The sequence below is a fragment of the Equus asinus genome, unplaced genomic scaffold (assembly GCF_041296235.1).
Source record: "Equus asinus isolate D_3611 breed Donkey unplaced genomic scaffold, EquAss-T2T_v2 contig_1, whole genome shotgun sequence".
NCBI lineage: Eukaryota > Metazoa > Chordata > Mammalia > Perissodactyla > Equidae > Equus > Equus asinus.
The window spans coordinates 2,241,717-2,385,895 of NW_027224738.1; the positions used below are offsets into that span (position 1 = coordinate 2,241,717).

Sequence of the window (144,179 nt, forward strand, 5' to 3'; positions counted from 1 at the left end):
TCCCCACAAAGCAACGATGAAACTGAATAACGTTATTAAAACAATTACTTTCACTCTGTGGAAATTGAGCAAACACATAAATGAATCAAGAAGCATTTATTCAAGCAAAACTACTGAACTCCAGGAAGGGACAATGGGAGTGTCCAGAGTTTTAGCCTAGGGATGCTCCCATCTGCCTCTGGCTTTGTTTTACCAGAGTTGAACAAGCTCTGAAAACCAGCAGCATTGAGCTCTGGGAGACTGACATGAGTTGGAATGGAGTCTGGAAAAACCCCATGCCTGGAGGTGTTGTGCAAAAGGAATGTGAACCTCAGTGCAAACAACTGGGGATGGATAGCCAACACAGACGGTCTGAGGGTGCAATATCATGAGACTAACCAGAGGTTAAGACAATTCTGGAAATGAGAAAGCCAGAGAAGTTCTTAATAAGATTTGACATATTCGTGGTGGTCCAGAAGGTTGGTTTATGCATAAAGTTGTGAGAACCCTAGCCATCTGTTCATCTCTGGCTGAATATGAGGCCTTGAGTATGCAAAGAGGTGACAGGAGAAGGCCCTGCAGAAAGTAAAAAGCCAAGGATTTGTTTGTTTTATTTTATTGAGGTCATAATAATTTATATCATTGTGAAATGTCAGTTGTACATTATTGTTTGTCAGTCACTATATAAATGTGCCCCTTCATCCCTTGTCCCTACCCCCCAACACCCTTCGCCTCTGGTAACACTAAACTGTTCTCTTTGTGTGTTAGTTTATCTTCCACTTATGAGTGAAATCATATGGTGTTTGTCTTTTTCTGTCTGGTAAAAGCCAGGGATTTTAATGTGTTTCCCAACCAACACTCAGAGCCATTGCCAAGGGGTAGAAGGCTCACCTAATCAAGGGGCTTATGGACAACATCTGAGCATTCATTGGCTGACCACTAAGCTATGCTGACCCAGAAGTGACGCTGTGAAGCCAGGCTTAAAGGAAAAAAAGAATTTAAAAAATAACAATAAAGTGGTTGGAGACATCAGCATCTCCACGTTGCAAAGGAGACAGATTACAGAATTAGCCAAGTCAGTACACAAAAAACAATATCAGTTCCTGGGGGAGTAGTAGATCTAAATCCAGAGTTGGTGCAATATATTATCTAACATGTCCAGTTGTCAACAATAAAAAATGGGAACTGCAAAGAAATGGGAAAGTGTGAACCATACATGGGGAAAAGTCAACAGAAACTGTTTCTGGGGGAGGTGAAGATAGTGGACTCAGGAAAAAAATACTTAAAAGGAGCTACTACAAATATATTCAAAGATCGAAATGAAACCATATTTGATGAACTAAAATAATGTGTACAATGGCTCATCAAATAGAGAATCAATAAAGAGAGATTACTTTTTAAAAACATAATAGAAATTCAAGATATAAAGTGTTGAATATCTCAAATGAAAAGTTCCAAAGAGAAGCTCAACAGCAAATTGAGTTGTCAGAAGGAAGATTTTGTGAACCTGCTGATAGGTCAATGGAGATTATCCAGTCTGAAGAAACAAAGATAAAAGGAATAAAAATTAACAGAATGTCACAACCTGCTGGGAAAACAATCAAGCATAGCAAGCATACACGACAGAAGTTCCAGGAGTATAATAGTTACTTTGAAGGAGAGTAGAGAAAAGGACAGAAGAGTTCTTTGAAGAAATAATGGCCCCACATTTCCCCAAATGAGGAAAAACCAATCTACAAATCCAAGAAGGTCAACAAACTTCAAGTAGGATAAACAAAAGGAAATTCACATATAAACACATCATAGTCAAGCTACTGAATGCCAAAGACAAGTAGAAAATCTTGCAAGAAGCAAGAGAAAGAGGACTCATTATGTACAAGGGAACCACAAGCAACTGACAGCTGACTTCTCTTCAGAAACAATGCAGGCCAGATGACATTGAAAATGCATTTTTCTCTTTCTTTCAACTGATTGTAAAGATGATTGCACAAAACGATGAAAAAACTGTAATATTGGACCTATATAAATATGTAATATATGAAAATTGCACAAAGACAGGGAAGAATGGAGCTATATCGAAACAGTTTCTAAACCTTACTGGAAGTAAATATTAATCTGAAGAGTATTATGTTAAGATGTATATTGTCTTCCCTTGAGTAACTACTAAGAAAATAATTCAGGCTATTAAGACAACCAGTAAAATGTTTCTCTAGAAAAAAATATATTTGATATGAAAAAGCAGTAAAAAAGGCACAAAAACACATAAGACATAGGAAACAGCAAAATGGGAGATAAAAAGTTAACAATATCAATAATTGAATTAAATTTGAAATGTATGAAGTACTCCAATTGAAAGCTGAGATGGTTGGGGCCAGCTCTGTGGCACAGTGGTTAAGTTCATGTGCTCTGCTTCGGTCACCCAAGGTTTGCAGGTTCTGATCTCAGGTGGGAGCTATCAGCTCTCATCAGGCCACACTGCAGCAGCATTCCCACTAAAGCAGAGCAAGATTGGCACAGATGTTAGCTCAGCAACAATCTTCTTCAAGCAAAAAGAGGAAGATTGGCAACAGATGTTAGCTCAGGGCCAATCGTCCTCGGGGTAAAAAAAAAAAGCAAAGATTGTCAGTCTCAAAACAAAACAATATACAACTGTATGCTGTTTACAAGAGACAAACTTTAAATTCAAATAGACAAATAGGTTCAAAGTAAATCATAGTAAAGTACACCATGCAAATAGTAACAAAATAGCTGGAGTGGCTATATCAATATCAGGCAAAATACTGTTTGATGCAAAAAATGTCACTAGAGACAAAAAGGAATATTTTATAAGGAGGAAAAGGGAAACTTACATAAATATTTAACAATTATAGACATAAACATATTTGACAGCTGAGCAACAAAATATATGAAGCAAGTCTGGCAGAATTAAAGAAGATATAAACAAATTGTCAACAATAGCTGGGGTCTTTAATATGCCATTCTCAGTCTGGGTCCAATGAAGGAAGAGAAACCTCACAGTAATTTGAACAGGAAACTGTTAATATAAATGACTAACTATTAATTAATACTTACATAAGGGGATTAGAATAATGAGAGATTAGCAAGTAAGTAAACAGTACGCTACAGAGTATAAGACTACAGATATAAGGAACACTAAACAGGGCTGAGATTGAGAGCCCATGGGAGATCCACTTGACAGGACTGAGATCCAGACCTTGTGGGAGAGGGCAAGGCCTTTACTTACTGAAAGGACTCTGCGAGTAAGCCATGGTAATGGATCTTCAAGAAGCCCACCTCCTAGTGTGCTGCGTAAAGCTGTCCGTGGGGCATCTCACCAGAGATACTTAAGTGCGAACCTGTGCAATGGAGGACACACATGGAAACTGCTGATTACTGTGAGCTGCTGGCACCAGGCACTGGAGATGCTCTGAGTGACACAGGAGCCAAGGGGATACTCTGCCATAAAATAACCCAAGGATGAGTGTGTGATTAAAGAGCACAGATGTATTTACAGAGCAGCCAGAATGAATGAAACTATAGCTGAGTCAATAATTTTTTAACTGTCACACAGCATTCCCAATAATGGAGAGAAAAACTAGATTAAAAAATGAATATGAACAATCTTATCTGCCAATTTGATTGACATCACATGTGTAGAATAGAGGCAGAGACCATATGCTAGGCTATAAAATGACTCAATATATTTAAAAGAACTGAAATAATGTAAAGTTCTCCTATCACAACATAATTGAATTAAAAAGCAACAGAAAGAAATGTGGGAAAAATCTCAAAGTTTGGAAATTAAACTACATGCTTCTAAACCGCCCATATGTCAAAGAAGAAATCACAATGGAAACTAAAAATAATTTGAATGAATGAAACAAAAACAACATCTCACAACAGATTAGAAGTAAACGAGGATGCAGAGGAAAATTTATAGCTTTAACACCTATATTAGAAAAAATTATTTTAAATAAATACCTAATTGTTCTAATTGAAGGTAGAAAAGAGGAGCAAACAAAACCAAAAGCAAGCAGAAGGAAGGAAATGATCAAGAATAGAGCAGAGATGGAAGTCTATTAGAAATAATAAAAATTAACGGCAAAGATACAGGGTACAAAACCAACTTACAAAGATCAGTTGCATTTCTATACTCTAATAATGAACTAAGAGAATTCAAGAATACAATCCCATTTACAATTGCAACAAAAAGAATAAAATATCTAGCAGTAAATTTAATCAAGGAGGTAAAAGACCTATACAATGAAAACTATAAGACATTACTGGAAGAAATTGATGATGACATAAAGAAATGGAAAGATATTCCATGAACTTGGATTGGAAGGATAAACATAGTTAGAATGTCCATACTACCTAAAGTGAGCTACAGATTCAATGCAATCCCAATCAGAATCCCAATGACATTCTTCACGGAAATAGAACAAAGAATCCTAAAATTCATATGGGGGAACAAAAGAACCCAAGTAGCTAAAGCAATTCTGAGGAAAAAAAAAAAAAAAACAAAGCTGGAGGCATCACAATCCCTGACTTCAAAATATACTACAAAAATATAGTAATCAAAACAGCATGGTACTGGTAAGAAAACAGGCACACAGATCAGTGGAACAGAAGAGAAAGCCCAGAAATAAAACCACACATCTACAGACAGCTAATCTTTGACAAGGGGGCTAAGAACATACAATGTAGAAAGGAAAGACTCTTCAATAAATGACATTGGGAAAACTGGACAACCATATGCAAAAGAATGAAAGTAGACCATTATCTTTCACCATAAACAAAAATTAACTCAAAATGGATCAACTACTTGAAGGTAAGACATGAAACTATAAAACTGTTAGAACAAAATATAGGCAGTAGACTCTTTGACATGGGTCTTACAAAGATCTTTTTGAATACCATGTCTCTTCAGGCAAGGGAAAAAAAGAAATAACTGGGACTTCATCAGACTAAAGAGCTTCTGCAAGGAAAAGGGAACAAGGATCAAAATGAAAAGACAACCAGGGCTGGCCCGGTGGTGCAGTGGTTAAGTTTGCATGTTCCATTTTGGCGGCCCAGGTTTCACTGGTTCGGATTCAAGGTGTGGATCTGGCACCACGTGGCAAGCCATGCTGTGGCAGGTGTCCCACATATAAAGTAGAGGAAGATGGTCACCGATGTTAGCTCAGGGCAAGTCTTCCTTAGCAAAAAGAGGAGGATTGGCAGTAGTTAGCTCAGGGCTAGTCTTCCTCAAAAAAAAAAAAAAGAAAAGAAAATATACTAAGGCAGCAAGGCAGAAGAAAATAACTTGCAAAGGAACCCCATCAGGCTTTCAGTGGATTTCTCAGCAGAAACCTGACAGTCTAGGAGAGAGTGGAATGATCTATTCAAAATCCTGAATGACAAAACTTCCAGCCAAGAATACTCTATCCAATGAAAATCTCCTTCAGATATGACAGAGAAAAACTTGCCCAGATAAACAAAAGCTAAGGGAGTTCATTGCCACAAGTGCCCCCCTACAAGAAATCCTCAAGCAGGCCCTCATATCTGAAAAAAGAAATAGGAAAGGCGCTACAAAGCCCTGAGCAAGGAGATGATAGGCAGGCAATAATCAAGAAGTGGCAGATCTCTATCAGATAAGGTTAGTAAACAATTCTAACGTCAAGGATAATATAAACAGAAAATACCAAAACAAAAATGACCTCATCTTTTTATCCATAGATGCACAACACAGGTTGGAAAAAGATATGACAAAATAACTTAGAAGGGAAATAGTAAAGGGATGGAATCAGTATAGTCTAAGGAAGTAGGAGGCTGTCAGAAAATGGACTATCTCAACTATGAGATTGTTTATATGAACTTAAGGGTAACCAATAACAAATAATCAGAACAGACATCTTTACAATAAACGAGGAGGAAAAGAAGAAAAACAACAGAGAAAACTACCTAATCAAATTGGTAGTCCAAAATACATAGGAAGGAAACAAAGGAAATGCAGAAGAACCAGGAAATGTGTGAGAAGATGGGAGTGTTAAGCCCTATATATCAATAGTCTCTCTAAATGTAAATGGATTGAATTCTCCAATCAAAAGATACAGAGTGGCAAGATGGATTAAAGAACAAATGCCAACAATATGCTGCCTCCAGGAAACATATCTCAGCTCTAGAGACAAACATAGGCTCAGAGTGAAGAGATAGAAGACAATACTTCAAGTTGATGGCAAACCAAAGAAAGCAGGTGATGCCATACTTATATCAGACAAAGTAGACTTCAAGATAAAACTGATAAAGAGAGACAGAAAGGGGCAGTGTATAATAATAAAGGGGACTCACCACCAAGAAGACATAACACTTATAAACATGTCTGCACCCAACAGGAGCACCAAAGTACATAAAGCAACTATTAGCAAAGCTAAAAGGAGATATTACCAACAACACAATAATAGTAGGGGACCACAATACTCCACTTACATCAGTGGATGGATCATCTAGACAAAAAGCCAACAAACAGATACTGGACTTAAATGAAAAACTAGATGAGATGAACATAGTAGACATATATAGAGTCCTCCATCCCAAAACAGCAGAATACACATTCTTCTCAAGAACGCATAGAACATTCTCAGGGATAGAGCAAATATTGGGAAACAAGGCAAACCTTAATAAATTTAGGTAGATTGAAATGATATCTACTATCGTTTCTGACCATAATGCCGTGAAACTAGAAATCAACTACAAGAAAAAAGCTGGGAGAGGAACCAAAAATGTGGAGACTAGACAACATGCTACTGAACAACCAAAGGTTCATCAAAAAAATAAAGGAAGAGATCAAAAGATATTCAGAGGCAAACAAAAATGGAAACACCATGTTGACTCTTATGAGATGCAGTAAAAGCAGTCCTAAGAGGGAAGTTTATAGCAACACAGCACCACGTTAACAAACAAGAAAAAGCTCAAATAAACTATCTTAATCTACACCTAACAGAATTAGAAAAAGAAGAAGAAACAAAGCCCAAGCTCAGGAGAAGCAGGGAAATAATAAAAATTAAGTGCAGAAATAAATGAAATAGAAACAAAAAAGACTGTGAAAGGATCAATGAAACAAGGAGCTGGTTCTTTGAGAGGATGAACAAAATTGACAAACCCTTAGTGAGACTAAGAAAAAAAGAAAGAAGGCTCAAATAAATAAAATTAGAAATGAAAGAGCAGAAATTTCAATGGATAGCACAGAAATACAAAAGATTATGAGAATACTATGAAAAACTATATGCTAACACACTGGACAACCTAGAAGAAATGGATAAATTCTTAGACTCTTACAACCTCCCAAAACCGAATCAAGAATAAACAGAGAATCTGAATAGACCAATCACAAGTAAAGAGATTGAAACAGTAATCAAAAACCTCTCCAAAAATAAAAGTCCAGGACCAGACGGCTTCTCAGGAGAATCCTGCCAAACATTCAAAGACAATTTATTACCTATTCTTCTCAAACTATTCCAAAAAGTTGAGGAAGATGGAAATTCCCCTAACACATTCTATGAGGCCAACATCACCCTGATCCCACCACCAGACAAGAACAATACAAAGAAGGAAAATTACAGGTCAATATCGCTGATGAACATAGATGCAAAAATCCTCAACAAAATATTGGCAAACTGAATACAGTAATACATTAAAAAGATCATACACCATGATTAAGTAGTATTCATACCAGGGACACAGGGATGTTTCAACATCCACAAATCAGTAAATGTGATATAACATATAAACACAAAAGGAGGAAGAAAAACCACATGATCATCTCTGTAGAAGCAGAGAAAGCATTTGACAAGATCCAGCATCCATTCATGATAAAAATTCTCAATCAAATGGGTATAGAAGGAAAATATCCCCACACAATAAAGGTCATATATGACAAACCCACAGCCAACATCATACTCAGTGGGGGAAACTGAAAGCCATCCCACTGATAACAGGAACAAGACAAGGATGCCCACTCTCTCCACTCTTATTCAACATAGTACCAGAGGTTTTGGCCAGAGCAATTAGGCAGGAAAAAGAAATAAAAAGAATCCAAATAGGCACTGAAGAAGTGAAACTTTCACTCTTTGCAGACGACATGATTTCTATACATAAAATGTATAGAAAACTCTAAAGAATCCATTGGAAAACTCTTAGAAATAATCAACAACTACAGCAAAGTTGTAGCATACAAAGTCAACGTACAAAAATCAGTGGCATTTCTCTACTCTAATAATGAACTAATAGAGCAAGAACTCAAGAATACAACCCAATTTACAATTTCAACAAAAAGATTAAAATATCTAGGATTAAATTTAACCAAAGATGTGTAAAACCTATACAAGGAAAACTATAGGACATTACTGAAAGAAATCGATAATGACATAAAGAAATGGAAAGATAGTCCATGTACACGGATTGGAAAAATAAACATAGTTAAAATGGCCATACTACCTAAAGCAATCCACAGATTCAATGCAATCACAATCAGAATCCCAATGACAATCTTCACAGAAATAGAACAAAGAATCTTAAAATTCGTATGGGGCAACAAAAAACCCAGAATAGCCAAAGCAGTCCTGAGAAACAAGAAAACTGATGGCATCGAAATCCCGGATTTCAAAACATATTACAAAACTGTAGTAATCAGAACAGCATGGTACCAGTACAAAAACAGGCACACAGGTCAGTGAAACAGAACTAAAAGCCCTGAAATAAAACCACACATACATGGACAGCTAATCCTCAATAAAGGAAGCAAGAGGGGCTGGCCTGGTGGTGCTGTGGCTAAGTTTGCACATTCCTCTTTGGTGGCCCAGGGTTGGCCAGTTTGGATCCTGGGTGTGCACATGGCACCACTTGGCAAGCCATGCTGTGGTAGGCATCCCACATATAAAGTAGAGCAGGATGGGCACAGACGTTAGCTCAGGGCCAGCCTTCCTCAGCAAAAAGAGGAGAATTGGCAGCAGACATTAGCTCAGGGCTAATTTTCCTCAAAAACAAATAAATAAATAAATAATAAAGGAACCAAGAACATAGAATGGAGTAAGGAAAGCCACTTCAATAAGTGGTGCTGAGAAAACTAAAGAGCCAAATCTAAAATAATGAAAGTAGACCATTATCCTTCTCCATAGACAAAAATAGACCCAAAATGGATCAAAGACTTGAATGTAAGACCAGAAACTATAAAACTTCTGGAAGAAAATATAGGCAGTACACTCTTTGTCATCAGCCTTAAAAGGATCTTTACAAACATAGTGTCCACTCAGACAAGGGAAACAAAAGAAACAATAAACAAGCGGGACTTCCTCAGACTAAAGAGCTTCTGGAAGGCAGAAGAAACCAAGATCTAAATGAGAAAACAACTCAGGAACTGAGAGAAAATATTTGCAAATCATATATATGATAAGGGATTAATCTCTGCAATATATAAAGAGCTCACGCAACTGAACTATGAAAGAATAAATGACCCAATCAATAAGTGGGCAGAGGATATGAAGAGACATTTTTCCAAAGAAGATATACAGATGGTCAATAGGCAGATGAAAAGGTGCTAAACATCACTAATCATGAGGGAGATACAAATCAATGCTACAGTTAGATATCATCTTATGCCTGTTAGAACAGTTACAATCACCAAGACAAAAAAATAACAAATGTTGGAAAGGTTGTGCAGAAAAGGGAACCCTCATCTACTGGTGGTGGGAACGCAAACTTGTGCAGCCACTTTGGAAAACAGTATGGAGATTTCTCAAAAGGTTAAAAATAGAATTACCATATGACCAGGCTATCCCACTACTAGGTATTTATCCAAAGATCTTGAAATCAACAATAAGAGATGTATGCACCTCTAAGTTCATTGCAGCATTATTCACAATAGCCAAGATGTGGAAGCAACCCAAGTGCCCAACGACTGATGATTGGATAAAGATGATGTGGTATATATATACAATGGAATACTACTCCACCATAAAAAGCACATAATCGTCCCATTCACAACCACATTGGTGGAACTTGAGGGCATCATGTTGAGAGAAATAAGCCACACAGAGAGAGAAAAGAACATATGATTTCACTCATATGTGGAGTATAAACAAACTTATGGACAAAGAGAACAATTTAGTGGTTACTGTGGCAGCAGGAGAGTGGGTACAAGGGGTGAGGTGGCATATCGATATGGTGTTTGATAAATACTGATGTACAACTGAAATTTCACAATGTTATAAACTAGTTAGACCACAATAATTTTTTTTAAACTGGTTTTTTGGAAAGTTCAAAAAAGGTGAGACAACATGAGTGACATCAGCCTCATGGTGGAATTTTCCCCCTTGTCACTCCCCTCTAAGTTACAGCCAAATGGACATGCACTGACCAAGAGAGGATTTCCTATACAGCACTAGAGGATGCCTAAGAGATCCATGCGTCTATACATCTGAAGGTGGGTGGACTCAACCCCCAGTAAGCAGTGGAACTAGGGGAGAAGCCCCCACCACCCTCCCTGAGTGGCAGCAATCCAGGTTGTGGATCCTCACACAGTGGCTTGCACAAGTGGTGAGGACAGCCCAGCCTGGCCTGTGTGACTGCTGGCACAGTGGAGGTGGCCTGGCCCACACAACTGTGAGCAAACGGGGTGGGGGCAGAAGAAATAGCCCCTTTGCCCCAGCAGTGGCAGGTGGAACCTGTGACCAGAGGCTTCAGGAAACACAGCAGATCTGGTGACCTAGCCACCACTGGTGGCACCCCCCAACACCAGCTCAGCAGCAGCAGGAGATACATATAGTTCTCCAGGTCCCTGGCAGGGATAGTGACACCTGTGAACCCAGCACCCCTGGCAGCAGTGCAGTGAGCACCTTCAGACAACCCAGGACAAGCATCACCGGTCATGATGGGGCAGCAGCATCCAAGCCTATGGGAGCCAACAGAAAGCCAGGGGGGTCTCAAATAGACCAGCCTCACTATACCTGGAAGACCTAGAAAAAGAATAAACAAAGCCCAACGTCAGGAAAAGGAAGGAAATAATGAAATCAGAGCAGAAATAAATGAAACAGGAAGTAGAAAAACAATAGAAAGGATCAATGAAACTAAGAAGTGGTTCTCTGAGAAGATAAACAAAATTGACAATATCTCAGCCAGATTCAGAAAAAAAGAGAGAAGACTCGAATAAATACAATCAGAAATTACAGAGCAGTAACTACAATGGACACTGCAGAAACACATTGGATTACAGAAGAATACTATGAAACACTATATGTCAACAGACTGAATAGCCTGGAAGAAATGGATAAATTCTTAGAACCATATGACCTCTGAAAACTGAATCATGAAGAAATAAAGAATCTGAATACACCAATCACAAGCAGAGATTGAAACTGTTATCAAAAGCCTCCCAAAGAAAAAGTCCAGGACCATACAGCTTCTCTGGTGAATTCTAACAAACATTCAAAGAAGATTTAATTCCTATGCTTCTCAAACTATTCTGAAAAATTGGGAGGATGGGACACTTCTGCATTCATTTTCTGAGGCAAACATTATCCTGATATGAAAACCAGACAAGGATGACACAAAAAAGGAAAATTACAGGCCAATATCAGTGATGAACATAGACGCAAAAGTACTCAACAAAATATTAGGAAATTGAATACAACAATACATTAATTGGATCATAGACCACAATCAAGTGGGATTTACTGTAGGGGTGCTGAAATGGTTCAACATTAGCATATCCATCAATGTGATGTACCACATTAACAAAATGAAGAATGAAAATCACATGATCATATCAATAGATGGAGAGAAAACATCTGACAATTTCCAATATCCATTTATGATAAAAACTCTCAATAAAATGGGTATAGAGGGAAAGTACCTCAACATTACAAAGGCCATATATGACCAACCCACCGCCAACATCACACACAATGGTCAAAAAGTGAAAGCCATTCCTCTGAGAACAGGAACAAGACAAGGGTGCCCACTCTTGCCACTCTTCTTCAACATAGTACTGGGAATTTTAGCCAAACAAGTAAGGCAAGAAAAAGAAATAATAGGTATCCAAAAAGGAAAGGAAGAATTAAAACTGTCACTATTTGTGGTTGACATGATTCTATATACAGAAAACTGTAAAGAATCCAACAAAAAACTATTAGAAATAATCAATGAATACAGTAAAGCTGCAGAGTACAAAATCAACATTCAAAAATCATTTGCGTTTCACTCCATAACGGGGGCCTGCAGTTTGCCAGTTGGGATCCTGGGCGTGGACCTACACACCGCTCATCAGGCCATGCTGTGGTGGCATCCCAAATAGAAGAACTAGAACTATTTACAACTAGGATATACAACTATGTACTGGGGCTTTGGGGAGAAAATAAAAGAGGAAGATTGGCAAAATACGTTATCTCAAGGCCAGTCTTCCTCACACACACAAAATCAGTTGCATTCCTATACACTAGTAATGGACCACCAGAAAGAGAAGTCAAGACTATAATCCCATTTACAACTGCAACAAAAAAGAATAAAATACTTGGAATAAATTTAACCAAGGAGGTGAATGCCATATACTCCAAAAACTATGACATTAATGAAATAACTCAAAGAAGACAAAGAAATGGAAAGATATTCCATTCCCACGCATTGGAAGAATAAACAGTTAAAATGTCCATATTACCTAAATCAATCTACAGATTGATCTACAGATCAACCTACAGACTTAATGCAAACCCGAATGGAATACCAATGACATTCTTCATGAAAAGAGAAAAAAGAATCTTAAAATTTATATGGAAAAACAAATGACACTGAATAGCCAAAGCAATTCTGAGGGGGGAAAAAAGAAACAATATTTGGATGTATCATGCTCCCTGAACTCAAAATATACTACAAAGCTGTAGTAGTCAAAACAGCATGGTACTGGCATAAAAAACCCGGATATACAGATCAATGGAACAGAATTGAAAGCCCAGAAGTAAAACCACACATCAAGGGACAGCTAATCTTCAACAAAGAAGGCAAGAACACACAATGAAGAAAGGAAAATCTCTTCAATTAATAGTGTTGGGAAAATTGGACAGCCACATGCAAAAGAATGAATGTAGACCATTGTCTCACATGATACACAAAAATTAACTCTAAATTGATTAAAGACTTGAACGTAAGACCTGAAACCATAAAACTCTTAGAAGAACATATAGGCAGTACAGATTTGACGTAGGTCTTAGTAGTATCTTTCTGAATACCATGTCTCTACAGGCAAGGGAATCAAAAGACAAAATAAAGAAATGGGATTACATCAGACTAAAGAGCTTCTGCAATGCAAAGGAAACCATCAGCAAAACGAAAAGACAACCTACCAATGGGAAGAAAACATTTGCAAATCATACATCTGACAAGGCGTTACTTTCCAAAATATATAAAGAGCTCATACAACTCATTAACAAGAAAAAAGAATAATCCAATAAAAAAATGGGCAGAGGATACGAACAGACATTTTTCAAAGACGATATCCAGATGGCCAACAGGCACACGAAAAGATGTTCGACATCACTAATCATCAGGGAAATGCAAATCAAAACGACAATGAGATATCACCTCAGACCAGTCAAATGGCTATAATTACCAAGACAAAAAATAACAAACGTTGGAGAGGATGTGGAGTAAAGGGAATGCTCATAAACTGGTGGTGGGAATGCAAACCGGTGTGACCACTATGGAAAACAGTATGCAAATTTCTCAAAAACTTAAAAACGGAAATACTGTATGATCCAGCCATTCTGCTACTGGGTATTTATCAAAAGAACATGAAATCACTAATTCAAAAAGATATATGCACCCGTATGCTCACCACAGCATTATTCACAATAGGCAAGATGTGGAAGCAACCTAGGTGCCCATCAAGAGACAAATGGATAAGAAGGTGTTGTATATATATACAATGGAATACTAATCACCCATAAAAACAGACAAACTCCTCCCATGTGAGACAACATGGATGGATCTTGAGCAAAATAAGTCAGACAGAGAAAGAAATACTGTATGATTTCACTCCTATGTGGAATATAAGCAAACACATAAATGAGAATAGATTAGTGGTTACCAGAGGAAAAAGGGATGAGGGAGGATGAAATGGTAAAGCCACATATGTATGGTGATGGATAAAAACTGAATTATTGGTGATGAACACAATGCAGTCTAAAGAGAAACTGAAATATAATGATAGACACTTGAAATGTATACAAGGTTGAAAGCCAATATGACCCAATAAAATAATTATATATATAGAAATACATATATATACATATATATATATTTAAATACAGACACTGACCACTAAAAATAGGCACATATAGAAAAAGCAAGTTAAAATGGAATTTTAAATAAATATTATTAACCCCAAAGAAGAAAAAAAGAGAAAGGGGAACAAAAGCCAAACGGAAAAAAAGAAAACATATAGTAAAACGGATGACCTAAATCTAACTGTCAATAATTACATTAAATGTAAAAGGATAAAATTCTCCAATTGAAACTTAGAGTTTGTCATAACAGATAGAAAAACAGCATTTAAAAAGAAACAAAAAAATATCTTAAATACTCAAATTCTTTGTTAAATTCTATCATATGTAGTTTCATTATTTTGACAAATATTTTGAATGGCTGCATAGCACTCTAACTTATGGTATAATAGAATTAATCATGTTTAGATGATTATGATTTTATACATTAAGTTGGACAACATATCTAAGGTCTTTTCTGCTCTTGCTCTCTGTTAATTTAAGACATGATTTTACTCTCTCTTATGGCCACTAGCAATCCGACTTAGTACTTCTGTGCTTCATGAGTTAGAGGATACTAATGTAGGATGATCCAGAATTATATCAAAGTCATTAAAATTCATCGCATCCTAGTCAGCAATAAAATAGTCATATTTATCATTCAGGAATCCCTTACCAAGGACCATGATCCATATATTTTCAAGTCTTAAATCATATTGCTATTCAATTCCAAAAACCTCACAGAGCATTGGATCTCAGCCTCCAGAGATCGTTCATTGCTGGGCTTTATCACGTGTATCTAGAAAACTCACGTCTGTGAGAATGTCAGAGTCTTTCCCTGCTTGGCCAAATGGGATCTCCATCTCTCATGCAACTACAGTCCTGACACGGGAAGCTCAAATCATTTCTTGACAGGACTTAATTTCTTCATTCCTCCATTATAGCTCTTAATATTACTAAGTTGAACATATAGGAGAGAATAATCTGGTCAGTGAATACATAAACACTGGCTAGAAGAGACTCGGCCACATAAGGAGGACTAGGTTATTTGGAACCATTGTTCAGTTCACTGGAATGGGAGGAACTGGGAAGCACATAATAACATGGGGTTCTTTTGGGTAGGAAGCTTCAGAACAATTAATGAAAACATTTACGTCCCACTATTTCAATGAGAAGGAAACACTAACTTACACATACCATGGTTGTGCACCTGCCAAAACGGATCAGTCCTCCTTGGGATTCCTCTACTGGGAAAGAACAAAGAGAATCCAGAGCTGGGAAAGGAAAAAGAGACCATGAGAGCAAGCATAATTTAGGGTTACCATGAGAGGAAGTAACATTTGGCTCCTCCATTCCATTTTGCATAATACCTCTAACTGTACAAACATAACAATATGAAAAAATTAGAAGGACTGTAGATAAACCCAAACTCTTCCCCTAATGCCCAGGAAACCCAAACACTTCAGCAGACAGTTTTCTGGCCAGACCTCCACTTTGGGGAAGCTGCTCTGCACCTGAGACTAGGCTGCTCAGCCCAGCCCTGAACAGGTCCTCCTCCCTCCATTCACACCTTCCAGGACTGAAAAGGAGCCACGCCATCCAGGCACACCTAACCTCATGGCCTTGGGGTCAGGTGAGGTTGAAGAGGTTAGAAAAGACATAGAACTGGTCAGGAAATATTCAGTATTCCAATTCCAGAAAAACTGACTGTGATTAAACACATTACAACATATCCACGTAATAAACGTGAAGTCAGGAAAAATATCGTGAACATGGAAAGCATTCCGGAAACACTGTCAGTAGAAAAATCAGGTTATAAAACTATAGGTACAATATGATACCATTTGAAGAACATATGTGTATCTCAATATCAAACGACTGAAAAATCATCAGACTTCAATAGACAGAAAAAATCTAGAAAGTTTTACATTTACATGTTGACAGTGCTTATCTTTTGCCCCTGATGGGGGATTTTGTTTGTTGAGTATATCTTAACTTGCTGATTGAATGTTCATTTGTTAAAATATCTATGCATGTGAAGATTTGTTGTGTGTTAAGTGGAAGCTGTTTTCCAAAATGTGGAAAGTTCATTCTTCTAAACAGAGTTTAGTTGGTCTTGGGGAAATGTACTAAATTTGGGTTGTTTTATTAAATGGTTTTTGTTTCCTTCAGTTACCAGTGACACAATCTCCTCTCAGGTTTCTAGGCATGCTCATTGCTGGATTACTGTCTAGACAGATGGCTGAAGTCCCTGAGTATAGCTAATATGTATTGTTGCTGGTCTCAGGGCTACATCCTTTTGCAAGTTCTCTTCATGGAACCCTTTCCCATCCTGTTAGCCACGTCCTCCAGAAAGCTGCTCAATTATCTTATCCCATCAGTCTCACTCAGCAACCATCATCATCAGAATAAAAAATGTAAAGTAGGAGTTACCATGTGACCCAGGACTTCTGCCCTTAGGTATATACTGAAGAGAATGGAAATATGCATTCACACAAAAACTAGTACACAAATGTTCACATTTGTCACAGCCAAAAAGTGGAAGCAATACAAATGTCCATCAACAGATGGATGAAGAAAATGCCATTTATGGATATAAGGGAATATTACGCAGCCAGAAAAATAAGGCTATTTTGATACCGACTCCTCATGGATGACCTTGAGGACACTGCACTAAGTAAAATGAGCTAGTCACGAAAGTATAAATTTTGCACGATTGCTCTACTATGAGGGTCCTAGAGAAGTCAAATTCATAGACACAGAAAGGAGAACAGTGGTTGCCAGGACTGGGAGGAGAGGGGAATGGGGAGTTAGTGTTTAATGGGACAGAGTTTCAGTCGAAGATGAAAAAGTCCTGGAAGTGGGTGGTGCTGATGGTTGTACAACAGTGTGAATGTACTTACTGTCACAGAACTGTACACTGAAAAGTGGTTAAAATAGCAAATGTAATGCCGTGTATACTTTCCAAAATAAAGTAAAAGAATGATGTGCTTATCTACCACATGGACGAACTTTGAAAACCTCAGGCTAAGTGAAAGGAGCTAGACATAAAAGGACACATACTGCATGATTCCATGTAGACTGAATTTCAAGACTCAGCAAATCCATGGAGACAGACGACGTGTTAGTGGTTTCCAGAGTATGGGAGGACGAGGGATAGGAAGTGACAGCTGACAAGGACAGGGTTTCTTACTAAGGTGATCAAATATTTTGGAATTAGATAGTGGTACTGATTTGTACAACCTTGTGAATATAGTAAAAAGTTTTCATTTGAGTACATTTTTACAAGGTGAATTTGGGGCTGGCCCAGTGGTGTAGTGGTCAAGTTCAGCACATTTTGCTTTGGTGGCCCGGGTTCACAGGTTTGGGTCCCAGGCATGGACCTACACCACTCATCATGCCATGCTGTGGTGGCACCCCACATACACAACAGAGGAAGACGGGCACAGATGTTAGCTCGGGGCCACTCTTCCTCAAGCAAAAAGAGGAAGATTAGCCACAGGTGTTAGCACAGGGCCAAACTACCTCACCAAAAAAAAAAAAGGGGGGGGGAATTTTATGATCATGTATATATCTCAACTGAAAAAGTAAGGTAAAAATTTACAACATAAATTCCTTACCATCATGGTGCTCTCATAGGTCATCATAGTTTGATCGCAACCCGACAGTGGTGGCTGCAGTCAGAATGACATCACTGCCTTATCAAACACCAAGTCACATTATCTGAATCTCCCTAGTGGCCTTCAATGCATCTATTCCTATTCAGGGTTTACTTTACCTACCAGAAGGAACATAAGAGTATCAACAGTGTCATTTGAGTCTTTTTATCACCCCAAATACTAAGATGGCATGGTCTGGCATATGATAAGCATTTACTAAAAATCTGATTATTTTACCCCAAATTCTAGTTCTAGACATTTCTTAAGAAAATATTGAGATAAAGAAATGCATGTACGAGTATCTTCAATACAGAGTTTTTGACAGCCAAAAACTAGAAACACAAAAATCTAACAGGGAACAGGTTAATTAATTTGGTTCTGCTGTGTGATGGCATGTACAGGATTATTAATCAGGATGATACTGGTCCCAGTGTAAAGTACACACTCATAACCGGGGAATGGTATCCAGTTGAAACTTAAGACATAGATTCTGTTCTCAGATTTTCTAAATGTAACTGCTCTTAGAGTTCATGACATTTTAGTGTCTTGGGTTTTTCATCAGTAAAGGCAAGAGTACGAAGATCACTTACTTAGCATGAATATGTTGGAGAAATATGATCTACATTAAAACTTAGTAATATGTTGTAATCCCATATAAATATAAATATGTTAGCTATTTTTATTGAAGAACATTGCATGTCCCCTAATTGGGTATTATAAAAGAAACGATTCTCCTTCCTAGAGTAAAATTGTGCTTATCAGCCCTGCTCTGATAATGCTCACAAAAATAATGGGCAAAATTAGATCTTTTGCTTGAGAATGCATTTTTAATTCATACATCAAGAGTTTCTAGAAAAGAGGAGGAGGAAATTTCCCTCCCGCCGAAATGCAGCAGAAACAAAGAGACATTTGTGAATCACAACCTGCGCAAAGAAGCTGATGTGATCAAGCGTCTCATAAAGTGAGAACATCAGTAAGACTCTCAGTGCCCTGAAGCAGCAACAAAAGGCATGTGGGTAAATAAAATGATTCCTTATTTTCTTGTATTTCAATCAGTATTTGGAAATCTTTTTGGGAAGACAACTAAAAATCAGATATTATTCCAAAGTTTTGTTAAATTTTTCTTATATCAATAATTTAAAATCAGTGAATTTATGAAAGAAAGAAACAACTATCCTCAATGTTGATTTTTGCATGAAAACAATTCTTTCCCCTCCCCAAGGTTCTTCTTTGGGGTATGGCAGGACTGAGGAGGAAGTCACCAGGCACCAGGCTGTTCTTGGGGCACAGAATGACTCTCTTACACGACACTCTCCAGGTCCACACCCGCCCTGCTCATACACATAAACAGATGGAAAAGACGACAGAGCCTGGACTACGGGTATAGGTTTACAGCACGTTCCTGGGGTCCGAGCTCTGGGAACCCCGAGGCTCTGAGACAGTAGCTGCCCCTCAGAGCTCCCAAGTAGAGAACTCCCCAGGCTTTCCCAAACTAACCTCGGTGCCCCCTGGCTGGAAATCTTCCTTTAGGGCTCAATATCCTACTTTCCTCTTGCAGCCAAGTGGCTGTGAGGAGAGAAGAGGAGGAAGCGCCAGGGAGCCCAGAGCCACCAGACAGTGACGCCACAAAGCCACAGCCATCACACCCGCACAGGTGAAGGACACGCAACCAAATCCCCGTCACCCCAGCACAGCCACTCACCTGTCACAGCCTCGCAGCCACACCCACGGCACGGAGGCGCATCCCACCGCTCACTCGCGTCTCTCACACACACCCCGCCACACGCTGCCCGTCTGTCCCCACAGACACACACCGTCCTCTGCCGTTCATGCCCGAGAGTCCCCTGAGGACTGGCGTCCTTACTACGGGCCTCCACCCTGTGAGCGCTCCCGCTGCCACCCCACCTGGTTCACGTCGGGCTCCGAATTGACTCGCTTCACAGGATTCCCGCATCCTGTGCTAACACATCCACAAACGAGCTCCACTCACCTTGCAAAGAGGGAGAAGCGCGCGAAAACGGAATGGAAGCCGAAGATCTGGCGTGACCGCTGCCCTCTGGCAAGTGTCGCTCCAACCTGAACCTCTCTGGGCGCGGCGGCTCGTCAGACAGGCCGCCGAAGCGCGGAAGTCCCGGTGGAACTGCAGCGGCGAGAACCGCCCGGAGCCCGGCCCCGGAGCGCGCGATGCGAGGGCACGTGCACGGGCAAACGCCGCTGCGCCCAGGAGGCCGAGCAGGGCAGCCCGGCGCTGGTTCTGAGCCTCTGGCCTGTGCACGCAGAGTCGCACTGGAGTGTCGGGGGGCGGCCCCTGGGGCGCGAGCGCACGGCGGGTGTGAGCTCTGAGGGCGGGGCCCCGGGCGAGTCCCCTCAGGCGGCTGCAGCCTGGCGACAGCATATGCGGAACCTAACTCCTGATACCGCCGGGGGCGGGCTGGTTTATTCAGAAAGCCTGTTAGCTGCGTTTAAATGGTGTGTAGGAGTGAAGTAACACATGTTTACTTAATTCTCTAGGCTAAGCTATAATAATAAAAATGGAATGAATATTTAATTGTAAAGGTGCTGTGGTGAATATTTTGTATATACTTTGCAATATTGATTTAGGGACAGATTTTCCAAGCATACCCAAAGAGAGGAATCTTAGTAAAATTCTAAGAGTTCACTGGATAATTATTGTAATCATCCTAATCACTTGAATGCAAATCAATTAATAAAAGTAAATCCTAGACAAAGATTTGATAGATTTATTTTAACAAATATAATGAGACTGCATTACAGCCCGCTGAATTAGAATCTCTGGAAAGCTTTTGTTTATGTCTGTGGAGGATTTTGACACAGCCAATGCATGGACTAAGATTTGAGAGTCAGTGCCTAATAACAAGTATAATAATGCAAATAATAACTAATGTATACTTAATCCATGCCATGAGCCATGCACCAGGCCAAGCACTTCAGATTATCTCCTTTAACATTCATAACAACCCAATGGTGTAGGTACTGTTACTATTCCTGTTTTATATGTGAGGGAATGGACGTTTAGAGGGGTCAAGTTACTTGCTTAAGGTCACATGGTAGGACTTGAGCTCATGAAACAGACAAACAGCTTTTCAGCCTCTAGCTGTAACCATCAATTATATACAGAGGGCCAAGGAACATGTTAAATGGCACCATGGGGATTCAATCAGAAAACTCCAGAATGTGGGAAATTCCATGACATAAATGACTTGGGTTTTTTTTGACAATCAAAATGGATGAAACAGAGAGGGAAGAGAGACTTGTAGATCAGCACTGTCCTATAACACTTTGTGCAATCGTGGAAATGTTCCGTATCTGCACTATCCATGCGACTATTTGGCACTTGAAATGTGGCTGTTGCAATGGAGGAACTGAATTTTTAATTTTATTTAATTTGAATTAATTTGTGTTTAAATTTAAATGGATACATGTGGCTAGTAGCTGCCATGTTGAACAGTGCAGTTATAGATCAGACTAAAGAGACAGGTCAGTCAAATGCTATGTGTAGACCTTATTTAAATCCTGAGTCAAACAAAATAATTCTAAAAAGATTTTATGAGACAACTGGGAAATGGCCACTGACTAGGTATGTGTTAAAATTTTTAAGTAGCATAATGGCTTTATAGTTAGGCTTTTAAAAAAGAGACTTTACCTTTTAGAGATACACACTAAAATATGTAAGCATGGGGATGATATGACATCTGGAACTTGCTGTATAAGATTCCTTTGGGGGCAAGAGAGAGTACTGGTTGGAGTATAGATGAACATCACTGACCGTGAATGGATGATTGTTGAAGCTGGGTGATGGGCACATGAGGGTACAACTGTCTTCTCTCAATCTTAGAATAGGTTTGAAATGTAAAAAGATATTTGCGTAGTGCTTTTCCATGTATTATCTCATTTAATCATCAGAACTTAGGAAGCAACTGGAACGACTGTTTACAGATGGAGAATCCGAGGCTCAGAGAGATTAGGTAACGTGCCTGAGGTCACACAGCTAGTTGAAGGCCTAGACTCAAATCCAAGCAATCTACCTCCAAATGTTGTGATTCCATCTCCTCATACTCTGTGTGACAACCTGTGTCATTGTCACGGGTTGCTTAACGGTGAATGAAGCAGGAAGGGTGAGGGAAACAGAGTAAACACCATGGCTCTCATTCAGAATGATGGCTCTGCAGCACGTGCTCCTCTAATTAGGAAGAGATGACCGTCAGCCACCAGCTGCATGAGCTGATTAGTGAGCACAGAGAGAGAATGCTGCTGAACAGGATTAATTTGTAAGTTCCAGCTGTGAAAGAGGCTTTATTAACCTTTTTCTATATACCACAAATGATGATAATAAAAGCCATTTAAGACATTAAGTCCATTGATTGCAATTGCTCTTCTCAGGACTCAAAGGTTATATTATGCTCCTTTTCCTTCAAAATATAGTCAATATGTGCTGAGGAAAATTTTCTCAGGGTAGTATCTGAAACAAAAGACAAGTAACTTGTATTTGATCTTGTTAATGCATCTATTCTCAAATTAAATGATTTTGGTCTTTAATTTCTTATACCTTCCTCAAAGGCCTTGGTTCCTATCGGCATATGATGACACGTTAACGTTTCCTACATAAAAGATTTCACAGCAGAGGCACAGCTCGGCCAATGCTTTTAGGCAATATTTTCACTCCTTGACAATTATGATACAGTGAAGTATCTTTCTTAAGCTAATAAATTAACCACTTAGTATCTGTGGGAACTACAAACAAGAGAGATGAATATACTAATTATTACCCTTCGTATCCGGACCTTTGTCTAGGCTTCACTGCTTACTGGTTGTAGCCTATGATAGTAGTCACTCAGCACTTGAGTGAAGAGTCACATGTAGCTTCATCTCTAAAAATATTTGCAAATATTTGCCTGGATCTGTTGGAATGTAATAAAAGGGACAAAAAAATAATGGCCTAATAATGACAGGATGCAGGAAAAAGGGTTATGAATTGAATCTTGAAGCAATTAAACTGTGTCCCGTAGAATTTTATTCCTGGGCTGAGAGTAACGGCCTTGAAGCACTGAGCCTTCTTGCTCAGAACAACTGCCTGCTTCCCAAGCAGCTGCTCTGAATCCAACATCTCCATCATCTCAAGCAGCCGTCACTCCCTCCTCAGGTCTGAGCTGACCCATCTCACCTGAGAGCTGGAGTTGCAGGAAGGCACGAGGCAGGAATTGGAGTCAGAAGGCAAATGGCAAGCGCAGATTTATGGAATGGTGAGTTCCAATAATTAAGTAACCAAAATGTCATACAGAAATGAGATGTGCCACACAAATTGTAACCATGAGTGCCTTAGAGTTTGCTGAGGAGAGAATAGGATTACGAAGACTTTACCCTAATGGTCTAAGAAGGCTTTGAAAACTACGGATGTCTTTCCACGTGCTTTGAGTCAAGACTTGTTTTCTTCACGTTCTTATTAAAAAATCCACCTCTAGCCAAAAGGGTTTAAAGACATTACCGCCTTCTAAAGATCATGAAAATTGAAAATCAAAATGACTTTGCTTATGTAGGATCCAAACTTTTCTGAAGTATTTGAGTTCTCTTCAAAGGAAATTTCACACATAATTTGGAGGAATGCACGTGTTGAGGTAAAGATTCTTTTAGGGACATTTAGATGGTGAAAGAAAGTAAGCCCTACCCTCACCCCCACAGATAGTGCAATAAACCATTATTAGATCTTATACTGTTATTAAATAATATGTTTTACAAAAAAGATTGAACACATAAAATAAGAACATACCTCTGATTGTTCCAGAAGTAAAAATATCATCATTTTGTGTCAAAAAGCTCTTCCTGATTGACCACACCTGCTATGTTCCTTGTTCACTGTGTAGTTTATTGCTTATTTCTACAGGCCGGCTCTGCAGATGTCACGTCTGGTTATGCAACAGGTTTGGAGTTTTAGTTTATTTTTGGCTGGGATGGCGTGACAAAGTTTAATGTCTTGCATAAGCTTAACATTTCAAAAATTTTTAGCCTGAACTTTGTTACATCTAGGACTTTCCTGAAACTTTGACCTGATAATGAGGAGAAAGTGAACATTATTCAAAAGATGTAGGACAAGGAAGATAGGGAGAAAGGAGCATCAGTACTGAACCCTCCAGATCAATCTTCGCCCTCGACCTGATACAGTTATCAATGCTGCATTAGACAACCCGGCTCTGGGCAGTGAGCAGAAGCCTTTCAACGAAGACGTCTGGCTACTACATACAGTGTTTAGCATGGTTTCCCAATTGAAGGTTTCTGAATTTAATTTAACCTCACCGTTAGCCTCCCTTAATATCTGGCAGGCAAAGTGTTGCACAGTCTGGATAGAATCCTGCTGCAGGATTACCAGATTTCTGGACTATTAGTACTATTCTCTTTTAATGTCATCGTTGTGAAACAAAATGAACAACCTGAAAACTATATTTGCAAGTTAAGCTGCAGTAACCATTTACTGCCAAAACTAAACGTGACCAAAAACCTCTAAACATGACAAAACACACGCACACCACCCTACACCACACACACACACACACACACACACACACACACACACACACGGGCCAGGAGCCATAAGGCAATAGTTTGATAAATTATACTACTATCAAAATCATACAACTCCCAAACACAGAGGATACACACAAGAGACAGAAAGGATGTGGGTAAGAGGAATCCTCACTTACTACTAGGGAAAAGTATGAACTCTAGGAGACAACCACGCTGAAGAACACTTTACAATAGCCAGTAAGGAGGGTGCAGGACTCACAAACCAACAGCCTCCCTTGTAGACAGACACACTAGGGAAATCCTTGGACACGTGCACAAGGAGATATGTCAATGCAGCATTGTTTTTACTAAAGGAAAAAGGAATAATCTAAATGTTTATTAATTTTAAAATAGAAAAATATATTCATAAAAGGGACTACTATTCGGTAGTTAAAAGGAATAATCTCAATCTATATGCATCCACATGGATAAATTTTGAAGTCATAGTGAATAACCATGCTGAATTGCAGAATGATATGCACAGTCTGGTGCAATTTATAGAAACTTTATAATTTTAAAAAATTATATATATACATTTTTTAAAGAAACAGATCTGTGAAAAAGTATAAAACCATGGGAGTGTATTGTTTAAGGTGTTGTCAAAATCACAGGTGACTCCCTTGTTTAGGCCAAGCCCAATTTGGGTTCTTTTAAAAATAAGCAATGAGGTAGAAGTTTCAGAATATCCAAAGACTAGAGAGTATTCAGAAGTTTCTTTTACCGTCCTTTAATTCTTTCTGCAAAAACGTTCAGACATGAGCACATTGGTTCCATCAGCCTCCTCAGGAAATGTCTTCATTTTTCATGTGCCCGAGCAGATAGGAACGCCCCAGGCCCTCTGCCTGCAACCTTTCATAGAGGCAGACGTTAGAGCTTTGACCCCAGCTAAAATCTGCTCCAAAGTGGGCAGAAAGAGGTATTATGGCCTTTTTCAAATGAACCTCTCCTAGGGTCAAAATAAATTATTGTATAATATATAATATATCCAATCGCAACTCAACGACCTCCTTTGAGGCAAGTTTGACGGGCAGATTCTTCTCTGTTCTTTATTAGCAACATCAGTCAGAAGGTGGCACAGTTTGTGAACAGCTTCTCACGGGAACTTTGCGAGCCTCACTGTTGCAACGATGTGAACCTGGTCTCTCTTGGAAAGATGCTTGCAGATCCCGGGAAGGCTTACTTGAGAACAACTGTCCACAGACAATTCATTATTGCTGTCTTTTTTTCTTCTAAAAGACACAGGAAAATATTTAAACCTTTGGTGCATGTGAGGGGGTTTTCAGGTGTACAAAGGGTCTCCACAAATGATGCACGTCACCTTCGAGGTGGTGGTCACCTGTGGGGAGACGTGGAGAAGAACGGCATCAGTGAGAGTGGAAGAGAAGCTTCAGCTGTACCTGTAACATTTTATTCTTTAAAAAACAAAGGTGAAGCAAATATTGCAAAATCACGGTAACATTTTAAAACTGGATGGTGGACATATAGGTGCTATTATATAATTCTCTCCTGCTTTCTGTACACTTGAAATGTTATACTTAAAAAAATGATAAAGAAACAAAGCAATGCTGAAGGGTGAACAACAAACTTGGAAAAATATATTCAGAACATGTATGGGTGTGGGCCCTGTGGCCGAGAGGTTAAGTTCATGTGCTCATCTTTGGCAGGCTGGGGTTTGCTGGTTCGGATCCTGGGTGTGGACCTACACACTGCCCACCAGGCCATGCTGCGGTAGCATCCCACATAGAAGAACTAGAATGACTTGGAACTAGGATATACAATTACGTACTGGGGCTTTGGGGAGAAAAAAAATACAGGAAAATTGGTAACAGGTGTTAGCTTAGGGCCACTCTTGCTCACCAAAAAAAAAGGAAAAGCATACTTAAAAAAAAAAGGAACATGTATGAGAAAAGGGTCTATTTTCCTGATATGTAAAGACAAATCAATAAGGACAAGATAAATGACCCAAGAGAAAAATCTGTGGAGGATATGAATGGGGAATTTATAGAAAAATAGCTAATGAATTTATAAAATATATAGCCTAAATATATATGAATCTCTCTCCATGTGTGTCTATGTGTGTGTATACACTCATCAAACAAATGCAAATTGAGAAAACAATACTGCTTTTCACTATCATATTGGCAAAATTTCTTATATTTGGCAAAACACAGTGTTACTAATGGTGGAGAAGAAACATTCTCATGTGTTTTTGAGAAGACTGTATTGGTATAATCATTCTGGAAGGCAACATTTTTTACATTCCCTTTGAAAGACCAATTCCATTTCTAGGGTTTTTTCCCTTTGGATATAATTGCATGAATGCACACAGATATATGTATAAAGGTATTGTTTATCATAGTAAAAAATTGAAGAGAAAATAAATTTTCACCAGTGGAAGACAGATCAAATTGATGATGATACATCCAATTGCCGAATAGTCTGTATCAACAAATGAAGATCTCCACAATACAACATAAGTTTAGAATGAGCAAGTGGTGGAACCATGTATACAATACAATTCGATTTGCATGAAAGGCATGCGTTATACATACGTGTGCACCCAAATGTCTGAACGCAGCATCACAGTGATTACCTCCGGGGCATGAAACTGGAGGTTGGGAACAGGCAAGAAACCTTTTCTTTCCTCTTAGACTTTTATTGCATCAGTTAGGACTCTATGCTGCAAATGACGGAAAACGGAAACTCAACCTGCTCTAAGAAGTGGGTGGATTTGTTGGCTTAATGTAACTGAAAAATCTGGGGGGAGTTTCAGTTCATCTTGAATCACGGCTCTGCAATGTCACCAGGATGCTTTTCCTGGGTCATGACTTCATCTTTTGCGTATGTGAATGGTGTCCTCTAGGGGTGTGTACCTGATGGCCCTGATCATCTGGATAGCTCCCCTATCCATTACCAAAGGCAGGGGGGAATGCTTCCCTTTTCCAGAAGCCTCTACTTACTGGCTCTCAAGGGTTCATCAGTTCTAATTGGATTGTATACCAATCTTTGAATCAAACATCATCAATCGTGGCAACGGGCTTGTGGATCAATTCCAGGCAAACAAATTAACATAAAATGGAGTCTGGATGGTTTCCCAAAAGAAAGAGGGATGCTGGGCAGCAAAGAGCAAATATCCACTATTGCTAGATAATGTTTTCCCAAGGGCATGTAATTATCTGTCTGTCTATCTATCTATCTATCTATCTTTCTATCTATCTATCTATCTATTTTATAGTCCACTAGGGCCTAGACTCTGAGCTCCACAGGAAGGGACTATGTTTGTGTCACTCATTATCTGTCCTTTGGGTCTAAGACGGGTTCCTGGAACATGATAGGTGGTCAGATAATATTTGTAGAATAAAAACAAGATGAAACAACCTACATTGCAACCTGACTCCTAATCACTGTCTACAGATTAAGAAAACTTAGTCACAGAATGAGCATCCTCAAGGCTATCTTTCACAATATTTTCATCCCAAGTGATCAGAAGAGAGGCTGATGTAGTGAGAGAGACACAATTTTTAGGAGAAACACTGATGGCTCTTTTAAACATTTGCTGATACTGCTTTTTGTTGATAGAAATTATTTGATACATTGTGTGAATTCATTACTCCTGAACTATTGCAATAATGGTTGAACTCAGCTAATTCACTTACTCTATTGTTCAAATAGCTTAGGGTCAGGCTAATTTAAGACTTTTCTTCTTCTTTCTCTTCCCTTTCCTTGGCCCTCCTTTGGGTACTCCCCTCACCGGGCCACCGAGAACTGCTTCTGCCTGTGCAGCTTGCCACATATTTACGGTTGCCAGATAAAATACAGGATGCTCAGTAATGTGTGAATTTCAGATAAACAGCGCATTATTTTTCAGTACGTGTATGTCCCAGATATTGCATGGGACCAGATATTACATGGGGTATGCTTATCTAAAAGATTATTCATTGTTTATCAGAGTTCACATGTAACTGAGCATCCAGTGTTTTTATTTGCTGTAATTTCTTATTTTTATTTGCTAAATCTGGCAACTCTACACATAATGCCGGCTACCTGCAACTACTTTCAGTTTCCCAAAGGGTAAACCCCTGGGCTTTCTGGACCATGAAATAGCTGATTATTGGATTTTTACTTGTTAGTATGGCTCTTTTATACTTAAAGAGCAATCCTAAAGTAAACCCGTGTGTAACCACCCCCCAGGTGAAGAAACATAGCAGAACGATGCCAGTACCTTAGCGCCATCTGTGGTTCTTTCCTATATCAGCATCCTCCTCCCTCCCTTGAGGGGTAACGACTGGCTTTTTTCATCATTCTCTGGCATCTCTTTAGGTTTGCCACCTGTGTAAGCATGCATAACGATATAGCTCCTTTTGACTACCTTTGATAGTTTCTTTGTGACTTGTTTCTTTCACCCAACCTTGCACTTGTGAGGTTTATCCATGTTTATGAGTGCCGCTGTGCTTCCTTACTTGTCATTGCTGCACAGTGTTCCAAAATGTGATCATACCCATGATTATCCATCCATTGTACTGTTGTGCGGTTGATGGTACAGTTTTAACTTAAGTTGAAAATTTTAGAATGTTTTAAATTTATTGCAGGAAACTAAAATAACTACCATAAAATAGTTTCATACCGTTTAGGGAAATTTCTAATACTTAGTACTCCTCTGAAAATTTCTGTTGCTATATTCAATAATTGGGCAAAGTTTAGAGGCTTATATAAATTGGTTCTCATTTATATTCACAAATTGTTTTTTATTGTGGAATAACAGACATATAGTAAAATGCACAAATCTTAAATATATATCTTGATGAATTTTTACATATGTATATACCTGTGTAACCATCACCCAGATCAAGATCTAGAACGTTTCCAGCATCCTTTTACTATGACTGTCTTGCAGCTCTTTTATTTCCTGTTGCTACCTACAAGATAGCTGTCTGTCTAAATTTTTGGACATGCCCAATACAAGTCTGTATGATGATGGGTTTTGGGCTTTCAGGTGCACCACATGGTGAGTCTGCACAATGCTAAGTGGTTCCTTTAGAGAAGGGCTCAAGCCATTCGATTTCCAAAAGGAAAAGTGATAATACAGATGCTGATGGGGCTAACAAAGTAGATGAACTAATGTTTCTATTAAATAAAAAAATATTTATCTTCCAAAAGGAGGATTTAAGATCAGGCAGATAGTAACATCACATGTCTTTATAGTTAAATTGAACATATAACTCTCTGCTTGTGTATTTATCATATAAAGAAAAAACTGACTTATTGCAAATATTATCACCCACTAGCTGTAAAATGCCTTGAACCTGGTGATGTGTAGAAAGTATAAGAATAAAGTTACATGCAAGCAATTTATTCAAAACTTTGAACTTATTGATATATTTTTTATTACTATAATGTATTCTGTATACTGCTCTGTATTCTGACCACAAATTGCTGTGATTCCCCTCAGAATTATGCCACTCTCTAATGGCTACATAACAGCAATGTCTCTTAAAATATACCCAGTGGCACAGTGGTTAAGTTTGCACCCTCCACTTCAGCGGCCCAGGGTTCACCTGTTCGGATCCCGGGTCCAGACAAGGCACCACTTGGCAAGCCATGCTGTGGCAGGCATCCCACATATAAAGTAGAGGAAGATGGGCATGAATGTTAGCTTAGGGCCAGTCTTCCTCAGCAAAAAGAGGGGGATTGGCTCAGGGCTAATCTGCCTAAAAAAAAAAAAATATATATATATATATATATATACACTCTGAAATTTATTTATTTATTTATATTTTAATTGCAGTAACATTGGATTATAACATTATATAGCTTTTGGATGTACATCATAATATATTTCGAATTCTGTGTAGATTACATCCTGTTCACCACCCCAAAATTAATTATAGTCCATCCCCTCACATGTCAGCCTAATCACCCCTTTTGCCCTCCCCTCCTTTCCCTATGGCAACCACCAATCCAATCTCCATTGCTATGTGTTTGTTTGTCATTGCTTTTATCTTCTACTTATGAGTGAGGTCATACGGTATTTGACTTTCTCGCTCTGACTAATTTCACTCAGCAGAATACCCTCAAGGACCATCCATGTTGTCAGAAATGGCCATGTTTCATCATTTCTTATGGCTGAGTAGTATTCCATTGTGTATAAATACCACATCTTGTTTATCCATTCATCCCTTGATGGGCACCTAGTTTGCTCCCAAGTCTTGGCTATTGTGTATAATGCTGCAATGAACATAGGGGTGCATGCATCTTTATGCTTTTGTATTTTCAAGTTCTTTGGATAAATACCCTGCAGCAGAATAGCTGGATCATATGGTAGATCTATTCTTAATTTTCTGAGGATACTCCATACTGCTTTCCATAGTGGCTGCACCAGTTTGCACTCCCACCAGCAGTGTACAAGGGTTCCCTTCTCTCCACATACTCTCCAACATTTGTTGTTTCCTGTCTTGTTAATTATAGCCATTCTGACCAGAGGGAGGTGATACCTCATTGTAATTTTGATTTGCATGTCCCTGATAACTAATGATGTTGAGAACATTTTCATATGCCTGTTTGCCATCTGTGTATCTTCTTTAGAGAAATCTCTGTTCAGATCTTTTGCCCATTTTTTAATTGGATTGTTGGTTTTCTTGTTGAGCTGTATGAGTTCTTTGTATATTTTGGATACCAGCCCCTTATCTGGTATATGGTTTGCAAATATCTTCTCAATAAAGGAATACAGTCAAGTCGCAGGAAACAAAATCAATGTACAAAAATTAGTTGCGTTTGTACATACTAACAATGAAGCAGAAGAAAGAGAAATTAAGAATGCAATCCCACTTACAATTGCAATCAAAAGAATAAAATACCTAGGAATAAACTTAACCAAAGAGGTGAAAGATCTGTACACCGAAAACTATAAAACATTGATGAAAGAACCCAAAGAAGACACATAGAAATGGAAAGATATTCCATGCTCTTGGATTTGAAGAATCAACATCATTAAAATGTCCATACTCCTTAAAGCAATCTGTAGATTCAATGCAATCCCTATCAAAGTTCCAACAAAATTTTTCAAAGAAATAGAACAAAGAATCCTAAAATTTACATGGAACAACAAAAGACCCTGAATAGCCAAAGAACACCTGAGAAAAAAGAACAAAGCTGGAGGTATCACACTTCCTGATTTCAAAATATACTACAAAGCTACAGTAACCAAAACAGCATGGTACTGGCACAAAAACAGACACACACATCAAGGGAACAGAATCGAGAGCCCAGAAATAAGCCCACACATTTATGGACAGCTAATATTCGACAAGGGAGCCAAGAGCATACCATGGAGAAAAGAGAGTCTCTTCAATAAATGGTGTTGGGAAAACTGGACAGCCACATGCAAAAGAATGAAAGATCATTCCCTTACACCATGCACAAAAATCAACTCAAAATGGATTAAAGGCTTGAATGTAAGACCTGAAACCATGAAACTCCTGGAAGAAAACATAGGCAGTACGATCTTTGACGTCGGTCCTAGCAGCATATTTTCAAGTCACACGTCTGTCCGGGCAAGGGAAACTAAAGAAAAAATGAACAAGTGGGACTACATCAGACTAAAAAGCTTCTGCACAGCAAAGGAAACCATGTGAAATTTCTGAATGCTCACTAGAGATACGTTGTTCAGACAGATCTCTCCAGTATTTTACATTTTCAGCATGGGAAGGAAAGAGAACTCAAGCACTGAGAGTTTTAGTGAATCTTAAGGAAAAGTATTCACGTGTTAAATGAAATGATTTTGTGTGCACATGCAATACATGTTGAAGAGGAAGAGAGGGAAGAAGAAAGTGGATGGGCACTGAACAATGTTTTATTTCTATAAATGTGGAGCTTACAATTGAGAATCTCTTGCAGGAAAGATTCCAGGTCAAGATGTACGCTGTGACACATGATTAATCCCCACTCTCTCATCTCCCACTGAAATTCCAACACAGATACTTTTCAAAATCACAGAACTATATCTGTAGAAAACGATTACAGTCTCGTCAGTGTGCCAGAAATTTTGAGGACTACCTGGAAAATAGAAAGCAAATGGGTTGAAATTTCCTGTAAAAATCAAAAGAGAAGAAATTGCATCTCAGGACACCAAAGCCAAGCCAGGTTCTTTCTAGGAAGCCTCAGATAAGCTCTAGGCTCAGCATCAGCGGATTCAAAGGGAGGAGCTGGCTGTGGAGCAACCATCAGTGGAGTTCCCTCAAGATGCTTCCTCGTGAGAGTATTTGGGCCTGAGAGAAAAACCAAAGCCAGACTTGTAGTAATGTCAGAATTTAGACCCAAAAAAGCATTAAAACAAGATACTTTATAATATTAAAGGGGGAATTTGCAATGAAGGTATAAAATCTCTGCACCAAATAACATAGCATCAATATCGATCAAGCAACAACTGTAGGAGATGCAAGGAGAAATAGAAACCCACTAGAGATGGAGCCTTCAGTTCACCTCTCTCGATCTATTTTAGAGCAAGTAGACAAAAGTAAGAAAATAGAAGAAAGTGCAGTAATGTCTTCAAAGGTCTAGGGAAAGACTTTTTGAATTTAGCCTTATTGTTAATTAAGCATCAGGATAAAATGAAGACATCTGGAAATTAAAAAGTTACCATTCAGTGTCCCCACGAGAAAACAATTACTTGAAGTTCTTCAGGCCAAAAATGGGAAACCAAGACATCAGATTGTACATAATGGTGGCAACTAAGTACAACCAGAAAAAATAAAAGAAAAATTTAAGCAGCAAACTTTTAATGTCGTAGCCTTCAGTTTCCTTCTAAATTAGTTCAATCGCAATGTTTGGTTTGCGGTGAATAATACTTATGTAATCTTAATATTGTACATGCCGTGTATTGGTTTTCACTTTTGGGTGTCAAACAATGTCAAAAGCACAGAAGATTTAATAATTATATTACAGAACAGCAAGTAAATCTCATAAATCTTGGCAATTTAAAGATTACGTGGCAGGGTATCTCAGCCAACAAATTCAAGTGTATAAGAAATATCACTTTATTTTCTACATTTCAGTTTAATTTCCACCTCTGGGAAATATTCTCTTTCTCCCTCTACCTCTCTCATAAGACCTGCTTGATGGGAAATGTAACCACAGACATTCCTGGGCTTTCTCTGCCCTCCTGGGGTCCCACCAAGGTATGCAGTTGCCAAATATTCAGAGAGAAGGGCGCCCCCCAGGCTTCAGTGATCTGCACACCCGGGTAACCGGGAGCCTCCATGAATGACTCTTTGCAGCGCAGCAGATCTCTGCTCCTTTGGGGCTCCACGCGCGGCATGGGAGTCTCAGCTGAGGTTGGAACCCTGTGCTAGGGTCCTGCTTTCCCCAAATAGCTGACACCACTACCTTTTCTGAGGTTTGCCCCTCCTAGGGCTCCACCATGGAGCAGTGTTTGTTTCCCACGTAGCTTCTCAGCACCGCTCCGGCCCTCGCGGACCTCCGACGGGGGAGCCTCTCCTGCCCCTGCTCCTCCAGGGCCCCTGCGTCCTCCTGAACGTCGTGTGCTCCTCGCTGAGCTCAGGTGTGTGGACAAGTAAAACAGGCAAACATTTGACTGGCTAACTCTGCCCTCCTCCCTGCCCTGTGCCTCTCCTGAGGCAATAAAATTCACAGCATGTTACTGCTTGAATGGAAAAATGGAAAAGGGGAAACATGAATTAAGATCACACAGTATTTTTCAGACAATATTAACATAACTGAGAACAATAGGGAGGTAACTAGAGAGAAGAGGAGTAGAAGGGTAGTGTTCTTGCCTTTCATTGTGGATACTGAATCCATAGTAAATTTGATAAATCAAGAATTAAACATTTATATATGCTATTTAGAGTAAATAAGGCAATGACTAGAAAATAAAAATATAAACAATATAATCCAGAGGTGGAAGGGGAGTTAAATCATGATAAATTCTTAGTCCCTCAGAGTGGAATATCAATAGATTCTGTATAAACTTGATAAAACTTGAAGAAATATGATATAAAACTAAACTAAAAACTATTAACAGAGGTGATTTCTGGGAAATGAGTTAGGGCCTAGGGAGAAGAGGAGAAAACTGGGAAGAGGAGGGAGACTTTGTTATTTTCATTTTAAGCTTTTTTATTTTAATTTTTTTAATGATGCAATCCTTTTCTAACAAAAATTAGGTTAGTTAAAAATAAATGACTATTTTAACACACTGCCTCATCAACATTTATAAGACATACTTAATAAAGAATTCACACATTAAAATGTGCCTATGGGCACTAGGCCTTTACTTTAAAAATTCACTATTAAATTCCTTCCCATATTAGGAAGAGCTGCTAAAAAATCCACACCGAAAAACAAACCCCCTTAGCTTTATATAGATAAACAAATAATTTAGCCAAAAAGAAATACTTGAGAAACGACTAGAAGGAAACACTAACAAAAATTAGCAAGAGTGACAAGGCAATGGTAATGAGCACGCCGTCTTTCAAAAGAAGAAATCATTCAAAATATTTCTTTATCAGAGTCGCAAAAAAAATCATGTCCTCTGGTACAGTAAAACCACTTTAAAGATATATTCCAGCACCCTGCTAAATTCCATCAAAGTTCCTGTATGTAATCTCTATCAGTGCACACTACACTATATATTTACTCCTGAGATCTAAACTTCATGTAAAACTACACATCATCCTGAATAAGAGAGAGTGCAAGATGGCACAGGCAAGCACACAGACTCAGTGCCCTCTTCACAGTCTACTTTCCTTCAGAAGGTGGGCAAGTTCCTTTACCTCCAGCTCTTGTTTTTCTCCTCTGCCAATATGGAACTTCCAAATCGAGGTCTTATGAGGCTTTCCACATATGCCAAGAAGGAACCCAGCTACCAGGCAAAGAAGTCCAAGAGAGACCAAATGGAGAATCTGCTGGGGAAGGAAAGCCTAACCAAAGGGAGAGAATGGCCCCACTTGATAGTCAGCAACTGGGTCCACAAAGATGAGCGAGACGGCCGTGGATTCTCTCACTCTAGTGGGAGAATGAGAAGAGAGAATTAGAAAGGGGATCAATACCCATCCCAGCCAGTGCCTGGCCCTTTGAGCCAACCCAGCTGAGAACACAGACATGAAACACAGATGACTTCTTCCACTGAGGTCTGCCCAAATTCCTGACCCACTGAATCAAGAGCAAATAAAATGGTGGTTGTTTTATGCTGCACATTTTGGGGTAATCTGCTACAAAGGAATAAGTAACGCATATAGTCCCCTTTGTGTATTCTCATTCATGATACTGTTTGTGTCTTCTTTTTTTGATCAATCTTGCTAGAGTTTTATCTATTTTAATTTTTTCAAAGAATGAAGTTTTAACTTTGTCGATTTTCTTATTGTATCTTTACTTTCTATTTCACTGGTTTGTGTACTTTCTTTTACTATCTTTCTATTTTCTTTGACTTTACTCAGTTATTATTTTTCTAATTTCTTAAGAGGGACACATATTAATTTTAAGATTTTCTTCTTTTCTAATATAAGCATTTAAAATTTCTTTCAAAATTCCTTTCAAAGCACCTAATCCCACTAGTCTTGATTTGCTTCTTCATTATCTTTTGGTTTTAGACATTTACATTTTCCATCATAAGTTTCATCTTAAACCCAGAAGTTACTACACAGGGATTTTAAATTTATTTTTCGCTTTTAATTTCTAACTTTCTTGAGTCTATGCAGTTTGTTGAAGTTTTCTTCATGGCCTAGTGTGTGATCATTTGTAACTCCTCCATACGTGCTCAAGGAAAATATGTGTTCTCTGATTATTGAATGTCCATTCGGTCAAGTTGGTTAATTCTTTTGTTGAGATCTTCTTTATATCGTTGCTGAATTGTGTCTGTTTGGTCAATCAGTGCTGAGAGAGGTGTGTTGAATCACTCACGATAACGGCGGATTCATCATTTTTTCTCTGTAGTTCTGTAGATTTTTGCTTCATCAATAGTGAGCCTATTTTATTAGCTCCATACATGTTTAAAATTGCTCTAGCTTGGCGAATAGAATGTTTTATCATTGCACCATGACCCTCTCTGTTCCTAACAATGTGCCAGCTTTCTTTTGGAAAACTGCTTGGCAATTTCTTATAAAGTTAAGCATACCCAGAATGACCCAGAAATACCACATCTATATTTCCCCAAGAGAAATAAAACATGCCCACAAAAAAGACTTGTACAAGAATGTTTATAGCAACTGTTGACCTTAAACAGACAGTCAGTTATTTCTCCAGCAAAAATGGGTTTATGGGGGACCAGGAAAGAATTGCAGTTCAAAGTCTGAAACCATCTCGAGCCAGGTGCAAGTCGCTAGCAGCATGGAGGAGAAACTCTATTCTGGGAGGAAGAGCAAGTTGGGACGGCCATTGTAAACATGGAGTCCAGAGGTATAGCAGCGTTTCACTAGCTGAGTTGTGATAGTCTCTCATTGGCTGAGCTTCTTGGTCAAGAAGAAGTCTGTCTTCTTCCTGTTGGGCTCTGCTAGAAGGTAGGGTGTGAGAGCTCTGCCTTTGGGCCCCAAGACTCCAATTTAATGAAGTTTCTATTTATTAATTTCCACACAACTTTATTCATAATCGCTAAAAACGGAAACAATCCAGATGTCCAGCAATGGGTGAATGGGTAGACAAAGTATTCGATGGAATACTTTTCAGCAATAAAATCCAACTCCTGATCACGCAACAGTAGGGATGGATCTGGAAAGCATGGTTAGAGAAAGAAGGCCCACCTGGGAGAGGACCTACCCCCTTTATGTGTGTGGTGATGGAAATCAGAGCAGAGGTTGGCTGCCTAACAGTGGGCGCCTGGAAAGGGGATGAGGGAACTCTCAGTGATGGAAATACTCTGTATCCCGATTGGGTGGTGCTTACACAGCTGTTTACGTTTAGCAAAACTCATCAAATCACACACTAAAAGATCAATCCTTTCCACGGTATTTAAATTTTACCTCAATAAAAAGCGGATGGGAAAAAAAAAGCCTGGCGATGTTGGAAAGTAACGCTAAGCGATGTAAGGAGAAATCTGCGGTAGTAAACCCTTTTTAAAAAATATTAAGTGAAGAAAACGTTCCAATAAGCTGAGCTGTATTTGTGTGACTAAATAAGGACGTTAAAAAGCCCTGCAAACAGTGAATCCCTTCTGCTCCGAGGAGCGCTTTCATTTTTCCTCAGATGCTGGGGCCCTGGAGCTCCGGTCGGATTAGGGACCCTAACGCCTCACCTGCGCCCCGGCCCCGCCCCTCAGGCATAATCCCGTCGTACCCGCCCATCCTTTGAACCGTGCGTTCACCTTTCAATCAGTTCGAATAGCACAGGGAGAGAACCAATCGCAAGCCTCGTGGGAGAGAAGGGGCGGGCCCCTTTCCCGCAGGGGTTGCTCAAAGGCCCTCCAATCAGAGGCTGGGTGTGGGAAGTTCGGATTCTGGGCGGCTCAGGTGTAGGCGGCACTGCTCCGAGGCGGCGGCGGCGGCTCTCCAGACAGGGAGCGTTCCTTTCCTTTTGGTTTGACTGAGGTTTCACGCGACAGGCTGCCTGAGGAAGGTGAGTGCTGGGAGCTGGAGGAAGGGCGCTGGCTCGCCTCCTCCTAGAAGGTCTGGAAGGGTCTGAGGTGGGCAGTGGCGAGCTGGACGCCGCTTGGGGGAGGCTCCTCTAGGACCACTTACCTGTCCTTCCCGCAGCCGATGGCTCCGTCCTCCAGAAGAGTAAGTATTTGTTGCCATAATCTATGCAGCAGTCAGCGTTTCACCACTGGGCCGTGATTGGCCTCTGGGGCGGGACGATGCTTAGCATCCTTGGCCCCGACCTTCAATTCCAGTAGCTGCTCCCAGAGCCAGCGACAACTAAACCCGCCCTGGTTGGGAACCTCTAGGCAAGCAAGACGAAGGCATTCTAGACTTTCAAGCTGGAAGAAACTCCACTCAGCCAAGAGGGGAACTTAGATGTCCTGTATGTGAAGAGCCAGGCTGCGGGGCTTGAGATCCCAGCTCCAGCGCCTGTTGGCAGTTCTCTCCCTCACCTGTGTAACAGCGATGACACTAACCACCTGTGCTGGTTTAGGTGACAATTAAACACGCCTTTACTATTAACTCGAGCTTTTGCACACACCCTGTCTCTCTTTGTGGAGCATAGTCCTATGCAGTATTTTAAAATAACTAATGGTTTATTGTTTAACATTTAGCACATTAATACTTGCAGGAGGTGGCAAGTCAAATAGTAGAGGAGCATGCTTACTGAAAAGTAGAGTCCTTTGTCACTTCCCCTGGGCTCTTACAGGAGAATGTTATTAGCATCCAGGTCAGAAGAATTCTCATTTTTTATATACTCTGTTGATTGCTTAAAATCATGTAACATTTTAATGGGTTGCATTTCTTGTGCAGATTTTTCTTTTATCTGGAGTTTTCTAGTGGACTGTCTCAGTTATTCTTGTTGTTGAAGAGTATAGTGTGCTTAGAACTTTTCTATCTTCCTATTGCAGACCTTCCCCTTTTTCTTTCTTTTTTTTTTCTTTTGAGCCAGCAACACTTGTGGAGAATCAGTCATCTTTCTCCCATTGGGCTTGGTTCTTTTCTATACCAGCTGCATAGGTGACTCCCTTAGACTTTCCACTTTCCTTTATTCTTTTCCTCATTTGAATGAAGGATTTCCTGGAACACATGGCATCCTGTTTGTTGTCCTTCTCCCTTGTTTTGCTTGAACACGTTCTCAAGAATCTTTCTAAGAAAAGAGTATGGGCCAGGTAAACAATATGATTTTTCACATGGCCGAAAATAATTTCATTATGCCCTCAAATGGCAAACTATGGTTATCCTTCTGTATCACCATGGTAGTTCTTCTAAAATCCCATCTTTTGCTCAATCTTGTATATCCAACTGCCTGCTTATCATCCCTGTCTGTCTAATAGGCATCTCGTGTGTTTGGTTTGTTTTGTTTTTTGGCTTGAGAAAAAATGCCAGGCTGCCTGCCTTCATCACAGGGAAAGGTTAGGAAACGATTCTGTATACTGTCCTTCACTTACTTTCCCTATTCTCTCCTTTCCTTCACTCTTGTCACTTTGTAATGCTGTGCGGTGAGCCTAGAGCCTCTTGTTTGTGTTATGGCCCACAGCTTCCTGGGCTTCACTTCATCTGTCAAGCAAGGCCCTATGTAGAAGCCCAAAATAGATCGTACTATCTTTTGATAACTTTCTTCCCACTCTGCAGTGTCGTATATTTATTCCATTTTGTACTGAAAATTTTTTATTTCAGAATGCTCTGAGGTGGGGCAGGAGGTGAACTGGAATCTTAATTTTTTAAATAATATGAAAATCTATATAAGTTGTCTACCTTTCTTTTCCCTGGCAGGATGGCTGCATCACATTTTGCCAGTCAACTGAGAAAGGATTTAAGTATTGAGATGATTAGAACTAAAATTGCTGAGGAGAGTTTTCTCTCTCAGAAAGCAGACAGATATGATAAATATGAACGAAAAAGACACTCTGGTTTGACGGATGTCAACCTTCCAACCTTGGAAGGTAGAAATCTTGAATTAGAGGAGACATCTCAAGAGCCTATTCCAGAAGAGATGAGTGTGAGGCAAAGTAAGTAAAGAGCTATTGTAATTTTAACTGCTTTGAAGAGGGGAAAAAAGTTGGTTTAATACCTGAGGTTAAAAAATCCTTGACCAGGGGCCAGCTGGGTGGTGTGGTGGTTAGGTTCACATACTCTGCTTCTGCGGCCCGAGGTTTGTGGGTTCGGATCCTGGGCGTGGACCTACATACTGCTCCTCAAGCCTGTGGCAGCATCCAGCAAACAAAATAGAGGAAGCTTTGGCAACAGATGTTACCTCAGGGACAATCTTCCACATCAAAAAAAAAAAAAAAAACTTACCAGAAGAATGGAGTTTTGAAATACCATTCTAAATAACTTGATATTTTCTATGACTAAATACTTCCTATTTAAGGTAAGGGCTGTGAAAGTTCCATTCGCTTGTGGAGTGTTGTAAGTTCTGACTTCTGGAGTTTGAATAAGATAAGTGTTGACAAGATTAATTGATAAGGGACATTAAAATAGAAGTTTTGTAGCTAAATCAGGTCTCAAGTTGTTTAAATGTTCACTGCTTCAATTTTGTCATTTTCCAGGACCAGTGAAATATGCAGCCCAAGGGCCTTCTTTACAGGGAGACCAGCTTTACTCTGAGTGACATGAGAAGCCATTATTGGATTAGTGTGTTTATAATCTGCTTTATGTTTTAAAGCATCACTTACGGATGGTAGGGTGACCAGCATGGCCTCCAGAAGACCAGCTGGGAGATAACTGCAATAATTTAGCTCATGGTTGACCACAGTGGGAACGGCAACCCTGGGTGGTTTCATTCTGGTTACATTTTGAAGTTTGAACCAATAGGATTTCCTAATAGAGTGGATGTAGGTTGATAAAGAAAAGTCAGGATGGTTCTAAGGGTTTTGGCCTGAGCAACTAAAAAAATGGAGTGGCCATTTACTAAGTTGTAAAATACTGAGAGAAGAACTTGCCATCTATAGATGGCAAGTCAGGGTGCTGTCTAGTATGGTCTGATGATGTGAAATATAAAGCTGGGCTGTTTTAGTGAAGAGGAAGAAATAATTGAGAAACAGCAATGAGGGACCACCCCCCACCCCGGCCCGCTTCAGGCCCAGTGATATGACCTTTGTGGGAGAAGAAAACAGTCAACCACTTGAGAGGACAACTAGGGGAGCGTTGTCTTCAGGGGAGAGCCAGGTTACGGTTAGATCAAGAGATGAAGGGAAGAGGAACTTCAGGGAAGTTGAGGATATAGGGGTTTCATCGATGATTAACCACTTCATCATCTGAGCTTTCGCATCTTCTGTTCTCTGCCTGGATTATTTCTTTTAAACAACTTTATTGAGGTAGAATTTGCATACCATAAAATTCACCCATTTAAGTAAATGCCTTTTGTTTAGTAAATTTACTGAGTTGTGCAGTCATCTCCCTGGATTATTTTAAACCCTCACCCAGTGGGCAAACGCACTCTCATTCTTCAGAAACCTTCTCGGGTATTCTCTCTTCTGACAAGCCTTTCCTGACCTCCCCAGACAGGTTTATACTGATTCTCGATTGTGCATTCTCGTAGTCTTCATTCCATGCTAAACCAAATTGAAACTGTGCTCATCTCCCCCACGATACTGTGAGCCCTTCAGGGGCAGAAATTCTCTTATTCTTACTTCCTAAAAATGTCTGGTACATAGTAGCCACTCACATTTTTCAAACAAGTTTAAATAAACATGAAAATACATAGTAGAAACCTGAGTTGAGAATCACAGGTGGGAGATAAGGAATCTGACAGGTCAAGGTGTCATCCAGGGATGCCTCTGAAGCTTGACTGAGGCTGGAGGAGCTGTTTCCAAGATGACTCACTCACATGACTGGCAAGTCGATGCTGGCTTTTGGCAGGAGGCCTTAGTTCTTCGTCATGTGGTGTCTCCATAGGGCTGACGCGGGGTCGGTGAGCCGAGGAGTCGAAAGAAAGATTTCTTAGACTCTCAAGATCTGGCAGTAGTGCTCTTTTATTTAGAGAATAGTGTGGAATAGCATGGGGACAGGACCCATGGGCAGTCGGAGCTTCTGCTGCTGCCGCTGCCCCGAACTGAGGGTTGGGGCCAATATTTAAGGCATAGGTGTGTGAGTTATCTCTTTATTAGTGCCCGTTTGGTCTGGCCATTTGGCGGTCCCACAACTTTTAGATAAGAATCAAACCGGATTGAGTAAATGGCAGAAGTCACCGCTCAAATATTATCCTCGGCTAAAGACAAAGGAGGATTTTGGGGTGGGGGGTCAGTTACATGAGGTTGCCAGACAGTTTCCAAAGATAAGGCCATCCCCCCTTCCTCCTGGCTCAGAGAGGGAGGCATCTTCACAGATAGAGGTTTCCCTTAGAAATGTAAATGTTTTCCCAACAAGGGGCAAACAAATTCCAGAGAGGGAGGCATGAAGATTTCCTTTACAAATGCAATTGCCTCTGATCAAAGGGCAAACAAATTCCACTCCTTGGAGCCTGCTTCTTATCTGTAGTTTTAAAAGTAACCAGCCTAAAAATCCTCATCATAAACTGTTTTAAAATTAAGCAGCCTAAAACTCCCCATCAGGGCTGCCTGAATCTCCTTAAGGCTCCACATGGCCACTGACTTCCCCAGCGCAAGTGATCTGAGAGAGAGCAGGGCCAAGCTGCACTGTCTTTAATGATACAGTCTTGGAAGCCACACTCCATCATTCCCACACTTTTCTTGGTGACACAGCTCAGCCCTATTCTGTGTGGAGGGGACAACACAAGGGCATGACTACCAGGAGGTGAGAATTGTTGGAGGTCAGCTTGGAGGTGGGTGATCATAGAAGTTAATTAATTTAAAAGTGAAGTAATGGATGCCTAGGGGATGGCAAGCAGTTAATTTGTGAACAAGAGAAGGCAAAAGGGAGAGAAATTTTGAAAGAACAGGGGTTGAAATGACTTGTGTGGTTAGCGTGCTAAGGAATCAATACGAAGTTACTGAAAGTATTGCTTAGCAGCTGTTGAAGTTAGATAATGGTATTTTAGACATTTGGATAACTTTTTATTTGAATGTTTTATATGCTATTTTCCCCCCTGCTTAGGATCAGCAAAGTCTCTTCTAAGTGATCAACGAAGACAAATGTTCCAGAAATACCTAGAGGAAAAGCGACTGAAAAAATTGAGAAACCTTCAGCGATGACCATTTATAGTGGGTGTTTATAGACATGATAAGACTATTTTTCTTTCATGAATACCAGCACACCAACCAAAAAAGGTAAATTTAGTATCATAACTTGATATTCAGGAATAGTTCTTAACCAGACTTTTCTTTAAGAGATTATACTTGATCTTAGCCAAGAGGCCAAGAAGCGATTATTTGAGAGTTTAAATGACTAAAACAACCCTTTCCCTGTAGTCCCTTTATTCACTTAGCTAGTTGGCAGGAGCTGGGAGTGACATCCTAATAGTTCAGAAGATGGAGATGAGGTCTCTCGGTGCAGCCATAGGTAGGTTGACACGGGATAAAACTAGCAAAGCAGTCAGAGCCAGGCTGGACGGGCAAGGCCGGGCGAAGGATCTGGCGTCCACCCTGTCGGATGCGGAGAGTCAAGAGAGGCTTATACATGAGCTTGTACCATGATCAGATTAATAATTCAGGAAGATTACCCTAGGCTGGAAGATCGTAGTCTGGAAGGGGAAGAACTTATAGGTAGGAAGACTGTAGTGAGACTGTCGTGATGGAATAGATGAGACAGGATAAGGGGACTGGGGCAGTGGGCTTAAAGGAAGAAACAGGTGTGAGACATCTCAGGAGATAAATTTGACGGGGACCAAGCAGATGGTGAGGGGTGAAGGAAATTGAAGAGTCGGAGATAAGATGATTCTGAAGATAAATTAGTTTGAGCAACCATATAAATTATGCTGCAGCTAAAAGAGGGGTGGAAGCCAGGAAAAGGAACATGCCTAAGTGGGTGCATATTGATAATGCTTTTCCTGCTTTTTCTGCAGCTCATTTGGGCCATCTGGATAACAGGCAGTTGGGAATAAAAATTTGAAAATCAGGACGGAGATCCATGCTGAGTGGTGGATTTAGGATATGATATTGGGAGTATGGATGGGGGTTTAAGCTGTAGGGCTAAATGAGACCACTCCAGTAAAGATATACACATTGTGAAAGAGTGAGGTCTAGAGAGCACCTTCAAGTGGGCAGAAGTCAGGTACCAGTGATAGGTCAGATTGGCAGGAGAGCTAAAACAGGACAGAAGCTGGAGGAGGGGTGATCTAAAGAAGAGAATGATCCATGAGTTAAGGGGGATGAAGTTTGAACACAGGCAGCTGGATTTGTAAATTAGGTAGTCACTGGTGATTTGCTCTTTTCAAGGTAGTCTCTTGTTGGCTGTGTATTCATTCCTGATTTAAATAAGAATTGAATAATATAAAAGCTCAAGATATCGCCTGTTTTTGTTTGCTTCAGGAATGTCATTGATTTGAGAGACCTTTGATTACTCTGCATGTGACCTTAGGATAAGGTGGAAGTGACCAAAATTAGTAGAATGTAGCTCAAGGTGGAAAGATACAGAAAAATATGGTGTGTATGTGTTCGAGGAGGGCGAGATTGTTTCTGTTTGGAGGAACATCAGAGAAGACCTCTTGGAAGGGGCTGAATTTAATCTGGCTTCTCAAGAGTATGTAAGGCACCAGTCATTGGTCTAAACTGTAAACAGCTATTTACAAAGTGTTATATGTAGGGGGAAAAAGACACACATTGTTGTGTTAAATAATACGATTCACCAGTAGTTTTTTATTCTACTTAGACAATAGCCATCGCTGAATATTGTTTACTTTGTGCCTCGTTTCTTCAGCACTAGATCTTCCCTGAGATTTGGAGAAGCAAGTGGCTTCTAATCTACAGAAGAAGTCTGATTGTGCTTCTTCAGGAATTTTAGAGTTGATAAATAACTTATCACTTTTAATCAATCCTTCTCTTGCTGGATTTCTTCCTTGCTTTGTGATCAGGTCTCCATTTTCTTATGGACAGAGGACAAGTGCACAATCATTGGATTTGAAGGCAAACTGTCAAAGCTAAGAAAGTAAGCTGTGCAGTATCTTTTCATAAACAGGAGAGAAGAGATCTTAATACTCTAGTTTCTTCATTGACCCCTTCCAAATATTTCCAGTTCATCATATTAACAAGGATTCTAATACCTGGAAAATATAGTATGAAATTTCTCCTTTGTGCTCACTGAGAAATATGAGTAAGTTTTGAGGCTTTTAAGCATAATTTAAATCAAACCAGAACCAGAAAAGAGAGTAATTTAAGTTAGCAAGTATCTTTTTGCCATAAATGATTAAGGATTGGATGACTAAGGGTAAAATTTAACTTTAAAATGGAGACTTTATTTTGTAATGAGACATGGAAGTAAATTATGGCAGTTCATTTTTTTTAACTTTGTCTGCTTTTGATTGTTTTAATGCTGTTCCATCTTGTATGGATTGCCAGGTCAAAGGCCAAAGCCCAAATGGAGCTGACTAGGGTGAAGTTGATAGTAGATAATTGTTACTAAAATGATGAATCGTGCTCCTTTTCTCAGAGTAAGTAAATTCATTTTAAATCTATTATCAGCTTCAATCAGAGTGATTATTTTACTAGAGTTAACAGTACCAAACTCCCTGTTATTGGCATGGTGACATAGAGCAGTTTTGGCTAGATGCTAAGGAAGTACTCACTTGAAATATTCATTGCCAAACATCCCTTATGAGATCTATACCAACTCTGTGTGTCACTCTGTTTGTTTACTGGGCTCTATTATGCATCCATGTCACTATAAAATGCAGATAGGGATATAAAGCACGTAGGGTGGGGGATAAACTTACGGGTCTTCAGAACACCATTATGGACAAAGTTAATAGGACGATTACTAAAATAAAGTGAAGTGGGCAAGGAGGTAAATAGTATGTCTCTTTATCAGGTGAGAAGGCTCCGTTTCATGTATTCAATAAATTGAGTCACTGCCATGTTCCTCTAGGCTCTAGGATATAGTAATGAATAAAGCAACATTCCCTGTTTTCATGGAGCTTACATGTGAGATAGGCAATGAAAAGAAAAATATATAGTATGTGATGGTCCTAAGTATTATGCGGGAAATAAAAAAAAAAAAAAGAAGGCAGATGGGGAGTATTGAAGCTGGTACAGGGTGAGCTTCCGATGGGGCCTCACTGAGACGGTGGCGCTTTGAATGCAGTCTCCAAGGAAGTTGCAGAGTGCACTGTGGGAAGAGTTTTCTATCCAGGAGAAGATTTTTCCAGACAAAATTCAAAAGTTTTGAAGCGAAAACATGCTGGTATGTTTAAGGAATCTCAGAAGATTATAGTCAGCTATTTAGAATAGCTTAGGCTATTAGCATTTTCAAAATTCTAGGATTCTACAAAAAGTTTGTAAGGAAATCTATATAATGGAAAACTTTTTTCATCTCATCTTATTTGGGGTGGTGGATTTTTTGCTGGGTCATTTACAATAGATTTCAGATGAGGGGTCAAAATACCGATTGAAAATGTGGTAATTTGATTCATCAAGCAATTAAATCACATACCACCTAATCTTTTCAATAGATCATTAATAGGAGTGATGTTCGAGCAACACGATCTGGTCAAAGACAAACCTCTGAAAAGAAAGTGTCCAACGAGAAAAAGGTAGCTTATTATTATAAGCTCTGACGTTGCCGCAACAATGCTTTAGTAATTACCGAAAGCATTTAATTTCATGGTTCCCGCAGCAGGGCAGCCTGCAATGCCCACGTGCGTGAGAACCACTCGGTCGATGACTCAAAGAGCGAAGCAGACCTCGGGGGCAGGCACCGCCAGTGCAGCCTCTGCGGGAGCAGCCTTGGCTGTGCCGGCCACGCGAGCGGCACGTGGTGAGAACTGTTCCTTCATCAGTGGCTGAAGTAGAATGCTCTGGTCCCTGAGGTTTTTCGTGTTCAGATTTTAAAGTCATCGTGTACTTCTTTGAGTAGGAAACGGGAGATTCCAGGTCCCCAAGACAGGTTCAGTGCCCCACCATCCAGTTAGCACACAGTGGGCGCTCAAGCGGTGAAGCGTGTGCATCGGTGGGCAGCGCCACAAAGTGAAGATTAATGGCCCCAGTAAATTACAGCCCATTTGTTTGGTGGAATACAGTGTAGCGTTTAAGAACGATCCTGTGAAAGACACTTCATGACATGGTCCAGGATGTATTAAGTGGGCAAAGAAAACAGGTCAAATTCTGAACAGTGTGATCACAATTCTAAAATATGTATGTGAATATGTGAACATAGGAAAAAAACTGGAAAAGCATACCCTGAATTGTCAGCAGTGATGATTTCTGAGTAAGGTCATCTTGAGTGATTTTTATTTATTTATTTTTTGAGGAAGATTAGCCCTGAGCTAACATCTGCCGCTAATCCTCCTCTTTCTTGCTGAGGAAGAGTGGCTCGGAGCTAACATCCGTGCCCATCTTCCTCTGCTTTATATGTGGGACACCCACCACAGCATGGTTTCGACAGGCAGTGGGTGGGTCCGCACCCGGGATCTGAGCACCTGGGCTGCCAAAGCAGAAGCGTGAACTTACCTGCTGCGCAGCGGGGCCAGCCCCTCTGGGGTGATGTTTTTTGCGCTTTGCTTTTCCTGATTTTCTATAATAAATATGCATTTGATAGTCAGAGGCAAAAGGTAAAATACTTTAGCACCTTTGGTTTTGTAAACAGATATCCTATACTTGGCAGGAAGTTTTATCTGTATTTATCGTATTTAAATAGGGTATTTTAAATAGGATATTTTAAAATGACTTTTAATCATAAAATCCATTAAGGCATAGATTCATATTGTTGCCTTTTTTTCTTTCCCAAATTACCTAGTACTTTTTAATTTTTTTCGAGGAAGATTGGCCTTGAGCTAACATCTGTGCCCATCTTCCTCTAGTTTATATGTGGGACAGCTGCCACAGCATGGCTTGATAAGCAGTGCATAGGTCCATGCCCAGGATCTGAACCAGCAAACCCCGGGCCACCAAAGTGGAGTGTATGAACTCAGCTGCTATGCCACTGGACCGGCTCCTTACCTAGCATTTTTAATGCAGAATTTTCTATCTAGTCAAAATGGATCTGTTATGTCATTTTTATTTTAGATAATATAACAGAAAGAAAAGTACCAGATCAAGGAAGGCCTGCCAAAAAGATCGAAGAAGAACCAGGCAAGGTAGAGTATAAGTATCTGTTTATTTCTAGACATTTGGAAAATCTCATTTTTATTTTCATGAAGCTGAAATTAAGCTTACAAAACTGCTTCAAGAGGTTAACCTCCACGTGTGTGAAAACCTCTTGAAGCACAAGGAAGCGTCAAGAGGGTTTACTGTTATGGTTTGTGAGGTGTCTCATCTTTAAAACCTTATAGGTAGAGAATGTGTAGTTTGGTTAACAGAAGAGAGAAAATAAAAACACAGCTGACGGAAACCTTCATGTGAGCATCGGCTAGGAGATGGGTGCAGTGGGTGAAATGCGTTGACTCTGGATTCAGCTAGGCCTGAGTTTGCCTATTGTCTCGCTTCCAATTGGCTATATAATCTTGGGGAAGCTATGAGTTTGTTCTCCCAGCTGTAACATGTAATATCTACACAGAGTAGTTTCAAGAATGAAATCACCTGACGTTTCTGACAGCATCTAGCATAGTGCCTGGTAGAGTCTTCAAAAAGAGCCACCATTTCGAGGACCCAATCCCTTAATTTATAATCCATGCTATAATTCCTTAGCCTTAAAAAAAAAAAACAAAGTTATGCCAAAGTGTAAGAAACCTGGCTAGGTTCTTACCAAAAATCAGACATAGATCCTCCAAGGAAGGCAGTACAGGGTGATCTTCACAGGCGAGCAGCTGGACCTCACAGCTCCTCCCTCAAGGTTGGTTTTCTCCTTAAGGATTATCGCTAGTGTCTACCTTTGCAGCCACACAGGCCTCAAGCACAGTGTTACCCTTAAACTCTAGTCCGGGTAGAAATACGTATCTCATTAAAACTCAGAAACGTAGAAACCTCTAAAAATTATGTTGAAATGAGTGGATTAAATTGGCAAAGGTGGTTGAAAGGTACAAACTTCCAGTTATAAAATAGGTAAGTAGAGAATGTAATGTACTGCATGGTGACTACAGTTAATAATATTGTATATTTGAAAGTTGCTAAGAGTAGATCTTAAAAGTTCTCATCACAAGAAAACAAAATTTGTAACTGTGCATGGTGATGGATGTTAACTAGACTAACTGGGGTGATCATTGCACAATATACAAATATTGAATCATGTTGTATACCTGAAACTAATGTAATGTTGTATGCCAATTATATTACAGTAAAAACAAAAAACTACCAAATAACAAATTGACTTGAAAAAGAAAATACGCTTCACATTTTATATGGTTAATCTTACTGTGCCACATTGAAAAATAGTTTTGCTCATATGATAAACTTATTTATAATAATCCAAAGTTATTAAAAAAGATTTTGTCCTTGACAATACTGGTAATCCAATAAACATTGGATTTCTGATTCTCAAACCTTTGTAATTATCAATATAATTTAAGTAAAAAGATACGTATTTGTTAGGTGAGTGAATTTTTCCACCTTAGTTTTCATATATTTTAATTTTTGGTAATACCTAAAACCTATTACATAGTTTTTTTAATATGGATTGGTTCTCCCTCTTTCTGGACCATAGCAATGGTTTATGTAGCTGGTCTTCTGACTCCATGTAAACATTTAATTGTATTTGTTTTTGTTTCTTAAATTATGTACGTGGGATATATCTCTTAACTTTCACATTTTCGGGCCTAAAAAATTGGTGGAATATATCCCAAGAAGAGAGACTCTCACTCTATTCTGTTTATTCACATCCAGGTCATGTCTTTTAAAGTTGATAGCGAAGTAAATACTTTGGAATCACAAACCAGTGTGACAAACGGAAGGGATCCAGATGGAGTCTTATCCAAAGTGGAAAAGTTACCTGAGACAAATCCTGCAGAAGTGAAAGGGAGGCCATCCTTCGCACCAGTAGATTTTCTGTTTCGGCCACCAGATGGTCTGAAGAGCTATGACGTAACACCTAGACTCCAACAAGCACCGCTACTTTGACAGCCAGTGACAGAATGAGATGTTATTAATGAATTCCTTGCTGACATGGAGAACGAATGCCTTTCTTAAATTTGGCCTGTGCTTTTTAAGTTATTTAGTTAGTAAACTATGTTCATTACAAATCATGAAAATTTGACCTCTCCAAAAAATTTTTCAGAAGGATACAATAATGTATTTGACAGATTTGATATTTTCTGTGCATTATTATTTTCACGATTCAATTTGCTTTTTTTTGCTTTTAAGAAGTGACTTAATTGCAACACTTAGAAATAAATTTTTAGAAAGAAGAAATTGCTATACTGCAGCTCAGACATGGTTTGGATTTTTTTGTTTGTGTTTTTTTTACTGAGTACTACTTTATAAAAGCTATCTCAAAAGACAAAATGATTAACTTGTAAAGTGGGGAGAAAAAATCAGTTTGAATCTTTACAAGAAATGGCAAGGTTGCTTTCCAAAGGCTGGCTGGCGGCAGATTGACCGAGAACTGCTCTGCGGCATCTGAGACTCCTAAGTGTGTATGTCCGGTTGAGAGGGCTTTGCATCTGTGGATCTCATCACAGGGGGCAGAGACGGGCCTTCCCGCTGGAGGTGTTTACGGTTTTTCCCTCTAGATTAGACATGTTTTAAAAAACAGAAACATATTTCTATTTTATCCCATGTTTTTAAAAAACAACATAATTTTGAAATCCTTCAGTGAGATGTATGGGTTCATGTTTTACGAAGTGTATTTTTGCTCTTGCTTAGTGATGAGGCTCCAGAAGTAACAAAAGAAATGTTGGCACACAAAAGTGAAACTTCAGTACATCAAGATTCCGACGAATTACGCCGTCCTTTGAGTTCTCTGACAGTTGGGAGCACAGGTATGGTATTTTCATGAATTTTTTACTTGTTTCTCTGGGTTATGGTTTATCAGAGATCGTTTAGAGTCTTTTCCACCATGTGTCTCACCATGTAGCTCAGGGTGTGATCTCAGGGTCAGAAGAGACGGAAAAGCATGGGGAGGGCTATCTGGAAACAGAGCTGGAATGAGGACTGCAGACTGAGAGGGGGACCGAAATGTAAATTTCAAGAGATGAAGAACATTGAGAGACACTGTAAAAGGAGATCTGATGAATGAAATCTTTGAGGCAGAAATAAAATTTTATTTAAATTTTAAATTTATTTACAATTTTAAATTTCAATGTTGAAAAAATTGAAGGATTTAAGAAATTTGTCTTGTGGGGGATGTCGTTATAGGAGTTGCTGCTTTGAAATGTATATGTAATGTTTTCTTTAATCTATAGATCGTGTCTTAAATAAAAATGAAACTACTACTGAAAATTTACATGGCTTTCCAATAAAAGAAGTCCCATCACTTGAAATAAAGGAGGATCAGACATCTCAGCAGCGACATGTGCTGCATTTCAGGTCTGTGCGTTTGTTCCCAGTGTAAGCATTTTGTATTAATGTCTAGACATTTAAAACCAAAATTAAACTATTTTAACCTTAATATAATACGTAGATGAATTAGGAGGAAACTGACCTTGAGTGATTTTTATTTATCTTTTAAATTAAAAATCTTTTTCAATGGCTAGTATATTCATGTGGTTGCTAACTTAAAAGATAGAAAGAGGTACAAGTGAGAAGCCTTTTTTCCAACTCTGCTCCCAACCCTACAGTTCGAACCTTCCACAGAGGCAAGTGTTATTCATTTCTTGTGAATTCTTCCAGAGATACATAATGCATATGTAGATAAACTTTTTTTAAATGTAAACAGTAGCATACTATTCTGTTTTCATTTAATGTTAAATGTAGGAGATATTCCATTTGAGTCCTTTAAGAACTTTCTCATGCTGTTTTTGTGTGTGTTTTAATGGCCGCATGGTATCCAATTGTATGGCTACACCACGATTTACTTAGTAGGTCCCTGTTGCTGGTTGTTTCCATTGAGTTCAATCTGGTAGTATTACTGTCAAGCCTGCAAAAAACAAGCCTGGATGCTTTTCAATCCTCTCCTGTGCAAATAAATAAAGACCTCAATTTACATTCCCTCAGCAAAATATGGGAGTTCCTATTTTATCATACCTTTTTTTTCAAACAAAGAAACTAAGTTAATGTTTATTTTACAAAAGAAGGATAGAGGGAGATGATGGTAGGCTCCTTGGCCCACTAAATCATAAGATAGGATTATGTTTCTCCAACTATGAAGACTGAAAATTAGAGTTCCTGTTTGGGAACCTAAAAGCCATGTCACCTAAATGCCTTGGACACAGATCAGAGGACTGCATCTGGAGAAAGGCCCCAACGCTCCACATCACACAGGAAATGATGACATACTATGTTCTTGAGTGAATGTAGCAAGGAGATTCTCACATCTTTTCCAATACAGTACTAACCACTTTTTTGGGCTTTGACAATCAAATAGAGGAGAAATATTATCTTCCTATACTTTTAATACTCATTTGTTCTATTATGAATGAGTATATTTCAGAGCCACTTCAGCTGTTTGTAGAACGTAAGGTTTTATGATTGTAAGGGATTTTAGAGATGAGCTAGTCCACCGTGTTGTTGGACTGAGACATTGAGATAATAAGCAATTTACCCAACTAAATAATGTCGGATCTAAGACAAGTCTCCTTTCTCATTAATTAAGTTTTCATTAGATATAAACAGCTAATTTTTTTCTTCTAAGAAAAAAAACTATCCTCAGTTTCTCCTGCTAAGATGCTTTTTATAAAGAGACAGATTCAATTTATCTTGGGCCGGGGTTTCTCAACTTGCACTACTGACATTTCAGATTGGATAATTCTTGTTGTGGGGCCGTCCTCTGCATCGCAGGATGTTGTGTAACGTCCCAGACCAGTAGCACTCCTCTGGTTTGTGACAAAGGTGCTCTAGACACTGCCAGATGTCCCCTGGGGGGCAAAATTGACCAGTGTTGAGAACTACCGCCCTTGGACAAGCAAAGCCTACTAATTAGAATCTGTGAGGCCCTGACACTGTAATTCCAGTCTTACAGGGTTTAGCTTCAACTTACTCTGGGCAGTTGGGTTGGTCTCAGTTCCATGGGCAATACCAGAAGTAAAGACAGAACTCAGGCATGTCTGGTTCTTTCTGTTTCATCTCTGATAAATGAGAATGGAAAGAACTAGAAATATTAGCTTGGAAAGTTGCTCTTGGCATTAACCATCCACGTAAGTTTTAGGTGTAGAAAGATGGACATGTATAGGATATCAACTTGTATTTATGGATTTTAATATATCACAGTTCATAAAATAAGCATCAGCTCTGGAAAATCGCTATTGTATAAGTGTCATATTGCTAGTACTTAGATATTAGTATGAGAAACATTTGTAAAGCTGAAACATGTCATAATTTTAGAAAGATTCTCTGATATGAAAGAGAGGAATTAATATTGACCGACTGCCTTGAGTGGGAAAGGAAGCTTGAAGTATAGATTCCAAACAAAGGGGAGGGAACATTTATGTTTTTTGTCTTAGCTTTGTTTATTTTATTTTATTTATGTATTTATTCTTTTTAGGAAGATCGGCCCTGAGCTAACATCTGTTGCCAGTCTTCCTCCTTTTTTTCCCTCTCCCCAAAGCCCTGACATATAGCTGTATATCCTAGTTGTAGGTCATTCTAGTTCTTCTGCGTGGGATGCCAGCACAGCATGGCCTGATGAGCGGTGTGTAGGTCTGGGCCCAGGATCTGAACCAGTGAACCCTGGGCTGCTGAAGGTGAGTGCATGGACCCAACCACTTGGCCACCAGGGTGGCTCTGCATTTGTTTATTTTAATATGTGTACATTTATCTGAAACAAAAATCTAGTGTTGCCGAACTTTATAGTTTTGTTAATCAAAATAGCAAGACTTTTCATTTCTCAACATACGTTCACTAGTATCTCTGTGCTAAAATGGTAGATGACTTATAAGGTGTAAGTAATTAGAATGTTAGCAATCATTCCTGGGAGTTAAACGTTTGCCTATTTATTGTTAGATTTTTTATGACTTTTTGAGTGACATCTATATCTAGTATTGTTTAATTATGCAAAATATTTTCTGAATGAAAATGACCTAAATAAATATGGAACAAATTTTCTGATATTTCCTTAATCTTATTTGGAGAAGCTTTTTAGAAAAAATCATTTGTGTGCTGTGTGAAGTCCTTAGATGCTGATGTACAGTGAGTTGTTTGAGGTTGAATTCTTGTAAAATACAAGGTGAGCAGAATGCTGTTTACTATGTAGCAACATATATGAGAATGAATATTGCTACGTTTTAGTGGGAACAGAAGCAGACAGTTAATGCTCAGTATTTGTATGACAAAGTTTTGTAGTCGATGTTTTTTTGTTTTGCTTTAAGGTAAGAGTTTGATTCTGGAAGCCCCAGGATATTTGGGGTGAGGTCGTCTTATCAGCTGGCTGACTTGCAATCAAGGTCCTGTTTTGTTCTCTAGCTTTTAAAAATCTCATCTTTTCCTTAGCAGAAGATCTTATTCCCCTCGCAGTTGGTCAAAAAAGACTCCTTAAGGCAGAAATATTCAAACGGCTTGAAGAACTGGTGGACAATTTGGAATACAAATGAGGCAAAAAGGATACCACCTGTGCAGACCTGGATGGGTTCTGGAACATGGCCAGCCTTCAGGTATGTGGCCAGGATTTGGAATGGCTTAACTTTCGAGTCGCATGTTTTTGGAAGTGAGGTAACAGTAGTAAAATGGGAGTAGTAGAGGCGGCTTAGGTATCTGTAATATTAAAGGAGATATTAGCCCCTTTACAAACTGTAAAGCACTGTCTAAATTTTATGGCTGCTGTCCCCTCCTCCTGCATACTGTCAGGGTAATTTCTATATGGGTTGGAAATTGAGATTCTATTCAGCTGTTGCCTAGTCTGTGATGATTCCATGTGTGCGAAAATGAGGACGAGTCTTCAGTAGCTGGGTCCATCGAGCAGTTATTGTCCCTGCTGTGTGTCAGGCGTTGTATGAGGAGCTGACAAATAGGCACATTCTCTACCCCAGAGGAGTTTATAGTTTTATCAGAGTCAGACATAGCCCTCATACCAATCTGGTGTAGAAAGCGCTGATAGAGGCCGTTACTAGGAAAATCAGTGAAGGTAGGGAGATGACAATTTCTAGCTTTTTGAGCTTATTTTAGAAATAAGCATATAAAATACTAATTCAAGAACCAGTGGCCAAGAACCATGAGACATTTGCAGACAGCCCGAAACCTGGAAGAAGGGGCCGCAGCAGCACAGGAAGGAAGCTGTCTGGATGAGGCCGTGGGCTGATCCAGGAGAAAGAACTTTAAAAGCAAGTGTTAATATGCTCAAAGAGACCAGGCATTTTTTCTGCCAAATGAGAACAGCTATGCAAAAAAGAACATTCAGAGAACGACAACAAGAGCTCTTTGAAGTTAAAAACTATATGAGCAGAAATGTAAGATTCACTAGAAAGATGGAATATGAAGCTGAGATCTCCCATAAATTAGAGCAAAAAGAGAGAGATAAAAGAGGAGAGACTAGATAAGAATATTAAGGGGACCAGTCTAGGAAGTATAATATCCAAATAACAGGGATTCCAGAAAAAGAGAACAGAAAAAATAGTGGAGAGGAAATGATCAATGAAATAGTTTGACATTTTCCTGGAACTGGAGGACCTGAATTCCAGATTGAAGGAGCCCATTGAGTGCCTAGCACTGTATGTCAGTGTAGACACACACCAATGCACAATGAAATATAATTGTACAACTCTTGGGATGAGGAGAAACATCTAGAAACTTCCAGAGAGCAAAAACAAGTTTCATACAAAAGGTCAAAAATCAGAATATCCCTAGATTTCTCAACAGCGACATCGAAAGCTGGGAGAACAAGGCCCTCGAACTTCTCGGGGAAAATAACACTCAGCCTGGTGTTGTATACCCAGCCAGTCACGCTTGAGGGTGGAAAGGCATGTTTCAGACACACACAGTCTGAAATTTTACCTCCCAGGCACCCTTTCTCAGGAAACTGAGAACGGCCCTCACAAAAATGAGGGAGTAAGCCAAGAAAGGGGAAGGAGCTGGGACAGATCCCCAAAAAGTCTAAGGGAATTGTGGCTGAGGTGAGTAAAGAGGGTGAGCAGCAGGCTTAGGAAGCAGCTGTTCAGACTGGAGCAGGAGGCTGGGGCTCGGCGAGATACTGTCTCTGAGGCTGAACGGAACAGAATACCCGAGTGGTTTGCTTTTCTAGTTGTATTAAGAGGGAATTTATACATACTGTGCAGACTTTAGAGGCAAATTGATGATAGATACATTAAAAAACTAAGCAAACAAAAAGCAAAGCAATGATGAAGTCTAGAGAAAAATGTGAAGAAACACAATATTCTGGTAATTATATGGCGCAGAAGTGAATAGTGTTTATGGAGTCACTTTATGACCAGTTGACATAATAATGAGTTGGTTCACTAGCATCCTTCAATGGTGACCAATTAATTTTGTCTTTCTTAGTATCATAATTATTTTATGGATTTAAAAGTATTTGTGTTGGCATCTTTTACAGTCATTATCTTTAGTGATGCTCATTTCCCAGTTTTGGCCAGTGGGAGCCTCTTCAAGTTGGCTCCTGGGGCTTTTATTTATTTTAAAGAGCTATACTGAGGATAAACAATCTACATATGATAAAATCTGCCCATTCTAAGTGTAAAAGTCAATGATGTTTAGTAAATTTACAGAGTTGTGCAACCGTCGCTGCAATCCAAACTTAGAACGTTTTCCTCACCACAGAAAGATGCCTCTTGCCTGTTTTCAGTCAGTTCCCATTGCCACTCCCAGTCCCAAGCAACCACGAGTCTCCTTACTGTCTCTGTAGATTTGCTTTTTCTGAACGTTTCATTCTAAGAATCACCCAATATGTGGTCTTTTGTATGTGGCTTCTTTCCCTCGGCGTGGTGTCTCTGGGGTTCCTCCATGTTGCAGCACATGCCTGTACTTTGTTCCTTTCATGGCTGAGTAGCGGTTCATGGAGACATCAGTCTGTATCGTCCAGTTGATGGACATTTCCACTATTTGACGATTACGAATAATCTATGAATATTCACTTACAAATCTTCATGTGGGCATGTTTTCTTTCACTTGGGTAGATATGGCTGGATCATGTGGTAAATTTCTGTTTAACTATTTAAGAAACTGCCAAACTGCTTTCCAAATTGATTACACCCTTTCACGTGCCCGCCAGCAGTGTGTGAGAGCTCCTGTTGCTCCGCATCCTCACCAGTGCTTGCTCCTGTCTCTCTTAGTATCGGCCATCCTGTGGGGTGTGAACTGTCATATTGTAGATTTGATTTGCATTTCCCTAATGAGTAATGATGATCAGCATCTTTTCATGTGCTTATTATTAGACATTTGTATGTCGTCTTCGGTGAAATATCTATTCAAATCTTTTTGCCCATTTTTAATTGGGTCTGTCTTTTTATTATTGAGTTGTAAGTGTTCTTTGTATATTCTGGATACAAGTCCTTTATCAGAAATATTTGCAAATATTTCCTCCCAGTTTGTGGCTTGTTCTTTAATTTTCTTAATGGTATCTTTTGGAACACAGCTGTTTTTAATTTTGATGAAGTTCAGTTTATCAATTTTTTTAATGTTGTGATTTTGGCATTATTTCCAAGAACTCTTTTTGCCTAACCATAGGTCACAAAGATTTTATCTTATGTTTACTTCTAAAAGCTTTATCTCTTTCACTTAGGTCTGTGAACATTTGGAGTTCATTTTTTAAAAAAATTAAGTTGTGATTAATTATTTTTTGCTAGGAAAGATTTGCCCTGAGCAAATCTGTTGCCAGTCTTCCTCTCTTTTTTTTCCTCCCCAAAGCCCTGGTACATAATTGTGTATTCTAGTTGTAAGTCCTACTAGTTCTTCTGTGTGAGCTGCCACCACAGCATGGCTACTGCTAGACAAGTCATGTGGTTCCACACCCAGGAACTGAACTTGGGCTGTCGAAGCACAGCATACTGAACTTTGACCACTAGGTTATCAGGGCTGGCTCTGGAGTTCATTTTTGTGTATGGTGTAGGAAAGAGCCCAAATTCATATTTTTTCTTGCAGATATCCACTTTTCTCAGTCCTGTTTGTTGGAAAAAACTATCTTTTCCTCACTGAATTGCATTGGCACTTTTGTTGAAAATCAATTGGTCATAAGTGTAATCCTGAGTCTTTTTGACATTTAAATTTTTTTGAGAAAGGGAGATTGAGAGTACCTATTTGTATAAATGCAAATAGAGTACCTATTTGTATAAATGCAAATAGAGTACCTATTTGTATAAACGGAGACTCAAAGCATATTTACCCAACTGTTGACAGTGGTTACCACTTTGAGGAGATTGGAAATACCAGAAGGATGGGATCATACATTCCCATCCTGCTAGTATGTATATTATTTGAATCCTTTAAAATGAGATTGTGCCAGGGTCAGCCCAGTGGTATAGTGGTTAAATTTGGCACACTCCACTTCATTGCCCCAGGGTTTGCGGGTTCTGATCCCAGGCATGGACCTACACCACTCATCAAGCCATGTTGTGGTGGTGACCCACGTACAAAATAGAGGAAGACTGGCACAGATGTTAGCTCAGGGCCAGTCTTCCTCAAGCGAAAAGAGAAGAGGATTGGTAACAGATGTTAGGGCCGATCTTCCTCACCAAAACAATAAAAATGAAAATAAAATGAGATTATGTCAAGAGAAAGAGAAGGCAAGCTACAGACTAGGGGAAACTTTTGCAAAAGACCTATCTGATAAAGGACTGTTTTCTAAAATATACAAAGAACTCTTAAAACTCAACAATGATAAAACAAGCAACCTGATTTAAAAATGGACAAAAGAACTGAACAGACAGACACTTGATCAAAGAAGACAGATGGATGGCAAGTAAGTGTATGAAAAGATAAGATGCTCAACATCATATGCCCTTAGAGAATTGCCAGTTAAAAGTAAAATGAGACACTAGTACACACTTATTAGAATGGCAAAGATCCAAACCGCTGACAGCACCGGATGTTGGTGAGGATGTGGAGCAACAGGAGCACTCATTCATAGCTGGTGGGGGTGCAAAATGGTGCAGCCACTTTGGAAGACAGTTTGGCAGTTTCTTACAAAACTAAACAGAGTCTTACCATACGATGCTGCAGTCACGCTCCTTGGTGTTTGCCCAAATGAGCTGAAAACCTGTGTCCAGACAAACATGTGCACAGATGTTTATAGCAGCATTGTTCATAATTGCCAAGACTTGGAAGCAATGGATATGCTCCTCAGTAGGAGAAGGGATAAATAAACTGTAAAAAAAAACCAAAAAAACAAAAAAAAAAACGGAGAGATTGTGTTCACACTGTATAATTTAGGATATCTCTCCTACCATAATAGTTTGGGAGTTATTCACATATGACATCCTTTATGTAGATTTTTAACATAAAATAACAATGAACAATTTTACCATAAGAATTCATTTGAATACAAAATTGACAATGACAGTCTAATTTTATGTCAGCAGTCCAAGTCGTTGTCAATTTGTTTGAAGCTTTTGGGCATTAATTTGTAAATTTAATATGGTTAGCATTAATCTGATAAACTTGTGCTTCATTTATTAACAGATACAGGATCTACGCCAGAAATTCAACAATCTGACCATACTTGAGGAGTGTGGATGGGAGAAAGCCAGCAATACGAGCAAAGATGTGTTTCAGGTAAATTTGTGGATTTCTAATATAGACTTTTACTTTAATGAATTTAAGCTTTAGAAACATTTAGCTTCAGGTTTTTCATTTCACAAAACGTGTCATCTATTACAATGTCCTGATTGTCTTGAAGAGTGAGGAAAGGTCAACACAAAATTCAGGATGGTTATTTCTGGCGGGGGAGGTGGGGCTGAGATTGGATTTGGTCCTCCTGAGAGCTTCTGAGTTGCTAAGTAACGGTATGTACCAGTGTGTTTTATTCTTTAAACTGTACCTATACATTGTTTTGTAGTAATAATAGCAGTAGTACATAATTTATATAATGTGCCAACTATGCTTCCCAGGCCCTCACACACATTGACTCAGTTAATCCTCACAACAGTACTGTGAGGTGGGTGCCGTTATCCCCGGGTGGGGAATCTGAGGCCAGGAAGACTCGAGCACGTGCCCAGGGTGGAGCTGGGTTTCTCATTCCAGAACCCATGTTCTTAACCCACAGGTTATGCCATCTCTGCTTTCTATACTCTTGTGCGTGATATATTTCAAAATGAAAGAACTTTTTAAGTAGAAAAGAGGAACAATGACTCTTAGACTCTCTCTCTTCTTCCCAAATTTTATCATGTAAAATTTCCTATTTTCTCTGTAAAATTGGCTTTGTTGACATGATAGATTCCATTCTTATCTATTAGTACTAATTTTTTTCCCAAAATATTTTAACTCCAAGCTTTTGGTTCAGAATTGCTACTTCTCAAGCCAGCTTGGAGCCCTGCCACTTTTTCTTTTAGATTTTAGAAAAATGCCTCTGGTTGTAAAATCAGGTTTCTAAACTGGTACTTTATTATGCTGTGTAATCCAAATAAAAACTCTGTTTTGAATTCTGTCTTAGGAGTTTAAGATGTTAGAGTATTAAAGGATTATTGTAGGATTGTTTTACTAATGAAGTCTCCTTATTTTACTAATGAAGTAATGTCTTAGTAAGACGTTAGTAATGTCTTACTAATGACAAAGGCCCTGAGGACAGTGACGAGATTGATTGAATGAATTTCAAGTCTGTTAAACAGGAAGGATGCTGGGACATTTGGACCTGCCGTGCGCATTTCTTATCGGGTGCTTAGTCCTGGGGACATAACACCATCAGTGACGCAGATAACGGCTGTGTCAAGACAGCATTATGTCGGAGCCTTGTAATTCTGCCCCTTACCACCAGTGTTTCTCTCCTACATTATTTTATAGGCCACCGTTAAGACTACTGAATTTTCCATCAGTTTTTAGACATGTTGAAGGGTCCTATCTTTGTTTACATTAAACGACAACCACAACTAACTCCTTGAGGGCAGGAACTTTGTCCTTTACCTTTGACCCCCAGCATGTTTAGCACATACTAGGAACTTGATAAGCATAAGATGGATGTGTGAAATATTTTAGGCATGCTTTATTCATTTTTCTTATAAGATGGTAATGAGTTGCTTTAGTAAATGTCATAATTTCTCTTTGTAGGAAAAAGTTGTCTCGGGTATAGCGAGTGAACCAAAACATGATGATGCTGGGATCGCAGATGGGGGTCGCCTCGCTGCTGTGAAGAAGGCAATGAGAGAGAGGATGCAGCCGGGAGAGCGTGCTGAGGGCGTGGGCTCTGCGGTGCCAAAGGAAGTTGATCATAAAGCGTTTGACACTGGATCTTTTAGAATTGAAAGTCCCGTTAAATCATTCTCAGGTTAGTTTTTCTGTTGAGACTACTTAAGAAACGTACTTGGGTTGGATGGGAGCTTGTACAGGAGGTGAAAAAGTTTTCACAGGAAGCAATATAAGCTGTCTGTGATTTCTGGAAAATAGACCACATCCTCACCACCAAACACTTGCAGATTTTGTTTGATGGATGGGATTAGATTACCTGAAGTGACATATCTCCTAAAGTTGCTTTTCTGTGTTTTCTAAGTGACTTCACTTCCATTATTAGCCCCTAACCCCAAGGTCCTGGGAGGAAGGTCCCAGGTCCCAAGAGGGAAGGGCGATGAGCATGAGGAGTGAGGTGATTTCCTTCAGGTTGGTGCCAGGCTGGATGAGAATTTCAGCAGGAAAGGAAGCTTAGGCACCAAACCATCACACTTCTCTGGCTGTTCTTAAAAAATGACGCTTAGGGAAGGTGGGTTTGGTTTTATTTTCATTTGTATCAAAACTTTTGCCCAGATCTTTTTGAAACACAACAGGCCAATCCACAGACAGAAAGGGGACTCATGGTTGCCAGGGGCTGGGCGTGGGGAATGGGGAGTGACTGCTACAGAACCCGGGATTCCCTTGTAGGGGGATGTGAATGTTCGGGAACCAGACAGTGGTAATGGTTGTGCAACACTGTCTATGAAATAAAGGCCCCTGAATTGTACATCTTAAAATGGTTAAAATGCTGGTGGAACTTTATGTGAATTTTACCACCATAAAAAGAATGAAAGTATCTGCAGTATGATTTAGTTTATGTACAATTCTAGAAATCCCTAATCAATAGTGACCACAGGGAGCCTGGGGCTGGGGGCGGGAGGGATGAGAATGAAGCAGAGTTTAGGGGCCAGTGGAGACGCTCATCATGCTGACTGTGCTGACGGCTTGACAGGCCCACTGGAGCTCACCAAACTGTCCACAGCAGACACCCACTGCTTCTCGCCCAGCAACCGTGCCCGGAGAAAGCCGCCAAAGAAGTAGAAAAGCTACACAGGTTTCAGCTCGTGGGGTCACTTTCATGCTCCCACACGAACATGCAAAGCGAGGGCCACCTCGCCAATGGGGAGTGATCGCCACCCATAATGTTCAGAGAGAACACACCCAAGCATAGAACAGCGTGCTACTTCTCATCCAAGAAAGGGAAGAAATTAAATATGTGTGTACATACACAGATGTATATTTGTAGGTATTTGCTCATATTAAAAAATAAAGGATAAGCCAAATTTATGAAAACTGTTACTTATGGGGGAGGAAGAGAGCAGAGTTGAACAGACAGGGGTAGACTCTGGACTTATGGGAATATATCTGGTTTGTGAGTTTTGACCTTGGAACCATGTACGTTTTTACATACTTATAAAACAAAATTTAAAAACATACTTTAAAAAGGCGATCTCTAACAGAAGAGAAGGGGACACTTCCGATCTTCCTCTTGGACCAGTGTTACCCTAATACCAAAACCAGACACAGGAATCACAGGAAAACTGCCAGCCAGTATCTCTTCTGGATACGGACACAAAAACCATCCACAGAATACCAGCCAGTGAAATCCAGCCACGCAGAAAAAGGACCACACACGATGGCCAAGTGGGATTTGCTCCAGAACGCAAGGTTGGTTTAACATTGGAAAAACCAACTCACGTAATGCACCTCATCCATAGAATAAAGAACCAAACCACACGGGCCTCTCAACAGACACAGGAAAAGCATCCGACCAAGCTAACATCTTTTCTTGATAAAAACGCTGACCAAACCAGGAATGGAAAGGAAGGTCCCCAACCCGATAAAGGGTATCTGTGAAAACCCACGCTCACAGCATGCTTAGCGGTGAAGGACTGGATGCTTTTCCCAAGGGCAGGATCAAGAACCTCCACTCTCGGACATCAACACCACACCACGCTACAGGTTCTTCCCAGAGCAGTCGGGCGCGACGAGGAAATAACAGATCCACACCGGGAAGGAAGAAGCGAAACTATTTCTAGCCGCAGGTAACATGATCATGTACACACAAAATCCCAAGGAATACGCTAAAACACTATTAGAACGAATAAATGAGTTCAGAGGACTGCAGGATACAAGATCAGTACACAGGAATTAATTGCATTTTTATACACTTGCAATGAACAAGCTGAAAATAAAATTCAGAGAAGCATTCCAGTTATAATAGCATCAAAAAGAATAAAATGCTTCAGAACAAATTTAACAGAAGATGTGCAAAACTTATACTTGAAAACTACAAAACATCTTCGAAAGAAACTAAGACCTAAATGAGTGGAAGACGTCCTATGTACATGGATGAGAAGACAGTAGTAAGACGGCCATACTCCCCACACCGATCTACAGAGTCAACGCGAGCCCAGCAGAACCCCAGCTGGCGTCTCTGCAGAAACTGACAAGCTGACCCTAAAATCCATAAGGAGTTGCAAGGGTCCACGGAGAGCCAAAACAAGCTTGAGAAGGGACTCACACGTCCCATTTCAAAACCGACTACAAAGCAGCAGTAATCAAGACAGGGTGGAACTGGCATAAAGACACAAGGACAGGTCAAGGGCTAGAATCAGAATCCAGTACTAAACCCTCATATTTATGGGGAACTGATTTTCAACAAGGGGGCCAGGGCCGCTGGACGGGGAAAGAATGGTCTCTTCAGCCTTGGTGCTGAGACAACTGGATTTCCAGACGTAAAAAATGGAGTTTGACCGCTGCATCACTATATTCAAAAATTAACTCAAAATGGATCAAAGACCTAGACGTAAAGGCCGAAACTAGAAACTCTCAGGAAAAAACAAAAGCAAATCTTCATGACCTTGCATCTGGCAATGATTTCTTGGATATGACGGCAAAAGTACGGGCAACAAATGAAAAAACAGATAAAGTGAACTTTATCAAACAAACAAAAACTTTTTGGCATCATGGAAGACTATCAAAAACTGAAAAAAGGGGTCAGCCTGGTGGTACAGTAGTTAAGTTTGCACACTCTGCTTCAGTGGCCCAGTGTTGGTGGGTTCAGATCCTGGGCACAGACTTACACACCGCTCAACAAGCCATGCTGTTGCAGCAGCCCACATCCAAAATAGAGGAAGACTGGCACAGATGTTAGCTCAGGTCCAGTCTTCCTCAACAAAAAAGAAAAGGTTAAAAAAGACTCAGGTCAATTCTCAGTTTTTCAGGTGCTGAGTACATATAATTAAAAAAAAGAAAAAACAACTCAGAGAATGGGAAAAAATGCACACCAAGTATTGGATAAGGGACTTGAATCTAGAATATATAAAGAACTCTTACAATTGGACAATAAAGTGACAATCCAGTTAAAGAACGGGCACAGGATCTAAACAAACATTTCTACAAAGAAGATGCACAAATAGCCAATAAGCAGATGAAAAGCTGCTCAACATGACAGTCTTCAGGGAAATGCGAGTCAAAACCACCAGGAGACACTTCGTGCCCCCTAGGACACGCTGTCTACAATCAGCAAGACACAAGTGCTGGCGAGGGTGTGAGAGATCGGAACCCTCCTACGCTGCCGGTGGGAATGCAAAATGGGGCAGCTGCTTTGGGAAATGGTCTTGTGGCTCCTCAAAGCGTTAAACATGGTGTCGCCATGTGTCCCAGCAATTCCACTCCTAGGTGTGTATATCTGAGAGAACCCTACACCTGCACACCAAGACTCGCACACGCGTGTTCCAGCAGCCCTGTGCACCACAGCCCAAAGGTGGGCCAACCCAGACGTCCATCAGTTGATGAATGGATAAATGCACAACGGAACGCTGAAAGGACGTGCTACTGACACACGCCCCAATACAGACGAACCTTGAAAACACAGGCTCACTTGTATTTTTGCTTTATTTTGCAATAAAGCACTTCCTTTATTGCTCCTCGCTTTACCGCGCTTTGCTTTATTGCGTTTTTCACCAGATGCTCCACCAGCAAAGAGAAGATGACTTGCTGAAGGCTCAGGTGCTGGTTAGCATTTTTTAGCAATATGGTATTTTTTAATTAGGGTATGCACTTTTCTTTAGTCATAATGCTATCACCCACTTAGACTACAGCATAGCATAAACCTAACTTTTATCTGCACTCGGAAACCAAACAATTCGTGTGACTTGCTTTATGGTGACATTCACTTTGTTGTGGGGGCCTGGAGCCGAGCCCCCAGTGTCGCCCGGGTCTGGCTGTGTGCTGAGGGAAAGAAGGCAGACACAAAAAGCCACACATGGTATGGATCTGTTTACATAAGATGTCCAGGATACTCGAACCTACAGAGACAGGAAGTGGATTAGTTGGGGGTGGGGGAGGGGGGATGACAGCTAAAGGGTACAGGGTTTCTTTTAGGGGGTGACAAAAATGTCCTCCAGTTGACTACGATGATGGCTGCACAACTCCGGGCATACACTGCATTGTGCTGAGTTGTACGTTTTAAATGGGTGAACTGTGGTCCGAGACTTATATCTCAATAAAGCAGTTCCAACAAGAAAAGAGGACAAGCCCTAAAAACTGCAAGCAAAAGGAAGCACGTGAACCATTCAGCAGGTGAACAGAACCTGCTCACAACACACATGGACGGAGGGTCAGCATCCAGAATAGGAAGAGACATTCCAGAGGGGAGGGTGGGGATGAAGAAAGAGAGAGAAAGAGAGAGAAAGCACCCCGGAAGCACAGGGGCAAAGGGGAAGCACAAGCACCCCAATGCGGCCTGAAGGCGGAGCTCAGGAGCACAGCCCAAGGCAGCCCGATCCATGGGGGAGCGGGACGCGTCAACGCCAGCACCCAGGAGGGGCCGTGCCAGCCGCCGGCTACACGGGAGCCTTCCCACGCGGCTGAGGCGATGTGGGAAACCACGATTGTGCTCGTCTACATGTGTCTACACATGTCAACATGGATGGCCTGGAGACATGCCACCGAATTTCAAAACCAAATGGTGAGACAATGCACGGGGGATCATGTGTTAGGCTAAGTTCAAAATCGACATGTTGCTGCGCATGGACTGTGGGTCCACTAGCACCCACCCTACACAGGGAGAGACACGGGGCAGGAGGGCGCAGAGGAAGGCCCAGGCTGGACCTCAGGGGATCAGTTGCTTAAAAAATGCAAAGGTGAACGCTGCTCCATCTGGGAGGGCAACAACGCACAGGCATGTCTGTCTTCAATATTTGGCACAACCGTTAATACAGAGTCTCCACTGTGTTTCAGATCCTGAAAACAGAACACAAGCACCAACCCGTGAACGTGGTGCTGCCCAGAGGCAGCACGCAGGGCACCCACCTTGGCCACCTTGCCCATGTCCTCCATGGTGGCTCTCTCGTGCGGAAACTGGGCGAAGGTCCGCTCAATCTTGGCGATGACGGCATCGACGTTCACTGTCCCCTGCGGACGGCCTCGGGGGAAGTAGAAGGTGGGGATGCTCTGGCTGCTGGCTGGTGGCAGGGGCTCCTCCTTTGTCTGGACCTGAGAAATGAGACAGGTGGTGAGGACTTGGGAACAGGAAACATCGTCCTCACATGAACCCGTAACAGACAGGGGCGGCACCGTTCTCAAAGTGAGCGCACGGGGCCACGGAACCCCAATGTGCACAGAACGCCAGACAATCCTGGGGGCCAACTCCAGCCATGAGGCCACCCGCATCCGAAAGGTCACACACCACAAGAGAGCGTCACATACCACTGATCCACACTGCTGAGCCTCCCCCAGCCCTGCCTCAGTGTGACCCCGCAACAGTGACAGCTGACGGCCCAGGCTGCCAGGGAGGCTGGCACAGGTCCTTGTGGGGAGCCTGCCCCGCAGTCCTCCTGGGGTCAGGGTCCTCCAGGCGGGCCGTCAATGGCGCTCGCTCACAGCCAGGACAGGTGTGGCCTCTCTTTGGGGCCCACACCTGCAGTCGCTGGTTCCCACGTGTGCCTCCCGGAGAATGGGACGTACGTCTGTCACCTGACCTGGGATGGCCCTCCGGGAAAGGATCTGGCCCTGCAGCCTCTTTCTCGCCACAAGGCAGAACGGCAGCTGAGCCACCCCAAGTGAAGCCAGCACCTTCAGCAGCAACTACTTCGGAGAAGTTTGACCTCCTGACATGCTTTCCAAGACACAGTGGTGTCGGGACGTGCCCTCGGGGATTCAGGGAGCTGACCTGCTGTGGGGCTGTCGTTACAGGCGGAAGGGGGGACTCTGTATATAAAACACGGTTGTTTAAAATGCCCCCAAGCAGAAAGAGCTGTTCAGTGGACCCGGTTAAGGAATGACTGCCGAAAGTTGGCCCCAGGCCGGGTCTGCAGCACCGAGGGGGGAGAGGCTCTGAATCTCCTCTGAGGCCGAGCCCATGAGGCTCGCTGTTCCCACTACGGTGGGCACGGTCGCCCAGCAGGACTCAGCAGCATCTCCCTGCTGACTCAGGAGAGGCCTTCTGGGGCCAGAAACAGCTCCTGGGAGCCGGGTCGTAGACGGCCGCCGAGGACCAGGCACCCGGTCGGCCTCGACGGGCAGTGACGGGGAGGCACAGTCTGGCCCATGGACGCATCTCCGGTCTACACCCTACATTCTCTAGGGCTGGGGACACGAGGCCACAGTCTCAGGAGGCAGGAACAGCCCAGCGTCCTACTGGGGAAGGACTGGACTGAGCAGCAAAAACCCAATGCCTGAGGCCACGGGGGCTGATGGGGCCGGGAGTGGGCAGATGGTCAGGAGAGTGCACTGTGAGGGTCCCCAACTCAACAAGGTCTGGGGAACCCAATGCACACGGGACACCACGGGACCACATAGGACCTGCAGACCCTGAGCGTGCAGGAGACACACACACAACACAGCAGGCCGAGGAAACACCACAGAGGGTTCAGGGCCGGCCCAGTGACCGGGCACAGCGTGGTTCTTACCCAGAGGAATGGCACCGCCAGCAGGCCCGAACGCCCAGGTGGGGGGTCCCCTCCATGCGCCACGGGGCACTCACATGTCAGCCACCCTCCCCAAGGCCGAGTGACAGAGCACAGCTCATGCAGCCGCCGCCTCATGCCACAGGGACCAGGGGCTGGAACACCAGACACCAACAGCACTACCAATTTGCCACCAGGATACACAGTCAACACGGCTCCCCACTGAAACCTGCGGGTGTCCTACACATCTCGTCCTGCAACGGGGGCCTCTTCGCCACCCAGCTGCAGCCTCTGGGACCGGCTAGTGTCCTCCTCAGTCCATCAGTCCATCTCAGGGACGGCCCATGTTCTCTCAGTCACGTCTCGGGATGGCCGCACGTCCCCCTCACTCATGTCTTGGGATGGCCCCCCACGTCCCCTCAGTCACGTCTCAGGATGGCCCCACGTCCCCCTCAGTCACGTCTCGGGACGGCCCTGCATCCCCTCAGTCACGTCTCAGAACGGCCCTGCATCCCCTCACTCACGTCCCGGGACGGTCCCTCGTCCCCCTCACTCACGTCTCGGGAGGGGCCCATGTCCCCCTCAGTCATGTCTCAGGGTGGCCCCGCATCCCCTCAGTCACGTCTCAGCATGGCCCCATGTCCCCTTCAGTCACATCTCGGGACGGCCTCGCGTCCCCTCAGTCATGTCCCGGGACGCCCTGTGTCACCTGTCTGTTTTCCCTCCAGCACTAGGAGGAGGAGTCACTTGTAAACGCTTTCTGTCCTGCCCCACTGACGTGACCCACAGACGACAGCAACACGTCCAGAGGTGTTGCTGTCCTGAGTCTGCTGTACTGGGGGGCTATGGGGAGAGCCTGCAGACGCACGACAATGAGCCCTGTGATCACAACAGGGCAAATAAAACAGTCAGGGGTTTGACGCAGGGTCACCTCAGTGCTGAGAGCCGAGAGGCAGATGTGGACGGCACGGTGATCAGAAAGGAGAGGCTGCAAAGGGCGGCCCTGAGGTTCCGGCACCTATTGCAGGCCGGCTGTGCTGAGCGAGGTGGATCTGCCATGGACGGTGGGAAGCACGAGGACCACACTGTGGACTAAGCCTCAGAGCAGAGCAAAGGCTGGACGATGACCTCGGGCCCACCCTTCACGAGACTCGGCCCGAGTCAGCACCCAGGGACACAGGCTGATCCCCCTCCTCCCAGCCCGGGATGTCCTGTTCCACGGGGATTGGGTTACAGTGTCAGAATCACTGAGTCCTGATGTGACAGCCCTGCACAGCAGCACTGAGCCAAAACCACACCCACCGTGGCCCAGGGACAGGCGGGAGGGGAAGCCACACCCAGAGCTGCCTCCTTGGAAGGAGAGGGTTCGGTTCAACAGATCTGCTGGGGGTGCCCACGATTCGCTTTGAGGAAGATAACTTTTCCCCTCGATTTCTGGAACAAAGACTGAGGGCCATTTTTCATTTTTTTAATTTTTTGTGAGGAAGACTGTTACTGAGCTAACATCTGTCCCAATCGTCTACTACTTCATATGAAGGAGGCCGCCTCAGCGTGACTTGACGAGCGGTGCTAGGTCTGCGCCTGGGATCCGAACCCGCGAACCCCAGGCCACCGAAGCGGAGCCTGTAAACTTAACTGCTGTGCCCCCGGGGCAGGCCCCTGAGTGCCTGTTTCCTTGCCTTGTGGCGGTGGTTCCGTTTTCCCGTCTTTCTCTTTTCTTCTCTCCCGCGAGGCGGAATGAATTGCGAGCCCAATGCCCTGAGCTGTCGGCCACAGTCGCTGCCCTTGTACCTTTGTGCAATACGGTGTTGGTGTTTCCTGAGCACCGACCACATCTTCCCATGAGCCATCTCACTCAACTGCCGCGTTCAGGACAATCTGTGACTGACGTGCCACCAGCATCCTGTATTCACGGTGGGAAAACTGAGGCACAAGGAGTCTGGCGCTCCAGGCAGAGGGCAGGGCACCTACACTGTGGGGTGGCTGCCCCTGGGCTGGTTCTGGAGCCGTTGTCAACCATGTGCCTTCTCCCCAGTCCATGGCTGGGCTGACACAGACCCCTGGGCTGCTAAGTCACAGGGACGTCGTTCGCTGCTGGTCAGCGCTAGGAGGCCGCGCACCTGGTCACCTAGGAAAGGACAAGGAAGAGGGATGACAGCGCTGCTACGCCTCCATGCAGACACACTGCTCGGCCTCTCGCCTACGACCAGGTGTGATTCCTGAAAACGAGGTTGCTGTCACCGTGTCAGCCGGCTTCTGCCAGACCCGTTACACAGTTAATACTCAGGCCGGTCCTGAGAAATGGACTTTGACAAAATGGACAGAACGTGACAAAGAACTTAAATCAAATCTTCCTGCGGCTGTCAGTGCACAGCAATCCACCACGAGGCTCACCCTCGCCCCCCTGGCTGGCCCGAGCGTCCCCATGGGTGCCCTCCTCCCCCTGGATGGCCACAGGCACACTCCAGCTGGCGACGGCGTGATGCTGACTCCACCACACGAAGCCCTGAAAGCAGCGGGGTGGGCTCACTGGGGCGTCCTGGACATGTGGTGTCAGGCCCTGTGTCGCTCACGCCCACTATCTGTGCCCCCCTCCTGTGGAGACATAGGGACATTTCCTGCCCAAGGGCTGCCAAGCGACAGCTCTGGAACCTCGCTGGACACTCACGAGGAAGTCTGTCTTCATCTGCACAAGTCACGCGTGGCGACCAGACCTCCTCATGAATCCGCAGTCTACGCAGATGCGAATCCAGGCTGGGATCCGCGAGCAAGGCTTTGCCCTGGGGTCCTGGCGGCTCTGCCTGGGGAAGTAACGTGGCCTTTGTGCCCTGGTGACCTCGCGGTGACCCGGCCGCCACCACACGTGAGGGGAGGGCGGGAGGCCAGCATGCCCCTTTGTGGAGCAGCAGCAGCAGCAGCGAGTGCTCGTGGCTCCTGTCCTAGGCGTGAGGATACATGCAAGCACCTCCTGAGGGGGCTTTGGGGGCCTGGTGTCCCTGGTGCTGGTGTCTGCACACACCACAGTCCTAAAGGTGGGCGGTCCCCACCACGGGCTAGGCGCCTGTCCTGCGTTGTTTAAAGGTGAGCGAGTGCAAGAAGCTTACAAAGGCCCCAATCTGAATGGGAGCACAGGGAGGCAGCCGGCACGGCCTCAGCACCGCAAGAGTGTGGCTCGTCCACGTGCTCCTGCGGGAGGAGCTCCGGGGGCCACCACCATCTCCGACACCGCATTCCCTCCTGCCCCGTCAGCAGAGGGCGCTGTCAAACTGAGGTTCCGCCGTCTGGGGGAACTAAGACACCACACAGGCATCATGCTCCACCCCCACCGTACTCTGAACCAGGTGGAGCATCTCCTCATTTGTCTAAAAGGCAAGGACACCATCTTCCCTGCCCCTTCTCTACTCCACGCTGTGCCATCATTTCTGTTCCTCCTCTGACCATTCCCAGGGCGGCACGTGTCTTCGACTTTGTGAGTTTTGTCCTCCGTCCCCAGGCCCCACGTCTTTTTATTTACTTTGTGACGTCTGTCACCACACGGGAGTTTTTAGATCACGTTTGTAGTCGGCTTCATTCTCTCGTTGGTCTAACAGATGGTCCAAGGCAGCACTGGGAGCTACTTTATGACATCTGAGCACGTGCCCTGTGCTCACGAACTCAGAACGACTGGCACCACGGGGACAACGTCTGAGCTCTGTACAGTGGCCCATCGACCCTCCCATGGCCCTGCTGGGCGGGGAGGCCTCGGACAACAGGAGAGGCCAGAGGTATAGAGAAGGACATGGGGGGCCAGTTCCAAGGAGGATGGACACCGGGCCCCCGTGATGCAGGCTCGGCCGCAGTCCGAGAGGGAGAAGCTGATGGGCCACCCGGGCAGAGGGGCCAGCCTGGGCCAAGGGCACGGGGAGCCCCAGGTCCTGTGTGGGCCTCGCAAGGGGCAGAAACCACGCGTCAGGAGCAAGTTCACCAAACCTCTGTGGGTGGAGACGCGCCAACGTGTCTTCCGAAGCTGCAAAGACTGAGCACTCTAGGAGGCAGTATTCACACTGCACGGGATGAACCACATCTGACGGTTTCTACCCGCTTCCTGAGCACATGGCGCAGAGATTCCCACGACAGCGATGGCACCGGCTCAGTCACCTGTTCCTCCTTCTCCATCCCCCACCGTCTGCTGGTCCCCTTGTCTCCAGGGGCAGGAACAGGAAGGGGATGGGGCCCAACAGCCAAATGGGCCTCCCAGTCAGGACTGGCGGGGAAGGGCCTGCTGGTCGCGATGGAGACACACACACAGACGCACACACACGCATGAGGCCTCCACGCCCAGGGCTGCCACGCGAGGGCCTGTCTCTGCCTCAGCTCGTGTGTCTGTTCCTGGGGGTGGACACACAGCTCGCTGATCTCCAGGAACCCCTCGCCTCGTGCGGCAGCCCGGGTCCTTCTGACCCTGGAACACAGCAGAGCGCCTGTCTTCCTCTGCTCCGGGCCCTGAGGCCTGGCCCCGAGGACACACGCATAGCTCCATGAGACATGACCTTCTGGACAGCGGCACAGGACGAGCAGAGTGGGACACGAGCGAGCTTACTGCCTGGGGAGCTTGACCATGGTGGAGGGAGGACGCCCACATGGGCTGCGCAGTGAGAGACGGCCCCTGTGGTCAGAGCCATGCGGACGGGGGGAATTTGGGGGGAATTTGGCAGATGGAGGGAGGGAGGAAGGGAGACAGCTACAAACTTAGGGGCAAAGACACAACCACAGGTCTTTGGTGCTCTTGACAGCGCCCTGCAGACACCCCGCATGGCCACACTGGCTGCTGCCAGCAGGAGGGCTTCCCTTGAGGGTGCCACACGTCCCTTCCACCAACACGCTGGTACAGGAGGACGGTCCCCTGGGTCAGGAGTTTGAGAACCACTGCACCACAGCTCCCTGGGGCACAGCGGGTGTGTGGAGGCGCTAATGACTGCCCCTGTCACTGCCCACCTCAGGGCCTTTGTGCCTACTGTTCCCAGGCGCCCCACAAACACTGCCTTACCTCATCTAAGACCATGATCAGATCCCACCTGCCACTAGCATGTCATCAATAGACAACACAACACCCCCCGCCTGAGCCCACTCCCACCTGCCGTCCCCTCACACCAACCATCACCCCAGGTCACAAGGTCATCCCTGACACACCACACATCCCACCCCACCTGCCGCCCCCTCATAGTAACCGTTACCCCAGGTCACAAGGTCATCCCTGACAGGACAAACATCCCACCCTACCTGCTGCCCCTTCACAGGAACCTCACCCCAGGTCACAAGGTCATCCCTGACAGAACACACATCCCACCCCACCTGCCGCCCCCTCATAGTAACCGTTACCCCAGGTCACGAGGTCATCCCTGACAGAACACTCAGCCCACCCCACCTGCTGCCCCCTCACAGGAACCATCATCCCAGGTTACAAGGTCATCCCTGACAGAACACACATCCCACCCCATCTGCTGCCCCCTCACAGAATACATCACCACAGGTCACAAGCTCATCCCTGACAGAACACACATCCCACCCCACCTGCCTCCCCTTCACAGGTACTGTCATCCCAGTCAGGCTCTGTAGGCTTTTCTGTCATCCCAACTAGAAGGTGCAGCTACCCTCCAGTGCCTGGCACAGAGCAGGCCCCCAGCAATATGCAGTGATGGAACGCACATCCCAAAGAGCTCCCCTGAAAGGAAAACACCTTTCGCTGTGTTTGGAAAGCTGCTACCTCAGAGAACTTGGCCACATGACTCTGTTTCCCTCTGTCCACAGTGAGTCTCTCCCAGCCTGGAACCTTCCATGTCTCTCACACTCATGGGGAAGCAAGCGTCTCCCACCAACTCACTCCCTGAGGCACAGCGCAACACTGGATGACCCAGTTCTGGTGCTGGACTTGCAGGATCGACTCAGGGAGAAGTAAATGCTAACATGTGTGCTCTTTCTGCGGCCCTGTCAAGACCCAGGTACCCGGACCAGCCCTTCTGAGGAAGGCAGCTGGAAATGCTGGGGAGAGCACTTGACAAACATCTTCCTGAGTGCCTCACGGACTGGCAAGAGAGGAAGGACTCTCAGGGCACGGACGCTGGGAAGGGGCACCCAGCGAGGCCAGGAGAGGCTGGACAGGCGCTGCCTTCAGGGAGTGCACTCAAGGGGGTGAAGTGACCGTCACCTCACAGTGTTGCAGAGCTCGGGGACAGGAGGCAACATCCAGCATCCTCGACGGAGGCTGCCCCCTGAGCGGGATCCTGGGGGCTGCCCCTGCAGCGAGAAGAATGAAGTGGAAATAAATCCCCACCAACCTCTGACCCCAGGAAGGAAAGGACAATCATAGGCCTGAAAGCTGGTGCTGCATCAAGGGGCTGTGGGCAGGGGTGGTGGCGAAGCTCCCGAGAGCTCACAGCAGACTCCCAGTCAAGTGTGCAAACCAAATGTACATCCTGTGCCTGGTCCCCAAACCCTCCAGCCGACGACGTCAGGCTGCCACAGATCAGCAGTGCCCGGAAGCAGCAAGATGTGCTGAGGTGAACCATCCTCAACTCGGGACTCAGAAAACGCCCCAAGTTCCAAGGAAAGTGAGGCGTTCATGATCAAAATGCACAAACACACATGAAAGGAAGGCACCATGGGGGAGAGCCGGCAAGCAGGGAGCAGCTGGGCTGGCAAATACTCCGGACTCTGACGTTGTTGAGAATGAGAGCCGACACGCTTCATATATCAAGACAGGGAGAGGCTTGAAGATGCAAGAGTGAGGAGACTTAAGACAGCCCCAAATAAAACGTCCAGAAGAACAGGAAACACACTTGCTTTCTGGGTTGGAGAGCAGAGCAGCACAGCTGGGAGGGACTCGTGCCCCGGGAGGGAGGAGACGCAGGTGCTGAGCCTGCAGCTGCAGAGCTGGAGACACATCCTGAGACCCGAGGCCCAAGGAACCCCAAGCAGGAGTCCTTGGAGTGACCCACACTGCACACCGGACGACGAGACTGGACAACACCCAAGACAGCGGCAGATCCTCAGAACCTGCCACAAGGAGACGGAACGGAACAGAAAAGGGGACCGTCTCCAAAGGAGCGACCCAGGAGCCCTGCAGCCAGCTTCTCGACAGAAATGCAGGGGCCAGAGCTGGAGGAGAGCGGCTGCCCTTTCGCCCAAACGCCACCTCCCGGGAGGTGTCTGCCACACAAAACCAACATGGAGACAGTTTGAGACCAAAACGGAAGAAAAGCAAAAGCGAGCCGGCCACTGTCAGCAGACGCTGGTCCAGGATGTGCGGGGGACCGTGCGTCAGGCAGAAGCCAAGTGCTCCTGACGCAGGTCGGAGATGCAGGAAAGGGGCGTATGGGGGGCAAATCTCAACACGCTGACTGTGTGAATCATCATAAGGCGGCGATTTTATTTCTTTTTAAAAACCCTCCGAAGGCAACAACAGCAGTATAAAATGAATGGGGTCATGGAATGGAAGTGTCTGAGAGTTTTGTTTTTTTTTGTTGAAGAAGATTAGCCCTGAGCATCTGCCGATCCTCCTCTTTTTGCTGAGGAAGACTGGGCCTGAGCTAACATCCGTGCCCATCTTCCTCTACTTTATATGTGGGACGCCTACCACAGCATGGCTTGCCAAGTGGTGCCATGTCTGCACCTGGGATCCGAACTGGTGAACCCCGGGCCGCTGAAGCAGAACATGCTCACTTAACTGCTGCGCCACTGGGCCAGCCCCCATCTGAGTGTTTTGAGCTGGAAGGCAAAGGTATTAATTTTTCACCTGGAAAAATCCAGTAGTGGCCATTTCTAGGATGAGCAGTCAGCTAGGAGCAAGGGAATACTCCAAAGTAGGAGAGGAAAAGAGAAAGAGGAGGCAAGAAAGGACAGGACGAAAATAAACCAAGATGGACGAACAGTCATAACACGTGGAAACAGACAAACGGCACAGTTAAAAGATGAAGATCAGAAGGAAAAAGAGAATCGTGTCTATTCACAAGAGACACACATAAGACGTAAGGGTGCAGAGGGTGAACATCTTCTCAAAAGACGGAAAAGGGTAGAGGGGCCGTGGGGTGGCTGGACTGACGTGCACACAAGAGGTGGAGGTGTGGACAGTACTAGAGAGAGACAGGGACCGCGTCAGGGCAGGCGACCAGGGGAAACGACATGCCTCAGAGCTGGCCGATGCCGGCCCCAGGAGCCCCACACGGACACGGCAGACACTGCAGGGAAAAGCAGAGGTCCAGCCCCCAGGGAGGCCGGGCCCAGCTCCCCGGAGCGATGACGGAGCTGACCGGACAACGAGAAACAAACAGCCTGCTGCAGACACAGGAGATTTACAAGTTTAATCTCCGGGACAGAAATAGATGCGGCCCCAGCACAGCTGCAGCTCTCACATTCTTTTCCAACACACAGGACGCCGTTGGGGGCTGGCCACCTCCTGGGCCGCAAAACAGGTCTCAGCAGGTCCTGCAGGGACCGTGGGGCGCATTCCCCGACCTCCAGGGGACGCGGCCAGATGACTGGAATGAACAAAAGTGGCAAAAACACACACGTGTGTGTGTGAAAGGAGAGTCCTAAAGTACGGCTCAGGCCTCTTAAAAAATGACAACCAGCCGACCAAGGGGCATTCGGGTCCCCAAGCCTCTTGCCTGGGCTCCCACCCGCCCCGCCCCACGCAGGCCCCCTGCAGCCCCGATCAAGGGGCACGGCCTCACGGAGAGCTACTTCTGTAGAGGGCCCCAGCCGCCTGCTCCCTGACTCGACCCCACTCCTGGGACCTCAGACTCGCCCATGGGCCTCCCAGAACACACAGTGGGGCGGAGCGGTGCCCCCACGACCAAAATCCAAGCCCTGGGATAAAGCAAAGGCATCTCTTCTCCCGCAGAAGGGTGTGGGGGAGCCCAGCAGAAATCCGTCCAGCTGTGTCTCTGGGGTCACACCTCCCAACACCAGCCTCGGACGGTCAGGTCCCAGAGGGGTCAGACGGCACGTGCTGGGACATCAGATGGGTCCCTCCGACTCCAACGGGCCAGGACAGGGCACAGGTGGCAGAATGAGAGCAGGCCAGGCAGGGACGCTGGGCCGGAGCGGCCAAGCCCAGCAGCGTCCTGGGCGGCCCCGTCTGAGACCGGATGCAGCAGCAAGGCCGGGACGGGGCCCTGGACGGGGCCAGGGAGCTCAGGGGGACAGCCTGTGGATTCCAGGTGAGCCCAGGCCCCAAAGATGCTGCACCCAACAGGAGGCCCCTGTGGGCCGCGAGCTTTCTCCTCGGCTCCCGTGGACCCTCCACCCCAGCTGGCAGGAGGTGCGCCAACTAAACGCGTGAACGACACTCCACGCTGACAGATGGGAGCCAGAGGTCAAAGTTTAACACAGGGGAGCCAAAGACAACAACGGGGGAGCCAGGCCCTGCACACGGGTTCGTGCGAAGGATCTCCCTCCAGCACAGGAGGGGCCGGGCTCACTGTGGAGGCTGCTGGGCCAGCCGCGTTCACAGGAGGGAGCAGAGCTGTGTTCCCAACACTGACACAGACGGGGGAGCCCGGCTGAGCGGGGTCCCCGGCCTGGACACTGTCAGCCTGGCTCTGCACCTGCCCCACAGGACGGGCTCCCAAGGGGGCGTGTGTGCGGCTCTGGAGTGGCCTGTGAGGGGAACCTGCATCCACAGCCGAGTGGACAGAGGGGCCGCTTCCAGCTGCCAGGGTCCTGGGAATGTGGATCAAAGGGGGTATTCATGACCCTTCCTGCAGGGTACTGTGACCCCACCCAGACTAGGACCCCAGACTGTGGCCCACTTGCCATCTGGGACAGGCAGAGCTGGGAGGCCACGCTGTCACCCCAGGGAGGGGAGGTCAGCTCAGAGTCCAGGACTGTCCCCAGGGGGTGGCCACACTGGGGTCTGGAATGACGCTCAGCGGGGTCTGTGTGCCCTGAAGGACCCTGCAGGGAGGCTGGACAGCGTGTCCGGGCCCACAGCAAGGTGACAGAGTGGAGGAGCAGAGGCGCCCGTCAACTGTGCCTGAGCCTGTTTGTGGAGAGTGGGTGATGGGACCCCCGGGGTACAGGACGCTCAGGACCCCTTCCAGCGGGGTGAGCCGAGCATGTCCTGGGCCTGAGAGAGCCTGCAGTGACCACCGGGAGTTGGCGCTGCTCGGCGCCCAGAAGGCCCGAGAATCCCTGGGCAGGGTGGGCGGGTGGACATGGGAGGCGGGAGCAGGGATGGCTCCACTGTGGACGGCACAGCCGTGCCCCAGGGTCCTCTGCTCCGGGCCAGGGGGGCCCACTGAGCGGGTGGCGTGGCCGTCAGGCTGAAGCACCACCTCCCTCCCTCCACCCCCAGCCTCTCCCTCTACCCCCAGCCTCTCCCAAAGATGTTGGCTGACCCCCCCAAGGCTGTGTCCCGAATCCGCCCTCCAACATCTTGGGATGAAAGGAGCCAGGAGAACTCTCCTTCTGCTCCTCCCACAACCCCCATGAGAAAGACCCACTGGTCCACCGCCTGCAGCCCAGGGAGCACTCACGTTACGCAATGCACATCGTCACGGCTGAGAAGCAAGGTTGAGACATGTTTTCTGTGACAAGAAACAACTTCCCATGAAATGAATTCATAAAGTTTGATTCCCAAAAAGTGATTTTCATTTGATAAGCAGCAGCCCTAAAGCAATGCAGACTTTCCTGCATGGGCTCTGTGGGGAGCCGGGCCCCCAGGCACGACCATCCTGGGCGAGGCTGGAGGGATTTCCGGGTCTCCCACACAGCCCAGTGGACCATCAGGAGAAACCCTAACTGCCCCACATCTGTTTTCCTATCGTCAAAGCAGGACCCGCGTGGGACAGATTCCACTCCTGGGTCTCCAAATGCAGGCACTTTCCTTAAAATCTAGGGACAGACTCACACCTTCCCCAGCTGCAGACAAAACTTCAGAAGTTGGAAGACACAAGACAGGAAAAATTCCCAAGCTGTGTAAAAGCTGAGATATGATCCCAGAAAAACTCCCATTAAAATATCAGCAGAAGGCAGGTCTTTTTTTCCCCCAGATGGCCCGGTCTGATTGGATGTCATTTTTTTTGGCCACAACAGGACGTTAAGTCCTGGCCTAGAGAAAAAGTGCGGGTGTCTAACTGCAAGAGGTGAGGCGTTCAGGAGCAGGAGCCCCGGCCCCAAGCCCTGTGGCCCTGCCCCCAGCACCGGCCCAGAGCTGAGGCGAGGACAAGATATGCCACGGAGACCCCTCGAGTCACAGACAGACTCTGGGGATCACGGGCTGTCTGATGCTTCCAAACGACTGGGTCCCTCAAACTAACTCGTAACACGTCCAAGGTGTAGACACAGCAGGTCTTACTCCTCCGAGCACACACAACCATGGAGAGGGTGTCTACACGCCAACTACTCACTATCAGCACCGAGCCATCCACTTGCCCGGCCCATGTGTGCAGATCCCCACAGCCCAGTAAACACCATGTGGCTGAGAAGGCCAGGCGTCCCACAGGGCCGTGTCATCACGGAGATGGCCGTGACCATGGGCCAGGCTTCCCACCGGGACCACAGGGTCAGGTCCCCACCCGAGCCAGAACCTGTCCACGCGCTGGGGGCTTGCATCCTGGCCACACCGCGGCACCTGCCGCCAAAACTCCAGCAACGGGCGAGCTCTTAGGAGCTCTCCCAGCGACTTCACGCGGGACCCACGCTCCCTGCACGGGTGGGTGAGAGCAGCCCCCGCCCCCCCCACACCAGTGAGGGACTCGGGAGGGACCCGGGTGGGCCGGGGGTGTGACATGCGGCAGACCTGGACCTGCTGGAAGGCCTTGAGCCTCTTCTTGAAGCGGGAGGGCAGCACGAAGTCGCAGCCGCGGGCCAGTGAGGCCAGCTCCTGCCTCAGGCTGGGGTCCTGGCACAGCGACGGCTCGTGGAGCCGCATGTCGGCTCGCGTGGGCCGCCAGGGCCCGGGCCAGGCACCTCGCTCTGGCTCTTGCTCTCGGGGCTGGGCCTGGCTGGGGCCGCTGGGCTCGGGGCGGCAGCTGCGCCCGGCAGGACGGTTGGGGTGGCTGGGCTCAGCGCACTCCGTGCGTCGCTGGCCAGGCGCTGTGGGGGCCGGCCCAGGCGGCGCGCGTTCCACAGGCTGAGGAGGGCACATGGCTGGAGGAGGGGTGGCAGGCCACCCCTCCCGCGGGCGGGCGGGCCGGCGGCTGTGCAGGTGGGAGGGGACAGCTGGCGCGCCCTGACCTAGCAGCTCTCTGCGCGGCTGCTGAGGGTGCGGGAGGCCTTGCAGGGGGCGGTGTCTGCAGGGACCCCGGCTGTGGCTCAGTGTGGACGCACAGGGCACAAACAGGTCAGCAAGGACAGCCGATCTGGGGCAGATCTGGGGCCGCCTGCCAGTGCTCGCACAGCGGGGAGGTGGCGCTCTCCCCAGAAGCAAAGCCTGCCTGCCCGCCCACGACTAAAGGGGACCTGCCACAGGCTCCTCGCGGAGGAGCGGGTTCTACGCTGAGGCCCCAGCCTGGGACCCAGATGCAGCCAAGCAGCTGTTCCCTCCCTGAAAACGCACTGGGAACAAAGGGGTCTGCCCGCCCCAGCTTCCCCTGCTCGTTAGAGGCTGAGAAAACATACTGAAGCTGCAGAGGACACCGGAAAGTTTTCTCTTCAAAAATCGGGTGAGGGGGTGAGTATTCTGGCTTCTGTAGTCTTGGTGCCGGTTCCACACGACAAAACGTAGAATGTCAGGACAGGGCAGAAAGTACCACAACATACAAGGTAACAATATGGAACGACAGTGTGGAACGTCACGACAAAGTACCAAGTAACCAGAACGTCCAAAATAACGACAGTGCACAAAGTACCAACAGGGCAGAACGTAACCACAACGCAGGATGTAGCGCTAACGCACACCATAAGGTAGGAGCCAGTCACATAAACGTCAACAGGGCAGCAGACAGCAGGTGCACTGAGGATGCGGCCAGCGGACACACGGACACCCGGCACCTCCGCCCGCTCCCGCAGGAAGGACCAAGGCTGCAGTGGGGGCCGAGTCGCCTGGGCCCACGCAACTCAACAACAAAACATCAAACAACCCAATCAAAAAATGGGCTGGAGACATGAACAGACATTTCTCCAAAGAAGATATACTGATGGCCAATAGGCACAGGAACAGATGCTTATCATCGCTGATCATCAGGGAAATGCAAATCAAAACTACACTAACATATCACCTTACACCCGTTAGAATGACAAAAATATCTAAAACTAATACTAACAAATGTTGGAGAAGTTGTGGAGAAAAAGGAACCCTCATACACTGCTGGTGGGAAGGCAAACTGGTGCAGCCACTATGGAAAACAGTATGGAGATTCCTCAAAAAATTAAAAATAGAACTACCATACGATCCAGCCATCCCACTACTGGGTATTTATCCAAAGAGCTTGAAGTCAGCAATCCCAAAAGTCCTATGCACCCCAATGTTTATTGCAGCACTATTTACAATAGCCAAGATGTGGAAGCAACCTAAGTGCCCAGCAACAGATGAATGGATAAAGAAGATGTGGTACATATATACAATGGAATACTACTCAGCTGTAAAACAGAACAAAATCATTCCATTTGCAATAACATGGATGGACCTTGAGGGAATTATGTTAAGTGAAATAAGCCAGCGAGAGAAGGATAATCTGTGTATGACCCCACTCATATGAGGAATTTAAAATTATGGACTAAGAACAGTTTAGCGGATACCAGGGGAAAGGTGGGGTGGGGGGTGGGCACAAAGGGTGAAGTGGTGCACCTACAACACGACTGACAAACATTAATGTACAACTGAAATTTCACAAGATTGTAACCTATCATTAACTCCATAAAAAAGTGTTAAATGTATATCTTTTTTTACTTATTAAATACTTAAGGGAAAAAAAGACTACCCATTGTAGGACAACTTACTCTGAAGTAGACACTCTCACATATGGACAGTGGTAATAAAAGGATTTAGAAAACAACTTGGCAATAAGCCTTTGATCTCTTGAGTAATTCTGCTTCTTTTTATCTATACAAAGATAATAATTCTTAATAAATAACTTTACTCACAAAAGATACTGATCTATGAGTTATTTACAACAGCGAAAACACTGTAAATAATTAAAATGTATAATAATGGCTAAATAAACAGGTATGCATAAAAGTCATACAATATCATACCATCCATTAAAAATAATTCAAAAAAGTTCAATTATAATATGGAAAATAGTTCACACTACAATGCTAACCAAAAATAGCAGGCTATAAGTTGTAGACAAAATATGATCACAACTATGTTTAAAAGCACATGAGGTAAGCCCTGTGGGATAGTGGTTAAGTTCACGTGCTCCACTTTAGCGGCCCGGGATTCATGGGTTCAGATCCCAGTCTCAGACCTACACACCACTTATCAAGCCATGCTGTGGCGGTGTTCCACATACAAAATAGAGGAAGACTGGCACAGACGTTAGCTCAGCAACAATCTTCCTCAAGCAAAAAGAAGATAAGCAACAGATGTTAACTCAGGGCCAATCTTCCTCAACAAAAAAAAATACAATAGGGGGCCAGCCTGGTGGCATAGTGTCGTTAAGTTGGCAGCAGCCTGGGGTTCACAGGTTCAGATCCTGAGCACAGACCTAGCACCACTGTCAAACCACGCTGTGGCGGCATCTCACATAAAATAGACGAAGATTGACACAGATGTTAGCTCAGCAACAATCTTCCTCAAGCAAAAAGAGGAAGATTGGCAACAGATGTTAGCTAGGGCCAATCTTGCTCACACACACCAAAAAAAAAGGAAATAAAATAAAATAAAACTATTACAGTAAAATACTGTCAGAAATATTAATAGTAGGTGTTATCTAGATGATAATATTATAGGTGATCTTTTTCTACCTTTTCATATTATAAATTTATCGCTTTTATGCTGTAAAAGTTTTGTTTTCTTTTTTAATTCATGTAATTTTCTTTTATAGTTCATAAATGAAGATTGGAGATGTATGAGGTAAACTAAACTTAAAAGTTGAAAACTTAATTTTCCTAAGATTTTGCAAGGTAATCCACTCCCATTCAAGAAATTACTCATATGTGCATGTGTTTTTAGTTTTAAAATTATAGTATCTATTTACAATGCATTATAAAATATACAGCTCATTTATTTGTTAGTATCCATAATAACTTCAGTTATAAATCAAACAGTATTTGATAGTTAGCTTTTCACACCTCCTTTATTTACAAGTTTACTCCTTGCTTTAGTGTTAGAAATCTTATGTCCTTATTCAAGTAAAATTATAAGAAATTCTATCAAAATCTTCCAAGTATTAATTACATAAGCATATAAAATAAAGTCTAATTGTCTATAAACTTTTTATGCCTTGATTTTAGTCGCAAATGTGATACAGGCCCATACAGGTTTCCACTATGCTGCTGAATACTTAACCACTGCTTCCGGTTGTTAGGGTAAATGGTGGAATTTTTCTCAGTGGGTCCACGTGTCTTGGGTTTCCTTACAAAAACTTACCAAATTTTAACATGTGCATTTTATGCACACTGACCTGATTTAAACCTCATGAGAACTTTATTACAGGAACCTGAGGCTCAGAAAGGCACTTATTTGCTGAATGCAATAAGGGAGTTAAATAATTTGCACTTACAGCTACTAAGTGGAAAATTAGGAATTCTATCTCCAACCAAAGCCTACGCTATACTGCACCCCTTAGGGGAACTCCAGGCACAGTGACAAATATAATTTAATGAATAGAAAAAGTAGTTACCCTAAAAGATAATCCTCAAAAAACTCAAAATCTGAAGTACAGTTTCTACTGAATGTGTATCGCTTTTGCACCATTGTAAAGTCAAAAAATCGTTAAGTTGAACCACCATTAAGTTGGGAACCGTCTGTACTTAAAAGGACTATGGACAAACTAAGACGTCCATGAAAGTGCTTTCAGTTACTAGAGCATACTTTTCCAAAGTTTTTCATCTTTGTTCATTGCTATCTTTATTGTTTTATATACGCTCATTGATTTAATTTACTTTTTTAATAAGACACTTTATGGACACATGAAATTACCCGAGTTCTCTGGCTTTACTGCTCATGCTTAAGCCACTGTGCTTACCACACTATTTTCACTTGGACATAGCAGCAACTAAAGATAAGTCACTAACAATAAGAAAAGTAAATCATTTTAAAATCAATTCCTAAAACTTCCAACTAAAACTGGAACCGATCCTCACAAAGACCAAGACTTGACAGGCGTTACAAAAGTATTTCAAGCAAAGGACAGTACGAAAACTAAAGCCACAGACAGCTATGGCATTTCACATAGGACCATTTAAAAAAAAAACAAAAAACACTAACCAGTCAGCTACAGCCCATAAGGAGCTTATAAGTCCTCACTCCTATGCTCACAACAAGAAAAAAGATAAAGGAAACTGTAAATCAATAACATCTTAGAAAACTGAGGTCACAGGGCAAATCACCACTGAAAACACTGGAGACAGGCAGATACAGAGAATCACAGCTTATCTGGAGTGGGAACACTTCAACAGTAACTGACAAACTGTAGGAGACCAAGTATGGATCAGCCTGAGAGTTAAAATATCTTGGGGTCCCAGTTTTGGGGGGGGCCCCACACTTTCCTGGGTTTTACGTCCAGGAACCCTAGGAGGTTTTCAGGTTTTCACAATGAAGATCTGAGGAAAATCCTCTTCTGCTTTGAGCAGGAAAAGGGGAAAGTAACCATACTGAAATATGCCCAGAACATTCTCTTCTTAACAAAGTCACACCCTGAAGATAAACTACTTTAGCAGAGCATCATCTACCTGGAGGAAGAGCAATTAGGCAACCTCAGCCTCCACCAGCCTTCTTGTCTCACCGAAGCTGGGGGAGGGAGGGAGGGCTAAAAGACACTTTTGAAGGTCACAGTCCAGGGACTCAGGACCACTAGAAAAAAATGAGATTTAATCGTAAGATTACAGAACACTTTCCCTCCCCAACTGCTTATCACCCCATCAACAGGGATCCACCATAACAACAGTGAATTACAAGTGAGAATACAGCAAGATAACAGACTCTGTTTAAGAAGGAGTTTTTACTTAGGGAAATCCAAAGAAAACAGGAAGAAAAAAATTAAAACAAGGAAACTAGAAGAAAATGAAGCCTCTGTCACCTACGGGTACAGCAAATATTAAACACAACCCAGTTCCTAGTGAGATTAACATAAAAGCTCACACTAAAAGCCTGATTACCTCAGTTCCTATCACCAGAAATATCATATCTGGCTTTCAAAAAAAATTGCAAGTCATGCTAAAAGGCAAGAAAAAACACAATCTTAAGAGACAAAGACTGCATTAGAACCAGACTCAGATAAGACACAGGTTTTTGGAATTATAAGACAGGGGAATTAAAAATAACTGTGACTAGTATGATAAGGTCTCCAATAAAAAAAAGCAGGTAACGTGCAAGAATAGATGGGTAATATAAGCAGAGAGATGGAAACTCTATTAAATAAAACAAAAGGAAATGCTATAAATCTAAAACACTGTAAAAGAAATAAAGATGCTTTTGATGGGCTCATCAATAGACTGGACACAGGCAAGGAAAGAATCAATGAGCTCGAAGAGGAAAGAACCAGTCAGGTTGATGATACGTCAACAGAAATTTTCCAAACTGAAATGCAAAAGAGAAAAGAGAGAAAAAAAAGAAAACAGAAAAACTAGTAACTATAGGACAATTACAAAAGTTGTAACATACACATAATGGAATAAGAAAGAGAGAGAAAAGAGCAGAAGAAATGTTTGAAATAATGGTGGGTGGAAAATCTTCCAGAATTAATGATAGATACCACAGACGCAGGAAGCACAGAGAATATCAAGCAAGATAAATACCAAATATCTACACCGAGCTATATCATATGCAAACAGGCAAAAAAACAAAGACAGAGAAGAATTTTAAGAAGGCAGAAGAAAGACACCTTATCTAAAGAGAAACAAGGATAAGCATTCCATCTGACATGTGGTCAGAAACCATGCAAGCAGGAGGAGCACGGAATAAAATATTTAAAGTGTTTAAAGGAAATAAAAAAACCACCAAGCAAGAACAACGTATCCAGCAAAATGATCCTTTGAAAGCGAAAGAAAAATAAAGGCTTTCTCAAACAAATGAAAACTTAAAGAATCTGTTGCCAGGAGACTTGCCTTGCAAGAAATGTTAAAAGAAGTTTTTCAAAGAGAAAGAAAATTATATACGTCAGAAACACACATCTGATAAAGAAAGGAAGAGCATTAGAGAAGGAATAAATGAAGGGAAAATAACATCTTTTATGTTTCTTATTCTTAACTTACCTAATAGCAAAAATGTATCGGGTGAGTGTGATCCCCTTACAGATAAGAGGAAGAATTGGGAACGCTCTATTATCAGGTACCTACACTATTTGTGAATGGTATGGTTTTATTTGAAAGTAGACTCAGACTAGTTATAAATGTATATTGCAAACTGTAAGACAACCAATAAAAATTGTTTTAAAGAAGTATAATTTATAAGTTAAAAGAGGAAAGAAAATGAAATCATATAAAATGTTTAAAACCAAAGGCAAAATGGGGAAGATAAAAAGAAAACAAAGAACAAGTGCAATGAATAAACAACAGCTACAAACATGGCAGATATTAATCCAAATATATAAAAATTAACTTTAAATGTAAATGATCTAAATACATCAACTAAGAGTCAGAGTGTGTCAGAGTGTCAGTGTGGATACAATCAGGTGTCAGAATGAATTAAAAAACAAGACTCAATTATATGTTGTCCACAAGAAACCCACTTGAAACATAACAATATTGGGGCTGGCCCGGTGGCACAGCAGTTAAGTTCGCATGTTCCGTTTTGGTGGCCCAGGGTTCGCCAGTTTGGATCCCAGGTGCAGACACGGCACCGCTTGGCAAGCCATGCTGTGGTAGGCGTCCCACATACAAAGTAGAGGAAGATGGGCATGGATGTTAGCTCAGGGCCAGTCTTCCTCAGCAAAAAGAGGAGGATTGGCAGCAGTTACCTCAGAGCTAATCTTCCTCAATAAATAAATAAATGAATAAATAAGTAAATAAAAATAAACATAACCATAGTGATTTTAAGTAAAGGGATGATGGGGGAAATGGGGACTTGTTGTTTAATGGGTATAAAGTTTCAGTTTTGCAAGAAGAGAAAGTCCTGAAGATTGGTTGCACAACAATGTAAATGTACTTAACACTATTGAAATGTACATTTAAAGGTTAAAATAGGGGCCAGCCCAGGTGGCCCAGTGGTTAAGTTTGGCACGCTCCACTTCGGCAGCCTGGGTTCAGTTACCAGGCACAGACCTCTGTCAGTGGTCACGCTGTGGTGGTGGCGCACATACAAAAAGAGGAAGATTGGCAACAGATGTTGCCAGGGTGAATCTACCTCAACAACAACAACAACAACAAAAGGTTAAAATGGTAAATATTATGTTATGTATGGGTAGTTCACCACAATATTTTTTTAAAAAGTAAAGGGATGTATATTCAAGTCCTTTGCCATTTTTTAATTGAGTTGTTTGTCTTTTTGTCACTGAGTTGTAAGAGTTTTTTATATATTCTAGATAGTAAACCCTTATCAGATATATGATTTGCAAATATTTTTTCCCATTCTGTAGATTATCTTTACACTCTCTTAACAGTGCCCTTTGATGTGAAAAAAGGTTTTAATTTTAAGGAAATCCAAACTATTTTTTCTTTTGTTGTTTGTGTTTTGTGCATCTTATTTAAGACACCACTGGCAAATCCAAGGTCATGAAGATTAGCCCCTATGATTTCTCCTGAGAGTTTTATAGTTTTAGGTCTTTAATTTAGGTATTTGATCCATTGTGAGTTGTGGTATAAAGTATAAGGTAAGGATCCAATCTTCATTCTTTTGCATGTGGATATCCAGTTGACCCAGCACCATTCACTGAAGAGACTATCAAGAAAGGTATACAGTTTTTGTCAGGGATGATAAAAGAGCTCTGAGTATAGATGGTGGTGATTGTTACATACTGTGAATGCATTTAATGTCACTGAATTGCACATTTACAAATGGCTAAAATTATAAATATTGTGTTAGATATATTTTACCACAATAAAAATAAATGTGAGATACTACTTCACATCCACTAGAATGGGTATAATAAAAAAAGATGGACAATTGGATGTGTTGGTAAGGATGTGGAAAAATTGGAACCATGATACAATGCTGATATGAATGTCAAATAGTATCGTCACTTTGAAAAACAGTTCTGAAAGTTCCTCAAAAAGATAAACAGAGTTACCACATGACCCAGCAATTCCACTCCTAAGTATATACCAAAGAGAAGAGAAAATATATGCCCAGACAAAAATTTATACACACTCATAATTCGATTCATAATAACCAAAAAGTAGAAACAAACCAAATATCTGTCAAATGATGAATGGGATATTATTCAACAATAAAAAGAAATGAAGTTTTAAGTCATGCTACAACGTGGATGTACCTTGAAAACATTATGTTAAAATGAATGTAGCTGGTCACAAAAGACCACATGTTGTATGATTCCTTTTATATAAAATATTCAGAATACACAAATACATAGAGATAGAAAGTAAAAGAGTGGTTGTTAGGATCCAGGGTAGAAGTTGTGAGGGGCAATGAGGCATGCCCACTAATTGGTATGGGGATTCTTGTTGGAGTGATAAATATTGTGGTGACTATACTAAAACCACTGAAATGTACTCTTTAAATGGGTAAACTGTGTGGAATGTGATTTATTTTAATAAAGCTGTTATTTTAAAAAAATGACGCACATTAACTGAATTGCTGATAGATCTTTTGACAGTAATTGCACTGGAATTTTGTCCTTTAATACAATTTCTAGCCCAAAGAAGAACGAGGGAGGAAAAACCTAACTCAAACTAAAAGATTTAACATGATCTGAAAATATTATTTGAATCCTGAGCTTTAAAAGGAATAAATAGGAAGTAATCAATCTGTAATTGCTTGAATTTTTTGCTTCAGCAGAGATTATAAAATTATGGAATGGAAATAGAAATTAAAATAATCTGTTATAAATATACATATTTTTTAACTTATCTGTCAAGACAATTATTTTGTTGCCTTTTGAGGCCAAGCAGTAGTGAACATTGATTGACTATATTAAAAATGAGCAGAAGCAGCACAAGTTCCTTCCACCAAGGATCTCACCCTAGGATATCAACTCTTTAATGAAGCTCTGCTTTCTGAAAAATTCCACATTCAGTATTAAGAAAAAAACCAAGTGTCCACACTTTATGTTCATCAAGGGCACAAGGTTTTTACAATGTGATTTTACAATTTCTGTTCTCTATAATAAGATTTTTTGGCCTTCAACTCTACTTGAATCTTATTATTGTATTACTTTCTATTTAACATTAATTGCTTAATATTAATTTTGTACTGGGACACAGAAAGGACCAAAGTACCAGACAGTCTGGCAGGAAGCTTGTGCCACAAGTAAGGGAAGTCAAATGGTATCTTCCCTTTTTAATTCTTCAGAGATCTCTCTAGAGATCCTCTAAAAGACCTAGACTTTTTAAACCCACGTGCTTCTCTTGACCCTTGAGAAATATTAACATCTTAAACTTCAAAAATTTCTGGGAATATAACAAACTTTTGTTCCTTTTCAAAAAGAAAAAAAAGGAGGGGAAGAGAAAATACTGAAACAAGAAATAAACAAGACTGGTGTCTATTCTACATCATCTCAAAAAATCATTCAGGCCTCCCAGCCATCTAAGGATATAAAAATTAAGTATATGAGACAACAGGTCACACCAGCATGGGTAACACAGAATAGTCATCTTAGAAGATTAATTTTATTTTTCTAAAGACAGCGTCCAAAGTTTACCACAACCAACATGGCATTACTGAAACCTAAGACCTTCTCTTTGAGTCCTCACACAAGATACATTAAAAGGTAGTCCTTCATAAATAAGTATCCTGCATACAAAGAGCCACGGAAAATCTCTTGAATACCACTGAAGATTTCTCTAAAAACAAAAAGGAGGCGATCCTTTTTTTCACAAAACCTTGGATCTAACTCATTTGAGTAAAAACTCAGAATAGCGGTTCTACATTTTGTAGAAGCCATCTTAAGACTTTGCAGAAGTAAACGGAAGAATTCATAAGGAGTTGATCAGAAGCAAACTAATTCTGTACGCCGTGCCTAACCATTAAAGTTACATGAAGATTAGCATAAAGAGAGGACTCAACTAAGAAGAAACAAGAGAAAATCAGTAAGTTCTGCAATTCTGATAGATGAGGAGTAGAATACAACCCAACAAACCTGTCCAACATCAGCTCTAATCCTCCTACCTCAAGACAACTAGAGTTCCTAGTCTGTGTGTACTCATTCTGATAGTTGAGCATCTTGCCCTGTACGTAAAACCTAATTCTCGTCTTACCACCCAAAACTACAACTCATTCCTTGTCACTCTGGTTAAACTTCCTCATTCATTTCTTTTCAGCTGATGGCACCGATCTCAGAAAACTAAAATTAATACCACTCCCAGAATGCAAATAGCCTATCTTCTTTAACTATTAAATGGTTTTCTTATAATTCCATTATGATTAATAAAAGAGATTCAGAAATGGCCAAAGATCCTGAGTTTCGAATTTTCCAGTCTGGTTTAACACATGAAAAAGTCATATGGGTCTGTTTTAGCAGGCTGATGCCTCAGGGGAAAGATGAGTCATAATCTAGGAGTAACAATATAATAAGGAAACAAGACTAATAGATATAACTTTCTAATGGTTGATGCTTTTTTGAAAATCCTTTAAAGTAACCGTGTAGCATTAAAATTACAAAGCAAAGGCAATTCAGGTCACCTTCACAAATATCTGTTGCCTGGAAAACTTCCATTTAAACTCTTCCCGAATTGATAAGGGTTTTAACCCCAGTTAACCAGTCAGATTTCACGTCTTATTCATGAGGAGTTAGATTCACTTAGTCATTTTACAATATTTACCAAATGCTGAATCTATTCTGGACACTTGGTATTGGAATAAAAAATATATTAAGACCTCACCTCAAGGAACTCACAATCTAATAGTGAAAAAAGGCTGTTAAGTAGCCCAGGAGTAATCTAGGGAAGAAAGGGGGGTCCGTCCCTATAACTATGAATTACCTAATGCTTTTTAAATCTTTGACTACACCTAATTTTTATATAGCTTCCTTTAGGGTTAAAACTCTTTACCTTATTTCCAACAACTGCTAACCTCCATTTTAAGAACCAAAATTTGCTAGAGGGTCAGGAATTTCCTGAAAGAATACCTTGGAAAAGCAAACACTGAACCACAAATGTTTCCTGTATTAAAAGAGAAAGGTGTAATGGTTTAACATAAAGTCAAGGGAAAACGTAGATCACTTGAAGGTGGTAAATATTTGCAAAGCTTAGATTTACCATTCCATTCAAGGCAAATCTACCCAAATTCAATACATTCTATTCACTTTAACACAAAAAGTAAACAAGTATTACTGCCTTTATTTTCTACAAAAGCATACCTTTAGGAGGTTTTTAACAGGATGAACTTTATTTTAGCTCAAAGGGAATGAATTTAGATTTAAGTAAGTTAAAAGACAAACTACCCTCAAATGAAGCAGAAATACAATTTTACTTCTACTCATTGTAACAAAATCTATTTTCCTCTAGAACTTGATTCAGAGTGAATTTATATCCCTATATATTGTCATACAAAGAGTACTTAAACCCAGTTTAAATAAAAGCCTTATTTCTCTTTTGGTAAAGAAGAAAGTGGAGAAAACCAAAATCTAGATTTCCTGAGAGAAAACAAAAGTCACGTTCCTATTCTATAGCTAAATACTTAGTGTCATAACTAAGCCCATCCACAAGCTACTATGGTAACCATTTAATTTGTGGACTACTACTCAATTTTGAGAGAGTGCTAAAAAGCAAATCTCTCCAGATAAAAACAAAGCTTATTTCCCTAATCAATAAAAACTGAATCAGATAAAATCTGCAACACAAGTGGCTATCTAAACAGAGTTTTGAAAAATATTAATTAAGCTCTGAAATAATAAGTTTTTTACACAAGCAATAAAACCATCATGCCAGAGGCAAAAGATATATAAACACATTAGATCATCTTCGAAAAAACAGTGTTTAGCTCATCTTTAGAATGTAGTGAACTCGATACTCCAGGTGATAGACACCTGAGAAGGAAGGTATGAAAAATCAGAATCAACTTATATGGTAACTTCCATACTTTGGGATATGTACATCACAGCTATTCATAGCTCTTTTCATAGAATTCATACCTAATCAATTCTCTCTCCAACTGTTAAGTAAATCCACTCCAAAAAATAGAAAAGGAGCAAAAAAGGAAAGTCAAGGGGCTGGCCCCGTGGCCTAATGGTTAAGTTCACAGGCTCTGCTTTGGTGGCCCAGGGTTTTACTGGTTCGAATCTTGGGCACAGACATGGCACACTGCTCATCAAGCCATGCTGAGGCGGCATCCCACATGCCACGACTAGAAGGACCCACGAGTAAAAATACACAACTATGTACCAGGGAGCTTTGGGGAGAAAAAGGAAAAATAAAATCTTAAGAAAAAGAAAAGGGGGGGCGGCCCATTGGCACAGCAGTTGAGTGTGCACATTCTGCTTCAGAGGCCTGGGGTTCACCGATTCGGATCCCAGGTGTAGACATGCATGGCACTGTTTGGCAAGACATGCTGTGGTAGACATCCCACATACAAAGTAGAGGAAGATGGGCACGGATGTTAGCTCAGGGCTAATCTTCCTCAAAAAAAAGAAAAGAAAGCTAGTCAATTTTGTTAAGAGCTTACACTATGCTAAACATCTTATAAAGATTTTCATTTAGGTGTTATTGTTTCCATTGCACAGATGAAAAACCAACTTTCCAAAGTCACCCAAAGTTACAAAGCAAGAGAATTGGATTTGAACCCAAATCTATCGCTATATCATGTAATTCCAAATGAAAGCAAGTTGAGAGTAGAGCTCAAACTATTTGAATTGTATTCCAAAGGATTGGAGATTAATCGATTTTCCTCTACTTCCTTTCCCCGAGAAGAGAAAATACCAAATGCAAATAGACCTCTTACTTAAGTTAAATGACAATCCCTAAATAATTTATGAGATATTCTTTGAAATATTCCTCTAATAATGGAAAAACAACCGGTAAACAATAATATAGCTTGGTTCCATTTGCATCTTAAGGAAAGCCTGATATTTAATAAAAGAAAAGCATTAATTCGTCTTTGAAAATGAAAACAATTACAGCTCATTTACTCACTTATCTTTTCTATAACAATAGTCCAGGTGTGGAAGTTTTAGCATATGGTTACTAAGGACTCTCCTCCACATCCTTCTTCCCTGATGATAAATCCACTACTGAAAGTAAAATATAAAGAAAAGTGTGAAGTACAAAATAGAATGTCATCTAAAATCCCACCATCCAGAGATAATCGTAGGGGAAAATGTTAACACACATTTGGTTTTAACAAAACTGAATGGTTACTCTACTGGTTTGTAACCTTTCCTGTCCATTAATATACTGTAAATATTTTCCTGCAACATTAAATATTCTTCTAAAACATAATTTTTAGTGGCAGCATAGTATTCCATCATGTAAAGATGCCATAAGATTTTTTTCCAGCTAACAGCACTTAAAGAGGGATATGCTTTCATTGTAAGAATTGCAGCTGCATACTAATAGGATATATAGCACAGCTGGTAAATTTTAAAATCAATTTTTATTTATTCAGATCATAAGTACCACAAAAAAAAGGGCTACGTGTATTAACTATTACAAAAGGTTCGCTGAGAAAAATATGGTGACACTTATTTTATCTTCACTTAAAGAATTACCAATGCTTGTCTGCGCTGTTAAAAACTTCAGTGTTAAGTTATAGGTGTCTACAAAAACACACTGGCCACAATAAAGAACTGCAGAACAAGAAAATTCTCAAACTGCCAGTGGAAGTGTAAATTAATAAAGTCATTATGGAGAGCAATTTGGCAATTCTAATAAGAAACAAAGGAGTGACATCAGCATCATGGCAGAGTGAGGTCTTGCCTTACACTCTCCCCCCCTAAGATACAATGAAAAGGCCACTCATAAACCAACAGAGGAAACTGACACAATACAAGAGATGTCTGAGAGATCCACACAGCCATATGTCTGAAGATGAAGGTGCTGGACCACACAGGAGGCAGCGGAAGGAGGTAAGGGGATCTCCTGTCCCCCCTCGAACGGCAGCAATCTAGAGCATAACACCATGCATGGCTCTGAGAGAAGAGAGGGGGAAAGGGCAGCCCTCCAGGGGAACGCATTCAATCTCAGAGTTGTCTCCCAGCCTGTGGCAACACTCCACACAGAGGAGGCTTAGCAATCACGGGGGCGTCTTCCCCAAGCTGAGCAGCCCAGAAGGGCAGAGAGCGAGTACAGAGCAGGAGCACCCCCAGGATCACGCAGCAAAAGAAAGCGGCCTTCCCCTGCCTGGCACATCAGCTCATCCAGAGCAAGGGACTCTCACCAGAGTGCCTGCACACCTATGTGTGTAAAGCAGCGGTGGCCAGTGGGCAAATGCAGATGGGCCCTGTCAGCACAACTTCCAAAGGACAAGCACACCTGCCAGGGATTGCAGTGGGCTCAGAATACACAGGTTCTGCCCGGCCCTCCAGTGGTGGGAAGAGGCAGCTGTGACTAGATACTACCACTACGCAACAGCACAAATCCACCCCATCAAATAGTATGAAGAGATATATTAACACTACAGACCAGAAAGTAAATGACCCAGAAATGAATCCTGAAGCCACAGAAAATTACAATCTAACTGACGGACAATTCAAAATAACTATCACAAAAAAACTCAATGAGATATAGAAAAAAAAATCAGAAATGCTGGCAATGAAAAACACAATGAATAAGATAAAGAAAAATTTGGAGTCTTTAAACAGAGGTGATATTATGGAGGACAAAATTAGCAATTTAGAAGAAAGAAATATGCAAATGCTTCAGAAGGATGAGGAGATAGAAGTAAGACTACAAACAAATGAAAAAATATCCAACTCAATTACAAAATGTAACATAAGGATAATCGGTATTCCAGAGGGAGAAAGGAGCAGAGAGCTTGTTCAAAGAAATAATAGCTGAGAACTTCCCAAAGCCAGGGAAGGAGCTGGAATTACAAGTAAATGAAGTCAATAGAACTCTTAATTACATCAACATAAAAAGACCTTCTCCAAGGCATGTATTAGTAAAACTGGCAAAAATCAAAGACCAAAAGTATTAAGGGCAGCAAGGCAGAAGAAAATAACCTACAACAGAACCCCTATCAGGCTTTCAGATTTCTCAGCAGAAACCTTAGAGGCTAGGAGAGAGCAGAATGATATATTCAAAATTCTGAAAGACAAAAACTTTCAGCCGAGAATACTCTACCCAGCAAAAATATCCTTCAGATGTGCTGGAGAAATAAAAACTTTTCCAGATGAATAAAAGCTAAAGGAGTTCACTGCCACAAAACCTCCCATAAAAGAAATGATCACGAAGGCCCTCATACCTCAAAAAAAAGGGTTAACCAAGCCTTGAGCGAGGAGATAGACAAAAACAGAATATTACAACTCTCTATCACAACAGGTTAGCAAACAATTATAACGTTAAAGAAAAAGGGAAGGAAAACATCAAAAATAACTATAATCACTTCATTTTAACCAAAACTCACAAAACGGATTAAGTTGTGACAACAATAACTCAGGGAAGAAGGAAGAGATGGAACCTGCTCAGACTAAGAAAATAAGAGGCTATCAGAAAATGGACTATTTCATCTACAAGATCTTTTATACAAACCTCACGATAACTACTGAACAAAAACTCAGAACAGAGACACAAATGATAAATAAAGACAAAACTGAGAAAACCCTCATAGAGAGTCGCCAAACTTAATTCACAGTCAGAAATACACCAGATTGAGAAACAAGGGAAATACAGAACAACCAGAAAACAAGTGATAAAATGGCAGCATTAAGCCCTCATATGTCAATAATCATTATAAATGCAAGTGGAGTGAATTCTCCAATCAAAAAACACAGAGTGGCTGGATGGATTAAAAAAACAAGACCCAACAATATGCTGCCTCCAGGAAACATCTCAGCTCTAAACACAAATACGGGCTTAGAAGGGATGGAAGACAATACTCCAAGTTAAGGGAAAACAAAAGAAAGCAGGTCTTGCCATACCTGTATCAGACAAAGTAGACTTCAAGATAAAAAAGGCAATGAGAGACAACACAGGCAGTATATAATAATAAAAGGGACACTACACCAAGAGGATATAACACTTTTAAGTATATGCACCTAACACAGGAGCACCAAAGTACACAAAGTAACTACTGACTGACCTAAACAGAGATATTAACAGCAAAACAATAATAGTAGGGGCCCTTAACACCCCACTTACATCAATGGATAGATCATACAGAAAGTCACCAAGGAAACATGGGATATAAATGAAAAACTAGAGCAGAGGGACTTAACAGATATGTATAGAACATTCCATCCAAAAACTGCAGAATACACATTGTTCCCAAGTACACGTGGAACATTCTCAAAGACGGACCATATGTTGGGAAACAAGGCAAGCCTCAAGAACTTAAGACTGAAATCATATCAAGCATCTTTTTCAACTGTATTCTATGAAACTAGAAGTCAACTACAAGAAAAAAGCTGGGCAAGTCATGAATATGTGGACACTAAACAACATGCTACTGAACAACCAATGGATCACTGAAGAAATCAAAGGAAAAATCAAAAAATATCTGGAGACAAATGAAAATGAAAACACATCATACAAAGTCATATGGGATGCAGCAAAAGAGGTCCTGAGAGGGAAATTCACAGCAATCCAGGTCCACCATGGAAACAAGAAAAATCTCCAATAAGCAATCTTAAACTATGCCTAACAGAGAAAATGAAGAACAAAATCCAAAGTCAGCAGAAAGAAGAAAATAATAAAAACTAAGTTCAGAAAAAAATGAAACAAATCAAATAAACAGTAGAAAAGATCAATGAAACTAACAGCTGGTTCTTTGAGAAGATAAGCAAAATTCACAAACCCTTAGCCAGACTCACTAAGGAAAAAAGGAAAAAGGCTCAAGTAAATATAATTAGAAATGAAAGAAGAGAAATTACAACGAATACCACAGAAATGCAAAGGATTATAAGAGAAGACTGTGAAAAACAGTATGTCAACAAATGGGACAATCTAGAAGAAATGGATAAATTCTTAGACTCATACAACCTCCCAAAACTAAGTCAAGAAGAAACAGAGGATCTGAATAGACCAATCACAAGCAAAGAGACTAAAACAGTAATCAAAAGCCTCCCAGAAAACAAAAGTCCAGGACCAAATGGCTGCTCTGGAGAATTCTAGGAAACATTCAAAGAAGAGTCAGTGCCTATCCTTCTCAAACTTTTCCAAAAAATTCAAGAAGATGGAACACTTCCTAACACATTCTACAAGGCCACTGTCACCCTGATCCCAAAGCCAGATGAGGAAAACACAAAGAAGGAAAATTAGAGGCCAGTATCACTGATGAACATACATGCAAAAGTCCTCGACAAAACAGTGGCAACCTGAATGCAGCAATACATTAAAAGCATCATACACCATGATCAAATGGGATTTATACAGGGATGCACGGATGCTTCAGCATCTGCGAATCAATCAATGTGATAAACCACATTAACAACATGAGGAATAAAAACTATATGATCATCTCAACAGACACAGAGAAAGCATTTGACAAGATCCAACAGCCATTTATGATAAAAACTCTCAACAAAATGGGTACAGAAGTAAAGTGCCTCAACATAATAAAGGCCATATATGACAAACTGACAGCCAACATCATACTCAACAAGGAAAAACTGAAAACCATCCCTCTAAGACAAACAGGAAGAAGACAATCTCCACTAATATTCAATGCAGTAGTGGATATTTTGGCAAGAGCAATTAAGCAAGAGAAAGAAATAAAAGCAATCCAAGCTGGCAATGAAGAAGTGAAACTCTCAGTGTTTACAGATGACATGATTTTATATATAGAAAATCCTAAAGAATCCACTGGAAAACTACTAGAAATAATGAAGAACTACAGCAAAGCTGCAGGGTACAAAATCAACTTATAAAAATCAGTTGCATTTCTATACTCTAATAATGAACTAACAGAAAGAGAACTCAAGAATACAATCCCATTTACAAGTGCAACAAAAAGAATAAAATATCTAGGAATAAATTTGACCAAGGAGGTAAGACCTATACAATGAAAATTATAAGACATTATTGAAAGAAATCAATAATGACATTATAAAACGGAAAAATATTCCAGGCATATGGATTGGGAAGATAAACATAGTTAAAATGTCCATACTACCTAAAGAAATCTACAGATCCAATGTAATCCCAATCAGAATCCCAATGATATTCTTCAGGGAAAGAGAACTAAGAAGGCTAAAATTCATATGGGGCAACCAAAGACCCCAAACAGTGAAACCAATCCTGAGAAAAAAGAATGAAGCTGGAGGCATCACAATCCCTGACTTCAAAATATACTACAAAGCTATGGTAATCAAAACAGCATGGTACTGGTACACAAACAGACACATAGATCAATGGAACAGAACTGAAAGCCAGAAAGAAAACCACACATCTATGGACAGCTAATCTTCGACAAAGGAGCTAAGAACATACGATGGAGAAAGCAAAGTCTCTTCAATAAATGGTGCTGGGGAAACTGGGCAGCTACATGCACAAGAATGAAAGTAGACCCTTATCTTTCTCGCCATACACAAAAATCAACTCAAAAGAGATTAAAGACCTGCAGATAAGACGTGAAACTATAAAACTCCTAGATGAAAATATAGGCAGTATACTCTTTGACATCGGTCTTAGCAGTACCTTTTCAAATACCATGTCTACTCTCGCAAGGGAAACAAAAGAAAAAATAAGCAAATGGGACTTCATCAGATTAAGGAGCTTCTGCAAGGCCAAGGAAACCAAGAACATAACAAAAAGACAACCCACCCACCAACTGGGAGAAAATATTTGCAAGTCATATATCCAACAAGGGGTTAATCTCCATACTATATAAAGAACTCATACAATTCAACAACAAAAAAACAAACAACCCAATCAAAAAATGGGCAGAGGAATGTGAGGACACAGGGAAAGGTGGCTGTCCACAAGGTAAGAAGAGAGGTCTCACCAGAAACCAATTCTGGTGGCACCTTCATCTCTGACTTACAGCCTCCTTATGAGAAAATAAACTTCTGCTGTTTGAGCCACCCAAAAAAAAAAAAAAAAGGGCAGAGGATATGAACAGACATTTCTCCAAAGCAGATGGCCAACAGGCACACGAAAAGATGTTCAACATCACTAATCATCAGGAGAATGCAAATCAAAACTACACTAAGTATCACCTTACACCTGTCAGAATGGCTATAATCACCAAGACAAAAAAGAACAAATGTTGGAGAGGGTGTGGAGAAAAGGGAACCCTCATACACTGCTGGTGGGAATGCAAATTGGTGCAGTCACTATGGAAAACAGCATGGAGATTTCTCAAGAAATTAAAAATAAAACTACCATATGATCCAGCTATGCCACTGCTGGGTATTTATCCAAAGAACTTGAAATCAACAATTTAAATAGACCCATGAACCCCTATGTTCTTTGCAGCATTATTCACAATAGTCAAGATGTGGAAGCAACTCAAGTGCCCATCGACTGATGATTGAATAAAGATGATGTGGTAGTTATATACAATGAAATACTACTCAGCCATAACAAAAGACAAAACCTTCCCATTTGCAACAACATGGATGGAACTTGAGGATATTATGTTAAGCTAAATAAGCCAGACAGAAAAAGATGAACACCGTATGATTTCACTCATGTGGAAGATAAATACATGGACAGAGAACAGATTAGTGGTTACCTAAGGGTAGGAGGTTCGGGGGTGGGGATAAGGGCTAAAGGGGCACATATATATGGTGAGTGACAAATAATAATGTACAACTGGAATTTCACAATGTTATAAGCTATTATGACCTAAGTAAAATTGATCTCCTGAAGAAACGCTAGCATATGTTCAAAGGAGACATGATGAAGAGTGTTTATGGAACCACATTTAATAGCACCAAATTAGAAAAAGATTCAAAAATCCACCAAGGGTAGATAAATTACAGTTTACTCATACAACTTAATACTAAACAGGAATGAAAAGTGAGCAATCTAGATTAGTGTTGTCCAAAAGAAATGTAATGTAAGCCACAAACATGAGCCACAAATATAATGTAAAATTTTCTAGAAGCCAAGTTAAGGAAATTGAAAAGGCAGGTGAAATTAATTTTAATATCTTATTTAACCCAATATATCCAAATTATCACTTCAATATACAATGTAAAGGAATTCGTAATGAGATTTTACATAATTTTTTCATTTTGTCTTAACCCATTGTGCAAATACACTTCCAGCACATCTCAATTCACACTAGCTACATTTCAAATACTCAATAGCCAGAGATAGTGGCTATTGTTTTGGATAGTGCTGATCTGAGGCTACTTCATACTCCCCAAAACAACACTAAACAAAAAAGCAAGCTGTAAAATAATATGTACTGTAGGGTGCAACTTAAACTTAGGAAACCAAAAGAATTCTAAATAATGTTTATGACTACGTAAAAACGTGTCCATTATATGTTCATATATGTAGACAATATTTTAAAATCCATGAGACCTCACGTCTACCTGTAATGTTTTACTTCTCTAAAAGAAATCTGAAGCAAATGTGACATAAGATTTCATAAGGCTAGGCAGTAGGTGGAAAGGTATTTATATGGTGTTCTTGTCTGGAATATTTCACAATTAAATAAATTCAGAGTGTGCATGTTCTAGAACTCTCATTACCTCTACCTTACAATAACTTAAGTCTGAAAATATGCTAACGAAGTATTTAGAATATAAACAACTTACTTCACTTTGTTCTACAGAGAATAAAAGTAGCCTTCTTTCCTTCATGTAAGTTTTAAGGGAAACGAAAACTTCAAAAAACAAAATAAAGATAAGAATTGATACATTTGCCTTACTTATTTACTCAATAAGCATTTACTACATGGCTATCATTAGCATTCAAGAAGCTCATGGTGTGGAGAACAGCTTTTTCTGTCACAAGTTACACAGTCATGTGGAGATCAAAGTATATTTAGGCACTTTACAGAATACCAAGATCCAAGAAAAAGAGCTACACACCAAAACAGCAACTTTTGGCCCTCAAAATAATCGTTAAATGGAAAAATTTAAAGGAGATTCCTAAAATAGCATATTAGTTTGCTGTATCACCCTGGGACACACAAGGACTTCCTAGAATAGTGTTTTTTAAAAGACCAGTGAAAACACACATGCAAAACCCTCATTATTCATTCTATTTAGTGTTGGCTAAATATGAATTACTGGGACATAAGCTAAATACTCTAAGAAAGGTTCCCAGTGTATGAAAGCAAAGTTCAAAATGAGAAGCACTGAAACCACAGAGAATGAGTTGTCACAACTCAGAACTTCAGATATAAACCATCATTCACAACAACAAATTTTATGCAGAACAAGAAATCTGATAAAATCTAGTTGAAAAGGCAACTTTAAAAATTAAACTTCAATTATCCTGATCTCTTCAATTTACTTTGAAATGAATAAGAAAACAAGATGGATTGTTACATCAATGGAGAGTTGGATAGATAGATAAATATGTGATGAAATAAGTACAGTAAAATACTAAAGGTAGACTCCAGTAAGTATATGTAAAATTTTTTCAATCTAGCTGTAAGTTTGAAAATTTTTCATAATAAAATGTTGAAATATTTATACTTCAATAATATGAGAGTAGGGGCTGGCCCCATGGCCGAGTGGTTAAGTTTGCGCGCTCCACTGCAGGCGGCCCAGTGTTTCGTTGGTTCGAATCCTGGGCACAGACATGGCACTGCTCATCAGACCACGCTGAGGCAGCGTCCCACATGCCACAACTAGAAGGACTCACAACGAAGAACGTACAACTCTGTACTGGGGGGCTTTGGGAAGAAAAAGGAAAAAAATAAAAAATCTTTAAAAAAATAACATGAGAGTATAATAACCTCTAAACTACAATTATGATGGACGCCAAACACCAAAGATACTACCACTTAAAGGAAATCAAGAATGCTACCTGTTTCTTGTATTGGCACCAAAAGAAAATAAAAAAAAATCAACTTGTCTTTTTGCAAATAGTTCATTTTAGGCAAACACTCTACGGCACAGTTTTTTTAAAAAACAAAAAAATTCAATATAATAATATGATGTCTGGAATTTGTTTCCAAATAATCCAGTGAGGGGGGACGTGGGTGGGTATATATGAAATTCAACTAACCATGAGATGGTAATTGTTGAAGCTTGGTGACAGGTACTTGGCAGGGTTCTATTTTCTTCTTTTTGAATACACTTGTGATTTTCCAGAATAAGAAAGTTAAATATATAAAGAATATTATTTTAACACCTAGCTCAGTGTTCTATACCCTAGAATAAGTGGCCTATAAACAGTAGGTACTCAAATTTGTATAGATAAGCATTTATATAAGTAAGGAAATCTAGAATTTAAACTCACACACTTCTGATTATATTCAGTTAAACATGGATTAATGCTTATTTGTGAATTCATGACATAAAAACATACAAGTCATTCATTTCAAGCGTCCCCTGCCCTTACACCTCACTGGGTGTTCCTAGAGAAGATTCAACCGCCATAGGTAACATTTACTGGGTTAAGCACTGTTCTAAGTGCTTAACACGCATTATCTCAGGTAATCCTCAGAACTACCCTATAAGATAGGTACTATTATTATCTCCATTGTACGGATGAGAAAACTGAGGCACAGGGAGGTTAGGTAACTTGCCCGAAGTCACAATGTAAATAAATTGTGGAGCCAGAATCTAAATGTAGTTGATAACTCCCAAATCATACCTTAGCCAGATCTGAATTACAAAGTACTTAAGAAGTAGAGGTTTGCTTTCATTTAATATAGCAAGTAAAAAATGGGGAGAGATTTTTAAAGTACTCAGGAAAAAAAGAAAAAAAAGAAAGTACTCAGGAAAAACAATTCTTAGCAATGTTTTAATTAGATGGGGGCTTTAAACAAGTGAGTCCAATGTCCTGAATTTACAGCAAATCAAACACAGCTATAATTAAACATATTCTACTTGATTACATAAAAATTCCACAAATACATATGACACTAGAAAGAAACAGCTCTCTAGAGCCACAGGATAGTATGGACGTCACGACTGTATCCCCTAGTAAATAAACAGCCATTTAATAAGTATTTGCTGAATAAGCTGAATGGTTAAAACAATCCTTATCTTATTTGTATAGTTGGATGTTTTTTACTTTGCAGATAAAATAAGCTGTTTCAACTATTTATAGTATTAAAGGTGTAACTAATCCTGGCTCCCCATTAAACGATAATCTTGTAGAAAGATACTGATCCTTGTTTTTATGGACAATTAAGTTCTAAATCTTTTGGGTACCTCCATATTTCTTGATCTATTATTATAGTGTGCATTTAGGAAAGTAGTAAGAGAGTTACCAGGACTTGACATGAGTTCCATAAATCTGATCCAAGCTTCTGGACTTTCCCCACTCTGATCAAAGAATGTAAGGGAAGGGTAACTGTTCTTTGGCCAACTTCTAACTTATTCCACATTTTTCACCATAATAAAATCACATAGGTAATAAAGAAATGGAATTCCAAGTTCTAATATAAGACATACGATGGAAAGGTCAAATAAGGAATATTTTTTCACAGCAGAAAGATTAGTTTAAATTACTCAAATTTTATAGAAGACTAGAATTGGTTTACTCTCACTTTTTTTCTCCTATTCCAGACTTCCTCCTGCTATAGGTAGGCATCAAGACCTTTCCACCTAGCAAATGGAATTTATTCTGACCTCTAAAGGTCATACTGTTAAACTGATTATGGAACTTAAAACAGAGTCAAAACTATGGAGCATGCAAATCCAAAGTAGAAACTGTACATCAGAACAAAGAACACATACAAACTACTTTGAGATTAGAAAAGGAAACTTTTCTGATCGAAAACAACTATGTCACTAATTGCACACTCCTAGAAAGTTCCCTTAGCTTCTGAGTTATGTTGTAGTGATTTCAGTAAATAATCACCTTATCTTAATTTAAATAGTAAGGAAACAACTCTGAAGCATATGAACAAAAACACAAGGAATCAAGAAGATTCTAAATAATCCACTGTCACAACAATAGAATTGTAGCTAATTTACTTCCTTGAGACTGTAGCAATGACACAAAAATGTAAAAATTACTTTAAGACATAACAAGTGTCCTTTGGTTTCTTGAACAAGAGTTCTGACATGACTTACAGAAAAATATTCTACATTCTTCATTGTTATAAAATACATACAAAAAATCCTAATGGGCTATTAAAAGCATAGTACTGCACCAAGAACCCTGATCTGGGAGTCAAATAATCTTGGTTCTAGTCCTAATTACTACTTAGAGTTATGACCTTAAGCAAACTGCAACCTCAGTAGAGCTCAATTTCCTCACTTGTAAAATGAGAGAACTTTACTAGATGACTGTTAAGATAACGTCCCAGCTATTAAATTTGCTTCTGAAAGGGATCATCAATCCAACTTTATATTTGACTTTCCAAGTGGTTAAGTTCACACACTCGCTTTGGCAGCACGGGTTTCCCCAGTTTGGATCCTGGGTGTAGACCTACACACTGCTCATCAAGCCACATTGTGGCAGCATCCCACATAACATAGAGGAAGGTTGGAACAGATGTTAGCTCAGCAACAATCTTCCTCAAGCAAAAGGAGGAAGATTGGCAACAGATGTCAGCTCAGGGCCAATCTTCCTCACACAAATAAAAAAGAAAGAAAGAAAGAATTGAGACCTAGGGACACACAAGTAATAGAAGACCCAGAACTAAGTTACAGAAAGCATGGTATTACTCCAGTGCTTTTTCAATATTTCATTCTATTAAAAACACTACCCATAACCTGATAATACCTTGACTTACTTTATATCACCCAAAGTTTCAAAGTTATTTCATTCCTTCACCAACTATTTAAGTCTAAGTGTAAATCAAGCTAGCTATCATCGCTGAACGGGAGCTGTGTCATATAATAAATCTACTTTGCCCATCATTCCACTGTTTATCATTGTTAACTAATTATCTTTTCAAAAGCAAGAGACTCAATAATCCTCACAGAGATCTGGCCCAAGAGTAAAGACAGACTTCCTCCCCCTACCATGTTTCCTAATTTTTAGAAAAGCACATGCAACAAATAACAAAGATTTATTACCTATCGTTACACAAATAAATGTTGGCTTTAACAATAACTTCGATGAAACAAATTTATGAATAAAAGGAAATGTTTTGAACTCCTCACTCTTTTATAACTGGATCACAACTAGGCCACACTACTCAAAACTAAGGAAATATGAACCATACCCTTGCTTCCTTAGAAGGATATCATTAAATATGTCTAGCGTCCACATGGAGGAAAAATCCTGTCCTCAGGTACTTTTCTTGAAAAACAGAAATACAGTAAATAAGAGGAAATAAATGTATCTACGCATATGGTCTTAGCCAGTTCTTAGAAAGCAAAAGACTAGCCATACCATTATAAGATTCAAAACCATGAAAATTTCACTTCTAAAATCGTTATTACATAAAAACTTGCAGAGCTCTCTTTTAGAGAAAGGAATAGCAAATTCAAATACAACACTAGAAATAAAACAAAAGTTAGAAAAATCCACTTAAATTATTAAAGATAAAGCAAACAGGAGCCAGACCGGTGGTGCAGCAGTTACGTTTGCACGTTCCTCTTTGGGGGCCCGGGGTTCACGGGTTCAGATCCTGGCTGCAGACATGGCACCGCTTGTCAAGCCATGCTGTGGCAGGCGTCCCACATATAAAGTAGAGGAAGAAGGGCACGGATGTGAGCTCAGGGCCAGTCTTCCTCAGCAAAAAGAGGACGACTGGCAGCAGATGTTAGCTCAGGGCTAATCTTCCTCAAAAAAAAAAAGGTAAAACAGTATAAACAGTATATTCTTAGACATGACTATGAACATGTTAAAAGAACATTTCCAGTCACATAAAAATTACTTCTGATTTTCACAGAATGCTATTCCCCATCCCTGCCAACTATAATCTGTTATGGTGAAAGACCTAAGCCAAGCCAAGTTATATTTGTAAGTTTCAAGACCGTAACAATTTAAATAAAAAGGAAAACAAGCCAAGAAAAATACCCCCAGAAATATGATGAAAAACTAACATCTATATTCTATTAAGATATCAAATACATTTTAAAAAATTTTGTCATCAAAGGAATAGACAAGGACATCAAGGACAAAGAATAGAACAATTCTCACAAAAGATGCAATTAGTAAAATGTGTTGAACTACCTTTAACCTCTTTATAGCAAGGTACCATTTTACACCCAACAACTGAAAATATAATGCCCAATGAAGGTACAGTGAAATGGGTACTCTCACATATTATGCTAACAGTGTAAATAAGTATAAACCCTTTAGAAAGCAATTGGTAAATTACAGAAGAATCATAAACGTCATAACCTTTGATTCACTAATCCCTCTCTTAGGAATATAAACTAAAGAAATAACCTTTTAAAACGCCTTATAAGAATGAATGAAGCCATTGTCACAGAGAATAATAGAGTAAATTACGCTATAGCTAAATGGATTAAAAACAACTGAAAGAAACAGAAATCAGAACAGAAATTAACAGAGGATAGAGAGAGCAGGAACGGGGAATTACTGTTTAATGGATACACAGGTTCTCTTTGGGATGATGAAAAAGTTCTGCAAATAGACTGTGGCGATGGTTACACAATACTATGAATTTACTTAAAGACACTGAACTGTACACTTAAAAATGGTTAAAATGGTAAATTTTATGCTACGTATATTTTTACCACAATAAAAAAGATGGAAAAAATAACTACGTAAACTACATTTTTAAGTGAAAATACTGATTCTCAAATTTAATCAAAACTATTTCTAACTATGTGAACATTATACATGCACATGTCCAAGGAATTTTAAAGCACCACGGGAGCTGGAGCAAAACACCGCTGGAGGACAGCAGCTCTCTCTGGGGGCAATTTTGCCCCCAGGGTACATGTGACAATGTCTGGAGACTATTTGGGAGATCACAACAGCGGATGGGGTCATCACTGGCATATAGTGGGGAAGGGGCGAAGGATACTGCTAAACATCTTACGACGCACCCAAGAGTGCCCCCACGACAAACAATCATCTGGCCCAATACATCAACAGTGATCCTGCTGAGAAATCCTGCTTTAACAAGATTTTTGGAGAGTTCTCTTTTATTTAATGTGTCTATATTGTTTTTAACGACTGCAGGGTAAATAAAAATTCATTAAAGGCTCAGCAGTTGGGTCTCTTTTTCTTTCCCCTACAAATCTCCCCCACAATCCGTATTTTTTATTCTAGAGAAAGGTCGGGAACCAAAGGTCAAAAATGGGAAAAGCAGCAAATTGTTACACATGGGTTATTTTTCTGCAAACTGTTCTTAAACAAATTACAAGAAATAGAACAAATCTGGAATTGGCAGGCTTTTAACACAATTTCCATAGACCTATCCATATGTTGGCTTTGTATTATTTTCTATTATATTTTTTCTATGATTTTTCTTATTAAGATTATGATAGATTACAACCTTGTGAGATTTCAGTTGTACATTATCGTTAGTAATGATGTGAGTACACCACTTCACCCTGTGTGCCCTCCCCCCACCCCCCCTTTTCCCTGGTAACCACCGATCAGTTTTCCTTGTCTATATGTTAACTTCCACCTATAAGTGGGGTCATATAGAGTTCGTCTTTCTCTGTCTGGCTTATTTTGCTTACCATAATACCCTCAAGGTCCATCCATGTTGATGCGAATGGAACAATTTGGTCCTTTTTTATGGCTGAGTAGTATTCCATTGTGTATATATACCATATCTTCTTTATCCAGTCGTCAGTTTCTGGGCATTTAGGTTGGTTCCATGTCTTGGCTATTGTAAATAATGCTGCGATGAACATAGGGGTGCATGGGATTCTTAGGATTGCTGATCCAAAACCACAAAAAGTGACAAATGTTGGAGAGGTTGTGGAGAAAAGGGAACCCTCATACACTGTTGGTGAGAATGCAAACTAGTGCAGCCACTATGGAAAACAGTATGGAGATTTCTCAAAAAGTTAAAAATAGAAATACCCTATGACCCAGCTATGCCACTACTGGGTATCTATCCTAAGAACCTGAAATCAGCAATCCCAAGAATCCCATGCACCCCTATTTTCTATTATATTTTATGACTCCACATTCTCATTTGTTTCATCATAGCAATTTATTTTCAAATTTGAGACCTATTACTGTTTTACACCATCGTTTCTCCACGATAAAATAACTTTTAAAAATGTTGTTCTTCAAATGCATCTTTGTAAATGCCAGTAAGCGTAAAATAAATGAAATCAATCACCACATTTTTTAAAAGTCATAGTAATAAATTAATGCTAAAACTAGTAAGTGAAAGTTTATTAAGGAATAAGATATTTACACAGTCTCAGTATCTCCCCACAAATTATTTAGTGGTTAAAAATGGGGAATAATTAACTTTACATAGAAAAATCTGGTGGATACCACTTTAACCAAGCGATCGAAATTATCATCACTAGTCTTGGGATCAATTGACATCATGTGTCTCCTATCAAGATGCACTAAAAAGAACACAGTATCACTTCTGTTGTATTTCTACCAAAAATGCATAACCTTAATCTAATCATAAGGAGGCATCACACAGACCCAAACTGAGGGACCTTATAAAAACATAACTGGCCTGTGCTCCTCAAAAATATCAAAGTTAAGAAAGACAATGAGAGGCAGAAGAACTGTTCCAAATTAAAAGACATCAGGGCAAGTGGAAACTCTGAATATGGATTTTGCATTAGATAAGAGTATTATACATATTTAAAGTTTCTGATTTGTTATTTGCATAAAAGAATATTCTTGTCCTTCCAAAATACTGAAGAATTCAGGGGAAAGGGAGCATGATGTCTGCAACTCACTCTCAAATGGTTCAGAAAAAAAATGAATATAAGAAGAGAAAATGCAACTAATTAAGTAGTTGGGACAAAATGTTAACAATGGAACTCTAGATAAAGGGTAAACAGGAGTTCTTTGTACTAGTCTTGTAATGCTTACGTAAGTGTGAAATAATATCACAATAAAAGTCACCAGAAAATATGTAGCATTTTAACTCTTCTTCAAGTATTTTCCTTTTCTCAGAGCACAGAACTATTATAGGAGCAGTTTCAGTTAATCCGACTACCGGTCCAATCCAAGAAAGCAGATAAGTTTACAATATATCACTCTAACAACTTGCTTGAAAAAACACAACTTTGCACATTTGCCAACTTTACTCCTGCTTTAAATACCAAGAATCATCATCAGTGTTGATAATATACAAGAATTTTCACAAATATAGGATGAAAAAAGTCTACACACAAGGTGATGTGATTTGAGAGCAACTTCTGACATGTAGTTTTAGTTTTACATAAATCTCCATCCCTTCCTATTTTCCTACTTTATAGGCTAGAGTTATCTTCTTGAGTTTAATATTAACCATCTGCTTTTTATCATTTCACTATATTACTGTTCCTTTAAAAAACTTGATCATATTACTCTAAAGACTTTTAAAGTATTTGTTAGTTTCCTATAATGAAAAGGCAAAAACTGAAACAGCATAAAAAGCCTTTTGAAATCTGACCCTGTTACACACAAAATTGGGGTTCTCTTGCCTGATGCACATACAGAGCCAATCATTACAGCTTCAGCTTTTGATAAAAGAACACAGCGTTACTGCAAGATCGACCTGCAAAGAGACAGAACGCATAAGCTCTCAGATCTGTCTCCCCAATCCAGGGCTTAGGGTAAAATGTATGGGACAGAGGGCAGGGTGGTCTCAAGTATGGAGACAGAGGATTGGAGGTGAGGATAAGTGAGGTAACTGATGATCTGTGCAAGTGTAGTCAAGCTTCAGGGCTCTTCACAGGACACGTGTTCTCAAACGCTTGTGGGAGTATGATCTGAGGGTGGAGTTTTCAGCCCTTGACGTCAAAAGGACACTTTTAGAGCATTTGCGGAGGCCCAGTTGATGGGCTGGTGGTCCCAACCGGCCTGAACTGGACAAGGGGGAACTCTCAGTTCCTGAAACACAACTCTTAATTACTCTGTTGATAAGATGGGGTCAGGTGAACCAGTCCTAGTAGACCCATGGTTACAACTCCAACTACCTTCCTTTTTTTCAACTCTACCTCACCTGTCCTCTCCAATCACACTCAATGCCTCACTGTTCTCAAGGCAGACAAGGGCCCTTCTACCAAGCCTCTAGACACGCCCTTTTCACCACCTAGAATATCCACCCTCCTAACACCAACACCTTGCTTTATGACCCAACTCAAAATTGTCATCTCTCTCTTTGGAAAATACTTGCCATCCACTCTTCAAGGCAAATTTGTTGTTCTTCCACATTTCCTGGTTCATATCTTTGTAACTGTACTTAACCACATCACAGCGTACAGTAGTCTCCCTTTACCCGCATGGGATACATTCCAAGACCCCCAGTGGGTGCCTCAAACTGCAGATAGCACCAAACTCTAACTATACTATGTTTTCCTATACATACAGACCTACGATAAAGTTCAGTTTACAAGTTAGGCACGGTAAGAGGTTAACAACAATAATAAAGTAGAACAATTATAACAACATACTGTAATAAAAATTACCACAGATCTTAGCAACCTCAGCATATGTTTTTGTCCTTTCCTTATTAAGTTGAGAACTTTCACCTTTTCACTTAAAACACTTGATAGCTTCTCTTTGGCATATCCAAGTTGCCAGTATCACTAATCTTGCACTTTGGGGCCATTATTAAGTAAAATAAGGGTTACTTGTACACAAGCACTGTGATACCACAACAGGTGATGTGATAACCAAAATGGCAACTAAGTGACTAACGAGCACGTAGTGTATACTGTGTGGATATGCTGGACAAAGGGATGATTCACATCCTGGCAGGACAGAGCAGGACAGCATGAGATTTCATCACACTACTCATAATGGTGCATGACTCAAAACTTATGAATTCTTTATTTCTGGAATTTTGTTTAATATTTTCAGACCATGGTTGATCACATGAAACTGAAACCACAGAAAGCAACACTGTGAATAAGAGGAGACTACTGCATTTCAACTATTTATTTTTCTACTTAGCTCAGTATTATCTGTGAATCCTTATCATCTAAAACAATGGTTCTCAAACAGGAGGACTATGCCACCCTCATACATGACCCTACCACCCACAGGGACCATCTAACAATGTCTCTAAACATCTTCAGTTGTCACAACTGGGGGGAGGGGCACTACTGGTATCTACTGGGTAGAGGCCAGGAACACAATCCATACACAGGACACAATCCACAACAAAGAATTATCTGGACCAAAATGTCTATAATGCCAAGGTTAAGAAACCTTGATCCAAAACAATACTTGGCTCACGTTAAGCCTTTAAAGTGTTTATCAAAATAGAATAAAACATTTATCAAGGAACTTAGAAACATAAAAAGGAATACATAATATGGAACAGTACAGGCTCAAGATACACAATACAGTACAAAGAACAGTGTGGGCATTAACGCCCTAGCAGATACCAAGACTTCATAAAAAGTGATAGTTAAGAAAACGTGGCACTGGCATAGGGATTAAGACAAACACACCAGGAATGACATCATACACAAGAGTGGAGCAGGTAACTCCAAAACTCCATCCCTCCACTAAGGCAACAATTATGCTGGTAAAAATCATCAGAATCAACTTTTTTGAAACTCTACAAGCTAATCAAAAACTTACAATCGCCAGGAGAACACATAACAGAAAGAGGTGCTAAACTCTGGTATGAGAGCACTGTGGTGTTTTAACTTATGCACCTACCATACCCCACCCCCCATCTAGGTGGCAGCCATGAAGACAGTGGCCCACATACCTAGTGCAACCTGCACATGCAAAGAGGGAAATATCAACCTTATTATTAAAGAATTGTGGTTTTGACTTGTTTGGTCGTTATCTGACAGATTAGGGCAGGGGTTCTCCTTTTTTCACTCACCTCAGAACTTTCTCAGGAGAAGTTCCTGAGACAAGTGGGGTTTGTCTAAAGCATTTAAAGGCAAATATACCATTTACAGCCATGTGGGACAAGGGATAACAACTAGGCCAGGCACTAAACAGACATAAAAGAATGGGAAGAAAGAAGCTGAAGAAAAAGAACGTGAAGGAATAAGGGTTCCAAAAGGCTCCTGCACATACCAGGAAATTTGGAAGGCCACACATACGCCCAAGGCTGGAGACAAGCTCAGAAAAGACATGACAAGGCTACAAGCATTCACCTCTAGCTGACCTCTAGCCTCCACACAATCAAGAAGTAAGGGCTAGGGAAGAGTCTTAAATGAACTGGCTAAGCACTGCAAAGTGCCCCAACACTGAGTCAATCTGCAAAGACTGGGAGAGTTGTTTTGTTTTTTGTTTTTGCTTCTAGGCATTTAAGGAAAGTTCTGTTAAACCACTAACAGACCAGTAAGCTACCAGAACAAACTCTTCAGTGTCCACACAAGACAAAAAATAGTCTTTATAAAAATAAGTTAGAAAGTTCACCAAGCAAAAACGACAACCCACAACAAGCAGCAGCAACAAACTCTGGGGAGGGAGAAGGATGTTTACCAGTTACCACATTACAATATTCAAAATGTCCATTTTCAACAAAAAGTTACAAGCATACAAAGAAACAAGAAAGTATGGCCCATTCACAGGAAAAGAAATTAACAGAACTGTCCCTAAGGAAGCCCAGACATTGGAATTAGTAGGCAAGGGCTTTAAATCAACTGTCTGAAATACACTCAAAGAGCTAAAGGAAACCATGAACAAAGAACTAAAGGAAACAAGGATATCTTACCAAGGTAAGAAAATCCGGAAAAATAAATTACATAAAGAAACCAAATAAAATTTGAGAGCTGAAAAGTGCAATAACAGAAGTGAAAACTTCATGGGGCTGGCCCAGTGGCAAAGTGGTTAAGTTCTCACACTCCGCTTCAGTAGCCCAAGGTTCACAGGTTCAGATCTCAGGCACAGACCTACACATCACTCATCAAGCCATGCTGTGGCAGCATCCCACATACAAAATAGAGGAAGACTGGCACAGATGTTAGCTCCAATCTTCCTCACCAAAAAAAATTCACCATAGAGGTTCAACAGAAGACTTGAACAAGGAAAAGAAATAATCAGTAAACTTGAAGATAGCCCCATTGAAGTTACCCAGTATGAGGAACAGAAAGAAGAATAAAGAAAAATGAACAGACCATCAGAGACACCATCAAGTATACCAACACATGCATAATAAGAGCCACAGAAAGAATAGAGAAAAAGGAGCACAAAAAATGTTTTAAGAAACAACAGCCAGAAACTCCCTAAATTTCATGAAATACATGCATTTACACATCCAAGAAGCTCAATGAACTCCAAGTAGGATAAACAGAGATCCACACTGAGACAAAATATAAATAAACTGTCAAAAGCCAAAGAAAATTGCAAAATCAACAAGAGAAGTGACAACTACAAGGGATTCTCATTAAGATTAACAGTTGAACACCAAGGAGACTAGAGAACAGTGAAAACAGATAAAGTGCTGGGAAAAAAGTCCTAACAACCAAGAATTCTATATCCAGCAAACGTATCATTGAAAAGTGAAGAAGAAATGTGCCAAAAAACAAAACCTGTGGGAATTTGTTGCTAGTATACATGCCCTACAAGAAATGCTAAAGGCTGTCCATCAGGCTGAAATCAAAGGACACCACAGTGTAACACAGACCTATACTGTAAAATAAAGAACAATGGTAAAACTAACTACATAGGTAAATACCAAAACTAATATATATATATTTTTTTTGGCTTGTAACTATTCAAACTCTTTCCTTGAGTTGCTAATCAAAAACACCCCGAAAAGAGAAAAACCCAGGATCAGATGCCTCACTGGTAAATTCTACCTTACATTTAATGAAGAATTATCACCAATCCCTCTCAAACTCTTCAAAAAACTAGAAGTGGAGGGAATACTTCCTAACTCATTCTCTGAGGCTGGTAGTACCCTGACACCAGTCAGACATAAACAGCACAACAAAATAAAATTACAGACCAATGTTCCTTATGAATACTGATGCAAAAATCCTAACCAAAATACTAGCAAACAGAACTCAATAACACATTAAAAGAATAATACACCATGGCCAAGTGGGATTTATCCAAGGAATACAAAGCGTGACACAAAAATAAATCGATGTAATAGACCACATAAACAAAGGGCAGAAAAATCACATAACCATCTAAATTGAAAGAGGAAAAGCAGTTGACAAAATTCAACACATTTTCACGATAAAAACACTCAAAGAACTAGGAAGACAAAGGAATTTCCTCAACTTGATAAAGAGAATTTTGAAAAACCCAAAGGTAACATCATACTTAATAGTGAAAGACTAAAAGCCTTCCACATAAGATCAGGAACAAGACAAGTATGTATTTTTGCCACTTCTATTCAACAGCAATTGGAAAGGAAAAATAAATAAAAGGTATCCAAATAGGAAAGGAGGAAGTAATTCATAGAGGACATGATCTTATATACAGAAAATCCTAAAGAATCTACAGAAAAGCTACTAGAGCTAATAAATGAATTCAGCAACGTTTCAGGATATAAGATCAACACACAAAAGTCAAAGTTATAGTCCTATACACTAGCAATGAACAATCCAAAAAGGAAACTAAGAAAACACTTCCATTTACAATAACATTAAAAAGAATGAAATATGGGACATCAGCAACATGGCGGTGTGAGCTCACCCAGGACTCTCTCCCCTCCAAAGTACAACCAAAAAGAGCAACTGCTTCCCAACCAAAAAAACAATCCTAATAACAGAAATCATCAGAGACTGACAGCAGCCAAACGATGGAAGGCGGAGAGACTGCAGCCAGCCTCGGAGGAGCTGCAACAAGGTAGGATAGAACATCGCTACCTCCCCTAGAGACTGGGATCACTGCCGCAGGTGAGGGAAGAAGTGGGGGAGGGGCTGCACCTCAGGGGATTGTCCAGGACTCCCACTGCCCATGCAGTGAAACCCTCTAACAGGGGAAAGATTTCGCGTATGAGAGCCCCAGCAAGCCTGGGCCCCGGGAGACCAGAAAGTGAGAGCTGATCCAATCCAGGTCAGCGTAAATGAAAGTGCCCCTCCTCCCCCAACCCACGCTGGGCGCGGCCATCTTGGCTGAAGGCGCAGGGCTCAGAAAAGAAGCCTCTCGACCCCCATCTAGTGGCGACAGGCTGTAACTGCAGCCTAATAATAGCAGTGTGAAAAAACCGCTCCTCTACCATCAAGCAATTTATAAAAGCTCCAGTCCAAAAGGAAAACAATAAAAATACAGAAGTAGGTCCTGAGGGCTTGGAAGTGGGTAAACTAAGTGAAGAGGAGTTCAAAATAGCTATCCTCAAAATATTCAATGAGGTAAAGGGAAATATAGACAGACAAGTCAATGAGTTCTGGAGTTACTTCACAAAACAGATCGAAATTATAAAGAAGAACCAACTAGAAATACTAGAGATGAAAAATACAACAGGTCAGATAAAACAGAATACGGATTCCCTGATGCCCATGTAGACACCACAGAGGAGCATCAAAGAACACAACCGAGAGAGTGAAAAGACAACCCACAGAAAGGGAAAAAATACTCACAAATCATCTATCTAATAACGGATTAATATCCAGAACTTATAAATGACTCCTACAACTAAACAAAAAAAAAACCAAACACCCTAATTTAAAATTGGGCAAAAGACTTCAACAGACATTTCTTTAAAGAAGATACATAAACAGCCAATAAGCACGTGAAAAGATGCTATACATCAGTAATCATTAGTGAAATACAAATCAAAACCACAATGAGATAACACTTTACATCCATTAGGTTGGCTATTATCAGAAAAATAAAATAAAAAGCATTGTTGGCAAGAATGTGAAGAAAGTGGAATGCTTATACATTGCAGGGAATGTAAAATAGTACAGCTGCTGTAAAAAACAGATTTTGGTTCCTCAAGACATTACAGATAGAATTCCACTTCTAGGTGTACACCCAAAAGAAGTGAAAGCAGGGACGCGAACAGACATTTGTACACCACTGTTTACAACAGCACTACACACTATACTCAAAAGATAGAAACGAACCAAATGTCCATCAACAGATGGATGGATAAACATGGTATATACATACAATTAATGGAATATTATTCGGCCTTACAAAGGAATTAAGTTCTGATACAGGCTACAAAATGGATGAACTTTGAGGACATTATGCTAAGTTAAATAAGCCAAACACAAAAGGACAAATATTGCACGATTCCACTTATATAGAGGTATCTAGAAAAGTCAAATTCAGAGACAGAGAATAGAATGGTAGTTACCAGAGGTTTGGGGGGAGAGGGGATTGGGGAGCCATTGTTTAATGGGTACAGTGTTTCAGTTTGGGATAATGAAAAAGTTCTGGAGATGGATGGAGGTGACGGCTGCACACCAATGTGAATTATTTAACGCCACTGAATTGTACATTTAAAAATAGTTAAAATGGTACATTTTATGTTTTGTAAATTTTATTACAATTAAATAAACAAAGCCAAAGCCAAAGCCTTAAGGTTTTCTTGCAGGTCCTACAAGATGGGAGCCCCTGTTTCCTCTATGGCCTTCTCTCCTACTAAGACAGCACCTTATGAAATTGCAACATCCCACCTTACAACATCTACTCTGATCAATAATAATATTGAACTCTTAAAATGTACATGACATTATCTTATTTAATATTCACTTCCAATTACTTCTTTACCTTTTTTTTTTTTTAAGATTTTATTTTTTCCTTTTTCTCCCCAAAGCCCCCCGGTACATAGTTGTGTATTCTTCGTTGTGGGTTCCTCTAGTTGTGGCATGTGGGACGCTGCCTCAGCGTGGTCTGACGAGCAGTGCCATGTCCGCGCCCAGGATTCGAACCGACGAAACACTGGGCCGCCTGCAGCGGAGCGCGCGAACGTAACCGCTCGGCCACGGGGCCAGCCCCACTTCTTTACTTTTAATACCCATTTTCAGTAGAAGTAATCATCAAGATTCAGAGATTGAATGAGTTTCCAAGGCAAGCATGGAACTGAATTAAGATTTTAACCCATGTCTTTATTACCATTAAGCTATACTTCCCCTTATGCTATGAGAGAAAAGCTGGGTTCCCCATAATACACAGACATTCGCAAATATGTAAAAGAATCTCCAAAACTTTTATTTTAATAAACAGTACATAGTAAATTTTATTCAAAATTAGTACAAATTATTTCTCACTACTCGTCTCCAGTCCCTAATCACATTTTACAGCGTTTATAATCTCATACTAAAAGTATCTTGGTTGAAATTGTTTTTTTATACTGAGTATTGCTTGGTCTTTTTAAACAGGTTCTAAATAAACTTGCTTAAATAAAAAAATAAAATAGACCACAATGAGATATCACTTCACACCCACTAGAATGGCCATATTTTTTTTTATAACACCAGAAAAGCGTTGGCAAGGAGCTGCAGAAACTGAAACTTTCAAGGACAGCTGATGGGAATGTTAAGATGTGCCACTGTAGAAAACAGTTCGGCATTTCCTCAATAAGTTAAACACAGAATTACCATAAATTATGATTACGACTCAGCAATTCCACTCTTGGGTTTATATCCAAGAGATATGAACACATATGTCCAAACAAGAAAATGTACATAAATGTTCATAGTAGCACTATTCACAATAGCCAAAAGGGAGAAACAAACCAAATGCCCATCAACTGGTGAATGGATACACAAATGTAGGATATCCATACAATGGAGTATCAATTAGTCATAAAAACGAATGAAGTACTTGGGGTTGGCCCTGTGGCTGAGTGGTTAAGTTCACACGCTCTGCTGCAGCGGCCCCAGGTTTCGCCGGTTCATAATCCTTGGTGCAGGGACACAGCACCGCTCATCAAACCACGCTGAGGCGATGTCCCACATGCCACAACTGGAAGGACCCACAACTAAAATATACAACTATATACTGGGGGGGATTGGAGGGAAAAAGCAGGGCAAAGAAAGAAGATTGGCAACAGTTGTTAGCTCAGGTGCCAATCTTCAAAAAAATTTTTTTCAATAAAAATTTTTAAAAAAAGGAATGAAGTACTGATACATGCTACAATATGGATAAGTCTTCAAAACAGTATACTAAGTGAAAGAAGCCAGACACAAAAGACCACATATTATATGATTCCATTTATACGAAATTTCCACAACAGGCAAATCCACTGAGTTAGAAAGTACATTAGTGCTTGCAAGGGGATGGGGAAAGGAGCATTAGGAGATACAGGGTTTCTTTTTAGGGTAAAGGGAATGTCCCGAGATTAGTGATGATGGTTGCACAACATTGTGAATATACTTAATGCCAATGAATTGTACACTTTAAAGTGGTTAAAATACTAAAATTTATACCATGTGTATTTTACCATAATTTTAAAAAAACAGAAAAGGAATATACAAATAACAAGGTTAGTAACCCCAATCTTTGTCCATTAATGTTCTCCCTTCCAGCCTAAGAGTCATCTTTAAAATCTGTTATGAAAGTTCACAGGTGTGCATGTATACGCTATCTCCATATTCGTTGCCAGGAAAATATATTTATATCATTTATGAAATATCTTTTCTTATTTATTTTTAATCTAAAAGCACTTAAGGGCAAAACCTAGGGATTCCTGGTTTTATAAGGCTCAGTACTATAGAACCTCCTTGGGCAAACAAACATTATTCAGAATTTGTCTGAAAATGTCAAGCTTTCCAAAACACTTAAGAAACAACAAAGGACTGAACAAATTCTAGTCTATTGTTTTAAATACAAGATACAAATGTTCTGATGGAGGTAAGGAATACCTTCTTTTTTTTTGAGGAAGATTAGCCCTGAGCTAACATCCGCTACGAATCCTCCTCTTTTTGCTGAGGAAGACCGGCCCTGAGCTAACATCCCTGCCCATCTTCCTCTATTTTATACGTCGGACGCCTACCACAGCATGGCTTGCCAAGCGGTGCCATGTCCACACCTGGGATCCGAACCGGCAAACCCTGGGCCGCTGAAGCAGAACGTGCGAACTCAACCACTGCCCCACCGGGCCAGCCCCAGAAATAACATATTTTAGTAACAGAGCGGCAATATTTGAATAAGATCTGCATTTTACCTTATTATGTTTAAATAGTGGTCTCTATATAATACTCAAAACAATAAAACTTACATTGCAATAAAGGTCACATGTTCATGTGGGCCAAATTACTGGGAACTTAAGAAATGTTTCATTTTATTTGGTGCACTGATTTTTGCTTTACTCAATACATTAACTTCATCGATACACCACTCCAAACCCCCACCCAAAGGCAGACTCTTCAAATGGAGACAGGAGGCAAAGAATGTGACAAAAGCAAGAAAGCAAAGCAAAAAGTTTTATTCTTGTTGTGAGGAATTATAAGAAAAGGGTATTTAGGAGAGAACAGGGGTTCTCTTTCTCTGCAGGGAAAAAAACCCCACACAATTTTAATGAGTTTAGACTTTAGAGGCAGAAAACGGCACCTGTTTCCACAATTCATCCATCAAGTAAGACAGGTAACCCTAGCTCCCATCAAAAATAATTGGACAAACATTTAGAATTCAGATGTCAGAGACAAATCACGGAAAACAGTAATAAGCAGTTGGTAGTATGAAGGAATACAAGTTATCTAAATATTTTAATACTACATTTGAAATTGGGAAGGAAGGAGGAAGAAGGTGTACCCAAAAGTCATCTTTACCTGCCTTGAAACTCCATCTTTTACCCAAATTCATTCTACCCCTCATCTGAGTACTAAACTACTCTATCATTATACCACATATTACCTGTAGCACTCAGTTGGTGCTCAGCATATGCTCCTATTTTTTTCTGGGGGGGGATAGGAGTTACAAGTATATGCCTATGTCCTCCTAAAAATACTCCTTGCCTAAAGGACTGTACTATCTTCTCAGTATTTCCAGTAATTGGCATAATCGAGTATAGACTCAAACATCTGTCACCTCCATGCTCAAAATATTCAAAGGCTTCCCATGTCTATAAATAAGGATAAAGTACAAATTCCTAAGCATAGCATTCAAAGCTCTCTGCAAGAAATTCACACGACTTTCCAATCTTATCTTACCACAACTCTTAGCTCAAAGAAGGTTCTCTTTCCCTTCTTCTCCCACTGAATTTTCTTTTACTTCTCTTATAATAAGCAATACATTCTGCTTGTAGTTCCTTGTTTAAAACTCCGAGTACTCTCTACTAGAGTGTAAGCTCCTCAAAGAAGGAAACTGGTCTGGGTTCAGCTCTTTTTCCCCACGTGGGAAATAACCAATTGCCTTGTACAGAGGAATAATAAATGTTTATTAAAATGAAGATAATGCCTGGCGAGGGAGTCCTTAACAGAGTGGTGATTTGTTGAGCTATTTTTTTAAAACCCTGAAGTCTTTCAGTGCCCTCAAATATTTTCCCTTCTGTCTCTAAAGTGAGGTATTCAGTAAGCTGTGTTGGATGCACTATAGTCAGCCTTTGAACGAAATGTATTATTTCACATACTTAATGAGTAACAGGTTCAGTCACTTTAATGTGAGACATTCACTCTTAGTTCTCTATTTTTAGTAGATACTCAGAATACACAACGAGAGTTCATAAACAGGGTGTTTTGGTTTTGAATTTGGGGGGTATCTGAGGAAGGAGGAAAGGGGAATGACAAGAGAAATGAGAGGTGGAGAAATTCTCTCCGACTCTATAGAAATTAACCAAGCCTACCTTCAAATCTCTACATTAATGGCAGAGAATGAGCTGATTAACAATCAGTATTAAAAGCAAAATCACTTTAAAATACAGTAAAAGCAAAGATATCATATGCCTCCTGATAAAATGTGCTGAGAGAAAGACACATCACCTCATAGTATTCCTAGCAAAATACAGAATCACAAAGAAACATCAGACAAACCCCAATTAATGGACCTGTGTTCTTCAAAAGACTGAAGGGAGAAAACAGCAAGGTGAACTGCTCCAGATTAAAGAAGATTAAAGAGACATGACAATGAAATGCAATGCATGTCCCAGAATTGAATCCCGGGCCAGAAAAAAAAGAAATCTTTGTCTCTCAGTATAAAAGACATTATGGAGCAAGTGGTAAAATATGAATAAGGTCTATAGATTAGAAATAGTATCGTTATCAGTGTTCACTTCTAATTTGCTAACTATACTGAGGTTACATAAGAAAATACTTCTATTTGGGGGGAATACATGTCAAAGTATTCAGTGTAAAGAAGGATCATGTCTGAAATTTACTCCCAAATGACTCAGAAAAATAATAATAGGGAATGATAAAGCAAATGTGGTAAAATATTACCATGTGCTAAATCTGGGTGAAGGGCATATGAGAATCTTTGTATTATTTTCTAATTTGTAAAATTTTCTAAGTCTGAAATTATATTGTTTACCTTTTTATTTTGAACTATAGTAAAAAAGGAGATAATTATCTCCTTGAAGGTAGATCAGATTCATTTCCCGGGGTTATAGTTATAAAAAATTCAAAAACTTATTCAATAAAACATTACATAAGGTCAATGAGACAGTGACTAGAAAATTGTTTTAAGCAAACGGATAGATATTAAAAAAATATTATTTATAAAAACAAAATGTCTGGGGCTGGCCCCATGGCCGAGTGGTTAAGTTCACGCACTCCGCTTTGGCGGCCGAGGGTTTCGCTGGTTCAGATCCTGAGTGCCGACATGGCACGGCTCATTAGTCCATGTTGAGGCAGCATCCCACATGCCGCAACTAGAAGGACACACAACTAAAGCATACAACTACGTACTGGGGGGATCTGGGGAGAAAAAGCAGGAAAAAAAACAAACAATGTCTTTTGTGGGGAGGACTGAGTTACTAGCCAAAATGTATATTAATACAGGTTTTTTAAAGCATAATGAAAGCTCCATGGGGGTGGGGTCTTAATTTGTCTTGTTCACCTAAGCAATTCTTAGAACAGTTATTGTCACATGGTAATAGTAATCAGTAATAACTAATATTTGAGTAATTATTATGTCCCAGACACTAATCTAAGTGTTTTGTGTCCACTAATTCATTTAATCCTCACACAGTCCAAGAAATATCTGGTAAATGAATTAGTACTTTCGAAGGATGACAATTACAGTCAGTTCTGCAATCACACAACATGAGTTCCTAAAAATCACCAGGTTATGCAATATTATGCAACGAACACCATAAGACTCACAGGAAAAATGGACTTAGAAGCAGTAAGACTCAAAAAGTTTCATCAGTGACACATTTTTTAAAAAGATAGAAACCTAAAAAACACAGTAGCACAAGTGTACACGTTAAGTGATTAAGAAATACACAAATACAGTAATATGGCACTTACCTTGAAAAAGACATGACATGTGCCTGTGGAAATGGGCCTCAGAAGGGTTGCAGCTTATGAATTATTATAAAGTGATGGAAGGACGGTTATCTGAAATTGGATGGACAACTGTAACAACAGATGTGATGGATGTGGCTCATAACACAAGGGGTAAACTGAGGGAGCTGATGTATGTTTGAGGTGTGTGCACATATATCCATGTATTTTAATATAGCTCAGTTCAGCTGGATGCAGTTTTCTGCATTCACCTAGGGCAGAATCTTTCTATAAAAGGCCAGATAGTAAACATTTTAGGCTTTGTGGGCCATTAGGTCTCTATTGCAACTATTCAACTTTGAGACTGTGGTACAAAAGTAGCCACAGACAATGTAAACAAATGGTCTTGGGTGTATTCCAATTTCACAAAAATAGGCCACTGGTTAGTGGCCATAGTTTGCTGACCCTTGACCTTGCAGACCAAATCCTGTTTATTTGCAAATGCAAATTTTGTCTTAGGCTCAAATTGTTCCGATAGATTAATTTTGTTCAACCAAATCAACATTTTCAAAACAAGCATTACAGCAGAACTAAGTTTGGAATGCTAGCAAATAAACCAAAAAAAAAACAATGTAATTCAAAAGGCAAAATAAATCTAGTATTACTGGAAAATAAATTATTTTTGATTTTTCATTTTATAAATCAAATGTCACCCAAAAGTCAACTGACCACATCAAATGACCAAAGCAAAGACAACTAAGGACAGATTTTGAACAATCATAGTCATTCAAAATCTGTGTTAAATTCTACACAATCCTTAAGAAAAGTGAGAAATACTTTTGACAGTTCTTCTGAACTGAAATTATCAGGATCATTCACAAGGGCACGTGGCTTTTACAAGATGAAGCCACAAAAGTTAGCATACCAAAACTGCACTATAAGATGAAAAATTTCTGAGGATCTAAGGTACAGCGTGGAGACTATAGTTAATGATACTGTATTACGTACTTGAAAGTTGCTAGAGAGTAGATCTTAAATGCTCTCACCACAACAACATAATTAACAAAAACGTTAATTATGTGAGGTGAAGGATGTATCAACTAACATTATTGTGCTAATCATTTCAAAATATATACATCCATCAAATCATCACACTACACACCTTAAACTTACACAATGACATACGTCAATTACATATCAATAGAGCTGGGAAAAACATACTAATTGCACAATCATTATACACTATTCGTCCAGGAGTTGAGCTTTTAAGTTGACCTTCTTCCAAACAGAAAACACTAATTTATACATTCCTTGCTCAAACTGCTATACCTCACATCCGGAATCCTGCCCCAGTCTTCTTTGTCAAAACTGTGCCCCTTCTCCAAGATTCAAATGCTATCTTTCCATAAAGCCTTTCCCGGACCTCATCACAAATCTCTTCCTACTCTGAACTCCCACAGAAACTTAGTTTTGACCTAATGCAGCATTCATCATTTTATATCCTGGTTTAAAACTATTTGTGTACATATCTTATCTGCTCTGCTATGTGGAAAATAAGACTAATCTTTAACCATACTAATCCCTCTGCCTGGACTGCCCTTTTTCACAGCCAATCCTCAACTCATCCTAACTCATCTTCGACACCCAATACAGATACCATCTCCTCTGAAAAACTTTCCTAGACATCCCCCAAATTAGGCTTTCCTTCATTTCTGATGCCTAACACAGCCAATATACCTCCATTTTAGCACTGCTTTGTAACTGCTTATTTAATTACTATCTCCCTAACTAGATTAAGAATGCCTTAAGGGGGGCTGGCCTCATGGCCTAGTGGTGAAGTTCAGCACACTCCGCTTTGGCAGCCCAGGTTCAGTTCCCAGGCACAAACCTACACCACTCATCAGGAGCCATGCTGTGGTGGTGACCCACAGACAAAATAGAGGGAGACTGGCAAGATGGTAGCTCAGGGAGAATCTACCTCCAAAAAAAGAAAAAAGAACGCCTTAAGGAGGCAGGAATTTTATCTTATTACCCTTTGGATACCCTAGCACCGTGCCTGGTCCCTAGCTGATACTCAAGTATTTGATCGACTAATAAAGCATTCCCCCAAAATAAAAAGTATAGGAGATACACACACACACACACACACACATGAACAACACAGCCATACCAATAATTCTTAAACAAATATTGCATGGAACAGTTAACAAAAAAGCCAGACTACAGATACCAAGAATTGCTACTTCAAACCAAAACTGAGAGTCTCAGAGTCAGGAGGTGAAAATAGTGGCTACAGTAAAAAAGTCGCAGAAACTTTTCCCAGGACAGAAAGTATTAATGGCTAGAATTAATATAGGTCTTTTCAAAAGCATCATCTCCAATCATTAAAGGGCAGAAATATAATACACTGAATATAGTAATCTTTCAAAACAGAAGATATCCTAAGGCACATTAACAAACTTCCCATCAAAAAGTTTTTCCTTTCCAATAAACGTTTGCAAAAGTATGTGTACATGATACTATGACATCATATTAGCAACAAAACACCTGTATCCCAACCAACGTAAGCTTTAAGGCAAAAAAGATATGCATACATTGAATAAAGAAACTTAACCTCATCACCACCCTTCTCTCTACCCCCACAAAAGGCAAGTAAAATCAAAAAAGGATCAACACACATAAGCAGGAGTTTTTAAATAACGATAGAACATCTAGTACAACTTCATTTTGTAAATGACAAAGTAGAGCTCTAGAAAGGATAAATGATTTGTCCAAGGCCACACAATCAGTTAAGCAACAGGGCTATAACCAGAAAACCAGGTTTAGCTCCAAGTTCAGTGTTCATTCCTCTACACCAGCAGTTGTCAAACTTTTAGTCTCGGGATCTCTTTATGCTCTTAAAACACTTAAAAATTAACAAAGACCCCAAAGAGCTTTAGTTTATTGTCTTCTAAGAACTGCTGTTACAACCATGTTACCTCCCCCTGAACAACTTTACACTTTAGCAGTATCTATTAAACTCACTCCCAGTTCACAGATGGAGAAATGGAGGTTAACCATCCTGTATGTCAGCTATCAAGCCAATCATAAGACAAGCATTAAGAAACAGGTACAGGGGCTGGCCCCATGGCCAAGTGGTAAAGTTTGCGTGCTCTGCTTCGGTGGCCCGGGGTCTTACCAGTTCGAATCCTGGGCGCAGACCCAGCACCTCTCATCAGGCCAGGCTGAGGCGGCATCCCATGTACCGCAACAAGAAGGACCCACAACTAAAATATATACCACTATGTACTGGGGGGCTTTGGGGAGAAGGAAGAAAAATAAAATCTCAAAAAAAAAAAAAACCCAGGTACAGAGAGATCCTACTTGGACACTCCTTTTACTGCCCTGCTAGATTCAACATTCCTAAAGAAAGATCCATACACCATTTTCCAGTGACTTAAACCATTTGAACAGCTTCTGCCACGTCCAAGAAAACATTCAAGGTCTAGAGGAAAGGACCTCATGTAAACCCAACAATTGCCTGTATCCTGTCACCCAATCCATAAACTTATTCAGACTCCAAGAGTGAAATAGGCACATAAATTCACACAATTTCTTACAGAAAAAAATTATTTCACACACCTATATCTATACAGAAATTCCTTTAAGTACCACATTTATCTCATCTCTAGAAATACAACATATAACTGAAAACTCATGGCCAACTACACCAGAGGGTGCCAATAATGAGAACTGCCCTGATCAAAATTAAAGCCCCAAGCAATAACATAACCAAACAGCTGGTATTTAAATGCTTTCAAAACCCTTTATAAAATTTGCATCTACTCTCCCACCACAGGCCTGGCTTAATGCTTTCCACATAGTGAGAATGCAAACACTTCACAGGTTACATTTTTCAAAAATTAGGTTAGTATGGGGGCCGGACCCGTGGCCAAGTGGTTAAGTTCGAGCGCTCTGCTTTGGCGGCCCAGGGTTTCCCTGGTTCGGCTCTTGGGCGCGGCCCTAGCACTGCTCATCAGGCCATGTTGAGGCAGTGTCCCACAGAGCAGAGCCAGAAGGACCTACAACTAGAATATAGAACTATGTACTGGGGGGCTTCAGGGAGAAGAAGAAAAAAGAAGAAGATGGGCAACAGACGTTAGCTCAGGTGCCAATCTTCAAAAAAAAAAAAAAAATTAGCGTAGTGTGTAACTGATTGTGAACTACCAGCCTAACAGACACTTCTTAAGACATTCTGCCTTTTTAAATTTAAGACCAATAACTAGTTATACTGCTGTCAGCTTTTCAACTAATCAGCTGCCATAAGGATTAAAATGACAAGTCACATCAAATCTCAAAGAGGTTTACATGAAAATAAATTACAGCTAAGTTTACCTGTCAATCAGAGGCTGGTCTTTCATAATGCCAAACATTTGAAAAAACAAGCCAATCCTATTTAAAATAAAACAAATTTTAAAAACTCTCTAAAAACAATAACAAAACCTTTAAAGGTTTTTTTTCCCCCACTGATTTTTCAATGTATGATTTAGCCAGGTCATCCGTTTCTTTTCCTGCCTCTTGCCTTTGGGCTATTTTTTCACCACAAAACCCTAGAAAACTTTCTTTGTTTATAAACACAAGTAAAAATTAGAACTAATCTACTAATCTTTGCTCTTAGTGTTCGACAGAAGATCTGATAAAGAAAACACCTGGAACTATTTGTGTAAAATAAAGTTAATGATAATGTATTATATAGTTCGTATTATTTCATATTATAAGAGAATCAAGAGTGATTCAGTATTGTGGGTTCAACTCACTCAAGCATTACTGTTACATTATCCTTTAACTACGATTATGACTTGAGATGAATGACACTTCAGCCTGAGAAAGTTCTTCTCAACACCCACTTTGAGCTCCTTCATAGTAAATAATCAGGAAGGAAAAACTTTTTAAAATTAATTCTCTACATTTATATTTGTGGTTCTTTACAGACGGTTTTTCACATAGCTTAAGACTCTCCTGGAATTAAATGTTTCAGTTATCTCACTATCTCATCTGGACACACAAGTCAAAATATTATAAACAGCTACAAACTCAAAGACCTACACCAAATGACCACAACAGTAGCTACCATGAACTTCTTCCATTATAATACTGGGGCCAAATTAAAATGGTCAGAATCGCGTTACATCTGGCAGCTCAAGGAGGCATTAACGTCTTGTGGTTAAGAACATAAGCTTCAGAGTCAAGAGTGGGTTCAATTCCAGCTCCACCAATTACAAACTACATAACTTTGGTCAAGTTCTTTGATTCTCTGTCTCAGTTTCCTCCTCATCTGTAAAATGAGGAACACCACGTACCTTCTCCATAGGGTTGTTTCGAGAAGTAATCAAGATTATACAGGTAAAGGTTAACAATAAGCACTCGATTTTAGTTATGATTATTACTCTTAGCAACAAGATCTACAGAAATTCAAGACCCATAAGAAAAAGTGACCCTGGCATAACATGAATAATTCTATCCTGAAAGTCTAGACATAAATAATTTGTTCACCCTAAAGAACGAGAGAAAATCCAAGTTCAACCTATGGTCTTAAATGCAGACTTTGTGAGACTTAGTGAAATCTAAAGGTCATATTTAACTGTAAGGTACACCCTTCATGTATATGAACATGAATGCCTGATAATAAACAACCAACAAGTTGTACTGGGTACCTCATGTGCCCAATAACCCGTAAATAAAGGTTTATTGTACTTGGGCCAATTAACACAAGTTCAGAAACCAAAGCGACAATCTTTACACAATTACGGATCCATAATCTAAGAACCAAAGCGTATTTTTTTTTCTTGAGGGGAAAAAAAAATCTATCTACTGCTTGTTAATGCAGAAAAATAGGCATAAGAGGTATCAGAGGCTCATTCCCAAACTCTACACGCTAGCTAAAGTGCTCTAGAAACGTATACCATCCTAACAGTTACTCAAAGGCACCTTTTTGCCAGCTACGAATGGAATTCTGATCCCTGCTCCCTGTAATTTTCTTTACTTTGCCACTAGGCGCCAAGGATACATCTCACAGTAGAAAAATTACTTAATTCACTAGGGATGAAAAGTCAAACGTCAAACTGCCTGAAAAGCAAGCCAGCCAGCTGTGTAAAAGTGGTATACATCTGATATGAACAACCCATATTTTTAGACACTATCAGGACGCAAATCAGAAGCACAAGAGAGGGGCCGGCCCAGGGCCGAGGGGTTAAGTTCCTGCGCTCCGCTTCGGCGGTTCTGGGTTTCGCCGGTTCATAATCCTGGGTGCGGGAACACGGCACCGCTCATCAAGCCACGCTGAGGCGGCGTCCCACACGCCACACCTAGAAGGACCCACAACTGAAAATACACAACTGTGTACTGGGGGGCTTTGGGAGAAAAAGGAAAAATACAATCTTTAAAAGAAAAAAAAAGCACAAGAGAAAAACAGCCTCCAAACGCACTTGATTGCTAAGAGGTGGCCTGCCAGGCACAGCTTCCCTTGCAATAAATCTTACTTCCCATCAACCCACGTTAACCAGCTTCCCATCCCTCGTGGAAGAAATAAATAGGCTCTAATTACTTTTGCTCGAAATTTGCCCAGAAAGTGGAGAAACGTTTGAGGTCTGCCTTCCCACCCACTAAAGCCAGACTTCACAAAAAGCAACGCACACGAGTCCTCCAGGAGGAAAACCCTGCGTTAGTATCCCCCGCCTCGAGGTAGACCCAAGGATATCAGCGCACAGAAAGAACGGAAATGCCAGGCAAGCCCTCCCACTCACCCCCAAAAAACGGACTGACCCCAGGGGCTGCCGAAAAAAACATTCCGCAAGGCCGGGGTACTTCCCGTCTCCAGCAGCCGAAACGCCACTGAGCTGTCCCAGGATCTCGCATCCTCCCGCCCGCTAGCCCGCCCCTCCCCCGCTTCCCACCCCCCACCCCCACCGCTGCCCCACGCAGTTTCCAGGCCCCAAGATTAGGAGGAATGACCGGGATACCAACACCCGCCTCCGGCTTGGGAGTCTCAATCCCACCAGCTCCGGAGAAGCAACAGAGGAGGGCGGCTGAGCCGCGGCGGCCCAGGAGGCTGGAGGGAGCGCCCCCCACGCCACCCCCACCCCGGCCTGAGTCGAGCGCCGAAGCCTTCTCCCCAAAGGGAAAAGGATGCCTCTCGCCGCCAAGCAACGCGCCAGCCTCAGCCCTCACGCCAGCGCTTCCCGACGCAGAGGGCGCGGAGGCCCAGCCGCCGGGACCCGGGAGACAGGCTTGTTTTACCTCAGGGGTTCAGCAGTCACGGTTTCGCTTCAATGCCTACTTGGCTTCAGCGAGCGGAGGGCACCACTCTGCGCTCCCGGCGCCCGGTTACCACAGAAATGCACCGGCCTCGTCGTCGTCGTCACCGCAGCTGCTGCTGGATCCTCCCCACAGCTCGAAGGCCGCTGCCGCCGCCACCGCCGCAGGAGCCGCGGAAACAAAGCGCCGCCGTCGCCGCCGCCGTTCTGTGGGGCCGAGGCTCAGGCAGGAGAGGTGGCGCGGCCTCCCTCTGCCGCGTCCCGTCGTCCACCGGCTCCCTCCGCCGCGGCGCAGGCGCTTATTGGCCGCGAAGACACACCTTCGTTGGGGGCCTGTTGCTAAGGCGGTCTACGTCGTTTGATCCCGTCTACCTTGTCGTGGGGGGTCCAGGTCAGTCCCATTGACCTGAAAGTGCTAGTGTCGTATTTTGACTTTATTCGGAAAGTGCTTTTTGACCCGTCTTCTTTTCTTGCACTTATTGACAAAACAATATTTTACTATAGAATAACACTATATATGAATACTATAATATTAGTATATCACTATACTAAGCCTTTATCTGGGTTATCTCATGTAATCCTTATGCCCTTTGAGGCAGATAAACACTTGTTAGCTACATTTTCCAGATGAGGAAACCAAGACACAAAGTCCCACGGTCATGGAACTGAAATTCAGATCAGACACTGCCCTCTTAATCACTACTCTATATGGCCATATTGTATATTTTTTCTTATATTCCAGGTTATCGAGTTCTTTGCTTTCCTAGATGTTTTATATATAATAGTCAGCATGCCACAATGCTTAAAAACATAAACCCGCGGCCGAGTGGTTAAGTTCCCGCGCTCCACTGCAGGTGGCCCAGTGTTTCGTCGGTTGGAGTCCTGAGCGCGGACATGGCATGCTCATCAAACCACGCTGAGGCGGTGTCCCACATGCCACAACTGGAAGGACCCACAACGAAGAATATAATACAAATATGTACCAGGGTCTTTGGGGAGAAAAAGGAAAAAGAAAATCTTTAAAAAAAAAAAAATAAACATAGTCACAGACATACCTCGTGTTATTGCGCTTCACTTTATTGCTCTTCTCACACATTGCACTTTTTACAAATTGAAGGTCTGTGGCCTTGAGCAAGTCTGTTGGTGCCATTTTTCCAAGAGCATTTGCTTACTTCATGTCTGTGCACCACATTTTGGAAATTCTCGCAAAATTTCAAATGTTTTCATTATTACTATATTTGTTATCATGATCTGTGATCAGTGGTCTTTGAGATTACTACTATAATTGTTTTAGGGCACCACAAACCTCACCTACATAAGACAGCAAACTGAATAGATGTGTGTTCGGACAGCAATTTCCCTTCTCTCTCCCACTCCTCTGGCCTCCCTATTCGCTGAGACACAATATTAACATTAGGCCAATTAATAACCCTACAATGGCCTATGGGTGTTCCAAGTGAAAGGAAGAGTCGCATGTCTCTCACTTTAAATCAAAACCTAGAAATGATTAAGCTTAGTGAGGAAGACATATCAAAAGCCAAGACAGGCTGAAAGCTAGGCCTCTTATGCCAAACAATTAGCCAAGCTGTGAATGCAAACGAAAAGTTCTTGAAGGAAATTAAAAGTGCTACTTCAGCGAACACGCAAATAAAAAAGCGAAAGAGCCTTATTGCTGATATGGAGAAAGTTTTAGTAGTCTGGATAGAAGATCAAACCAGCCACAACATCCCCTATACCCAAAGCCTAATGCGGAGCAAGGTCCTAACTCTTCAATCCTCCAAAGGCTGAGAGAAGTGAGCAAGCTGCAGAAGAAAAGTTTGAAGCTAGCAGAGGTTGGTCCATGACTTGCAAGGAAAGAAACCATCTCCATAACAAGAAAGTGCAAGGTGAAGCAGCAAGTGCTGACATAGAAGCTGCAGCAAGTTCTCCAGAAGATCTAACCAGGATAAAGATGACGGTGGCCACACTAAACAACAGATATTCAATGTAGACAAAACAGCCTTATATTAGAAGAAGATGCCATCTAGGACTTTCATAACTGGCGAGGAAAAGTCAATGCCTTGCTTCAAAGCTTCAAAGGACAGGCTGACTCTCTCATTAGGGGCTAATGTACCTGGTAACTTCAAGTTAAAGCCAATGCTCATGTACCATTCTGAAAATCCTAGGACCCTTAAGAATTATGCTAAAGGTACTCTGTCTAAGCTCTATAAATCAAACAACAAAGCCTGGATGACAGCACATCTATTTACAACATGGTTGAGTCAATATTTCAAGCCCACCATTGAGACCTACTTCTCAGAACAAAAGATTCCTTTCAAAATATTACTGCTTATTGACAATGCACCTGGTCACCCAAGAGCTCTGATGGAGACTGCAACGAGATTAATATTGTGTTCGTGCCTCCTCACACAACATCCATTCTGCAGCCCATGGACCAAGGAGTAACTTCAACTTTCAAGTCTTATTATTGAAGAAATACATTTTGTAATGCTATAGCTGCCACAGTTAGTGACTCCACTGATGGACCAGGGTAAAGTAAATTGCAAACCTTCTGGAAAGGATTCACCATTCCAGATGCCACTAAGAATATTTGTGATTCATGGGAACAGGTCAAAATAGCAACATTAACAGGAGTTTAGAAGAAGTTGATTCCAAACCTCATGGGTGACTTTGAGGGGTTCAAGACTTCAGCGGAGGAAGTTAACGGCAGATGTGGTGGAAACAGCAAGAGAACTAGAATTGGAAGTGGAACGTGAGGATGTGACTATATTGCTCCAATCACATGATTAAACTTTCACAGATGAGGAGTTGCTTCTTGTGGATGAGCAAAGAAGGTGGTTTTTTGAGATGGAATCTACTCCTGGAGAAGATGCTGTGAAGATTATTGAAATGACAACAAAGAATTTAGGATATTACATAAACTTAGTCAATAAAGCAGTAGCAGGGTTTGAGAGGATTGATTCCAATTTTGAAAGAAGTTCTGTGGGTAAAATGCTATCAAACAGCATCACATGCTGCAGAGAAATCATTCATGAAAGAAAGAATCAATCAATGTGGCAAACTTCACTGTTGTCTTATTTTAAGAAGTTGCCACAGCCACCCCAACCTTCAGCAATAACCACCCTGATCAGTCAGCAGCCATCAGCATTGAGGCAAGACCCTCCACCAGCAAAAAGATTATGACTTACAGAAGGCTCAGATGATGGTTAGCATTTTTTAGCGATAAAGTATTTTTAATTAAGGCATGTATATATTTTCAGACATAATGCCACTTAATATTAATAGACTTAATAGGCTATAGCATAGTGTCAACATAACTTTTATATGTCCTGGGAAACCAAAAAGTTCCTGTGACTGGCTTTATTGTGCTATTTGCTTTCTTGTGGTGGTCTGGAACCAAACCCACAATATCCCCAATGTATGCCTCTGTGCGTGTGTGTGTGTGTGTGTGTGTAACATAAGACCAACTTGAGATCTGCATACAATTCTTTCAATATTGAATAAATCCAAAACTGCCACTTGGAATACACATACACATCGACCTTTTCCCCAGTCTGATATGATCTTTAGCTCACAGACCAACCAATCTAGGTCTATTTTCTCCTCATTACAGAGGTTTGGCTGGATGAGCTCTAAAAGCCTCTCCAACTTTCATGTTCTATAATTTAACTGTCGATTGGTAATCTCTGCAAATCACAAATCAGTTCTCTAAATCGGATGGCTTCAAATTTTATTTCCAATTTTATTCCGCCATACATGTTTTAGTCCATTCCATTTACTTTTCTTGAAATTTGCAAGACCTCCTGTTGTGTTTAGGTGACAGGGTTGCTGCTTTCTACTGGAATAGCAAGTGATGAGCCTTTCTTGAATGGAACACTTTGATAATCTGATAGACTCAGGCAACTTTTTAACCAAGAGAAGCTTTTACACATTTCAAGTCCTCTGTCAAGTATTCAAGTACCATTGCCAAATATACAAACTAGCCTTCTGTATCTGGTATACTGATTTTATTCTTGTCTTCCATACATTAAATGTCACTTAAACATACAATTTGCAGAAGTTATATTTTCCTCCTTGGGAAATGCAATAAATTTGACAGGAGAGCCACTCCATTACATGACAGCACATGGCTTTTAAACTAGTTCTTGCTGACAAGACTCCTTAACACTAAACAGCATTAAATGACAAATTCCACAAATAGAGAACTATCTTAATAACAAAATGATAATCACAGAATTTTTAAGATTTGTGAATCATAAGAAAGACAAGTCCAATAAAGGATGACTAACAAAGTTTTACTGATAGATTATTGTACATACATCACTTTTAGTAGATGATTCTCAACGAGTTTCCTTCAGCTATATTTTAGAAAAAGTTCACTGGCCCATATCTCTTTCATATTTTTCATCAAATTGCCACAGAAATCAACATAAAACCCTTTCTTGGACTCTCGACCATAAATGTGTAATTTGTGAATCTGCTTTGGAAGAAAGACAAAGTAAATTACCATTAAAAGAGCAAATTGGAGGAGAAAATAGATGCTCTCATAATTTGTAATAAATACCATCACAAATTGTGACTATTTTATGTCAGAATCATAACGCTTTGGCAATATCTATGAAATTTTTAAATGTGTATATCCTTTAATACAGAAATTTAACTTCTAGGAATTTATCCAACAGATATATGTGAAAAATGAGATGTTCACAAGACTATTCACTGCAGCATTGTTTGTAACATCAAAGCTTTGTAAATAACATAGATATTCCTCAATAGGAGACCGGTTAAGCGAATTGTGCTATGCATACAACAGAATACCACATAGCACCTTAATATAAAAATTTTTCAAAAATCATTTGCATTTCCATGCACTAACAATGATCAATCCAAAAAAAATTTTTAAACAAATCTCATTTACTATAGCAACAGCAAGGATAAAATACTAAGGAATAAACTGAACCAAGGAGGCAAAAGATTTGTACACTGAAATCTAGAAACTATTCCTAAAAGAAAATACAAATGAATGGAAAGACGCACCGTGCTCACGGACTGGAAGACTTAGTGTTGTTAAATGGCCACACCAGCCAAAGGGACCTACAAATTCAATGAAATCCCTATCAAAGGCCCAACATCATTATTTGCAGAAATAGAAAAAAAATCCTAAAATTCACATGGAAGCTCAAGGGACCCTGAATAGCCAATACAATCTTACAAAAAAAGAGCAAAGGTGAAGACTACACATTTCTTGGTTTCAAAAAATACTACAAAGCAACAGTAATCAAGATGATGTGGCATTGGCATGAAGACAGATATATAAACCAATGGAACAGAAAAGAAAGCCCAGAAATAAACCTTTGCATATATGGCCAAATAATTTTCAACAAGGATGCCAAGACTACACAATGGGGAAAAGACAGTCTGTTCAACAAATGGTGTGAGGAAAATTGGATATCCACTTGCAAATAGTGAAGTTGGACCCTCAACTTACACCATATACAAATATTACCTCAAAATGGATTAAAGACCTAAACCTATAAAATTCCTAGAAGAAAACATAGGGGGAAAGATTCAGGACATTAGATTTGACAATGGTTTCTTGGATATGACACCAAAAGCACAGGCAACAAAAGCAAAATAGACAAATGAGACTACAGTCGTGTGCCACATAACAACGTTTCAGTTAACAATGGACCACATGTACAACAGTGGTCCCATAAGATTAATACCATACAGCCTAGGTGTGTAGTAGGCTATACCATCTAGGTTTGTGTAAGTACACTCTATGATCTTTGCACAACTCGGAAACCACCACATGATGCAGTTCTCAGATTTCCCCATCTTTAAGCAATGCATGACTGTATATCAAGCTTAAAAACTTCTGCACATCAAAGGAAACTATCAACAGAATGCAAAGACAACCTATTGGGGCCGGCCCCCTGGCTGAGTGGTTAAGTTTGTGGGCTCTACTTCCATAGCCCAGGGTTCCGCCAGTTCGGATCCTGGGCACAGACATGGCACCACTCATCAGGCCATGCTGAGGTAGCATCCCACACAGCACAACGAGAGGCACTCACAACTAGAATATGCAACTATGTAGTGGGGGTCTTTGGGAAGAAAAAAAAAAGAAGATTGGCAACAGTTGTTAGCTCAGTTGCCAATCTTTAAAAAAAAAAAAGACAACCTACGGAATAGGAGAAAATACTTGCAAATCATATATTGATAAGGGGTTAATATCCAGAATATATAAGGCACTTGTACAATTTAACACCAAAAAACAAATAACTCCATTAAAAACATTGGTTAAGGACTTGAATAGACAATTCCCCAAAGAAGATATACAAATGGCCAACAAACATATGAAAAGATGCTCAGCATCACAAACCATAAGAGAAATTCAAATCAAAACAACAATGAGATATTACCTCATGCCTGTTGGAATGGCTATGATAAAAAGACAGGAATAAATGCTGGTGAGGATGTGGTGAAAGGGAACACTTATGCACTGTTGGTGGGGATGTAAAATGGTGTGGCTGCTGTGGAAAACAGTATGGAGGTTCCTCAAAAAGTTAAAAATAGGATTACCATATGGTCTAACATTTCCACTTCTGGATGCATACCTAAAACAAAAGAAAGCAGGGTCTCAGAGAGATATTTGATACTGATGTTTAATGGTAGCATTATTCACAATAGCCAAAGGGGGAATCAATCCAAATGTCCTTTTACAGATGAGTGAATAAAGAAAATGTGATATACCTCAACAAAATATTGGCAACCCGAATACAGCAATACATCAGAAAGATTATACACCATGATCAAGTGAGATTTACACCAGGGATGCACAGATGGTTCAACATTCACCAATCAATCAATGTGATACACCACATTAAGAAAATGAGGAATAAAAATCATATGATCATCTCAATAGATGCAGAGAAAACATTTGACAAGATCCAACACCCTTTTACAATAAAATGGCTATAGAAGGAAAGTACCTCAACATAATAAAGGCCATATATGACAAACCCACAGCCAACATCATACTCAACAAGGAAAAACTAAGAGCCATCCCTCTGAGAACAGGAACAAGACAAGGGTGCCCACTCTCGCCACTCTTATTCAACATAGTAGTGGAGGTTTCGGCCAGAGCAATTAGGCAAGAAAAAAAAAGTTGTCCAAATTAGAAAGAAAGAAGAGAAACTCTCCCTGTTTGCAGATGACATGATTTTATATGCAGAAAACTCTAAAGAATCCATTGGAAAACTATTAGAACTAATCAAGAACTACAGCAAAGCTGCAGGGTACAAAATCAACTTACAAAAATCAGTTGCATTTCTATACTCTAATAACGAACTAACAGAAAGAGAACTCAAGAATACAATCCCATTTACAATCGCAACAAAAAGAACAAAATATCTAGGAATAAATTTAACCAAGGAGGTAAAAGATCTATACACTGAAAACTACAAGACATCATTGAAAGAAATCGATGATGACATAAAGAAAGGGAAAGATATTCCATGCTCATGGATATGAAGAGTAAACATAGTTAAAATGCCCATAATACCTAAAGCAATCTACACATTCAATGCAATCCCAGTTAGAATCCTAATGACATTCTTCACAGAAATAAAACAAAGCATCCTAAAATTCATATGGGGTAACAAAAGACCCCAAATTGCTAAAGCAATGCTGAGAAAGATGAACGAAGCTGGAGGCATCACAATCCCTGACTTCAAAATATACTACAAAGCTACAGTGATCAAAACAGCATGGTACTAGTACAAAAACAGGCACACAGATCAATGCAATAGAATTGAAAGCCCAGAATGAAAACCACACATCTATGGACAGCTAATCTTTGACAAAGGTGCCAAGAATATACAATGGAGAAAGGAAAGTCTCTTCAATAAATGGTGTTGGGAAAACTGGACAGCCACATGCAAAAGAATGAAAGTAGACCATTATCTTGCATCATACACAAAAATCACCCAAAATGGAGTGAAGTCTTGAATGTAAGATGTGAAACCATAAAACTCCTAGAAGAAAACATAGGTAGTGCACTCTTTGACATCAGTCTTACAAGGACCTTTTCAAATACTATGTCTCTTCAGGCAAGGGAAACAAAAGAAAAAATAAACAAATGGGCCTACATCAGACTAAAAAGCTTCTGCAAGGCAAAGGAAGCCATGAAGTAAATGAAAAGACAAACCACCAACTGGGAGATAATATTTGCAAATCATGTATCTGACAAGAGGTTAATCTCCAAAATATATAAAGAACTCATACAACTCGAACAAAAAAGAAACAACCTGATCAAAAAGTGGGCAGAGGATACGAACAGACATTTTCCCAAAGAAGATATACAATAAGCACATGAAAAGATGTTCAACATAACTAGTTATTAGGGAAATGAAAATCCAAACTACAATGAGATACCACCTTACACCTGTTAGAATGGCTATAATTACCACGACAAAAAACAGTCAATGTTGGAGAGGATGTGGAGACAAGGGAACCCTCCTACACTGCTGGTGGGAATGCAAACTGGTGCAGCTAATATAGAAAGCAGCATGGAGATTTATCAAAAAAGTAAAAAATAGAAATACCATATGGGGGCTGGCCCCATGGCCGACTGGTTGGGTTCACGTGCTCTGCTTCGGTGGCCCAGGGTTTCATAGGTTTGGATCCTGGGTGCGGACATGCCACCGCTCATCAGGCCATGCTGAAACGGCATCCCACATAGCACAACCAGAGGTGATCACAACTAGAATATACTGGGGGGCTTTAGAGAGAAGAAGAAGGAAAAAAAAAAAAGAAGAAGATTGGTTGGGGCCAGTCCGATGGCCGAGTGGTTAAGCTCCTGTGCTCCGCTTCGGTGGCCCGGGGTTTCACCAGTTCAAATCCTGGGTGCAGACATGGCACCACTTGTCAAGCCATGCTGAGGCGGCATCCCACATGTCACAACTAGAAGGACCCACATCCAAAAATACACAACTATGTACGAGGGGAGGGGCTTTGGGAGAAAAAGGAAAAATAAAATCTTTTCTTTAAAAAAAAAGAAGAAGATTGGCAACAGATTTTAGCTCACATGCCAATCTTTAAAAAAAGAAAAAAAGAGGGGGGCCGGCTCCATGGCCAAGTGGTTAAGTTCGCGCGCTCCACTGCGGCGGCCCAGGGTTCAGATCCTGGGCGTGGACATGGCACCGCTCGTCAGGCCACGTTGAGGCGGTGTCCCACATCCCACAAACAGAGGGACCTGCAACTAAGATATACAACTGTGTACAGGGGGGTTTGGGGAGATGAAGCAGAAAAAAAAAAAAAGACTGGCAACAGTTGTTAGCCCAGGTGCCAATCTTAAAAAAAAAGAAAAAAGAAAAAAAGAAATACCATATGACCTGGCTATCCCACTACTGGGTATTTATCCAAATAATTTGAAATCAACAATTCAAAGAGACTTATGCACTCCTATGTTCATTGCAGCATTATTCACTATAGCCAAGATACAGAAGTCAACCCAAGTGCCCATCGACTGACAAATGGATAAAGAAGATGTGGTATATATATATATATATATATATACACACACACACACACACACATAATGGAATACTACTCAGCCATAGAAAAAGACAAAACCGTCCCATTTGCAACAACATGGATGGAGTTTGAGACTATTATGTTAAGCTAAAGACCAGGCAGAGAAAGAAAAACACCAAATGATTTCACTCATATGTGGAAGATAAACAAATATATGGACAAAGAGAACAGATTAGTGGTTACCAGAGCAGGAGGGGGTTGGGAAGTGGACAAAAGAAGTAAAGGGCACATATATATATGATAAGTCACAAATAATAACGTACAACTGAAATTTCACAATGTTATAAACTATTATGACCTCAATAAAATAAAGAACATATATGTAAGAAAATGTGATATGCATACATACATATATACATACATATACACATACATACATACATACATAAATACATACACACACAATGGAATATTATGCAGCCTTAAAAAAGAACGCAATCCTTTCCTGTGCTACGACATGAACGAACCTCGAGGATATCATGCTAAGGGAAATAAACCAGTCACAAAAGGACAAATGCTTTATGATTCCATTCCTATGAAATATCTAAAATAGTCAAAATCATAGAAACAGAAAGTAGAAAAGTGGTTGACAAGGGTTAGGGAGGGGGCATTACTGTTTAATGGGTATAGAGTTTCAGTTTTGCGAGATTATGCAGTTTGAAAGATCTGTTGCACAACAATGTGGAGATACTTAACACTACCGAACTGCACACTGAAAATGGTTAAAGTGGTAAATGGAATGTTTTGCGGGCTTTTGTGCCATGATAAAAACTTTTTTAAAGAAGGCAGGGCTAGATGTACAGATATGTGAGATGTTTTCCTAGTTATACCGTTAAATGAAAAAAAAAGCAAGTCACATAACACTGTGCATAGTATTTTAATATTTGTGTTAGGGGTGAGTGGGGAGAGGAGAGAGAGGATAAGATAAGATAAAAAGTGAAATAACTCGGAAAGAATGAAAATTACACTTGATAATGGTGGCAGCCTTGGGAAAGTAATCTGGTAGCTGGGGGAACAGGGCAGGAGGCGGCTTCACTATACTTCACTATATACTCTTCGTCCCGCTTATATTTTGTACCATCTGAGTGGATTTCCTATTCAAACAATGGATGTAATTTCAATATTAAGGCAGTGTAGTATTAGTGGAAGAATGCACAGATAGATCAGTGGAACAGAATAGAGGGCCCAGAAATAACCCGCACAAACAGAGTCAACTGATCTCTGACAAAGGACCAAAGGCAATTCAATGGGGAGAGGACAGTCTTTTCAACAAATGGTGCTAGAAGAACTGGACATTTACATGCAAAGAAAGCAAAGCTAGACACAGACCTTGCACTTTTCATAAAAATTAACTCAAAATAGATACAGATCTAAATTTAAAATACAAAACTATAAACTCCTATAAGCAAAATGGAGAAAATCTAGGGGATTGTGAGTTTGGCAATGACTTCTCAGATGCAACACAAAAAGCATGATCTATTAAAGAAAAAGTTGATAACTTGGAGTTTATTATTAATTAAAAACTTCTGCTCCGCAAAAGACACTGTTAAGAGAATGAAAAGATAAGCCACAGACTGGGAGAAAATCTTTACAAGATATATCTAATAAAGGACTGGTATCCAAGATATGCAAAGAACTCTTACAACTCAACAATAAGAAAACAAAGACTCAACTTAAAAATGGGCAAAAGAACTGAACAGACACCTCATCAAAGAAGATATACTGATGGCAAATAAAGTTATAAAAAATGCTCATCATCATATGTCATCAGGAAATGGCACATTAAAAGAACAATGAGGGGCTGGTGTGGTGGCATAGTGGTTAAGTTCGCGTACTCTGCTTTGGCAGCCTGGGGTTCATGGTTCAGATTCCAGGCACAGCCTACACATGTCTCATCAAGCTATGCTCTAGTGGCAATCCCACATACAAGACAGAGGAAGATTAGCACGAATTTTAGTTCAGGGACAATCTTCCTCAAGCAAAGAGAGGAAGATTGGCAACAGATGATAGCTCAGGACCAATCTTCCTCACCAATAAATAAATAAATAAACAAACAAACAAACAAACAAACAAACAATGAGATACCACTACACACCTATTAGAACGGCTAAAATCCAAAACACTGACAACACCAAATGCTGATGAGGATGTGGGGCAACAGAAACTCTCATTCATTGCTGGTGGGAATGCAAAATGATACAGCCATTTTGGAAGGTTTCTTACAAAGCTAAACATACCTTTATTATATAATCCTGCAATTGCAAACATGAATGAATGAAAGAATTGAAAACTTACATCTACACAAAAACCTGCACACAAATGTTTATACCAACTTTACTCATAATTGCCAAAACTGGGAGCAACCAAGATGTCCTTCAGTAGGTGAATGGATCAATAAATGGTGGTAGAACCAGACAATGGAATATTGTTCAGCCCTAAAAGAAATTAGGTATCATGTCATGAAAAAACATGGATGAAATTTAAATGCATATTAATAAGTGAAAGAAGCCAATCTGAAAAGCATACATACTATATGATTCCAACTAAATGATATTCTGGAAGAGACTAAACTATAGAGACTGTAAAAGATCAGTGGTTGCCAGAGGTCGAACAGACAAAGCACAGAGGATTTTTAGAGCAGTGAAACTACTCTGTATGATACTATAATGGTGGATACATGTCATTATACATTTGTCCAAACCCACAGAATGTACAACACCAAGAGTGAACTCTAATGTAAACTATGGACTCTGGGTGATAACGACGTGTCAATATGGGTTCATCAATTGCCACAAATATACCACACTAATGCAAGTAATTAATAACAGGGGAAACTGGGGGTTGAGGTAGGTAAGGGGGTGTGTGAAAACACTCTGTACTCTCTACTCAGTTTCTCTGTAAACCTAAAACTGCTCAAGAAAAAGCCCATTAAAAATGAATGTAATTAAAAAGCATAAAGTAACAATTCATTTCTTTTCTCCTAGGTCTGTCTAGTTTTTTTAACATAGAAGAAATTAAAACCACCTCTCCACTCACATTACGAAAATTATGAGGGAGAACAGAACCTTTAAAGGTAAACCAGGTACAAACTTCCAGTTATAAAATAAATAAGTCATGGGGATGTAATGTACAGCATGGCAACTATAGTTAATAATACTGTATTGCACATTTGAAAGTTGCTAAGAGAGTAAATTTTAAAAGTTCCCATCATGAGAAAAAAAATTTGTAACTATGTATGATGATGGATGTTAACTAGACATTGTGGTGATCATTTTGCAAGATATAGAAATATCAAATCATTATGTTGTACTCCTGAAAGTAACAAGGTGTATGTCAATTATACTGCAATAAAAAAATTAAACCAAACAAGCTTAATCTTATAGCTCCAAAGCAAATAATGTATCCTTCTTAGAAACTAGTGGGAGTTCAATAAATTATGCAATACTTTTTAAAGAGTCTAAACTTAAGCAAGTTAATAATTAAGGTTTTTAACATCACTCTCCAAATCTTCTGATTTTTCAAAAAGAGTTACTAAAAAGTAGAAGAAAAAGAATCAGGTGTATTTGAAAATGAACCAAATAGAAATCTTAATTATAAATAAAGTGAAGTAAGAACCTCAATGAACTTACTGAAAGAAAAAAAAACAGCAAGAGATAGTGAATTTTAAGATAGCTATGCCAAAATAGCCTGAATTGTCTAGTTTGGGGAATATCAAGAAAATTGTATTCTTTAATGGTAAATGTCACTAACACATGCCGTTATTGTAGTAATGCCTTATTTTTCAAATTACCAAAATCAAGGTTGTCATGTGTGATGTTCTGAAGAAGAAAACAAAGTCGGCGATCACTCACAATGTGAATGCTACAAGTCATTAAAGGATTACCCTGAGTTACAGAAATTTAGCCTTTATACTGAGTAACTTTTTAAATTCCATTTTAAAGAAATGCTTTAGAGTAAAAAGGTTTGGATGATACCTCCAAAAATATAGATTAGTTTTCTTCAAGTGATATGTCTGGGTGATTTTTTTTCTGGCTTTCTACTTGTCCATTTTCTCCAAATTTCCTACAATGAGCATATATTATAAAGCTG

The 144,179-nt window shown here is 41.0% G+C and overlaps 2 protein-coding genes and 1 long non-coding RNA gene across 4 annotated transcripts; 2 read left to right on the top strand and 1 right to left on the bottom strand.

Moving 5' to 3' along the window:
* Window positions 1-25,200: 25,200 nt before the first annotated feature.
* LOC123284659 (serine/threonine-protein phosphatase 2A regulatory subunit B'' subunit beta-like) lies at window positions 25,201-80,826 on the bottom strand. Its single transcript, XM_070503400.1, has 4 exons — window positions 80,214-80,826; window positions 66,840-67,022; window positions 43,468-43,628; window positions 25,201-25,838 (listed from the first exon to the last, which is right to left on the bottom strand). Exons 1-3 carry the CDS (start codon window positions 80,559-80,561, stop codon window positions 43,500-43,502), a joined length of 660 nt encoding a protein of 219 aa, XP_070359501.1. The 5' UTR covers window positions 80,562-80,826; the 3' UTR covers window positions 25,201-25,838; window positions 43,468-43,499.
* On the top strand, window positions 47,718-52,300 carry LOC139042839 (uncharacterized). The gene is made up of 2 exons (XR_011499986.1): window positions 47,718-48,271; window positions 49,953-52,300. It is a non-coding gene; the product is annotated as an uncharacterized lncRNA (long non-coding RNA).
* A 49,321-nt stretch (window positions 80,827-130,147) lies between the features above and the next one.
* Window positions 130,148-131,539, top strand: LOC139042838 (uncharacterized). 2 transcript variants are annotated; one of them, XM_070503398.1, is made up of 2 exons: window positions 130,148-130,884; window positions 131,236-131,539. In XM_070503398.1, the coding sequence occupies exon 1, from the start codon at window positions 130,187-130,189 to the stop codon at window positions 130,853-130,855; it is 669 nt and encodes a 222-aa protein (XP_070359499.1). In that variant the 5' UTR covers window positions 130,148-130,186; the 3' UTR covers window positions 130,856-130,884; window positions 131,236-131,539. The 2 variants fall into 2 exon arrangements, with proteins under 2 accessions (XP_070359499.1, XP_070359500.1); XM_070503399.1 differs by having other exon boundaries at window positions 131,348-131,539.
* Window positions 131,540-144,179: the final 12,640 nt, after the last annotated feature.

Excerpts from the sequence above, each read along its gene's own strand:
- LOC139042838 (XM_070503398.1), top strand. The coding sequence starts at position 130,187 with ATGACCGGGATACCAACACCCGCCTCCGGCTTGGGAGTCTCAATCCCA.
- LOC123284659 (XM_070503400.1), bottom strand. The coding sequence starts at position 80,561 with ATGTGCCCTCCTCAGCCTGTGGAACGCGCGCCGCCTGGGCCGGCCCCC. Across the intron at positions 67,023-80,213 it reads AGGCCTTCCAGCAGGTCCAG|GTCCAGACAAAGGAGGAGCC; the intron begins GTCTGCCGCATG and ends CTCATTTCTCAG. Across the intron at positions 43,629-66,839 it reads ACATGGGCAAGGTGGCCAAG|GGTGGACGCCAGATCCTTCG; the intron begins GTGGGTGCCCTG and ends CGCATCCGACAG.